Source organism: Balaenoptera physalus, assembly GCF_965194825.1.
Source record: "Balaenoptera physalus genome assembly, chromosome: X".
Taxonomy (NCBI): domain Eukaryota; kingdom Metazoa; phylum Chordata; class Mammalia; order Artiodactyla; family Balaenopteridae; genus Balaenoptera; species Balaenoptera physalus.
In genome coordinates this window covers 134,915,922-135,060,100 of record NC_138903.1, presented here as the reverse complement: position 1 = coordinate 135,060,100, position 144,179 = coordinate 134,915,922, and positions in this window count along the sequence as shown.

Here is a 144,179-nt window from a genome sequence, read left to right as displayed (position 1 = left end):
AGACATTAATCATAAACTTGGCACAGGAACTCGGTTTTAAGGGGACTCAGTTTTAATCCCCACTTCACTTTTATCTTTCCCCACATCCTTCAAGGAACAGGGTGATGACTGCTCTGGCTACTTCTCACTGAAATGGGGCGCAGTCCTGCCTAAATCTAGGGGAATGGATACCAAGTTAGAAATATTTGAGTTCCAAGTCCTGTACCTGAGACTCGTATGATTAAGATCTCAGTCCCTTGGTCCCCCATTTTGGTGCAACCAATCCAGTTAAAATAGGAGGGGTAACAACTGAAATTTTAACAGTAAAAATAGATCTCATTCCCTTAGGAATTCAGGAGAAGAAGTCTGAAACCTGGTCTGGAACTGGCACTTCAGAGAGGCTTCGCAGCCAGTTGTCTAATTCTACCTAAGTAGGTTTTAACTTCTGATGTAGTATTGATGTATCCATAACAGGAGCTATTGACCACGACACATATGTCTCATCTTTCTATTAGTATCTGATCTAACGTCATTGTTTGAAATTTAATCGTTAAGAGAGGAGTCCTTGAAAACGTACGGTTGCAGCTACCAGCAGACATTGTTTTGAGAATGGCTAGTGGCATCCTGAGTCTGATATAGCTCAGAAATTCAATTTCAACAATACAGGAACGCGGGGACTTACCTGGTGGTTCAGTGGTTAAGACTTCGCCTTCCAACGCAGGGGGTGCCGGTTTGATCCCTGGGCAGGAAGCTAAGATCCCACATGCCTCGTGGCCTAAAAACCAAAACATGAAACAGAAACAATATTGTAACAAATTCAATAGACTTAAAAACTGGTCCACATCCAAAAAAAAAACTTAAAGAAAAAAATACAGGAACGCATCTAAATCACATCTACAATGGTCACTTAGGTTTATCTTGGATGTCTGAACCATAGTTATTTTTTGACTGTCAAATGCATTCCCCTCCTCAATGCCAAAGCAGATGTACAATTCATATCCAAAAGGCCAAAAAACATGCCACTTTGGTCAGTAAAATTTAAGTTAAACCATGTAGAAGCCAGAGTGACTTCCTCACACCTCAATACCTGAAGAGTTTTTTTTTCCCTTTTGATTACAAGTCTTTCAATAGAAAGCATTGATGATCAAAATGTCAATCCGTCAGTGCCAGAATGATTCAGCTGTTTGGCCCAGGTGTAGATCATGGCCCTCAGCGCTAGGCCACCTTTATATTTGCCTAGTTAATCCACATTGGGGGAATACTGATCAGGTATCGTGAACATGCTCAGAGGTATGTTAATGAGAAAACGCTTTATATAGGCCATACATTTTATTATTCATACCCAATTGTCACACAAGCATTGTACATGTGCTTTTAGCAGTAGACCTAAAGCAAACAGTGATACATCATGAGTAATTACATTCTGATGACTTCACTAGGTAATTTTCCTTTCCTCTTAAACATCAGGGCAAAATGAAGCCAACACAGTAACTTTCATAACTACACACTTCAGTAAAGAGGTGTCATTTACCCAATTGCTCCAAGTCCTAAGTAGCTTCAGGTGAAGGACTTCCCTGTGTCTGGGAAACACAGATCAAAGCCAGTAACAAAAAAACAAAAACATTATAACCATATTCACCAGTTCACTCAGTAACCAATCCTTTTGTTAACTTTTTATGAAGCCATCCGATTCTCCATTAAGATTTTTCATTTCTTACCCAGTTTGGCATTATGATATGAAATTTATCAGAGACCTGTGCTTGCCAAAAGGTCCCTCACATACATCTTCTTGAAGATGGAGCAGTTTTGCAAAGTGTTAGAGCACAACAGTAACTATCTATAAATCACATAAAGACTTAAAAGGTCATGGTTAAACATTTGATCACAATGTAAATGACAAAAGAAACCATTATTGCTGTGACGTACAACATTTAAAAATAACTAGAATTATGACTGATCAAATTTTACCAGGACATACTAGATTTTTAGGAATTCCATGTAATTTAACATACTAATCAAACATTTCTCTCTGAGATGGCTCAAGGGCCTTCTAAAGCATCTCCAAGTTAGCTGGAGATCAAAAGAACTGTTAGAATTGGCCAAACAACACTCATTCACTGAACCAAAGTAAAGAGATTTCAAACAAAAATACAGATCACAGACACAGGCAAAGAAACTCACAAGCTGTCCACAATCAAAAACAGCATTCCAAGAAAACTTTGGAGGGAGAAACCAAATCCAGGCTTGCCCTAACCCACTTCCAACAAAATCCATCTTAGAAAATCCCGGTCATGCACAACTCTTTCCTCAGTGTTCCCTTTTCACAAATGTTCATCACTTCTGTATCCATCTTATGTTGCCCCTTATTTTTTTCCACATTCAGACACAACCAGCTCTAGTGCAAAGTGACTTTCTTTTCTCTTTGTACCATCATCCTGTTACCTAGCTGCTCACTTTCTTTATTACGTAGCTTCATAAATGCTTGAACATACAGAACTTCTGTCTTTCTCTTCCTGTGACAAAATAACTAGCTGAAGGATAGTACAGTCATTTAGGCTACCATTCAAAGACCACCTTTCCGCATTTTTCAAGAATGTATCCATACACTGGCCAGACAAAATTACAATAGAATTTCATTCTTTTCTTAGTCTTAGGTTTACAACTATAGGTTGACCAGTCTGCCAGGATTTTGCCCATTGGCTATGAGATGGAACTGAAGAAGAAGCACTTCTTATGTCTGAACCATAGAACACTCAAATGCGGGCTAAGAACAAAACAAAATCCTAACCACCAATGGAAGCCTCAAACCAAAGGAACCAGAAACCAAACAGAAACCAAAAACCAAACAGCACAAGACTCAAATCAGCTTCCAAGTCTCAACTTAGCCTGTGACCTCTGTCCAAGTGGTGCACCTTCCAAATGAGATTTCCTGGAATGAAAAGTCACCCAAATGGGAACCAAGGCTCCCCGAAATGTACAGGGCTAAAAGGACCTCAGAGTGCCTGCCAGGGGAGTTACCACATGCTGGCTGAGGTGCTGCAACATCCCAAATGCTATTTTTCTGGTTCCCCAAAATAATCCCTTGGAGTAGGACATTCGGGGCAGTCCAGGCAGGAGGAAGAGAGGAATGTCCTCAAGGCAAAGACAGCCTCGGCAGCTGCTAGGGTGCTCCCTCTTCCACCATCTACTCCTGCCCCAGAGTTCTAACTGCTGGGATGACTAGGGCTTGGCCTTTCCAGGCAAGGGTCCCACGTGGTCTGGCCTCTAAAGGAATTCTCCAACCCTACACTCTCTCGAAAGAGGCTGGCGTGGAGAAAATCTCAGTGTCCAATCAAGTCAGGGGACCCACAGGGGCCATCCCCAAGTCAGTCCCACACTGGGTACTAAATTTGATGTCGAAAACTCGACCTCTGTGCACCAGTGCCAAATCGAATCTCAGAGAGAGAGGTTTGGAGGAAGTAGAAAAGAATAGCTTTACTGCTTTGGCAGCCAAAGGGGGACGCAGAAAACTCGTGCTCTCAAAAACCGTGCGTCCCAATGCAGGAGGATCTGGTGAGGAGTTTTACAGAAATGGTTTAAGGACACAGTTGATCCTAAGGATTAGTGTGTGCACAGGGCCTTAACTCACTTTAATCTGGCCTCAGATGGTCTCTTGATGAGCTTCTCTGGAATGAAGAACACGAAAATCTTCTATTTTGTGGGGGTTTTCAGTTGGTAAAGCGCCCAAAGATACTCTTAAGTGTATCCCTTGAGGCAAAACCAGGATCCTGCCCCAAGGCTGCACTATTGTTTCTTGACTCTTCCTCCCTTGTCTCTGCATCCCCTCCCTTCCCTGATTAGCAACTATTCGAATCTGCCCTTTGGAACTCAGGGAAGGTCCTGGAGTCTCAAGCCTAACTAAGGCCCTGACACTACTCCTAACTCAGTCCCTGACACTGTACCTAACAAAGGCTCTGATGCAAATCCTAACTCAGGCCCTGACACTGTCTCTAACTAAGGCCCTGCTGCCATCAATATTTAAGTCCTGACATTATCCTGAGCTAATACCCTGACCCTGATCTTACCAAGGTCCTGAAACTGTCCCAAACTAAGCCCCTGGCGCTGTCCCTAAGTGAGACCCTGAGGCTGTCCCTAACAGAGGCCCTGATAATGTCTTTAACGAAGACCCTAAGGCTGATCCTACAGAGGCCCTTATGCTGCTCCTAGGTCATGCCCTGACACTGTCACTCACTCAGGCCCTAAAGATAGGCCTCACTTAGGCCCTGTTGCCTTACCTTAGTTAGGCTCTGATGCTGTCCCTCCATAAAACCTTGACACTGGTCCTGATGAAGGCCCTGACGCTGGTCCTAACTAAGGCCCTGATGCTCTCAATAACTAAGGTCTTCACGCTATCCCTAGCTCACATCCTGACACTACCACTGGCCTGGAACCTGACTCTGTCCCGAGCTAATGTCCTGCCCCTTATCCTCACTGAAGCCGGAATGCTCTCCCTAACTAAGGCCCTGACACTATCTCTAACTAAGGTCTGGAATCTGTCCCTAATATAGGCCCTGCTGCCGGCAATAACTAAAATCCGGACACTATCCTGAGCTAATATACTGACCCATTTCTAACCAAGGTCCTGACACCGTCCCTAAGAAAGCCCTGTTGCTGTCCCTAAGTGAAGACCTGAGGCTGTCCGTAACTCAGTCCCTGAAGCTATGCCTAACTGAGGCCTTGACACTGTGACTAACTCAGGCCCTGATCATGTCTGTAACTAAGACCCTAATGCTGATGCAACAAAGGCCCTGATGCTGCTCCTACATCATGCCCTGACAGTGTCCCCAGCTAAGGGCCTGACGCTAGGCCTCACTCAGGCCCTGTCGCTCTCCAGAGTCAGGCACTGACGCTGTCCCTACCTGAAGCCATGATACTGGTTCTAAATAAGGCCCTGATACTGTAACTAAGCTCTTGACACTATCCCTAGGTCATTTCCTGACACGATCCCTAAACTTTACCCTAACCCTGTCCCTAGCAAATGTCCTGCCTCTTATGCTAACTAAAGCCCTTATGCTATGACTACCTCAAGCCCTGAATTTAGTCCCAAGGCCGTGACACTGTCCCTAACTAAGGCCCTAACACTATTCCTAACTCAGGCCCTGACACTGTACCTAACAGAGGCCCAGATGCTAGTACTAACTAAGGCCTTGACACTGTCCCTAACTAAGGCCCTGCTGCCATCAATATCTAATGTCCTGACACTATCCTGAGTTAATTTCCGGACCCATCTCTTACCAAGGTCCTGAAACTATCCCTAAGTAAGCCCTGACGCTGTCCCTAAGTGAGGCCCTGAGGCGGTCCCTAACAGAGGCCCTGATAATGTCTTTAACAAAGCCCCTGAGGCTGATCCTACCGAGGCCCTTATGCTGCTCCTAGGTCATGCCCTGAGACTACCCCTAGCTAAGGCCCTGACACTAGGCCTCACTCAAGCCCTGTCGCTCTCCCTAAGTCAGGCTCTGAGGCTGTCCCTACTTGAAGCCCTGACACTGGTCCTACATTAGGCCCTGATGCCCTAAGTAACTAAGATCTTGACACTGTACCTAGGTCATGTCCTGACACAATCCCTAGACCTTAACCTAACCTTGTCTTTAACTAATGTTGAGCTTCTTATGCTAAATAAATCCCTGATGCTGTTCCTAACTAAGGCCCTAAAATTAGTCCCGAGGCCGTGACCCTGGCCCTAACTGAGGCCTGGAGGCTCGTCCTAACTCAGGCCCTGACACTGTCCCTAACTAAGGCCCTGACACTACACCTAACTCAGTCCCTGACACTGTACCTAACAAAGGCTCTGATGCTAGTCCTAAGTCAGGCTGAGACACTGTCTCTAAGGCCCTGCTGCAGTCAATATCTAAAGTCCTGACATTATCCTGAGCTAATATCCTGATCCATGTCTTACCAAGGTCCTGAAACTGTCCCAAAGTAAGCCCTGACGCTGTCCCTAAGTGAGGCCCTGAGGCGGTCCCTAACAGAGGCCCTGAGAATGTCTTTAACGAAGACCCTAATGCTGATCCTACAGAGGCCCTTATACTGCTCCTAAGTCATGCCCTGACACTGTCACTCACTCAGGCCCTAAAGATAGGCCTCACTTAAGCCCTGTTGCCGTAACTTAGTTAGGCTCTGACGCTGTCCCTACATAAAACCTTGACACTGGTCCTAACTAAGGCCCTGACGCTCTCAATAACTAATGTCTTCACGCTATCCCTAGCTCATATCCTGACACTATCCCTGGCCTGGAACCTGACTCTGTCCCAAGCTAATGTCCTGCCCCTTATCCTCACTGAAGCCCTAATGCTCTCGATAACTAAGGCCCAGACTAGTCCTAACTAAGGCCCTGACACTGTCTCTAACTAAGGCCCGGAAACTGTCCCTAATATAGGCCCTGCTGCCGGCAATAACTAAAATCCGGACACTATCCTGAGCTAATATCCTGACCCATTTCTAACCAAGGTCCTGACACCGTCCCTAAGAAAGCCCTGTTGCTGTCCCTAAGTGAAGACCTGAGGCTGTCCGTAACTCAGTCTCTGAAGCTATGCCTAACTGAGGCCTTGACACTGTGACTAACTCAGGCCCTGATCATGTCTTTAACTAAGACCCTAATGCTGATGCAACAAAGGCCGTGATGCTGCTCCTAAGTCATGCCCTGACAGTGTCCCCAGCTAAGGGCCTGACGCTAGGCCTCACTCAGGCCCTGTCCCTCTCCCAGAGTCAGGCACTGACGCTGTCCCTACCTGAAGCCATGATACTGGTTCTAAATAAGGCCCTGATACTCTCAGTGACTAAGGTCTTGACACTATCCCTAGGTCATTTCCTAACACGATTCCTAGACTTTACCCTAACCCTGTCCCTAGCAAATGTCCTGCCTCTTATGCTAACTGAAGCCCTTATGCTGTGCCTAACTCAGGCCCTGAATTTAGTCCCAAGGCCATGACACTGTCCCTAACTAAGGCCTAGATGCTCGTCCTAAATCTGGCCCAGAACTGTCCCTAACTAACGCCCTAACACTATTCCTAACTCAGGCCCTGACACGGTACCTAACAGAGGCTCTGATACTAGTCCTAACGCAGGCCCTGACACTGTGTCTAACTAAGGCCCTGCTGCCGTCAATATCTAAAGTCCTGACATTATCCTGAGCTAATATCCTCACCCATGTCTTACTAAGGTCCTGAAACTGTCCCAAAGTAAGCCCTGACGCTGTCCCTAAGTGAGGCCCTGAGGCTGTCCCTAAAAGAGGCCCTGAGAATGTCTTTAATGAAGACCCGAATGCTGATCCTACAGAGGCCCTTATGCTGCTCCTAAGTCATGCCCTGACACTGTCCCTAGCTAAGGTCCTGACGCTAGGCCTCACTCAGGCCCTGTCGCTCTCCCTACGTCAGGCTCTGACGCTATCCCTACCTGAAGCCCTGACACTGGTCCTAAATTAGGCCCTGATGCCCTAAGTAACTAAGGTCTTGACACCATCCCTAGGTCATGTCCTGACACTATCCCTAGACCTTAACCTAATTTTGTCTTTAGGTAATGTCGAGCCTCCTATGCTAACTAAATCCCTGACGCTGTCCCTAACTAAGGCCCTGACACTACACCTAACTCAGTCCCTGACACTGTCCCTAAGGTCCTGACACTACACCTAGCTCAGTCTCTGACACTGTACCTAACAAAGGCTCTGACTTTAGTCCTAACTCAGGCCCTGGCACTGTCTCTAACTAAGGCCCTGCTGCCGTCAATATCTAAAGTCCTGATGTTATCCTGAGCTAATATCCTGACCCATGTCTTACCAAGGTCCTGAAACTGTCCCAAAGTAAGCCCTGATGCTGTCCCTAAGTGAGGCCCTGAGGCTGTCCCTAACAGAGGCCCTGATGTCTTTAACGAATACCCTAATGCTGATCCTACAGAGGCCCTTATACTGCTCCTAAGTCATGCCCTGACACTGTCCCTAACTCATGCCCTAAAGATAGCCCTCACTTAGGCCCTGTTGCCGTACCTTAGTTAGGCTCTGACACTGTCCGTACGTGAAGCCCTGACACTGGTCCTGATTAAGGCCCTGACGCTGGTCCTAACTAAGGCCCTGATGCTCTCAATAACTAAGGCCTTCACGCTATCCCTAGCTCATTTCCTGACACTTTCCCTGGCCTTGAACCTGACTGTGTCTGGAGCTAATGTCCTGCTTCTTATCCTAACTGAAACCCTAATGCTCTCGATAACTAAGGCCCTGACTAGTCCTAACTAAGGCCCTGACACTGTCCCTAACTAAGGCCCGGAATCTGTCTCTAATATAGGCCCTGCTGCCGGCAATAACTAAAACCCTGACACTATCCTGAGCTAATATCCTGACCCATCTCTAACCAAGGTCCTGACACCGTCCCTAAGAAAGCCCTGTCGCTGTCCCTAACTCAGGCCCTCAAACTATCCCTAACTGAGGCCTTGACACTGTGACTAACTCAGGCCCTGATCATGTCTAAAGATACCCTAATGCTTATTCAGCCAAGGCCCTGATGCTGCTACTAAGTCATGATCTGACAGGGTCCCCAGCTAAGGCCCTGATGCTAGGCCTCACTCAGTACTTGTCGCTCTCCCTAAGTCAGCCTCTGATGCTGGCCCTACCTGAAGCCCTGACACTAGCCCTAAGTAAGGCCCTGATACTCTCAGTAACTAAGGTCTTGACACTATCCCTAGCTCATTTCCTGACACTATCCCTAGACCTTAACTTCACCTTGTCCCTAGCTAATGTCTTGCCTCTTATGCTAACTAAATCCCTGATGCTGTCCCTAACTTAGGCCCTGAAATTAGTCCCGAGGCCATGACCCTGTCCCTAACTGAGGCCTGGAGGCTGTCCTTAACAAAGGCCCTCAACTTATCTTTAACTGAGGCCCTGACACTCTCCCTCACTAAGGATTGAGGCTGTCTCTATCTAAGGCTTTGAGTCTGTCTTTAATTAATGGCCTCATTCTTTCCCTAACAAAGGCCCTGACACAGTCCCTAACTAAGGCCCTGACACGGTCCCTAATAACATGAGCTGTCCCTCATTAATGCCCTGATGCGGCCCATACATGATGTACTGAAGACGGCACTAAGGTCCAGACAATGTCACTAATGACCCAAAATGTCTCTTACTAAGGCCCTCAAATTACCTCTGAGGCCCTAAAGATGTCCATAACTAAGTCCCTGACACTATCTCTAACTAAGACCCTCAAGTTATCTTTAACTGAGGCCATGACAGTGTCCCTAACAAAGAACTTGACACTGTCTCTAACTAAGGCCCTGAGTCTGTCTTTACCTAACGGCCTCACTCTTTCCTCAACTACTCCCTGACGCTGCCCCTAACCAAGGCCCTGACGGTGTGCCTAATTGCCTGAGCTGTCTTTCACTAATACCCTGACTCTGTCCATAAATAACGCCCTGATGATGTCCCTAACGAACAGCCTGAAGTGTCTCTTACTAAGGTCCTCAAGTTTTCTCTGAGGCCCTGACACTCTCCCTAATTAAGGCCTTGACACTGTCTTTAAGTAATGTCCTGATGCAGTTCCTACCTGAGATGTTGATGCTCTCACTAAGACCCTGAAGTCTCTACCTGAGAAGCTGACACTGTCTGTAACTGATTTCCTGACTTTTTCCTTAACTAACATCCTAATTTTGCCCCTAAATAACACCCTGACACTGGTCCTAACTACGGCCCTGATGCTGAACCTATCTAAGGCCCTGACGATGTCCCTAATAGACTTAGATGTCCCTCACTGTGGTCCTGATCCTGTCCATTACTAAGGCCCTGAAGATGTGCCTAAGTACGTCTCTGACCCTGTCCTAAGGCCCTGACCCTCTTCCTAACTAAGGGCCTTGACACTGTCTCTACAGAAGGCCCTGACACTGCCCTTAAATAACGGCCTGATACTGGTCCCAAGTATGGACCTGGTCCTGTCCATAACTAAGCCCCTGAAGATGTCCCTCATTAAGTCTCTGACACTGCCCTTAATAAGTCCGACACTGTCCCTAGCTAATGGCCTAAGCTATAACTTACAAAGTCCCTAACACTATCCCCAAGATGCTGACACCCTTCCTAACTTAGGCTTTGATGCTGCCCCTTAGTGCCTAAGCGGTGACAAAATAACACCCTGATTCTATTACTAAGGCCCTGAATATATCCCTAAGAAAGTCTCTGAAGTGTCCCTAACTAACGGCCTAAACTGTCTCTTACTAAGGCCCTCACGTTATCTCTGAGGGCCTAACAACACTGTCCCTAAGGCCCTGTTGCTGGCCCTAACTAATGTCCTGATGCTGAACCTGAGACCCTGATGCTCTTCCTAACTAAGGCCTTGATGCCGATTCTACCTGAGGCCCTGACACTGTCTGTAACTAATGACCTGACTCTTTCCCTAACTAACACCCTAATTTTGTCCCTCATTAATGCCCTGACACTGGTCGACACTACAGCCCTGATGCTGACCCAATCTAAGGCCTTGACGATGTCCCTAATAGGCTTAGATATCCCTCACTGTTGGCCTGACCCTGTCCCTCACCAAGGCCCTGACCTCTTCCTAACTAAGGCTGTGATGACGTCTCTACCTGAGGCACTGACACTGTCTATAATAACGGCCGACTCTTTCCCTAACACCCTGATGCTGCCCCTAATAGCCTCATGTATCTCTCAATAACGCCCTGATCCTGTTCATAACTAAGGCCCTGAATATGTCCCTAAGTATGTCTCTGACGCTGTCCTTAACTAAGGCCCTGATGCTCTCTCTACCTAAGGCACTGACACTATCTATAATAATGGCCTGACTCTTTCCCTAACTAACACCCTGATGCTATCCCTAATTGAGGCCCTGAAGATGTCCCTAATACCCTTAGGTATTCCTCTGTATCACCCTGATCCTGTCTATAACTAAGGCCCTGAATATGTCCCTAGGTAAGTCTCTGACGCTGTCCCTAACTAAGGCCCTGATGCTGTCTCTATCTCAGAACCTGACATTCTAATGTCCTGACTCTCCCTAACTAACATCCTGACGTTGCCCCTAAGTGAGGTCCCGGCACTCTTCTTAACTAAGGACTTGCCGCTGTCCCTACCTAAAACCCTGACACTGTCTGTAACTAATGACCTGACTCTTTCCCTAACTAACACCCTAGTTTTGGCCCTGACTAACACCCTGACACTGGTTCTAATTATGGCCATGATGCTGGCTCGAAGGCCCTGAAGATATCCCTAAGTAACAGCCTGAACTCTGTCTAACTAAGGCTCTCACGTTATCTCTAACTGAAGCACTGACACTGTCCCTAACTTAGGCCCTGACGCTGTCCCTTATAGTCTAAGCTGTCACTAAATAATGCCCTGATCCTGTCCATAACCAAGGCCCTGAATATGTCCCTAAGTACATCTCTGATGATGTCCCTAACAGCCTGAACTCTCTTCAGGTTATCTCTGACGCTCTGACACTGGCCCTTCCTAAGGCCTCACCCCGGGGTTGTCCCAGGCTGCTGGGCAGTTTTCTCTTGTCCGCATCTCTAGCCAGCTGCCTGCCATTGGCCACTCTAAGATTCTGTGATGCAGTGGTCCCACGTGGGATGTGCCTGTGTAGGATCACCTGCGGGAGGAGAGTCATGGCCACTCCGCCCTCCAGGGGACTGCGGCTCAGGGTAGGAATCTCTCAGCCAGTGTCTGGACACAGGGCACTGTGTCCTTGTTTGTTGTAAATCCCTTGGAGTTACCTCTAACATTTTTTAAATGGATCTCCCCCTCAGCATATTTATGATTTAAATCATTTACCACATTAAAATGCAGGAATGACATTATTAGAATGAGCAGGAAGATATCGGATGCCCCCCCCCCAAATGATCTATTACTTGGAGGGTTTAAAATTCTAATGAGAAAACACTCACTCTCCTCACCCTCTTGGGCGTCAGCACAAGGCGGGAAGCAGCTGCATTCTTTATTTATCCCTCTGATTTTCTAGAACCTTTCCTTCAAGGAGAAATCTCTGGGCTCTGCGGGAACTGTGAGTGGTGACCATCAGGTAAATCTGAGACTGAAAAGCAAGAGGAAAAGAGAGAGGGAAGGAGATGAGGATTGGCGATGGGGAGAAGCAGGGGCATCCACGTTCAATCTCAGGCTGAGAGTCTGGGTTAGTCTCCAATGAAGCTAAGGACCACCAGGATCTGGCCCCACCGGCCTTGTCACCTGGTGTGGGGACTGGGGACAGCCAAACCACCATGGCCACTCTCAGAGAAATAAAGAAGGTGGGAGGGCACCCCTGAGAGCCAGGTTGAAAATGGTCATGCTGTGAAATAATAAGATGCCTTTTTCAGAAAAGTGAAGATGGTTCTCTTGGTTCTTAAAGATTTGAAAATACTCTGTGTCCTTCTGGAGGCATGCTGAAGCCGTCAGCCTTTGAGGGCAGTAATGGGAGTGCATCTGGGCTCAAGACCATCCAGCGCTCACTCCTTGAGGGTGCTGGGGATGACCAGTGTCCACCCCTCGGGTGCTGTGGGGCCTGAGAGACCCTGATCACCGAGGATGGGAGGGGCCGCACAGACACTCCACTGGACCACCGGGGGCTTGGCTGGTGGGCTACAGTCCTTTATCAGATACATGGTTTGCAAACATCTTGTGCCATTTTGGATGGTGGATTATCTTATTCCTTGCTCCTTTTATACACAACTGTTTTTCATTTTGAGGAAGTCCAATTCATCTATTTTGTCTTTTGTTGCTTGTGCTTTTGGTAGCAGATCTAAGAAATCATGACTAAATCCAAGGTCATGAAGATTTACTCTCATGTTTTCTTCTACGAGTTTTATAATTTTGGTTCTTGCATCTAGGCCTGTGGTCCATTTTGCGTTGATTTTGTATACGGGGTGAGGGGAGGTAAGGGTCCAAGTTTATTCTTCTGCATGTGGGTATCCAGTCGTTCCAGAACCTGTGCTAACTGTTTGGGAGAAAATACGTGCAAATGATGCAACCAACAAGGGCCTCACTCTAAAATATACAAACAGCTCATACAACTCAAAAAAGAAAAAAAATCAAAAAAATAGGCAGAAGGTCTAAATAGACATTTCTGCAAAGACATACAGATGGCCAATAGGCACATGAAAAGATGCTCCACGTTGCTAATTATTAGAGAATGCAAATCAAAACTACAGTGAGTTATCACCTCATAGTGGTCAGAATGGCCATCATTAAAGTGTCTAGAAATAAATGCTCAAGGGGGTGTGGAGAAAAGGGAACCCTCCTACACTACTGGTGGGAATGTAAATTGATGCAGCCACTATGGAAAACAGTATGGAGGTTCCTCAAAAACTAAAACTAGAATTACCATATGAACCAGCAATCCCACTCCTGGGCACATATCCAGACAAAACTATAATTTGAAAAGATACATGCACCCCAGCATTCACAGCAGCACTATTCACAATAGCCAAGACATGGAAGCAACCTGAATGTCCCTCAACAGATGAATGGATATAGAAGATGTGATACATATATACAATGGAATATTACTCAGCCATAAAACAGAATGAAATAATGCCATTTGCAGCTACATGGATGGACCTAGAGATTATCATACAAAGTGAAGTAAGTCAGACAGAGAACGACAAATACCATATGATATCACTTATATGTGGATTATAAAATGAGACCCAAATGAACCTATCTACAGAACAAAAACAGACTCTCAAATATAGAAAACAGACTTGTGGTTGTCAAGGGGAAGACAGGGGAGAGGGATGGATTGGGAGTTTGGGATTAGTAGATGCAAATTATTATATATATGGTGGATAAACAAGGTCTTACTGTACAGCACAGGGAACTGTATTCAATACCCTGTAATAAACCATAATGGAAAAGAATATGAAAAATATGTATAAATGTATGTATGTATATATGAATCACTTTGCTGTACAGTAGAAATTAACACCACATTGTAGGTCAACTATACTTCAGTATCGATTAGTTTGAAGGCACTTTTATAAATCAGGCCTTATTTCTCTTGTCCTTTCATCCTGGGACAAATGTATAACAGAAACTAACCTGGATTACTCCGGGATGAACTCATATCACACAGAACTTTAATTGTTGAACAAACCATGAATATCAGTTACACCATGGGATGTCCTGATCCAATATGAAGTTTGTATACCTTGTAGCCAGGCTGCAGAATCCACTAAATTTGGAAATTCAAACTGAAATGAAGCCACCTATCCCATGACTTCTCCACAACTAGTTGTACAACATCAATTGGAAACCATATACAATCAAATGAATGCAGACAGAAACAACTATAGCCTTCCTTTTTTTTCCTTTTAGATAAAGATGGTATTTAAGGTGATGTCTTGGGCCGTTTCAGGGTGTTACTCAATTTCCTGGGTATCTGCCATGCACACAGGAGGTACACATGTTAGTTAACTTGTTTGTGCAACTATATGAAGGTAGTTAATACCACAAAACTGTATACGTGAAGTGAATTAAATGCTAAAGTCATGTTTTGTATTTCTAATGACAAAGAAAAAAAAGTGTAGCACTGATATTTGTTACAAAAATGAACATTAAAAACATTCTTAGTGAAAAAAGCCATACAGAAAAGGCCACCTAGATCCCATACTCATCTTGTCTGCTTCAAATCCATCAAGGTTGTCCAAATGAGGGGGAAACTCAGTAATGGTTCCAGAAAAAGAAAACTGGATCAGGATGGAAAAAGACATTTTCATACAGTTGGGACAGCAGGTGAAAGTTGAAGTGGGGCTGAGTATTAAATTATAATGTGGACATCAGGATTTCCTCATTTAGGTGTTATGTGCTGGTTCCTTGGGCAAAACACACTGAGCATTTTGTGTGAAGTGGCAAATGTGAGTACTTTTTGCCATTATTGCAACTTTTCTGTACATTTTAAATTACTGGAAAGTAAATTACTTTTCTAGACAACCATGTCAGTATCATGCCAGAAAATCAGATAAGACAGACATCAAATTTTGTTATAGAGACCAAGACTCACCCAGACCAAGTTCAACCAAAGTTGTGATACTTATTTCCCTTGTAGGAGTCCGCATGGTATTAAGAGGCACCGTGGGAAGAGTATATTAGTAGCTACCATGTCTTGGGTCCTGTGGATTACCTGTGGTGCAGTAGAAACTGAGATTTTAGTATTGCAATTTTTCATATTACTTCAAAAAATATGTTAAAAAATAAATTCAGTAAAGTTGCAAAATATGGAATCAATATACACAAATCAGTTTTGTTTCTATACACTAATAATGAACCACCAGCAAGAAAAATTAAGAAAACAATCCCATTTACAATTCCATCAAAAAGAACAAACTATTTAGCAATAAATTTAACCAAGGATATGAAAGACCTATACTCAGAAAACTATAAAGCATTGATAAAGAAACTGAACACACAATAGAAAACAATATTCCATGCTCATGCATCAGAAAAATTACAATTATTAAAATGTTTATTCTACCCAAAGCCATCAACAAACAGTGCCAGGAAAACTAGACACCAGACTCCAAAGAACGACACTGGTCACCATCTACACTGCACATAAAACTAACTAAAAGCACACAGTATTCCACATTAAACCCTTTCTCTCCTGAGGCCCCTGAAGATGCACCCCACCCACCCAGCAGTCAGCTGCACAGGAAGATTCTCCACACTTGCTCGTTTTTTCCTCTTGTGGAGTCTCCTCACCAGTGGTTCCTGAGAAAACCCAGCTGCTGTCAGTGTGGTCAATGCCTCATGGTCCAGAAGCCTCAGCCCTGACAGGAGACAAAGCTCCTGTCTGCTTGTCACGGAGCAAAGTCTGTGGGCAGGGTGCACCTGTGCCCCTAGGGTCAGACAGGTGGGTTCGGCACCCCCTGTGGGACATCAGAGAAGTGCCGGGAGCGCCGCACTCACAAACCCAGAGGCCTCATCCGGAAGGCAGTTCTGCTGTATATACTAAGTTTGGAAATCCAAACTGAAATGGAGCCAAGTATCTCACTGTATCTTCTCAAAAGATGGTTAAGGAGCAATTAATTACAAACCATATGTAATGAAATGAATGTAGACACAAACTTTACAACTTAAACCAAAATTCACTCAAAATTGCCCATAGACAAATTTAAATTACCAAACTATAAAAGTCCTAGAAAAAAAAAAGGTAATCTACATGACTTTGGGTCTGGTGACCTTATTCAGAAAACCGGAAGACAAACCACAAACTGCAAGAAACTATTTCCAAAACACATATCTGATAAAAGATTTGTACTCAAATTATGCCAACAACGCCATTAAAATTTGGTAAAGATTGAAACACACACCTGGCCCAAGAAGATAAACAGGCAGTAAATAAGCATACAAGAATATACTCAAGATGCTGGTGGAATGCATGTACAACCAACTTTGGAAGACAGTTTAGCAGTTTTTTCCAAATCTAAAAAGTCTCACCTTAGGATCCAAGAAGTGTACCTCTTGTATTTAGACAACTGCTTTGAAAAACTGTGTTCAAACCAAAACTAGCATCAAGTAATGCACAGCAGCTCTATTCATAATAGCTAAAAACTTAAAGATATCAGGATGTCCTTCTGTAGATGAATTCATAAGCAAATTAGGGCACATACATGTCAAGGGGAGAAGAATACACCACCCCAAAATATGCCCATTTGACAAAAGGATTATTTTGGACTGATTAATTTAAGAAACAGCAGACCCAGGAGAATCTTTCAAAACCAAGTAGAAAATGCCCTTTCAGGAGGTAAATTTACATTTATTAAGGATATCTCCATTTGTAAGGGTATGTCCCTCTCTGGACCAGGAATTGAATGATGACTAAATATCAAGAAAAGCTTGTTGGGACTTCCCTGCTGGTCCAGTGGTTAAGACTCCATGCTCCCAATGCAGGGGACCAGGGTTCACTCCCTGGTCAGGGAACTAGATCCCGCATGCTGCAATTAAGAGCCCGCATGCCGCAACTAAAGATCCCACAGGCCGCAACTGAGACCCGGCACAGCCAAATAAATAAATGTTTAAAAAAAAAAAGCTTGTCAATGAAATAGGCCTGGATGTAAATCTGTGTAACAACCATACCCTTGTTTACTGGGCTTTGACTAATAACATCCCTTAAATCGCTTCCTCCATTCCCTAACATCTTTCTTTTGTTCTCAGCAGGAGATAGCATTTAAGGTAATGGCTTGGGCCATTTCAGGGAGTGACTCAGTTTTCCTGGGTATCCTTCAAGTATACAGGAGGTACGCATGGTATATATTAAACTTCAGATTGTTTTCTCCAGTTAGTTTCTTTTTCATTACAAGGGAGATCTCAATAAAGAACAAAGAAGTGTAGAGGGAAAACTATTTTTCCTCTCATATACATGCAATGCAATAGTATTCAGAGATATAAAGGAATGGACCATCAACCCGTGCAAAAAAAAAAAAATAGATGCATCTAACACTTGCACTGCTAAGTGAAAGAATCCAGTCTGAAGTGCTACACACTGTATGACCTCATTTATATGACATTCTAGAAAAGGCAAAACTGACAATGGTAAACAGTTTACGGAATATGTGGTTGAAAGAGTCCATATGATACTTTAGTGGTGAATACCTGTCACTATGCATTTGTCTACACCCACAGATTTTTACAACCCAACAAGTAATTTACAATCTATTCAAACTTAGCTACTTAGGATATGGGAGTGTCAAAGACTGGAATACAGAACGTAACAAAGAATCTAACTGATTCAGAAATGTATGAAAAAACTCACTGTTGGTAGTGGGACAAATGGGCTGACCTAAGTTAACTTCGGAAATGTACAGAATCTGTAGGCCAAAGACAAAATGTGCCATACATACACAGTGGACTCTATGTTCTTTCCATGAGGGGTAGTAGCTAACGGTACCAAAACTACTATATCAGTAATCGAATGGAACAAGCACTGAATTTAATAAATGACAAATGGTGGAAGCCAGGTTTCTTACCACTGGAGTGGGATGTTACAGTCAAACAAAGGGAGAAGGTTACAATATCCATGTCATAACAGATCCAGTTGGAGACATCAGTATAAACTATCTTTAGCCTAATAGAGATACACACAGTTCCACATGGAAATCTTTATAATTATGGGTATATGCATAGGCTGGGATACATGCACATATTTCCATGCACTGCCAGCTGAGCATATTTAGCTCCCATGTGTAAGTTTTTAATACCATTCTCTAATAAAAGGAACAAGGGCTCTTTGAAGAAAGGGCTGATGCTAGGACTGAGACAGTAAATATATAAAGCAGGATAATCTTAAAATATCAGAAAGTAAAGAAGTACCAAAAACTTTAAAAACCCACAAAAGGAAAATTATGTAAAATGAAAACAGGAGCAAATGGAAAAAGCTCTCAACAGCCAGAGCAAGAATTAAGTAAGCAGTCTAATAATGTAGTGCTGGATTATAACCAAAAGTTTACAGTAATTATTCACGTGTCCAAACTGGTAAAAATAAATTACATAGTTTTTGATGAATGGTGTTAAATAGAAATCTCCTATGCAGAAAGCTTCTGAACAATGTATATAGCCACTCAGCTGTCCATCAAGGATGTGAAGCTAACCCCTCTCTCCTCAAGTGTGGGTTCTGCATTATGACTTCCTCCTAAATAAGACACACAGGATGGACATGGGAAAAAAATTAACCTCACTGTGGGAAAACTTGACACACACTACTTCAGCTACGTGACCAAAGTTAAGAATATAAGTGAGAAGTTTCCTTAAGAGCCTGTCCTCTTGATATATAGTGAAGAGGAAGCACTTCACCTCTGTGGTCTGCTTTTTCAAAGCCAAGTCTAACCACGACAAAACCACCAAGCAAATCCCAGTGCCCGGCAGTCTATAAAATACCTGACTAGTCCTCCTCCACACTGGCAAGGTCATGGAAACAAGGAGAGTCTGAGCAACTGTCAAAGCCCAGAAGAGACTAAACAGACATGATGGCCCCATGTCCTTTGAGATCCTGGAACAAGGAAAGGTATAACAAAGGGAACATGAATAGGGACTTCACTTAATAATAAAGTATCAATATTTGTTCATTATTTGTCATGATTCTGTAGAAAATTTGACAGGAAAGATTAAAAGTCAAATAAGAGAAACCTACTGTAACAAACTGGAAATCTAGAGGAAAAGGAGGATTTCTTTGTAAAAACACATTACCAAAATGCACCCTAAATTAAGGAAAATACAAAAAGACCAATTAATCACTGAGGAACCTCTTCCCCATACTGGTTATCCTATCACTGTTCCAGGGTTTCCCTCTCCTGGGACAGGGAAGGAACAGGGACAGAGATGTTTGGTAGCTCCCCTAGTATCTGACCCCACCCAGTGTCTTCATCTCCCCCAGCCATGCCTACCCAGTGAGGACACCTGAGGAAGGATCAGGGATTACTGTTTCAGATGTATCAACCAGGACTGTTTCTTTTCCCAGCGACTGGACACACTTACTGAAGTAAAATAAATTAGTATTTATTGTAAGGGTAGAAATAAATTAATACTTGCAAGTGGCAAGTTGAAGAATGGGTTTGGACCTGGCAGGTCCAGTGGCTCACACTGTCTCAGTGTGACCTTGCTTCTCTCCAAAACTTTGTCCTGCTCAGTGCCTTTGGGGGACCCCATTCACAGGCACAGGCTCTCTCACTGCCCTTGGGCCAACAGCAATTCTAGGCTGACAACCACTCACCATCCATTTTCCGAGAAAGAGTTTCTCCTTTTCATGGATTCCAAGAAAGTCATGGTTTTAAATGTCTTTGATCTGGCGTGGGTTGCATTCTCATCCTTGACCCATCACCAGAAGATGGAAAATGGGACTGGCTAGATGTGGGCTGTAAACCCATCTTCGAGCTGGGTGGAACATGGGCTCATCCTTCTGCAACTCTTTGGACTGGAAGCAGGTGAGATGTAATTCCCAAAGGAAAACTGAGGCACTTGGGCCTGAGAACAGATGCTGGCTGGCAGAAAGCAACAGATTCTAAGTCAACGACAGCTCACTGCACAGCACAGAATCTGACACAAAAGGAAGAAAGGGGTTCACTCAGGTTCAGGGGCTGCAGCTACTCATCCAGTGCTCTTACTGTCCTCCCAAGACTGCAAGAAGTTCTTTCACTTACTGAAAAGTCAGGATCGTTGGTGGTGGTCAACTCAAGTCTCTTTCCTTGGGCATCAGGTCCTCACATCTCAGAGGCTGGCCCAGAACAGCCCATGTGCCCTCAGAAGACACACAGACCTCATTCCTGCCCCTGAGAGGTGGGAGCCCTTGAGTTATGCCATCTCCATGGCCATATTAATTGTCCATCCCTGAAAAACAATACTGCTCCTTTTCCAGTTTCTTCTCTCTCCTTTACTAAGAGGAAGAAACCAAATGCTAGGGTGGTAAGGAAACTCTTGTGCAATGATGTAATGGGAGGCTCAAGAATTATTCCAAGCCATGGAACCCGTAATTGGCAGGCTTTCCAGAGGCCACGTGGATGCATATGGCTCTCCAAGACAATGCAGTGTCACTGTGAACCTTCCACTGGGAGGTCCAGTTGCCCCCATATCTTTGATTCTTAATGACTATGAATGTCAAAAGTTTCTAACGACTGAAAGGACAAAGGATTTCAGGGCCATGGTCTGCTGTATGGTTGTTGTGTCAGGGACGCACTCCAATGTTTAGAGGATTATTACTTCTCTTGGCAGCCTATGAGGCTGTGAGCAGGAGGCCTTTTTCTCAACCACATGCATGTTGGTAGTTGAAACTTCTCAAAGGAATGTCTACACTGACCAGGTAGCTCTTGAATTGCCCGGCATCCTGGTCAGCTCCGTAACTGTACATGAGGGCCTGACAATGCCCAGGCTGGACTGAGCTAGAGGAACACAGATGCCTACCTGGATAGTCAGAGGTCAAGGGCTGTCCTGCCTGAGACCTGATCATCTATTCATGCCCACTCAGATGGGACAAAGGATGCCTCCAGTGCCAGGAGGGCCCCACCAGCCCTTAAGAAGGCAGCATCTGGGGGCTGGCAGGTCACTGCACCCAGTCCTGTATAAATCCACACATGCCCACTGAGTGCCCTGCTGTCTGGGCTGTGCTGGAACCTGGGGCTGCCCAGGCAGAGTAGGGCCGGCATCACCCTTCCTAGGTGGGAGGGCAGAAGGAAACCATGCATGACTTCTGACACCCTCCCTAATCCTTGACAGAGGTTGAGTTGGATAAGAAACAGTCCGAGACAAGAACAGACATTTCATTCTTCTCTCAGAGCCCAGGACTGGGGGAAGGGAGGCCAGAAAAACAGTTACTGACCTCGGCTCCCTGACTCCTGTTTGACCCTGGGCAAGTCCTATCCATTCTGGAGGCTTCAGAGAGAAGGAGAGGGGAAGGCAATGAGGGTCAACTGTGCTTAAAGCTAACTCTAACCTTTACCCTAAGAACCCTAACTTCTAACCTTAACCCCATAACAACCCTAGCCCCAGACCCTCGCCCCTGACCCTTTAACCACAACCCTCTACCATAACTCTCCAACCATGACTCTCCAACAATGACCCATAACCCTAAACCGTGACCCCTGAACCCTTACACTGACTCAACCCCAGGCCTAAAGCCTGGCATAGTGGGTACCGAGGGATGACTGTATGAACTCTCAAATAAACCAAGGAATTAAATCTTCCTGACCATGAATTTAGCAATGGTTTCTTAGATTTGACAGTAAAGCATAAGAAATGAAAGAAAAAAATAGATAAATTGGATTTCCTCAGAATTACAAACCTTTGTGCATCAAAAGAGGTTATCCAGAAAGTAAAAAGACAGCCCACAGAATGGAAGACAATATTGGCACATTATATATCTGATAAGACTCTTTACCTAGGATATACCCAGGGCTTTTACAACTCATCAACAAAAAGACCAACAATAAAATTTTTGAAACAGACAAAGGGCTTGCATGGACTGCTCTTCAGGCAAGACATACAAATGGTCAATAAGGAAATGAAAAGATGTCAAACATCAGTAGTCATGATGAAAATGCAAATTAAAGCCACAGTGTGATGCCCCTTCACACACACTAGAATAAAAATAAATTTTAAAATAAATTTTAAAATATATAAATAAAAATCACAAATGTTGGCAACAATGTAGAGAAATGGAAACCCTTAAAAGTTACTTGTGGAGATGTACAATGGTGCAGTCTATGTGTACAAAACTTTAGCATTTACTCAAAAATATAAAATATAATTACCATGTGGTTCAACAACTCCACTCCTAGATATATACCCAAAAAATGGAAAACAGGTGTTCAAACAAAACCTTGTACACCAATTATTCATAGCAGCACTGTTCACAATAGCTCAAGGTAGGAAAGATTTAAATGTCCATCAGCAGGTAAATGGATAAGCAAAATAAGGTAGATCCATAAGCTGCATTATTCTGTCATATAAAGGAATAAAGTAAAATTATACAGTCGCTGTAGAAAACTCTATGGTGGCTCCTCAAAAACATGGAAAATGTATGAGCCCTTGATTCCGCTCCAGGGTGTACACCCAAAATATTAGAAAGCAAGGACTGGAACAGATATTTGTACCCCATATTCATAGCAACATTATTCACAATAGCCAAAAGGTGGAAGCAACACAACACATCCTTCAACAGATGAATGGATAAGTACAGTGTAGTATATACACAATGGGATATGATTCAACCTTTAAAACTAAGGTAATTCTCACACATGCTACAATGTGGATGAACCTTGACATCATTATGCTAAGTGAAACAAGCCAGACACAAAAAGGACAAACGTTCTATGATTCCACTAGTATGAGGTATCCAGATAAGTCAAATTCAAAGACAAAGTAGAATAAGGTTGCCAGGGGTTGAGGTGAGTTAGTGTTTAACGGCTACGGTTTCACATGGGGAAAATAAAGTTCTGGAGATGGATGGTGAGGATATTTTTACAACAATGTGAATGTAGTTAATGCCATAGAACTGTATACTTAAAAATGGTTTAAATGGGGCTTCCCTCGTGGTACAGTGGTTAAGAATCCGCCTGCCAATGCAGGGGACATGGGTTCAAGCGCTGGTCCTGGAAGATCCCGCATGCCGCAGAGCAACTAAGCCCACGAGCCACAGCTACTGAGCCCTTGTGCCACAACTACTGAAGCCCATGCGCCTAGAGCACGTGCTCCACAACAAGAGAAGCCACTGCAATGAGAAGCCTGCACACGGCAACGAAGAGTAGCCCCCTCTCGCCGCAACTAGAGAAAGCCTGCACACAGCAACAAACATCCGACACAGCCACAAAATAAAAAATAAAATAAATTTTTTTAAAAAGCTTTAAAAAAAATGGTTTAAATGGTAAATGTTATGTGTTTTTAATCACGATGGAAAAAATGAATGAAATAATGATCAATGTTACAATGTGGATAAACACTGAAAACATCCTAAGTGAAAGAAGCCACACAGAAAAACCACCCAGATCGTGCTCATCTTGTACACTTTACATCCAGCAAGGTTTTTAAAGTGAGGAAAAGCCCCAGTGATGGTTCTAGGAAAAGAAAACTGTATTCGAATGGGAAAATACATTTCCACAAAGCTGGGGCAGCTGGTGAAAGTTGAAGCAGGTCTGTGGATAGGATTATAATGTGGAAACCATAATTATTCCTCATTTGGGGGTTATGTGCTGGTTCTCTGGGAGAGCAGTCCTCCCACTCTCACAGGGTAAAATAAACTGGAGTATTTTGTGAATGTGGAAAACTTGATACTGCTATTTAAAATATTTTATACACTTGAAATTTACTAGAAAATAAAGTACTTATCAAACAACCATGTCGTACCACGCCAGAAATACAGACATCAAACTCTGTTATAGAGGCCAAGCCCTACCCAGATCCAGCTCACCCGCAGTGGGGACGCCAATCACCCTCGTAGGAGTCCACATACTATGAGAGGCACCGTGGGAAGATTACATTGGGAGCCACTATGTCCTGGGTGCTGTGGATGACCTGGATGTAGTTGAAACAGTGGGATTTCTGAATTCTAGTTTTCCACATTCAACCACCAAAAAACCGTTACAACTAAAAAATGAATTCAGTAAAGCTGCAGGATACAAAAAAAGAAAAATCAATGCACAAAAATCATTTGTGATTCTACACACTGATAATGAACGATCAGAAAAAGAATTTAAAAAAAAATCCCACTTACAATTGTATCCAAAAAGATAACCAGGAGTAAATTTAACCAAAGACGTGAAGGGCCTGCACACTGAAAACTGGAAGACACTGATAAAGGAAACTGAACAGACAAAAATAAATGGAAAGACACCCCGTGCTCATGGGTAAAAAGAATAGTGTGAAAATATGCATTCTAAGGTGGGACTTCCCTGGCCGTCCAGGGATTGGGACTCTGCGCTCCCACTGCAGGGGGCGTGGGTTCGATCCCTGGCTGGGGAACTAAGATCCCGCATCCTGCATGCCACATGGTGTGGCCCGAAATTATTTTTTTAATTAAAAAAAAATATGCCGGGCTTCCCTGGTGGCGCAGTGGTTGAGAGTCTGCCTGCTGGTGCAGGGGACATGGGTTCGAGCCCTGGTCTGGGGGGATCCCACATGCCGCGGAGCAACTAGGCCCGTGAACCACAATTACTGAGCCTGCGCGTCTGGAGCCTGTGCTCCGCAACAAGAGAGGCCACGATGGTGAAGAGGCCCGTGCACCGCGATGAAGGGTGGCTCCCGCTTGCCGCAACTGGAGAAAGCCCTCGCACAGAAACGAGGACCCAACACAGCCATAAATAAATTTAAAAAAAAATTAAAAAAAAATATGCCTCCTAGCCAAATTAATGTACACATTCAATGCAATCCCTACCGAAAGTGCAATGACATTTTCCGTAGAAACAGAACAAACAATCTTAAGATGTGTGTGGAACCACAAAGGACCCAGAAGAGCTAAAGCGACCCTGAGGAAGGAGAACGGGCTGGAGGCATCTCCCTCCCTGACTTCACACTTCATTACGAAGCTACAGTCCCAAAAAAGTGTGGAATTGGCACAAAAACAGGCACACAGACCAGAGGAACAGAGCAGAGAGCCCAGGAATCAACCTACAGGTATGTGATCAGTTAGTTCACAAGAAAGGAGCCAAGAACATACACCAGGGAAAGGACAGTCCCCTCAATAAACGGTGCTGGGAAACCGGACGCCACACGCAAAAGAACAACACTGCACTCTGTCTACACCACACACAAAAGGGGCCAAAAACCCAGTTTTCCACATCAAGCCCCTCCTCTCCTGGCTCCTCTGAAGACAGACACCCTCGGCGGTCAGCCACGTACAGGAACCTTCTGCCCACTTTTCCTCACCTTTTCCCTCAGCGGCGTCACTTCCCGGCAGGTCCTGAGGAGACCAGGCTCCTGTCAGCATGAACTGGACCCCACAGTGTCCCAAAGCTGAAGCCCCAGGGGGTCCTGAGGAGACCCGGCTTCCGTTAGTGTGGACTCGACCCCGGCTTGTCCCGAAGCCCGGCCATCAGTGTGGACTCGGCCCCGCGTGTCCCAGAAGCCAAAGCCCCAGCGGGTCCTGAGGAGACAGGGCTCCTCTCAGCGTGAACGTGAACAGCATGATCTGAACAGACATCCCACCAAAAAAGATATACAGATAGTAAAAGTCATACACAAACAAGCTCAGCATCATATACCATTAGGGAATTACAAATTAAAATCATGAGATATCACAGCACACCTATTAGCACTGCTAAGCTCCAAAAATATGACAATACCAATGGCTAGAGGGTGAGGAACAAAAGGAGCTCTCCCTCATAGCTGGGGGGAGGCAAGTGCAGCCACTTTGTAAGACAATTTGGCAGTTTTTTCCAAAGCTAAACAAGTCTCACGTTGGGATCCAACAATCATGCTTCCAGCATTTAGGCAACTGCTTTGAAAATCTATGTCCAAATGCAAATGAGGATGCAATTATGCACAACAGCACTTTCATAATGGCTAAAAACTTGAAGAAATCAGGATATCCTTCAAAAGATGAATGAATAAGCAAATTGGGGTATATCCATGTCAAGGCGAGTAGAATATGCCACCCCAAAATATGTCTCTCTGGCAAAAGGATTATTGGTCTGCTTTGAAAAAAAAAAAAAAAGGGCCTCCTTGGCGGCTCAGTGGTTAAGAGTCCGCCTGCCAATGCAGGGAACACGGGCTCGAGCCCTGGTCCGGGAAGATCCCACATGCCGTGGAGCAACTAAGCCCGTGTGCCACAACTACTGAGCCTGTGCTCTAGAGCCCGCGAGCCACAACAACTGAGCCCGTGTGCCACAACTACTGAAGCCTGCACACCTAGAGCCTGTGCTCCATGACAAGAAAGGCCACCACAATGAGAAGCCTGCGCACCGCAATGAAGAGTAGCCCCTGCTCGCCACAACCAGAGAAAAGCCTGCATGCAGCAACGAAGACCCAATGCAGCCAAAAATAAAATAATAAATTTATTCCAAAAAACAATCTCAGAAAACAGAGATTGCCATTTTATGAAGGACATTTACAATAGAGAAGTCTCCATTTATAAGGGTATGTCCCTCTTTGCACTAAAAATAGAAGGATAATTAAATCTTAAGTAACTCTTTTCACTGGAGAAGTCCTGACTTAAATGTGCAAACACTCATACCCTTCTTTACTGTGCTTTGCAGGATAACCTGCCAAAACTGGCCTTCCCCCCCTTCCCCAGCACCTTTCTTCTGTTTTTAGCTGAAGACGGTATTTAAGGGGATGGTTTTGGCCATTTCAGGGAGTGACTCAGTTTTCCTTGCTATCCCCCCTGTATTCAGAAGGTATACATGTAATTAAACTTCTGCTTTTCTCCTGGTAATCTGTCTTTTATTTCAGGGGCAGGGGGGCCTCAACCAAGAACCTAGAAAAGTAGAGGGAAAATTGTTTTTCCGCCCATACACATGCAGTGGAATACTACTCAGCAGAAAGGAATGCACCATCAGCCTATGGAAAGACATGGATAAATCCTCAGTATATACTGCTAAGTGAAAGCATCCAGGCTGAGGAGGCTGCACACAGTATGACCCCATTGGTGACATTCTGGGAAAGGCAAAGCTACACAGATGATAAGCAGATCATGCGGTGGGGGGTTTGAAGCGTTCCATGTGACACTCTAGGATGGATACCTGTCACTATGCATTTGTCTAAGCCCTCAGATGTGTGTAGCCCAAGGGGCCAATCATAATCTATTCAAATTTAGTTATTTAGAATGTAGGAGTGTGGCAGGATGGAATACATAATGTGACAGAATCTAACTGTATTAGAAATATATGGAAACAACTCACTGTAGGGGGTGGGATAAAAGCTGCTGACCTAAGTTACCTTTGGAAATGAATGGAATCTGTAGACTAAAGGCAAACTGGACCGTACATATACAGTGGGCTTCATTTTACGAAGTTCTTTCCAGGGTGTAGTAGCTAACAATTCTGAAACCTCTGCACGTGTAACCTGGAAAGGAGCAATGCATACATAAACGGCAGATGGTGGGAGCCAGGCTCCTTGCTGTGGGAGTGGGAAGTTACAGACAAGCAAGGGGAGAGCCTCTGCCCTCGTAATCCTGGATCTGGGCTTCCTGGGAGGATGTTGACTGGCCGGGGAAACACACAGATCTTCACGCTGGGAAGGCTGTGAAGACATAGGAACTCCACGCCCCATCTTTCCACCCATACCTGCTGGAAACACTCAGCCCTCCATCATCAGTCAATTGCAGCGTTTAAGACATTCTCACCCCCAGGCAGATAAAGGAGAATGAGGGTCTTGCTTACCCCTAAGCTGTCCCAGAATCCAGGCCCTGGGGGTAGAGCCAGGATGGGGGTTCCTGGGCCTCTGACCAGCAGGTGAGAGGAAGGAGGAAGACCAGTCCTGAGGACAGAGGTTCCCTCAAGTCTGTGAGCCCAGGAGCCCCGATGGGATTCATTCCCAGTGCGGACATGGGCGGGGTCTGCAGTGGTTCTGTGCTCCCCCTGGACCCCTTTGATGAAGCCATGGCAGCACTGGCCCCAGACGTCTCCTGGCAGTGTCTCAAGCTCTGACACACTGGTTTTACAAAGGAACAAGAGAATGGAGCTGAGCTCCTGACGGCCACTCCTTTCTGGCTCTGAGTTGCTTCCAACAGGACTGCAGTCACCTGCACGTAGTCTGCTGTGACCTACCTGCCCCCACTGGCCTTTCCTCTCCCTCCCTGCGATGAGTCCCGTGACATTTCCAGCCTGGACCCCTCTCCCAGGCCAGACGCCTCTGTCCAGTCACTACACCCCCATCTCACCTTGGGGGCTAACAGGGCCCTCAGGGAACTGGGATCCTGCAGCTCCGCACACCCAGGAGCAGCCCCACCTTCCCAGGTTGCTGAGCCCAGGCACGGGGTGTAACCGAGCAGGACCCTACGGGGCCTTCCCAGGACAGACCCCTCCCCCACATCCTCTGCTGGAGCTCCTCTCTGAAGCACCTGGATAACAGCATCTGATGCACGCTTCCTGAGTTGTTTTACAGATGCTGAAACCACCACCAAACGGAAGAAATTAACTACCTGATGATCTTGAACAGGTAGCCCCGGAACTTCTGGGGCCTAAGAATTTAGAGTGTTAACCGCCTGTTACCTCACCATCAACCAGAGAATTGTGCACCAGCTGATCTCATACCCTGCGAACCCCCTCCTTCAACTGGCCTTTAAAATTGCTGTGCTGAAATCCTTCAGGGAGTTCAGGGATTTAGAGCACAAGCCGCCTGTTCTCCTTGTATTGGCACTTTTACAATTAAAGCTGCACTTCCCTTCACCACACCCAGTGTCAGTAGACTGGCTTTACTGCACTCGGGCAAGCGGACCCAAGTTTTGTTCGGTAACACTGGGGTCTCCCAGGCTCCCACTCTCTTTGTGCCCCACTGACTGTCATCTGCTCCTCCAGAGTCTTGTTGCAGCAAAAATAGAAATGAAGTTTCCCTCCGCTGAGAACAAGGAAAACAAAGGGAACAGCGAACAGGCTAGAGAAGAAACATAACCTGGCCTGAAAGAGTTCATCACTCCTTGTTTTACTTTGTCACTAATTTGTAGTAACTAGATTTGTACTTTACACAGCGAACCTCACTCCCTGACACTACGTAATTGACCTCTGGCACCCATCACCCCGAACTCTGTGTGAGTTACATCCCCTGCCTCTCACTCCCTAACCTTATTATGTCCAGCACGTACATTCTATATGCCCCTCATAACAAATCACCCCCTATAGTCTGTGCATTTCAGAAACAAGGTCACCGGCCGATAAACCAGAGGCAAACAGACGCAATTACCAAACTGCCGGACCCCAATTACCGGGCAGCCTGATGCCAGCTATGACTGTTTTGAAATAATGCAAAGAAAAGGAGGAACACAAGACCTTCACTACTTTGATCCTCATCCTATACCCCGGACAGCGAGAGCCCCACGTATAAAACCTTCCCTGATTCTCAAGGAGGAGTGCCCAGTTCTTGAGGCGCTAGCCGGCTGTGTCTTCCCTTCTGCCTGGAAGAAGAATAAAGCCATCTCTCTCTTCCTCCAAAATCCGTCTCCGTATTTCTGTTCGGCCTCAGTGCACAGGGAAGCCAAGATTTCGACAACAGTCTGTGGCCAGTTCCCACACTAATTCACCTCTACGCCCACAGCCCTGGCCCAAGCCCGATCTTGTGCCTGGTTCCTCCATCAGGCCCTGACAAAACTCCCTGCCCGCACGGTGCACCTCACATCCCACCCCAACGTGGTCTTTCTGAAGCATAAACGAGACTGTGACTCTCCCCCCACTGTAATCCCCCAAATGTTTCCCCACTTTCGCTAGGGTATCTGCTGGGAGAGACATCTGCCAAGGCCCTGAGAGTCCCCGGCATCCCCACGAGGCTGCTGGCTCCTGGGTTCCCTGACAATGAGCACCTCAGCCGGCCAGGCGACATGGCAGGAAACCCGAGAACCGCTCACCTCAGGAGGGGACTGCAACGGCCATGGCCTGATCAGAGAGAGCAGAGAAGGGCTCCCCAGCTGGGACACAGACTCTGCACGAGTGGCCTCTCCGTGAGCCACTACATCACCTCGTGTGACTTGAGGGAAGGAAGGACCGAGGCACACTTGGTTCCTAAGGAGGATGGGACAGGCTCAGCCATGTCCCCCCAAATTCACATGCTGAATCCCTAACCCCCAGGACCCCAGGATGTGGCTGTATTTGGAGATGGGATTTTTAAAGAGGCAATCAAGGTAAAAATGAGGTCACTAGGGTGGATCCTAATCCAATAGGATTGATGTCCTACAAGAAGAGGTTAGGACACAGATAGGCAAAGGGGGAGACCACGTGAGGACCTGGGGAGAAGACGGCTGTCTAAGCACCAAGGAGAGAGGCCTCAGGAGAAGCCAGCCTGCACACACCTTGATCTCAGACAGCATCCAGGACTGGGAGATAGGTCTGCTATTCAAGCGGCCCAGTCTGTGGTATTTGTTACGGCGGTCCTGAGCAGACTCACACGCAGGGTAACTCAGGGCTCAGACTGGACAGAGCCCACTCTCCATCCCCCTGTACAGGAGTTACAGGATCCTCAGGAACTGAGGAGGGGGTCCCTGAGGAGAGGCACAAGATAGAAGATGCCAGGCATTAACACGACTGCATTCGTGTTAAACGTGCCTGAAGTCCATTCAAACGAGATGGTCTTGTCCTGTATGTACATCGGCACCTTCAGTCTGAACTGAGATCTTTGGCTTCACCACCTCCACTGAGAGCATTAGCTTCACCTGCTGTGGACCGTCTCCTATAGGATTTCCAGAACCACAAAGCATCGAAGCTTCACAGGACCCAGAGTCTGTGCACTACCGTCCAGGTGACCCTCACAGCAGAGCCACGCAGCTGCCCACCAGATCCCATTTCCCTTTTTCCTGTTCACAGCTACCCTGCACCTCCCAGCCTTCCCACCCCTTACAGCTGGGGCACAGTGTCTCGTGTTACCAAGGGGGAGAGGTGGAGGTGGTGAGGGCCTTGGCCAGACTGCATCCTAGGACGGAGGGCATGATGCCCACCTGGTCACCCCACCCTGCTGGTTGGAGCCCTCACCTGGAAGCAGGGAGGAGAAACAAGGTGGACAGAGCCTGGGCCCTGCCACCCACCTGCCCTGGACTCTCACACGAAAGGGACAGAGATATCTTGAGCTTCAGCCCATTTTGGGGGGGACACTTTGTTCCAGTAACAAACCTTTGCCCTAAAAGCCAAGGTGCTTTACAGACCCCTCCCCAGCTGTCACAGAAAGTCAGACTTAACTCCATCACACTTTTCTCAAACCCCAGCTCATGCTGAGACCACCACTCAGCCTTAGAGTCAGCATTGGGCCCCCAGAAACCCTAAATCAGTGGCTGGACACCACAATGTTGAGGGGTCAAGTAGGAAGCCCATCCCTAAAGGTGCAGGTTGCACACGGCCTCCTGAGCTTCTTACACCTGTACATGTTGGGGGTATTTCAATCCTGACTGAGGACATTTAATGTCACCATTCATGTTGCTAATTAAGAACCCACTAGTTAGAGGAAAACCCTATCAAGATACTTGCTACACTGATGAAAAATTCTGAAGTTGGTCGGAGGCGGGGCGTTTTCTCACATGCTGCGAGCAGCCCCCCACAAGGACCATCCTCATTGGAAAGGTGCATGGACCGTGCGGAGGCGTCTCTTTGTGAACGTTAGCTGACCTCCAAGCCAGCTGCTCCTGAACTTTACCCACCCTTCCCAGGAAAGCTGCCTGAATATGTGCAAGGACCTCACAGGCTGGAGGAAAGGGCTTGCAGCCACCCCAGCGACAGCACATGTGCTACGTGGGCTCCTGCACGTCACACAGGACAGTCCTGGCCCCGGCTGCTCTTCTGGAAGCTTTCCATTCCCCTACCCGAGTTACCCCTCCTGTCCTGGCCCCCACTGCCCTTTTCTTGCTTCCTCACCTCTGCCCGGGGAGAACTTCCAGCAGAGCCTCACTCAGACCGGGCCACCCTCACGGCCGTGACCCCTCCCTCCCTCCCACCAGCCCGGCCCCGAGACTGCTGACGGGGCAGAGAATACGGCGTCAGGCACAGCTGCAGGGGCTCTTGCTGCTGGGAGGGGTGTTTATATTGACCTCAGCCCAGGCACACCTGGGGAGGGCCGGCCGGCCGGGTCAGGCTGCCCAGGTCAGCCAATCCTCGCCCCTCAGGGGCTCATAACTGCAGAAAACGGGCCTTGCTGTGCCGGCCAGGCCCAAGGAACAGGTGTGGGGTCCTGAGGGTCAGGATTGACATGGGGCTACAACTCTGGCTGATTTTCTAATCATTTTAACTGGCTCATGAGTAGGAAACAACTTCAAGAAGACCCTCTCTACACGAGAGGAACCCAGGAGTCAGGAAGAGGAGGGGTGGTGAGTGGAGACAGAGGCCTGGTGCCCCGGCTGCAGTGGAAGCCCCCGGAAGACCAGGTGGACGGAGGCCGCACAGAGTGAAGCCCAGGGTCACAGACCTGTCGGAGCTGCTGTTTGTTAGTTCAGGTCCTGCTTTGAGGTGCTCAGGGTCAGCTCTGACCAACAGGTGGGCTGGGGTGCTCTGCAACGAGGGCCACGTGCACGGTTCCTGTGTGCCCAGCCCTGCCGGGTGCCTGCCCAGGTGAGCTCCATACCCTGGGAGGGGCCTGACCACGAGAGCCCCGGGGGCTGCCGGGTGCCTGCCCAGGTGAGCTCCATATCCTGGGAGGGGCCTGACCACGAGAGCCCCCGGGGCTGCTGGGTGCCTGCCCAGGTGAGCTCCATACCCTGGGAGGGGCCTGACCACGAGAGCCCCGGGGGCTGCTGGGTGCCTGCCCAGGTGAGCTCCATATCCTGGGAGGGGCCTGACCACGAGAGCCCCCGGGGCTGCTGGGTGCCTGCCCAGGTGAGCTCCATACCCTGGGAGGGGCCTGACCACGAGAGCCCCAGGGGCTGCCGGGTGCCTGCCCAGCTGAGCTCCATATCCTGGGAGGGGCCTGCCCACGAGAGCCCCGGGGGCTGCTGTGTGCCTGCCCAGCTGAGCTCCGTATCCTGGGAGGGGCCTGCCCACGAGAGCCCCGGGGGCTGGGAGGAGCATGTGAATGAGTGTCCTCTCTATGCAGCCAGCACAGAGTTGCTTAGTGACTTCCCTGTGGGCGGTGCTGGGGTGAGATGAGAACCAGGAGCTACTGCGGGCCCCCTGAACCCCCATCTAGGTCCAGCCACAGTGATGAGGTCAGTAGGCGGTTGCTGGCTGCTGTGCTGCGTGACGGAGGCCCCACCAGTACCTCTTGTTTCTTCTACCTGACACCACGGAGGCCTCCCCAGGACAGAGCGGACAGCCTGCACAGGATGAGTGGGAGCTCCTGGTGACCCTGCAGGGGACGTGAGAGGGACGGACCAGGCAGGAGGGGAGTGGGCACCCAGGCAGAGCCGTGGGGCTTGGGGCCCAAGGGGGCATTTCTGGGTCTCAGCTGGGAGTGGACGGGCAGGTGGTGAGTATCACCCAGGAAAGCTGCTCTGGTGACGTGAGGCTGAACATGCTTCAGGGTGATATAAACTTCCCGGGTGACCCCAAAAACAGGATTGTGAGATGAATCCCAGAAAAGGAAGGTTTTGTAACAGGAATCTTGCTGAAGGGAAAGCTTGCAAAGTGAATCCGCCTAAGAGGAGGCCCTGTGAGCCAGTCCCCGCAGAGGGGGGACGTGGAACCTGCTGGGAGCACTCATTCACCCTGGGCGGGCGATGGGCACAGACCCCACTTCCTGCTCCCACATCTGTGCTTCTGCATAGGTTACCTGGCTTCTTGGAGTCTCAACTTCCCAGTCTGTTCATCGGGTGACAGTAGCATGGATTGACTAGTAATTTGCTCAGAACAGGGTAGAAAGGGGTCCCATGGAAATTCCACAGAACACCATCAGTATGGGAATCGCAGGCCCTGTTTCCCGCAGGACTGTCTTCAGGATCAGGAGAGCAAATCTGAGCAGACTTGCAGCAGAGCCCAGGGATGGGCTCAGTTTGGTGGGTCCTCCTGTTTCCTGAACCTCAGAGAAGGGAGACTCCAGTGGGTAGTGGCATGTTTACCCCACACCTGGGAGCATCTGGACCTCAAGTCCCAGCAGCCGCTGAGCCCTATCAGCACAGTATCTGGGTCCCCAGGAGGCAGGCGGGAAGCCTGGAGGGCTCAGGCAGGAAGCACTGGTGTGGTCATCACCCGTGCAGAAGCTTCCGAGCCAGTGTCCAGTGGGAGTTCTTGCCCTGCCCATGAGTTTCAAATCCACAGCACAGATCAGCTGCTAGCGGCTCAGTTTGTTCTCTAGACACAAAGCAAATTCCTCAGACCCAGTATGTCCATGGCCCGTGAAAAGACACGTCTGGTCTGGCACCAGGAGCTGCCTCTGGGTCCCTCCTGATTGGACGCCCAGCAGCCAGTGTCACCACGTCATGACCGTCAGGTGGTGTGCGGCATGGGGGGACGAGGGCACACGGTCCAGGCCCACAGGGGACCATGCTGTCCACGGAACCAGTGTTGTGGCTATAGATGTGCCCTCCACCACCCCGCGGGCAGGGACCACCGTCCCCTTACACATTGTTACAAAATCAAGTCATATGAACCCTACTCGAGCCCTAGCCTGGCTGAGGATCACTGCCTCGACAGAGAACGTTTCCTTTTTCCATTCTGGTTCAAACAGGCGAATAACGAAACCAAAGCTGAGACAGACAGAGCACAGGCTTTATTCAGTGGCCAAAGAAAGGAGAAGAGGGAACTAAGTTCAAAAGTAAACTTCTCGCCCACCTGGAGAGAGTGATTTAATTTTAAAGAGTAAAGACACAATCAGCTCAGTAATTGGCCACGGGGGCTGGAGGGGCCAAGGCTAACCTGAGCTGGAGGAACATGGGTGCCTGCCTGGATGCTCAGAGGCCAAGGGCTGTTCTGAGACCTGCTTGGACACCCGTGCAGATGGAACAAAGGATCGGTCCAGTCCCAAGAGGGCCCCACCAGCCCTCACGAACGCAACACCAGACTTCCCTGGTGGCGCAGTGGTTAACAATCCACCTGCCAATGTAGGGGACACGGGTTTGAGCCCTGGTCCGGGAAGATCCCACATGCTGTGGAGCAACTAAGCCCGTGCACCACAACTACTGAGCCTGCGCTCTAGAACCCGCGAGCCACAACTGCTGAAGCCCACGCGCTTAGAGCCTGTGCTCTGCAACAAGAGAAGCCACCGCAATGAGAAGCCCCCACTCGCCACAACTAGAGAAAGCCTCCGTGCAGCAATGCAGACCCAACACAGCCCCAAATTAATTAATTAATTAATTAAGAAAAAAAAAGGCAGCACCTGGGGGCTGGCAGACTGATGCACCAAGTCTTACATCACGTCTACTTAGTATCCTGCATGTCAGGGCCATGCTGGACCTGGGGCTGCCCACACAGAGTGGGGCCTGCATCACCCTTCCCAGGAGGGAGGGTGGAGGGAAACCCTGCATGACCTCTGAGGCCCTAAGAACCCTTGACTAAGGCTGAGCTCAATTTGAAACAGTGGGTGACCAGAGCAGACATTTCATTCATCTATCAATGAGAATCCAGCACTGGAGGAGCAGAAAACAATGGCCTCGCTCAACCTTGACGCTAATCCTGACATGGACCCTAACCCTAAACTCTGATCCTGACCCTAAGCCCTGACCTAACCTTAGCCTAACCCGTACCCTAAACCTGTACCTTACCCTAACCCAGGCTCTACCCGCATCCTACCTCTACCCCAATTCTCACCCATACCCTAACACCCACTCTAACACAGAACCCTAACACCCTGAGACCAAAACCATAAACCTTAACCAATAAGCCAAACCATAACCATAAGCAAACCATAAAATATATTCATTAACCATACCCATAAATAACTCATTAACCCTAAAACTTAAACCATAACAGCAACCATAAACCATACACAGCCCCAACCCTCACACCAGCCCCAGCCCTAATGCTAACCCTCCAAACCACTTACACCAAGCCAAGTCGAATCAGATTATACAAATACATCCTGAAAAAGAAAACTGGGGAATTCTCTGGTGGCCCAGTGGTTAGGACTCTGTGTTTTCACTGCCAAGGGCTCGGGTTCGATCCCTGACTGGGGAACTAAGATCCCACAAGCCATGGGACGTGGCCAAAATAAATAAATAATTAGAATGAAATAAAACCACTATTTTAAAAAAGATTTTAAAAATAAAGGAAAAAAACAAGAAAACTACCCCAGTACAACTTACAAATATGAATGTAAAAATCTATCACACAATAATAGCAACATGAAACCAACAGAACTTTAAACGGATAATGCCATAAGCAAGTATCTCTACACCAGGAATTTCAGGTTGCTCAATATATTAAAAGTAAGCAATGTATTCAACCACAATAATGGTGTGAAGTAAAAACACATAACCGTATCAATTAATGCAAAAAATCTACAATGAAAATCCAGTGTTATTTCATGAAAAACACTCAAGAAAGCAGGAATAAAAGGAAATTTGTTCAATATGGAAAAGAGTAGTACAAAAAGCCACAGCAAACATCATGCTCAATGTTAAAGACTGAAAGATTTACTCCTGAAATCAGGAACAAGGCCAGGAAGCTGGCCTTCATCACCGTTACTCAATAGTGTACTGGAAGTTCTACCCAGAATCTTGAGGAAAGAAATAAAAGGCATCCATGGGTGAATGGAAAAATTAAAACCGTGTCTCTTCACAGAACATAGGTCACATCATCTTATATATAAAGCTACCTATAATCAGCAAAGAAATTATTTGAGCTAATCAACTAATTAATAAGCAAAGTTATAGAACAAAATATCAATTCATGAAAATCTATCTTATATGCATACGCTGGCAAAAAATAATCTGAAAAAGAATTTATGAGAACAATTCCATTTGTAATAATGTCAACATCAATATTTAGGAGTATATTTAATCAAGGTACAAGACTTGTTTTTATGTATGTAAAGTTGTATGTTTGAAATTACTGGAAAGTCAATTACTTTTCAAAACATCATGTATGTCAATAGCATGCCAGAAAAGCAGAGAAAACATCAAACTTCCATATAGAAGCCAAGCCTTACCCAGATCCAGTTCACCCAAAGTCCACATGTCATTTAGAGGCACCGTGGGAAGGTTATATTAGGAGCCGCTGTCCTCCGTGTTGTGGACGACCTGGATATGGCAGAAACAGTGGGATTTTTGAATTCCAATTTTCCACTTCATTCCACAAAAACACTATTAGAACTAATAAATAAATTCAGTAAAGTTGCAAAATCAATACACAGAAATCAGCCGCATTTCTAAACACTAATAATGAACCATCAGAAAGAGAAAGAAAGCAACCCTATTTACAACCGCATCAAAAAGAACAAAATACCTGGGAATAAAGTCAACCAAGGAGGTGAAAGACCTGCACACTGAAAACTTTAAGACATTGATGAAGACATTGAAAAACACACCAATAAATGGAAAGATATCCTGTTCTCATGGAATGGAACAATTAATGTTGTTAAAATATCCATGCTACCCAAAGCAGTGGACACAGTGAATGCAATCCCTCCCAAAATTCCATGGTATTTTCCCCCCAAATAGAGCAAATCCTCCTAATATCTGTGGGGAACCACAAAGGACCCCAAATAGCCAAAGAAACCCTGAAAAAAGAGAACGGGCTGGAGGCATCTCCCTCCCTGACGTCACACTCTGCTGAGAAGCTACAGTCACCAAAACAGTGTGGAACTGGCTCAAAACGGGCACAGGGACCAGAGGAACAGGACAGAGAGACCAGAATTCAACCCACACGGACGGGGTCGGTGAATTTATGACACAGGGACCAAGGACACACCAAGGAGCACGACACTCCCCACGATAAATGGTGCTGGGAAAACTGGACGCCCCATAACTCATGCTGGCTACCCTGCACACAAACCTGACCAAAAACCCAGCTTTCCACGCCAAGCCCTCCCTCGCTCACACGAAGACGGACCCCCTCAACGGTCAGTCGCCCACAGGAAGCTTCTCCCCACTTTTCCTCACCGTCTCTTCACCTTTTCCTCAGGCATCACCTGGGTCCTCAGGAAACCTAGTTCCCTAGTCAGCGTGGACGCAGCCCCACTTTGTCTTGAAGCCGAAACCCCAGCGAGTCCTAAGGAGACGGAGACCTAGCTCCTCTCAGCAGAGACGCTGAGCCGGGCGTCCTACCCCAAGGCCCCCGCCCCCGCGCCTGAGGTGGCTCAACTCCTCTCAGCTGCCCTCACAATCGAGTTCACAGGGAAGGAGCATGCGCTGTGGGTCAGAGAGGCGAACTCGGCGCCACCCTGTGGTCAGTGCAGGAAGTGCAGGCCGCGCCTCCCTCACAGGTCACTGGAGGCAGTGTGCCCTACTGACAGGACTGCTGAATCCATTAAACTGGACATGCAAACTAAAATGGAGTCTCTATCCCAAAAGTTTTCTAAAAGTAGTTAAGGAACAATTAATTGGAAACCATTTGGAATGAAGTGAATGTAGATGCAAACTTTACAACTTATACCAAATTCACTCAAAGTTATTCAGAGGCAAATTTTATTTTAGCTTATAATTTATGTTTGGCTGCGTTGGGTCTTCGTTGCTGCATGTGGGCTTTCTCTAGTTGCGTCGAGCGGGGCTACTCTTCATTGCGGTGCACGGGCTTCTCATTGCGGTGGCTTCTCTTGTGGGCGAGCATGAGCTCTAGGCGCGCAGGCTTCAGTAGTTGTGCCGCGCAGGCTTGGTTGCTCTGTGGCATGTGGGATCTTCCCGGACCAGGGCTCGAGCCCGTGTCCCCTGCATTGGCAGGCGGACTCGTAACCACTGCATCACCAGGGAAGTTCCCACAGACAAATTTTAAATACAAAACTATTCAAGGGGCTTCCCTGGTGGCGCAGTGGTTGAGAATCTGCATGCTAATGCAGGGGACACAGGTTCGAGCCCTGGTCTGGGAAGATCCCACATGCCGCGGAGCAACTAGGCCCGTGAGCCACAACTATTGAGCCTGCACGTCTGGAGCCTGTGCTCCGCAACAAGTGAGGCCGCGATAGTGAGAGGCCCACGCACCACGATGAAGAGTGGCCCCCGCTTGCCACAACTAGAGAAAGCCTTCACACAGAAACGAAGACCCAACACAGCCAAAAATAAATTAATTAATTAATCAATTAAAAAGAAAAAGCTGTCTCTCAAATTTAACTTCCAGAATATATTCAGGAAAAACGCATACGCCCTTTTTGGCCAACCAAAGAAGCGGGCAATGCAAATCAACACTACAAAGAGGTATCACTTCGAATCAGAAAAAAGGACCATCCTCACAAAGGGTAAAAACCAGATATGCAGGACAAGGAGAGGAGAAAAGGGAACCTTGTTACGCTGAAGGGGGGAATGTAAATTGCCAACGGCCACTCTGGAGAAGTGTGCTGTGTTTCCTAAAACATCTAAAAAACAGAGCTACAAAGCATAGGGCGCTTCCACTCATGGGCCTATATGTTGGAAAAACCAAAAATCCACAGGACGCAGGCACCCCGTTTACTGCTGCTATGTTTCCAACAGCCTCGACTTGGGTACAACTTAATAGTCCTTGGAAGGAAAAAATGGTGAAAGAAAATTTGGTACTTAAGCACAACGGAATATTACTCAGCCCAGAAATCAAAGAAATGAGGCCAGTTGCAGCAACTCAGGGGGACTTATGTATGGTCATTGAGAGTGAAATAAGTTAGACAGCAAGAGAAACTTATCATAAGATATCACTTATAAAGGGAATCTAAAAATCGCCAACCATGAACTGAATTACAAACCGAACACCATCACACAGTTACAAAACACACTGATGGCTCCTTAAGGGGAAAAGTGTGGTGCGGTGATGCATAAACCAGGAGGTTGAAATTGGCACAGATACCGTTCCATACGCCAATAATGTAATCGCCAAGACATACTCATTGTTCAAGGAACTGGACTCAGCACACTCTATTCACAGAAAAAACATCTATCTGACTACTAGAAACTAGAAAAGAATTTATTGATGTCTCTCTGTAAGTGACTCAGGTGGATGTACAGCACCAAGAAACACAACATTGCAAATCAGCTACACCCCATTATACAAATTAATTATAAAAAAAGAAAGACAGTGAGAGAGAGAGGAATTCTTACAAAATTCAATCAGGGGCTGTGATGCAACTGGACTGACCACATCTACACTCACAGCTGAATGGGACGTAAGGCTGGACACCCTAACCGTAAACCCTAACCCTAACCCTAACCCAACCCTAATCCTACCTTAACCCTAAACCTAACCCAACACTAACCCTAACCCTAACCCTAACCCCTAACCCTAACCCAACCATAAGCCTAACCCTAACCCCTAGCCCTAGCCCTAGCCCTAACCCTGACCCTAACCCCTAACCCTTAACCCCTAACCCCTAACCCTAACCAAGTTCACAAGTAAACTTCTCGCCCACCTGGAGAGAGTGATTTAATTTTAAAGAGTAAAGACACAATCAGCTCAGTAATTGGCCACGGGGGCTGGAGGGGCCAAGGCTAACCTGAGCTGGAGGAACGTGGGTGCCTGCCTGGATGCTCAGAGGCCAAGGGCTGTTCTGAGAGCTGCTTGGACACCCGTGCAGATGGAACAAAGGATCCGTCCAGTCCCAAGAGGGCCCCACCAGCCCTCACGAACGCAACACCAGACTTCCCTAGTGGCGCATTGGTTAAGAATCCACCTGCCAATGTAGGGGACACGGGTTTGAGCCCTGGTCCGGGAAGATCCCACATGCTGTGGAGCAACTAAGCCCGTGCACCACAACTACTGAGCCTGCGCTCTACAACCCGCGAGCCACAACTGCTGAAGCCCACGCGCTTAGAGCCTGTGCTCTGCAACAAGAGAAGCCACCGCAATGAGAAGCCCCCACTCGCCGCAACTAGAGAAAGCCTCCGTGCAGCAATGCAGACCCAACACAGCCCCAAATTAATTAATTAATTAATTAAGAAAAAAAAAAAAGGCAGCACCTGGGGGCTGGCAGACTGATGCACCAAGTCTTACATCACGTCTACTTAGTATCCTGCATGTCAGGGCCATGCTGGACCTGGGGTTGCCCACACAGAGTGGGGCCTGCATCACCCTTCCCAGGAGGGAGGGTGGAGGGAAACCCTGCATGACCTCTGAGGCCCTAAGAACCCTTGACTAAGGCTGAGCTCAATTTGAAACAGTGGGTGACCAGAGCAGACATTTCATTCATCTATCAATGAGAATCCAGCACTGGAGGAGCAGAAAACAATGGCCTCGCTCAACCTTGACGCTAATCCTGACATGGACCCTAACCCTAAACTCTGATCCTGACCCTAAGCCCTGACCTAACCTTAGCCTAACCCGTACCCTAAACCTGTACCTTACCCTAACCCATGCTCTACCCGCATCCTACCTCTACCCCAATTCTCACCCATACCCTAACACCCACTCTAACACAGAACCCTAACACCCTGAGACCAAAACCATAAACCTTAACCAATAAGCCAAACCATAACCATAACCAAACCATAAAATATATTCATTAACCATACCCATAAATAACTCATTAACCATAAAACTTAAACCAGAACAGCAACCATAAACCATACACAGCCCCAACCCTCACACCAGCCCCAGCCCTAATGCTAACCCTCCAAACCACTTACACCAAGCCAAGTCTAATCAGATTATACAAATACATCCTGAAAAAGAAAACTGGGGAATTCTCTGGTGGCCCAGTGGTTAGGACTCTGTACTTTCACTGCCAAGGGCTCGGGTTCGATCCCTGACTGGGGAACTAAGATCCCACAAGCCATGGGACGTGGCCAAAATAAATAAATAATTAGAATGAAATAAAACCACTATTTTAAAAAAGATTTTAAAAATAAAGGAAAAAGCAAGAAAACTACCCCAGTACAACTTACAAATATGAATGTAAAAATCTATCACACAATAATAGCAACATGAAACCAACAGAACTTTAAACGGATAATGCCATAAGCAAGTATCTCTACACCAGGAATTTCAGGTTGCTCAATATATTAAAAGTAAGCAATGTATTCAACCACAATAATGGTGTGAAGTAAAAACACATAACCGTATCAATTAATGTAAAAAATCTACAATGAAAATCCAGTGTTATTTCATGAAAAACACTCAAGAAAGCAGGAATAAAAGGAAATTTGTTCAATATGGAAAAGAGTAGTACAAAAAGCCACAGCAAACATCATGCTCAATGTTAAAGACCGAAAGATTTACTTCTGAAATCAGGAACAAGGCCAGGAAGCTGGCCTTCATCACCGTTACTCAATAGTGTACTGGAAGTTCTACCCAGAATCTTGAGGAAAGAAATAAAAGGCATCCATGGGTGAATGGAAAAATTAAAACCGTGTCTCTTCACAGAACATAGGTCACATCATCTTATATATAAAGCTACCTATAATCAGCAAAGAAATTATTTGAGCTAATCAACTAATTAATAAGCAAAGTTATAGAACAAAATATCAATTCATGAAAATCTATCTTATATGCATACGCTGGCAAAAAATAATCTGAAAAAGAATTTATGAGAACAATTCCATTTGTAATAATGTCAACATCAATATTTAGGAGTATATTTAATCAAGGTACAAGACTTGTTTTTATGTATGTAAAGTTGTATGTTTGAAATTACTGGAAAGTCAATTACTTTTCAAAACATCATGTATGTCAATAGCATGCCAGAAAAGCAGAGAAAACATCAAACTTCCATATAGAAGCCAAGCCTTACCCAGATCCAGTTCACCCAAAGTCCACATGTCATTTAGAGGCACCGTGGGAAGGTTATATTAGGAGCCGCTGTCCTCCGTGTTGTGGACGACCTGGATATGGCAGAAACAGTGGGATTTTTGAATTCCAATTTTCCACTTCATTCCACAAAAACACTATTAGAACTAATAAATAAATTCAGTAAAGTTGCAAAATCAATACACAGAAATCAGCCGCATTTCTAAACACTAATAATGAACCATCAGAAAGAGAAAGAAAGCAACCCTATTTACAACCGCATCAAAAAGAACAAAATACCTGGGAATAAAGTCAACCAAGGAGGTGAAAGACCTGCACACTGAAAACTTTAAGACATTGATGAAGACATTGAAAAACACACCAATAAATGGAAAGATATCCTGTTCTCATGGAATGGAACAATTAATGTTAAAATATCCATGCTACCCAAAGCAGTGGACACAGTGAATGCAATCCCTCCCAAAATTCCATGGTATTTTCCCCCCAAATAGAGCAAATCCTCCTAATATCTGTGGGGAACCACAAAGGACCCCAAATAGCCAAAGAAACCCTGAAAAAAGAGAACGGGCTGGAGGCATCTCCCTCCCTGACGTCACACTCTGCTGAGAAGCTACAGTCACCAAAACAGTGTGGAACTGGCTCAAAACGGGCACAGGGACCAGAGGAACAGGACAGAGAGACCAGAATTCAACCCACACGGACGGGGTCGGTGAATTTATGACACAGGGACCAAGGACACACCAAGGAGCACGACACTCCCCACGATAAATGGTGCTGGGAAAACTGGACGCCCCATAACTCATGCTGGCTACCCTGCACACAAACCTGACCAAAAACCCAGCTTTCCACGCCAAGCCCTCCCTCGCTCACACGAAGACGGACCCCCTCAACGGTCAGTCGCCCACAGGAAGCTTCTCCCCACTTTTCCTCACCGTCTCTTCACCTTTTCCTCAGGCATCACCTGGGTCCTCAGGAAACCTAGTTCCCTAGTCAGCGTGGACGCAGCCCCACTTTGTCTTGAAGCCGAAACCCCAGCGAGTCCTAAGGAGACGGAGACCTAGCTCCTCTCAGCAGAGACGCTGAGCCGGGCGTCCTACCCCAAGGCCCCCGCCCCCGCGCCTGAGGTGGCTCAACTCCTCTCAGCTGCCCTCACAATCGAGTTCACAGGGAAGGAGCATGCGCTGTGGGTCAGAGAGGCGAACTCGGCGCCACCCTGTGGTCAGTGCAGGAAGTGCAGGCCGCGCCTCCCTCACAGGTCACTGGAGGCAGTGTGCCCTACTGACAGGACTGCTGAATCCATTAAACTGGACATGCAAACTAAAATGGAGTCTCTATCCCAAAAGTTTTCTAAAAGTAGTTAAGGAACAATTAATTGGAAACCATTTGGAATGAAGTGAATGTAGATGCAAACTTTACAACTTATACCAAATTCACTCAAAGTTATTCAGAGGCAAATTTTATTTTAGCTTATAATTTATGTTTGGCTGCGTTGGGTCTTCGTTGCTGCATGTGGGCTTTCTCTAGTTGCGTCGAGCGGGGCTACTCTTCATTGCGGTGCACGGGCTTCTCATTGCGGTGGCTTCTCTTGTGGGCGAGCATGAGCTCTAGGCGCGCAGGCTTCAGTAGTTGTGCCGCGCAGGCTTGGTTGCTCTGTGGCATGTGGGATCTTCCCGGACCAGGGCTCGAGCCCGTGTCCCCTGCATTGGCAGGCGGACTCGTAACCACTGCATCACCAGGGAAGTTCCCACAGACAAATTTTAAATACAAAACTATTCAAGGGGCTTCCCTGGTGGCGCAGTGGTTGAGAATCTGCATGCTAATGCAGGGGACACGGGTTCGAGCCCTGGTCTGGGAAGATCCCACATGCCGCGGAGCAACTAGGCCCGTGAGCCACAACTATTGAGCCTGCACGTCTGGAGCCTGCGCTCCGCAACAAGAGAGGCCGCGATAGTGAGAGGCCCGCGCACCACGATGAAGAGTGGCCCCCGCTTGCCACAACTAGAGAAAGCCTTCACACAGAAACGAAGACCCAACACAGCCAAAAATAAATTAATTAATTAATCAATTAAAAAGAAAAAGCTGTCTCTCAAATTTAACTTCCAGAATATATTCAGGAAAAACGCATACGCCCTTTTTGGCCAACCAAAGAAGCGGGCAATGCAAATCAACACTACAAAGAGGTATCACTTCGAATCAGAAAAAAGGACCATCCTCACAAAGGGTAAAAACCAGATATGCAGGACAAGGAGAGGAGAAAAGGGAACCTTGTTACGCTGAAGGGGGGAATGTAAATTGCCAACGGCCCCTCTGGAGAAGTGTGCTGTGTTTCCTAAAACATCTAAAAAACAGAGCTACAAAGCATAGGGCGCTTCCACTCATGGGCCTATATGTTGGAAAAACCAAAAATCCACAGGACGCAGGCACCCCGTTTACTGCTGCTATGTTTCCAACAGCCTCGACTTGGGTACAACTTAATAGTCCTTGGAAGGAAAAAATGGTGAAAGAAAATTTGGTACTTAAGCACAACGGAATATTACTCAGCCCAGAAATCAAAGAAATGAGGCCAGTTGCAGCAACTCAGGGGGACTTATGTATGGTCATTGAGAGTGAAATAAGTTAGACAGCAAGAGAAACTTATCATAAGATATCACTTATAAAGGGAATCTAAAAATCGCCAACCATGAACTGAATTACAAACCGAACACCATCACACAGTTACAAAACACACTGATGGCTCCTTAAGGGGAAAAGTGTGGTGCGGTGATGCATAAACCAGGAGGTTGAAATTGGCACAGATACCGTTCCATACGCCAATAATGTAATCGCCAAGACATACTCATTGTTCAAGGAACTGGACTCAGCACACTCTATTCACAGAAAAAACATCTATCTGACTACTAGAAACTAGAAAAGAATTTATTGATGTCTCTCTGTAAGTGACTCAGGTGGATGTACAGCACCAAGAAACACAACATTGCAAATCAGCTACACCCCATTATACAAATTAATTATAAAAAAAGAAAGACAGTGAGAGAGAGAGGAATTCTTACAAAATTCAATCAGGGGCTGTGATGCAACTGGACTGACCACATCTACACTCACAGCTGAATGGGACGTAAGGCTGGACACCCTAACCGTAAACCCTAACCCTAACCCTAACCCAACCCTAATCCTACCTTAACCCTAAACCTAACCCAACACTAACCCTAACCCTAACCCTAACCCCTAACCCTAACCCAACCCTAAGCCTAACCCTAACCCCTAGCCCTAGCCCTAGCCCTAACCCTGACCCTAACCCCTAACCCTTAACCCCTAACCCCTAACCCTAACCAAGTTCACAAGTAAACTTCTCGCCCACCTGGAGAGAGTGATTTAATTTTAAAGAGTAAAGACACAATCAGCTCAGTAATTGGCCACGGGGGCTGGAGGGGCCAAGGCTAACCTGAGCTGGAGGAACGTGGGTGCCTGCCTGGATGCTCAGAGGCCAAGGGCTGTTCTGAGAGCTGCTTGGACACCCGTGCAGATGGAACAAAGGATCCGTCCAGTCCCAAGAGGGCCCCACCAGCCCTCACGAACGCAACACCAGACTTCCCTAGTGGCGCATTGGTTAAGAATCCACCTGCCAATGTAGGGGACACGGGTTTGAGCCCTGGTCCGGGAAGATCCCACATGCTGTGGAGCAACTAAGCCCGTGCACCACAACTACTGAGCCTGCGCTCTACAACCCGCGAGCCACAACTGCTGAAGCCCACGCGCTTAGAGCCTGTGCTCTGCAACAAGAGAAGCCACCGCAATGAGAAGCCCCCACTCGCCGCAACTAGAGAAAGCCTCCGTGCAGCAATGCAGACCCAACACAGCCCCAAATTAATTAATTAATTAATTAAGAAAAAAAAAAAAGGCAGCACCTGGGGGCTGGCAGACTGATGCACCAAGTCTTACATCACGTCTACTTAGTATCCTGCATGTCAGGGCCATGCTGGACCTGGGGCTGCCCACACAGAGTGGGGCCTGCATCACCCTTCCCAGGAGGGAGGGTGGAGGGAAACCCTGCATGACCTCTGAGGCCCTAAGAACCCTTGACTAAGGCTGAGCTCAATTTGAAACAGTGGGTGACCAGAGCAGACATTTCATTCATCTATCAATGAGAATCCAGCACTGGAGGAGCAGAAAACAATGGCCTCGCTCAACCTTGACGCTAATCCTGACATGGACCCTAACCCTAAACTCTGATCCTGACCCTAAGCCCTGACCTAACCTTAGCCTAACCCGTACCCTAAACCTGTACCTTACCCTAACCCATGCTCTACCCGCATCCTACCTCTACCCCAATTCTCACCCATACCCTAACACCCACTCTAACACAGAACCCTAACACCCTGAGACCAAAACCATAAACCTTAACCAATAAGCCAAACCATAACCATAACCAAACCATAAAATATATTCATTAACCATACCCATAAATAACTCATTAACCATAAAACTTAAACCAGAACAGCAACCATAAACCATACACAGCCCCAACCCTCACACCAGCCCCAGCCCTAATGCTAACCCTCCAAACCACTTACACCAAGCCAAGTCTAATCAGATTATACAAATACATCCTGAAAAAGAAAACTGGGGAATTCTCTGGTGGCCCAGTGGTTAGGACTCTGTACTTTCACTGCCAAGGGCTCGGGTTCGATCCCTGACTGGGGAACTAAGATCCCACAAGCCATGGGACGTGGCCAAAATAAATAAATAATTAGAATGAAATAAAACCACTATTTTAAAAAAGATTTTAAAAATAAAGGAAAAAGCAAGAAAACTACCCCAGTACAACTTACAAATATGAATGTAAAAATCTATCACACAATAATAGCAACATGAAACCAACAGAACTTTAAACGGATAATGCCATAAGCAAGTATCTCTACACCAGGAATTTCAGGTTGCTCAATATATTAAAAGTAAGCAATGTATTCAACCACAATAATGGTGTGAAGTAAAAACACATAACCGTATCAATTAATGTAAAAAATCTACAATGAAAATCCAGTGTTATTTCATGAAAAACACTCAAGAAAGCAGGAATAAAAGGAAATTTGTTCAATATGGAAAAGAGTAGTACAAAAAGCCACAGCAAACATCATGCTCAATGTTAAAGACCGAAAGATTTACTTCTGAAATCAGGAACAAGGCCAGGAAGCTGGCCTTCATCACCGTTACTCAATAGTGTACTGGAAGTTCTACCCAGAATCTTGAGGAAAGAAATAAAAGGCATCCATGGGTGAATGGAAAAATTAAAACCGTGTCTCTTCACAGAACATAGGTCACATCATCTTATATATAAAGCTACCTATAATCAGCAAAGAAATTATTTGAGCTAATCAACTAATTAATAAGCAAAGTTATAGAACAAAATATCAATTCATGAAAATCTATCTTATATGCATACGCTGGCAAAAAATAATCTGAAAAAGAATTTATGAGAACAATTCCATTTGTAATAATGTCAACATCAATATTTAGGAGTATATTTAATCAAGGTACAAGACTTGTTTTTATGTATGTAAAGTTGTATGTTTGAAATTACTGGAAAGTCAATTACTTTTCAAAACATCATGTATGTCAATAGCATGCCAGAAAAGCAGAGAAAACATCAAACTTCCATATAGAAGCCAAGCCTTACCCAGATCCAGTTCACCCAAAGTCCACATGTCATTTAGAGGCACCGTGGGAAGGTTATATTAGGAGCCGCTGTCCTCCGTGTTGTGGACGACCTGGATATGGCAGAAACAGTGGGATTTTTGAATTCCAATTTTCCACTTCATTCCACAAAAACACTATTAGAAATAATAAATAAATTCAGTAAAGTTGCAAAATCAATACACAGAAATCAGCCGCATTTCTAAACACTAATAATGAACCATCAGAAAGAGAAAGAAAGCAACCCTATTTACAACTGCATCAAAAAGAACAAAATACCTGGGAATAAAGTCAACCAAGGAGGTGAAAGACCTGCACACTGAAAACTTTAAGACATTGATGAAGACATTGAAAAACACACCAATAAATGGAAAGATATCCTGTTCTCATGGAATGGAACAATTAATGTTGTTAAAATATCCATGCTACCCAAAGCAGTGGACACAGTGAATGCAATCCCTCCCAAAATTCCATGGTATTTTCCCCCCAAATAGAGCAAATCCTCCTAATATCTGTGGGGAACCACAAAGGACCCCAAATAGCCAAAAAAACCCTGAAAAAAGAGAACGGGCTGGAGGCATCTCCCTCCCTGACGTCACACTCTGCTGAGAAGCTACAGTCACCAAAACAGTGTGGAACTGGCTCAAAACGGGCACAGGGACCAGAGGAACAGGACAGAGAGACCAGAATTCAACCCACACGGACGGGGTCGGTGAATTTATGACACAGGGACCAAGGACACACCAAGGAGCACGACACTCCCCACGATAAATGGTGCTGGGAAAACTGGACGCCCCATAACTCATGCTGGCTACCCTGCACACAAACCTGACCAAAAACCCAGCTTTCCACGCCAAGCCCTCCCTCGCTCACACGAAGACGGACCCCCTCAATGGTCAGTCGCCCACAGGAAGCTTCTCCCCACTTTTCCTCACCGTCTCTTCACCTTTTCCTCAGGCATCACCTGGGTCCTCAGGAAACCTAGTTCCCTAGTCAGCGTGGACGCAGCCCCACTTTGTCCTGAAGCCGAAACCCCAGCGAGTCCTAAGGAGACGGAGACCTAGCTCCTCTCAGCAGAGACGCTGAGCCGGGCGTCCTACCCCAAGGCCCCCGCCCCCGCGCCTGAGGTGGCTCAACTCCTCTCAGCTGCCCTCACAATCGAGTTCGCAGGGAAGGAGCATGCGCTGTGGGTCAGAGAGGCGAACTCGGCGCCACCCTGTGGTCAGTGCAAGAAGTGCAGGCGGCGCCCCCCTCACAGGTCACTGGAGGCAGTGTGCCCTACTGACAGGACTGCTGAATCCATTAAACTGGACATTCAAACTAAAATGGAGTCTCTATCCCAAAAGTTTTCTAAAAGTAGTTAAGGAACAATTAATTGGAAACCATTTGGAATGAAGTGAATGTAGATGCAAACTTTACAACTTATACCAAATTCACTCAAAGTTATTCAGAGGCAAATATTATTTTAGCTTATAATTTATGTTTGGCTGCGTTGGGTCTTCGTTGCTGCATGTGGGCTTTCTCTAGTTGCGTCGAGCGGGGCTACTCTTCATTGCGGTGCACGGGCTTCTCATTGCGGTGGCTTCTCTTGTGGGCGAGCATGAGCTCTAGGCGCGCAGGCTTCAGTAGTTGTGCCGCGCAGGCTTGGTTGCTCTGTGGCATGTGGGATCTTCCCGGACCAGGGCTCGAGCCCGTGTCCCCTGCATTGGCAGGCGGACTCGTAACCACTGCATCACCAGGGAAGTTCCCACAGACAAATTTTAAATACAAAACTATTCAAGGGGCTTCCCTGGTGGCGCAGTGGTTGAGAATCTGCATGCTAATGCAGGGGACACGGGTTCGAGCCCTGGTCTGGGAAGATCCCACATGCCGCGGAGCAACTAGGCCCGTGAGCCACAACTATTGAGCCTGCACGTCTGGAACCTGTGCTCCGCAACAAGAGAGGCCGCGATAGTGAGAGGCCCGCGCACCACGATGAAGAGTGGCCCCCGCTTGCCACAACTAGAGAAAGCCTTCACACAGAAACGAAGACCCAACACAGCCAAAAATAAATTAATTAATTAATCAATTAAAAAGAAAAAGCTGTCTCTCAAATTTAACTTCCAGAATATATTCAGGAAAAACGCATACGCCCTTTTTGGCCAACCAAAGAAGCGGGCAATGCAAATCAACACTACAAAGAGGTATCACTTCGAATCAGAAAAAAGGACCATCCTCACAAAGGGTAAAAACCAGATATGCAGGACAAGGAGAGGAGAAAAGGGAACCTTGTTACGCTGAAGGGGGGAATGTAAATTGCCAACGGCCACTCTGGAGAAGTGTGCTGTGTTTCCTAAAACATCTAAAAAACAGAGCTACAAAGCATAGGGCGCTTCCACTCATGGGCCTATATGTTGGAAAAACCAAAAATCCACAGGACGCAGGCACCCCGTTTACTGCTGCTATGTTTCCAACAGCCTCGACTTGGGTACAACTTAATAGTCCTTGGAAGGAAAAAATGGTGAAAGAAAATTTGGTACTTAAGCACAACGGAATATTACTCAGCCCAGAAATCAAAGAAATGAGGCCAGTTGCAGCAACTCAGGGGGACTTATGTATGGTCATTGAGAGTGAAATAAGTTAGACAGCAAGAGAAACTTATCATAAGATATCACTTATAAAGGGAATCTAAAAATCGCCAACCATGAACTGAATTACAAACCGAACACCATCACACATTTACAAAACACACTGATGGCTCCTTAAGGGGAAAAGTGTGGTGCGGTGATGCATAAACCAGGAGGTTGAAATTGGCACAGATACCGTTCCATACGCCAATAATGTAATCGCCAAGACATACTCATTGTTCAAGGAACTGGACTCAGCACACTCTATTCACAGAAAAAACATCTATCTGACTACTAGAAACTAGAAAAGAATTTATTGATGTCTCTCTGTAAGTGACTCAGGTGGATGTACAGCACCAAGAAACACAACATTGCAAATCAGCTACACCCCATTATACAAATTAATTATAAAAAAAGAAAGACAGTGAGAGAGAGAGGAATTCTTACAAAATTCAATCAGGGGCTGTGATGCAACTGGACTGACCACATCTACACTCACAGCTGAATGGGACGTAAGGCTGGACACCCTAACCGTAAACCCTAACCCTAACCCTAACCCAACCCTAATCCTACCTTAACCCTAACCCTAACCCAACACTAACCCTAACCCTAACCCTAACCCCTAACCCTAACCCAACCCTAAGCCTAACCCTAACCCCTAGCCCTAGCCCTAGCCCTAACCCTGACCCTAACCCCTAACCCTTAACCCCTAACCCCTAACCCTAACCAAGTTCACAAGTAAACTTCTTGCCCACCTGGAGAGAGTGATTTAATTTTAAAGAGTAAAGACACAATCAGCTCAGTAATTGGCCACGGGGGCTGGAGGGGCCAAGGCTAACCTGAGCTGGAGGAACGTGGGTGCCTGCCTGGATGCTCAGAGGCCAAGGGCTGTTCTGAGAGCTGCTTGGACACCCGTGCAGATGGAACAAAGGATCCGTCCAGTCCCAAGAGGGCCCCACCAGCCCTCACGAACGCAACACCAGACTTCCCTAGTGGCGCATTGGTTAAGAATCCACCTGCCAATGTAGGGGACACGGGTTTGAGCCCTGGTCCGGGAAGATCCCACATGCTGTGGAGCAACTAAGCCCGTGCACCACAACTACTGAGCCTGCGCTCTACAACCCGCGAGCCACAACTGCTGAAGCCCACGCGCTTAGAGCCTGTGCTCTGCAACAAGAGAAGCCACCGCAATGAGAAGCCCCCACTCGCCGCAACTAGAGAAAGCCTCCGTGCAGCAATGCAGACCCAACACAGCCCCAAATTAATTAATTAATTAATTAAGAAAAAAAAAAAGGCAGCACCTGGGGGCTGGCAGACTGATGCACCAAGTCTTACATCACGTCTACTTAGTATCCTGCATGTCAGGGCCATGCTGGACCTGGGGCTGCCCACACAGAGTGGGGCCTGCATCACCCTTCCCAGGAGGGAGGGTGGAGGGAAACCCTGCATGACCTCTGAGGCCCTAAGAACCCTTGACTAAGGCTGAGCTCAATTTGAAACAGTGGGTGACCAGAGCAGACATTTCATTCATCTATCAATGAGAATCCAGCACTGGAGGAGCAGAAAACAATGGCCTCGCTCAACCTTGACGCTAATCCTGACATGGACCCTAACCCTAAACTCTGATCCTGACCCTAAGCCCTGACCTAACCTTAGCCTAACCCGTACCCTAAACCTGTACCTTACCCTAACCCATGCTCTACCCGCATCCTACCTCTACCCCAATTCTCACCCATACCCTAACACCCACTCTAACACAGAACCCTAACACCCTGAGACCAAAACCATAAACCTTAACCAATAAGCCAAACCATAACCATGAGCAAACCATAAAATATATTCATTAACCATACCCATAAATAACTCATTAACCCTAAAACTTAAACCAGAACAGCAACCATAAACCATACACAGCCCCAACCCTCACACCAGCCCCAGCCCTAATGCTAACCCTCCAAACCACTTACACCAAGCCAAGTCTAATCAGATTATACAAATACATCCTGAAAAAGAAAACTGGGGAATTCTCTGGTGGCCCAGTGGTTAGGACTCTGTACTTTCACTGCCAAGGGCTCGGGTTCGATCCCTGACTGGGGAACTAAGATCCCACAAGCCATGGGACGTGGCCAAAATAAATAAATAATTAGAATGAAATAAAACCACTATTTTAAAAAAGATTTTAAAAATAAAGGAAAAAGCAAGAAAACTACCCCAGTACAACTTACAAATATGAATGTAAAAATCTATCACACAATAATAGCAACATGAAACCAACAGAACTTTAAACGGATAATGCCATAAGCAAGTATCTCTACACCAGGAATTTCAGGTTGCTCAATATATTAAAAGTAAGCAATGTATTCAACCACAATAATGGTGTGAAGTAAAAACACATAACCGTATCAATTAATGTAAAAAATCTACAATGAAAATCCAGTGTTATTTCATGAAAAACACTCAAGAAAGCAGGAATAAAAGGAAATTTGTTCAATATGGAAAAGAGTAGTACAAAAAGCCACAGCAAACATCATGCTCAATGTTAAAGACCGAAAGATTTACTTCTGAAATCAGGAACAAGGCCAGGAAGCTGGCCTTCATCACCGTTACTCAATAGTGTACTGGAAGTTCTACCCAGAATCTTGAGGAAAGAAATAAAAGGCATCCATGGGTGAATGGAAAAATTAAAACCGTGTCTCTTCACAGAACATAGGTCACATCATCTTATATATAAAGCTACCTATAATCAGCAAAGAAATTATTTGAGCTAATCAACTAATTAATAAGCAAAGTTATAGAACAAAATATCAATTCATGAAAATCTATCTTATATGCATACGCTGGCAAAAAATAATCTGAAAAAGAATTTATGAGAACAATTCCATTTGTAATAATGTCAACATCAATATTTAGGAGTATATTTAATCAAGGTACAAGACTTGTTTTTATGTATGTAAAGTTGTATGTTTGAAATTACTGGAAAGTCAATTACTTTTCAAAACATCATGTATGTCAATAGCATGCCAGAAAAGCAGAGAAAACATCAAACTTCCATATAGAAGCCAAGCCTTACCCAGATCCAGTTCACCCAAAGTCCACATGTCATTTAGAGGCACCGTGGGAAGGTTATATTAGGAGCCGCTGTCCTCCGTGTTGTGGACGACCTGGATATGGCAGAAACAGTGGGATTTTTGAATTCCAATTTTCCACTTCATTCCACAAAAACACTATTAGAAATAATAAATAAATTCAGTAAAGTTGCAAAATCAATACACAGAAATCAGCCGCATTTCTAAACACTAATAATGAACCATCAGAAAGAGAAAGAAAGCAACCCTATTTACAACTGCATCAAAAAGAACAAAATACCTGGGAATAAAGTCAACCAAGGAGGTGAAAGACCTGCACACTGAAAACTTTAAGACATTGATGAAGACATTGAAAAACACACCAATAAATGGAAAGATATCCTGTTCTCATGGAATGGAACAATTAATGTTGTTAAAATATCCATGCTACCCAAAGCAGTGGACACAGTGAATGCAATCCCTCCCAAAATTCCATGGTATTTTCCCCCCAAATAGAGCAAATCCTCCTAATATCTGTGGGGAACCACAAAGGACCCCAAATAGCCAAAAAAACCCTGAAAAAAGAGAACGGGCTGGAGGCATCTCCCTCCCTGACGTCACACTCTGCTGAGAAGCTACAGTCACCAAAACAGTGTGGAACTGGCTCAAAACGGGCACAGGGACCAGAGGAACAGGACAGAGAGACCAGAATTCAACCCACACGGACGGGGTCGGTGAATTTATGACACAGGGACCAAGGACACACCAAGGAGCACGACACTCCCCACGATAAATGGTGCTGGGAAAACTGGACGCCCCATAACTCATGCTGGCTACCCTGCACACAAACCTGACCAAAAACCCAGCTTTCCACGCCAAGCCCTCCCTCGCTCACACGAAGACGGACCCCCTCAACGGTCAGTCGCCCACAGGAAGCTTCTCCCCACTTTTCCTCACCGTCTCTTCACCTTTTCCTCAGGCATCACCTGGGTCCTCAGGAAACCTAGTTCCCTAGTCAGCGTGGACGCAGCCCCACTTTGTCCTGAAGCCGAAACCCCAGCGAGTCCTAAGGAGACGGAGACCTAGCTCCTCTCAGCAGAGACGCTGAGCCGGGCGTCCTACCCCAAGGCCCCCGCCCCCGCGCCTGAGGTGGCTCAACTCCTCTCAGCTGCCCTCACAATCGAGTTCGCAGGGAAGGAGCATGCGCTGTGGGTCAGAGAGGCGAACTCGGCGCCACCCTGTGGTCAGTGCAAGAAGTGCAGGCGGCGCCCCCCTCACAGGTCACTGGAGGCAGTGTGCCCTACTGACAGGACTGCTGAATCCATTAAACTGGACATTCAAACTAAAATGGAGTCTCTATCCCAAAAGTTTTCTAAAAGTAGTTAAGGAACAATTAATTGGAAACCATTTGGAATGAAGTGAATGTAGATGCAAACTTTACAACTTATACCAAATTCACTCAAAGTTATTCAGAGGCAAATATTATTTTAGCTTATAATTTATGTTTGGCTGCGTTGGGTCTTCGTTGCTGCATGTGGGCTTTCTCTAGTTGCGTCGAGCGGGGCTACTCTTCATTGCGGTGCACGGGCTTCTCATTGCGGTGGCTTCTCTTGTGGGCGAGCATGAGCTCTAGGCGCGCAGGCTTCAGTAGTTGTGCCGCGCAGGCTTGGTTGCTCTGTGGCATGTGGGATCTTCCCGGACCAGGGCTCGAGCCCGTGTCCCCTGCATTGGCAGGCGGACTCGTAACCACTGCATCACCAGGGAAGTTCCCACAGACAAATTTTAAATACAAAACTATTCAAGGGGCTTCCCTGGTGGCGCAGTGGTTGAGAATCTGCATGCTAATGCAGGGGACACGGGTTCGAGCCCTGGTCTGGGAAGATCCCACATGCCGCGGAGCAACTAGGCCCGTGAGCCACAACTATTGAGCCTGCACGTCTGGAACCTGTGCTCCGCAACAAGAGAGGCCGCGATAGTGAGAGGCCCGCGCACCACGATGAAGAGTGGCCCCCGCTTGCCACAACTAGAGAAAGCCTTCACACAGAAACGAAGACCCAACACAGCCAAAAATAAATTAATTAATTAATCAATTAAAAAGAAAAAGCTGTCTCTCAAATTTAACTTCCAGAATATATTCAGGAAAAACGCATACGCCCTTTTTGGCCAACCAAAGAAGCGGGCAATGCAAATCAACACTACAAAGAGGTATCACTTCGAATCAGAAAAAAGGACCATCCTCACAAAGGGTAAAAACCAGATATGCAGGACAAGGAGAGGAGAAAAGGGAACCTTGTTACGCTGAAGGGGGGAATGTAAATTGCCAACGGCCACTCTGGAGAAGTGTGCTGTGTTTCCTAAAACATCTAAAAAACAGAGCTACAAAGCATAGGGCGCTTCCACTCATGGGCCTATATGTTGGAAAAACCAAAAATCCACAGGACGCAGGCACCCCGTTTACTGCTGCTATGTTTCCAACAGCCTCGACTTGGGTACAACTTAATAGTCCTTGGAAGGAAAAAATGGTGAAAGAAAATTTGGTACTTAAGCACAACGGAATATTACTCAGCCCAGAAATCAAAGAAATGAGGCCAGTTGCAGCAACTCAGGGGGACTTATGTATGGTCATTGAGAGTGAAATAAGTTAGACAGCAAGAGAAACTTATCATAAGATATCACTTATAAAGGGAATCTAAAAATCGCCAACCATGAACTGAATTACAAACCGAACACCATCACACATTTACAAAACACACTGATGGCTCCTTAAGGGGAAAAGTGTGGTGCGGTGATGCATAAACCAGGAGGTTGAAATTGGCACAGATACCGTTCCATACGCCAATAATGTAATCGCCAAGACATACTCATTGTTCAAGGAACTGGACTCAGCACACTCTATTCACAGAAAAAACATCTATCTGACTACTAGAAACTAGAAAAGAATTTATTGATGTCTCTCTGTAAGTGACTCAGGTGGATGTACAGCACCAAGAAACACAACATTGCAAATCAGCTACACCCCATTATACAAATTAATTATAAAAAAAGAAAGACAGTGAGAGAGAGAGGAATTCTTACAAAATTCAATCAGGGGCTGTGATGCAACTGGACTGACCACATCTACACTCACAGCTGAATGGGACGTAAGGCTGGACACCCTAACCGTAAACCCTAACCCTAACCCTAACCCAACCCTAATCCTACCTTAACCCTAACCCTAACCCAACACTAACCCTAACCCTAACCCTAACCCCTAACCCTAACCCAACCCTAAGCCTAACCCTAACCCCTAGCCCTAGCCCTAGCCCTAACCCTGACCCTAACCCCTAACCCTTAACCCCTAACCCCTAACCCTAACCAAGTTCACAAGTAAACTTCTTGCCCACCTGGAGAGAGTGATTTAATTTTAAAGAGTAAAGACACAATCAGCTCAGTAATTGGCCACGGGGGCTGGAGGGGCCAAGGCTAACCTGAGCTGGAGGAACGTGGGTGCCTGCCTGGATGCTCAGAGGCCAAGGGCTGTTCTGAGAGCTGCTTGGACACCCGTGCAGATGGAACAAAGGATCCGTCCAGTCCCAAGAGGGCCCCACCAGCCCTCACGAACGCAACACCAGACTTCCCTAGTGGCGCATTGGTTAAGAATCCACCTGCCAATGTAGGGGACACGGGTTTGAGCCCTGGTCCGGGAAGATCCCACATGCTGTGGAGCAACTAAGCCCGTGCACCACAACTACTGAGCCTGCGCTCTACAACCCGCGAGCCACAACTGCTGAAGCCCACGCGCTTAGAGCCTGTGCTCTGCAACAAGAGAAGCCACCGCAATGAGAAGCCCCCACTCGCCGCAACTAGAGAAAGCCTCCGTGCAGCAATGCAGACCCAACACAGCCCCAAATTAATTAATTAATTAATTAAGAAAAAAAAAAAGGCAGCACCTGGGGGCTGGCAGACTGATGCACCAAGTCTTACATCACGTCTACTTAGTATCCTGCATGTCAGGGCCATGCTGGACCTGGGGCTGCCCACACAGAGTGGGGCCTGCATCACCCTTCCCAGGAGGGAGGGTGGAGGGAAACCCTGCATGACCTCTGAGGCCCTAAGAACCCTTGACTAAGGCTGAGCTCAATTTGAAACAGTGGGTGACCAGAGCAGACATTTCATTCATCTATCAATGAGAATCCAGCACTGGAGGAGCAGAAAACAATGGCCTCGCTCAACCTTGACGCTAATCCTGACATGGACCCTAACCCTAAACTCTGATCCTGACCCTAAGCCCTGACCTAACCTTAGCCTAACCCGTACCCTAAACCTGTACCTTACCCTAACCCATGCTCTACCCGCATCCTACCTCTACCCCAATTCTCACCCATACCCTAACACCCACTCTAACACAGAACCCTAACACCCTGAGACCAAAACCATAAACCTTAACCAATAAGCCAAACCATAACCATGAGCAAACCATAAAATATATTCATTAACCATACCCATAAATAACTCATTAACCCTAAAACTTAAACCATAACAGCAACCATAAACCATACACAGCCCCAACCCTCACACCAGCCCCAGCCCTAATGCTAACCCTCCAAACCACTTACACCAAGCCAAGTCTAATCAGATTATACAAATACATCCTGAAAAAGAAAACTGGGGAATTCTCTGGTGGCCCAGTGGTTAGGACTCTGTGTTTTCACTGCCAAGGGCTCGGGTTCGATCCCTGACTGGGGAACTAAGATCCCACAAGCCATGGGACGTGGCCAAAATAAATAAATAATTAGAATGAAATAAAACCACTATTTTAAAAAAGATTTTAAAAATAAAGGAAAAAGCAAGAAAACTACCCCAGTACAACTTACAAATATGAATGTAAAAATCTATCACTCAATAATAGCAACATGAAACCAACAGAACTTTAAACGGATAATGCCATAAGCAAGTATCTCTACACCAGGAATTTCAGGTTGCTCAATATATTAAAAGTAAGCAATGTATTCAACCACAATAATGGTGTGAAGTAAAAACACATAACCGTATCAATTAATGCAAAAAATCTACAATGAAAATCCAGTGTTATTTCATGAAAAACACTCAAGAAAGCAGGAATAAAAGGAAATTTGTTCAATATGGAAAAGAGTAGTACAAAAAGCCACAGCAAACATCATGCTCAATGTTAAAGACCGAAAGATTTACTCCTGAAATCAGGAACAAGGCCAGGAAGCTGGCCTTCATCACCGTTACTCAATAGTGTACTGGAAGTTCTACCCAGAATCTTGAGGAAAGAAATAAAAGGCATCCATGGGTGAATGGAAAAATTAAAACCGTGTCTCTTCACAGAACATAGGTCACATCATCTTATATATAAAGCTACCTATAATCAGCAAAGAAATTATTTGAGCTAATCAACTAATTAATAAGCAAAGTTATAGAACAAAATATCAATTCATGAAAATCTATCTTATATGCATACGCTGGCAAAAAATAATCTGAAAAAGAATTTATGAGAACAATTCCATTTGTAATAATGTCAACATCAATATTTAGGAGTATATTTAATCAAGGTACAAGACTTGTTTTTATGTATGTAAAGTTGTATGTTTGAAATTACTGGAAAGTCAATTACTTTTCAAAACATCATGTATGTCAATAGCATGCCAGAAAAGCAGAGAAAACATCAAACTTCCATATAGAAGCCAAGCCTTACCCAGATCCAGTTCACCCAAAGTCCACATGTCATTTAGAGGCACCGTGGGAAGGTTATATTAGGAGCCGCTGTCCTCCGTGTTGTGGACGACCTGGATATGGCAGAAACAGTGGGATTTTTGAATTCCAATTTTCCACTTCATTCCACAAAAACACTATTAGAAATAATAAATAAATTCAGTAAAGTTGCAAAATCAATACACAGAAATCAGCCGCATTTCTAAACACTAATAATGAACCATCAGAAAGAGAAAGAAAGCAACCCTATTTACAACTGCATCAAAAAGAACAAAATACCTGGGAATAAAGTCAACCAAGGAGGTGAAAGACCTGCACACTGAAAACTTTAAGACATTGATGAAGACATTGAAAAACACACCAATAAATGGAAAGATATCCTGTTCTCATGGAATGGAACAATTAATGTTGTTAAAATATCCATGCTACCCAAAGCAGTGGACACAGTGAATGCAATCCCTCCCAAAATTCCATGGTATTTTCCCCCCAAATAGAGCAAATCCTCCTAATATCTGTGGGGAACCACAAAGGACCCCAAATAGCCAAAAAAACCCTGAAAAAAGAGAACGGGCTGGAGGCATCTCCCTCCCTGACGTCACACTCTGCTGAGAAGCTACAGTCACCAAAACAGTGTGGAACTGGCTCAAAACGGGCACAGGGACCAGAGGAACAGGACAGAGAGACCAGAATTCAACCCACACGGACGGGGTCGGTGAATTTATGACACAGGGACCAAGGACACACCAAGGAGCACGACACTCCCCACGATAAATGGTGCTGGGAAAACTGGACGCCCCATAACTCATGCTGGCTACCCTGCACACAAACCTGACCAAAAACCCAGCTTTCCACGCCAAGCCCTCCCTCGCTCACACGAAGACGGACCCCCTCAACGGTCAGTCGCCCACAGGAAGCTTCTCCCCACTTTTCCTCACCGTCTCTTCACCTTTTCCTCAGGCATCACCTGGGTCCTCAGGAAACCTAGTTCCCTAGTCAGCGTGGACGCAGCCCCACTTTGTCCTGAAGCCGAAACCCCAGCGAGTCCTAAGGAGACGGAGACCTAGCTCCTCTCAGCAGAGACGCTGAGCCGGGCGTCCTACCCCAAGGCCCCCGCCCCCGCGCCTGAGGTGGCTCAACTCCTCTCAGCTGCCCTCACAATCGAGTTCGCAGGGAAGGAGCATGCGCTGTGGGTCAGAGAGGCGAACTCGGCGCCACCCTGTGGTCAGTGCAAGAAGTGCAGGCGGCGCCCCCCTCACAGGTCACTGGAGGCAGTGTGCCCTACTGACAGGACTGCTGAATCCATTAAACTGGACATTCAAACTAAAATGGAGTCTCTATCCCAAAAGTTTTCTAAAAGTAGTTAAGGAACAATTAATTGGAAACCATTTGGAATGAAGTGAATGTAGATGCAAACTTTACAACTTATACCAAATTCACTCAAAGTTATTCAGAGGCAAATATTATTTTAGCTTATAATTTATGTTTGGCTGCGTTGGGTCTTCGTTGCTGCATGTGGGCTTTCTCTAGTTGCGTCGAGCGGGGCTACTCTTCATTGCGGTGCACGGGCTTCTCATTGCGGTGGCTTCTCTTGTGGGCGAGCATGGGCTCTAGGCGCGCAGGCTTCAGTAGTTGTGCCGCGCAGGCTTGGTTGCTCTGCGGCATGTGGGATCTTCCCGGACCAGGGCTCGAGCCCGTGTCCCCTGCATTGGCAGGCGGACTCGTAACCACTGCGTCACCAGGGAAGTCCCCACAGACAAATTTTAAATACAAAACTATTCAAGGGGCTTCCCTGGTGGCGCAGTGGTTGAGAATCTGCCTGCTAATGCAGGGGACACGGGTTCGAGCCCTGGTCTGGGAAGATCCCACATGCCGCGGAGCAACTAGGCCCGTGAGCCACAACTATTGAGCCTGCACGTCTGGAGCCTGTGCTCCGCAACAAGAGAGGCCGCGATAGTGAGAGGCCCGCGCACCACGATGAAGAGTGGCCCCCGCTTGCCACAACTAGAGAAAGCCTTCACACAGAAACGAAGACCCAACACAGCCAAAAATAAATTAATTAATTAATCAATTAAAAAGAAAAAGCTGTCTCTCAAATTTAACTTCCAGAATATATTCAGGAAAAACGCATACGCCCTTTTTGGCCAACCAAAGAAGCGGGCAATGCAAATCAACACTACAAAGAGGTATCACTTCGAATCAGAAAAAAGGACCATCCTCACAAAGGGTAAAAACCAGATATGCAGGACAAGGAGAGGAGAAAAGGGAACCTTGTTACGCTGAAGGGGGGAATGTAAATTGCCAACGGCCACTCTGGAGAAGTGTGCTGTGTTTCCTAAAACATCTAAAAAACAGAGCTACAAAGCATAGGGCGCTTCCACTCATGGGCCTATATGTTGGAAAAACCAAAAATCCACAGGACGCAGGCACCCCGTTTACTGCTGCTATGTTTCCAACAGCCTCGACTTGGGTACAACTTAATAGTCCTTGGAAGGAAAAAATGGTGAAAGAAAATTTGGTACTTAAGCACAACGGAATATTACTCAGCCCAGAAATCAAAGAAATGAGGCCAGTTGCAGCAACTCAGGGGGACTTATGTATGGTCATTGAGAGTGAAATAAGTTAGACAGCAAGAGAAACTTATCATAAGATATCACTTATAAAGGGAATCTAAAAATCGCCAACCATGAACTGAATTACAAACCGAACACCATCACACATTTACAAAACACACTGATGGCTCCTTAAGGGGAAAAGTGTGGTGCGGTGATGCATAAACCAGGAGGTTGAAATTGGCACAGATACCGTTCCATACGCCAATAATGTAATCGCCAAGACATACTCATTGTTCAAGGAACTGGACTCAGCACACTCTATTCACAGAAAAAACATCTATCTGACTACTAGAAACTAGAAAAGAATTTATTGATGTCTCTCTGTAAGTGACTCAGGTGGATGTACAGCACCAAGAAACACAACATTGCAAATCAGCTACACCCCATTATACAAATTAATTATAAAAAAAGAAAGACAGTGAGAGAGAGAGGAATTCTTACAAAATTCAATCAGGGGCTGTGATGCAACTGGACTGACCACATCTACACTCACAGCTGAATGGGACGTAAGGCTGGACACCCTAACCGTAAACCCTAACCCTAACCCTAACCCAACCCTAATCCTACCTTAACCCTAACCCTAACCCAACACTAACCCTAACCCTAACCCTAACCCCTAACCCTAACCCAACCCTAAGCCTAACCCTAACCCCTAGCCCTAGCCCTAGCCCTAACCCTGACCCTAACCCCTAACCCTTAACCCCTAACCCCTAACCCTAACCAAGTTCACAAGTAAACTTCTTGCCCACCTGGAGAGAGTGATTTAATTTTAAAGAGTAAAGACACAATCAGCTCAGTAATTGGCCACGGGGGCTGGAGGGGCCAAGGCTAACCTGAGCTGGAGGAACGTGGGTGCCTGCCTGGATGCTCAGAGGCCAAGGGCTGTTCTGAGAGCTGCTTGGACACCCGTGCAGATGGAACAAAGGATCCGTCCAGTCCCAAGAGGGCCCCACCAGCCCTCACGAACGCAACACCAGACTTCCCTAGTGGCGCATTGGTTAAGAATCCACCTGCCAATGTAGGGGACACGGGTTTGAGCCCTGGTCCGGGAAGATCCCACATGCTGTGGAGCAACTAAGCCCGTGCACCACAACTACTGAGCCTGCGCTCTACAACCCGCGAGCCACAACTGCTGAAGCCCACGCGCTTAGAGCCTGTGCTCTGCAACAAGAGAAGCCACCGCAATGAGAAGCCCCCACTCGCCGCAACTAGAGAAAGCCTCCGTGCAGCAATGCAGACCCAACACAGCCCCAAATTAATTAATTAATTAATTAAGAAAAAAAAAAAGGCAGCACCTGGGGGCTGGCAGACTGATGCACCAAGTCTTACATCACGTCTACTTAGTATCCTGCATGTCAGGGCCATGCTGGACCTGGGGCTGCCCACACAGAGTGGGGCCTGCATCACCCTTCCCAGGAGGGAGGGTGGAGGGAAACCCTGCATGACCTCTGAGGCCCTAAGAACCCTTGACTAAGGCTGAGCTCAATTTGAAACAGTGGGTGACCAGAGCAGACATTTCATTCATCTATCAATGAGAATCCAGCACTGGAGGAGCAGAAAACAATGGCCTCGCTCAACCTTGACGCTAATCCTGACATGGACCCTAACCCTAAACTCTGATCCTGACCCTAAGCCCTGACCTAACCTTAGCCTAACCCGTACCCTAAACCTGTACCTTACCCTAACCCATGCTCTACCCGCATCCTACCTCTACCCCAATTCTCACCCATACCCTAACACCCACTCTAACACAGAACCCTAACACCCTGAGACCAAAACCATAAACCTTAACCAATAAGCCAAACCATAACCATGAGCAAACCATAAAATATATTCATTAACCATACCCATAAATAACTCATTAACCCTAAAACTTAAACCATAACAGCAACCATAAACCATACACAGCCCCAACCCTCACACCAGCCCCAGCCCTAATGCTAACCCTCCAAACCACTTACACCAAGCCAAGTCTAATCAGATTATACAAATACATCCTGAAAAAGAAAACTGGGGAATTCTCTGGTGGCCCAGTGGTTAGGACTCTGTACTTTCACTGCCAAGGGCTCGGGTTCGATCCCTGACTGGGGAACTAAGATCCCACAAGCCATGGGACGTGGCCAAAATAAATAAATAATTAGAATGAAATAAAACCACTATTTTAAAAAAGATTTTAAAAATAAAGGAAAAAGCAAGAAAACTACCCCAGTACAACTTACAAATATGAATGTAAAAATCTATCACACAATAATAGCAACATGAAACCAACAGAACTTTAAACGGATAATGCCATAAGCAAGTATCTCTACACCAGGAATTTCAGGTTGCTCAATATATTAAAAGTAAGCAATGTATTCAACCACAATAATGGTGTGAAGTAAAAACACATAACCGTATCAATTAATGCAAAAAATCTACAATGAAAATCCAGTGTTATTTCATGAAAAACACTCAAGAAAGCAGGAATAAAAGGAAATTTGTTCAATATGGAAAAGAGTAGTACAAAAAGCCACAGCAAACATCATGCTCAATGTTAAAGACTGAAAGATTTACTCCTGAAATCAGGAACAAGGCCAGGAAGCTGGCCTTCATCACCGTTACTCAATAGTGTACTGGAAGTTCTACCCAGAATCTTGAGGAAAGAAATAAAAGGCATCCATGGGTGAATGGAAAAATTAAAACCGTGTCTCTTCACAGAACATAGGTCACATCATCTTATATATAAAGCTACCTATAATCAGCAAAGAAATTATTTGAGCTAATCAACTAATTAATAAGCAAAGTTATAGAACAAAATATCAATTCATGAAAATCTATCTTATATGCATACGCTGGCAAAAAATAATCTGAAAAAGAATTTATGAGAACAATTCCATTTGTAATAATGTCAACATCAATATTTAGGAGTATATTTAATCAAGGTACAAGACTTGTTTTTATGTATGTAAAGTTGTATGTTTGAAATTACTGGAAAGTCAATTACTTTTCAAAACATCATGTATGTCAATAGCATGCCAGAAAAGCAGAGAAAACATCAAACTTCCATATAGAAGCCAAGCCTTACCCAGATCCAGTTCACCCAAAGTCCACATGTCATTTAGAGGCACCGTGGGAAGGTTATATTAGGAGCCGCTGTCCTCCGTGTTGTGGACAACCTGGATATGGCAGAAACAGTGGGATTTTTGAATTCCAATTTTCCACTTCATTCCACAAAAACACTATTAGAAATAATAAATAAATTCAGTAAAGTTGCAAAATCAATACACAGAAATCAGCCGCATTTCTAAACACTAATAATGAACCATCAGAAAGAGAAAGAAAGCAACCCTATTTACAACTGCATCAAAAAGAACAAAATACCTGGGAATAAAGTCAACCAAGGAGGTGAAAGACCTGCACACTGAAAACTTTAAGACATTGATGAAGACATTGAAAAACACACCAATAAATGGAAAGATATCCTGTTCTCATGGAATGGAACAATTAATGTTGTTAAAATATCCATGCTACCCAAAGCAGTGGACACAGTGAATGCAATCCCTCCCAAAATTCCATGGTATTTTCCCCCCAAATAGAGCAAATCCTCCTAATATCTGTGGGGAACCACAAAGGACCCCAAATAGCCAAAAAAACCCTGAAAAAAGAGAACGGGCTGGAGGCATCTCCCTCCCTGACGTCACACTCTGCTGAGAAGCTACAGTCACCAAAACAGTGTGGAACTGGCTCAAAACGGGCACAGGGACCAGAGGAACAGGACAGAGAGACCAGAATTCAACCCACACGGACGGGGTCGGTGAATTTATGACACAGGGACCAAGGACACACCAAGGAGCACGACACTCCCCACGATAAATGGTGCTGGGAAAACTGGACGCCCCATAACTCATGCTGGCTACCCTGCACACAAACCTGACCAAAAACCCAGCTTTCCACGCCAAGCCCTCCCTCGCTCACACGAAGACGGACCCCCTCAACGGTCAGTCGCCCACAGGAAGCTTCTCCCCACTTTTCCTCACCGTCTCTTCACCTTTTCCTCAGGCATCACCTGGGTCCTCAGGAAACCTAGTTCCCTAGTCAGCGTGGACGCAGCCCCACTTTGTCCTGAAGCCGAAACCCCAGCGAGTCCTAAGGAGACGGAGACCTAGCTCCTCTCAGCAGAGACGCTGAGCCGGGCGTCCTACCCCAAGGCCCCCGCCCCCGCGCCTGAGGTGGCTCAACTCCTCTCAGCTGCCCTCACAATCGAGTTCGCAGGGAAGGAGCATGCGCTGTGGGTCAGAGAGGCGAACTCGGCGCCACCCTGTGGTCAGTGCAAGAAGTGCAGGCGGCGCCCCCCTCACAGGTCACTGGAGGCAGTGTGCCCTACTGACAGGACTGCTGAATCCATTAAACTGGACATTCAAACTAAAATGGAGTCTCTATCCCAAAAGTTTTCTAAAAGTAGTTAAGGAACAATTAATTGGAAACCATTTGGAATGAAGTGAATGTAGATGCAAACTTTACAACTTATACCAAATTCACTCAAAGTTATTCAGAGGCAAATATTATTTTAGCTTATAATTTATGTTTGGCTGCGTTGGGTCTTCGTTGCTGCATGTGGGCTTTCTCTAGTTGCGTCGAGCGGGGCTACTCTTCATTGCGGTGCACGGGCTTCTCATTGCGGTGGCTTCTCTTGTGGGCGAGCATGGGCTCTAGGCGCGCAGGCTTCAGTAGTTGTGCCGCGCAGGCTTGGTTGCTCTGCGGCATGTGGGATCTTCCCGGACCAGGGCTCGAGCCCGTGTCCCCTGCATTGGCAGGCGGACTCGTAACCACTGCGTCACCAGGGAAGTCCCCACAGACAAATTTTAAATACAAAACTATTCAAGGGGCTTCCCTGGTGGCGCAGTGGTTGAGAATCTGCCTGCTAATGCAGGGGACACGGGTTCGAGCCCTGGTCTGGGAAGATCCCACATGCCGCGGAGCAACTAGGCCCGTGAGCCACAACTATTGAGCCTGCACGTCTGGAGCCTGTGCTCCGCAACAAGAGAGGCCGCGATAGTGAGAGGCCCGCGCACCACGATGAAGAGTGGCCCCCGCTTGCCACAACTAGAGAAAGCCTTCACACAGAAACGAAGACCCAACACAGCCAAAAATAAATTAATTAATTAATCAATTAAAAAGAAAAAGCTGTCTCTCAAATTTAACTTCCAGAATATATTCAGGAAAAACGCATACGCCCTTTTTGGCCAACCAAAGAAGCGGGCAATGCAAATCAACACTACAAAGAGGTATCACTTCGAATCAGAAAAAAGGACCATCCTCACAAAGGGTAAAAACCAGATATGCAGGACAAGGAGAGGAGAAAAGGGAACCTTGTTACGCTGAAGGGGGGAATGTAAATTGCCAACGGCCACTCTGGAGAAGTGTGCTGTGTTTCCTAAAACATCTAAAAAACAGAGCTACAAAGCATAGGGCGCTTCCACTCATGGGCCTATATGTTGGAAAAACCAAAAATCCACAGGACGCAGGCACCCCGTTTACTGCTGCTATGTTTCCAACAGCCTCGACTTGGGTACAACTTAATAGTCCTTGGAAGGAAAAAATGGTGAAAGAAAATTTGGTACTTAAGCACAACGGAATATTACTCAGCCCAGAAATCAAAGAAATGAGGCCAGTTGCAGCAACTCAGGGGGACTTATGTATGGTCATTGAGAGTGAAATAAGTTAGACAGCAAGAGAAACTTATCATAAGATATCACTTATAAAGGGAATCTAAAAATCGCCAACCATGAACTGAATTACAAACCGAACACCATCACACATTTACAAAACACACTGATGGCTCCTTAAGGGGAAAAGTGTGGTGCGGTGATGCATAAACCAGGAGGTTGAAATTGGCACAGATACCGTTCCATACGCCAATAATGTAATCGCCAAGACATACTCATTGTTCAAGGAACTGGACTCAGCACACTCTATTCACAGAAAAAACATCTATCTGACTACTAGAAACTAGAAAAGAATTTATTGATGTCTCTCTGTAAGTGACTCAGGTGGATGTACAGCACCAAGAAACACAACATTGCAAATCAGCTACACCCCATTATACAAATTAATTATAAAAAAAGAAAGACAGTGAGAGAGAGAGGAATTCTTACAAAATTCAATCAGGGGCTGTGATGCAACTGGACTGACCACATCTACACTCACAGCTGAATGGGACGTAAGGCTGGACACCCTAACCGTAAACCCTAACCCTAACCCTAACCCAACCCTAATCCTACCTTAACCCTAACCCTAACCCAACACTAACCCTAACCCTAACCCTAACCCCTAACCCTAACCCAACCCTAAGCCTAACCCTAACCCCTAGCCCTAGCCCTAGCCCTAACCCTGACCCTAACCCCTAACCCTTAACCCCTAACCCCTAACCCTAACCAAGTTCACAAGTAAACTTCTTGCCCACCTGGAGAGAGTGATTTAATTTTAAAGAGTAAAGACACAATCAGCTCAGTAATTGGCCACGGGGGCTGGAGGGGCCAAGGCTAACCTGAGCTGGAGGAACGTGGGTGCCTGCCTGGATGCTCAGAGGCCAAGGGCTGTTCTGAGAGCTGCTTGGACACCCGTGCAGATGGAACAAAGGATCCGTCCAGTCCCAAGAGGGCCCCACCAGCCCTCACGAACGCAACACCAGACTTCCCTAGTGGCGCATTGGTTAAGAATCCACCTGCCAATGTAGGGGACACGGGTTTGAGCCCTGGTCCGGGAAGATCCCACATGCTGTGGAGCAACTAAGCCCGTGCACCACAACTACTGAGCCTGCGCTCTACAACCCGCGAGCCACAACTGCTGAAGCCCACGCGCTTAGAGCCTGTGCTCTGCAACAAGAGAAGCCACCGCAATGAGAAGCCCCCACTCGCCGCAACTAGAGAAAGCCTCCGTGCAGCAATGCAGACCCAACACAGCCCCAAATTAATTAATTAATTAATTAAGAAAAAAAAAAAGGCAGCACCTGGGGGCTGGCAGACTGATGCACCAAGTCTTACATCACGTCTACTTAGTATCCTGCATGTCAGGGCCATGCTGGACCTGGGGCTGCCCACACAGAGTGGGGCCTGCATCACCCTTCCCAGGAGGGAGGGTGGAGGGAAACCCTGCATGACCTCTGAGGCCCTAAGAACCCTTGACTAAGGCTGAGCTCAATTTGAAACAGTGGGTGACCAGAGCAGACATTTCATTCATCTATCAATGAGAATCCAGCACTGGAGGAGCAGAAAACAATGGCCTCGCTCAACCTTGACGCTAATCCTGACATGGACCCTAACCCTAAACTCTGATCCTGACCCTAAGCCCTGACCTAACCTTAGCCTAACCCGTACCCTAAACCTGTACCTTACCCTAACCCATGCTCTACCCGCATCCTACCTCTACCCCAATTCTCACCCATACCCTAACACCCACTCTAACACAGAACCCTAACACCCTGAGACCAAAACCATAAACCTTAACCAATAAGCCAAACCATAACCATGAGCAAACCATAAAATATATTCATTAACCATACCCATAAATAACTCATTAACCCTAAAACTTAAACCATAACAGCAACCATAAACCATACACAGCCCCAACCCTCACACCAGCCCCAGCCCTAATGCTAACCCTCCAAACCACTTACACCAAGCCAAGTCTAATCAGATTATACAAATACATCCTGAAAAAGAAAACTGGGGAATTCTCTGGTGGCCCAGTGGTTAGGACTCTGTACTTTCACTGCCAAGGGCTCGGGTTCGATCCCTGACTGGGGAACTAAGATCCCACAAGCCATGGGACGTGGCCAAAATAAATAAATAATTAGAATGAAATAAAACCACTATTTTAAAAAAGATTTTAAAAATAAAGGAAAAAGCAAGAAAACTACCCCAGTACAACTTACAAATATGAATGTAAAAATCTATCACACAATAATAGCAACATGAAACCAACAGAACTTTAAACGGATAATGCCATAAGCAAGTATCTCTACACCAGGAATTTCAGGTTGCTCAATATATTAAAAGTAAGCAATGTATTCAACCACAATAATGGTGTGAAGTAAAAACACATAACCGTATCAATTAATGCAAAAAATCTACAATGAAAATCCAGTGTTATTTCATGAAAAACACTCAAGAAAGCAGGAATAAAAGGAAATTTGTTCAATATGGAAAAGAGTAGTACAAAAAGCCACAGCAAACATCATGCTCAATGTTAAAGACTGAAAGATTTACTCCTGAAATCAGGAACAAGGCCAGGAAGCTGGCCTTCATCACCGTTACTCAATAGTGTACTGGAAGTTCTACCCAGAATCTTGAGGAAAGAAATAAAAGGCATCCATGGGTGAATGGAAAAATTAAAACCGTGTCTCTTCACAGAACATAGGTCACATCATCTTATATATAAAGCTACCTATAATCAGCAAAGAAATTATTTGAGCTAATCAACTAATTAATAAGCAAAGTTATAGAACAAAATATCAATTCATGAAAATCTATCTTATATGCATACGCTGGCAAAAAATAATCTGAAAAAGAATTTATGAGAACAATTCCATTTGTAATAATGTCAACATCAATATTTAGGAGTATATTTAATCAAGGTACAAGACTTGTTTTTATGTATGTAAAGTTGTATGTTTGAAATTACTGGAAAGTCAATTACTTTTCAAAACATCATGTATGTCAATAGCATGCCAGAAAAGCAGAGAAAACATCAAACTTCCATATAGAAGCCAAGCCTTACCCAGATCCAGTTCACCCAAAGTCCACATGTCATTTAGAGGCACCGTGGGAAGGTTATATTAGGAGCCGCTGTCCTCCGTGTTGTGGACGACCTGGATATGGCAGAAACAGTGGGATTTTTGAATTCCAATTTTCCACTTCATTCCACAAAAACACTATTAGAAATAATAAATAAATTCAGTAAAGTTGCAAAATCAATACACAGAAATCAGCCGCATTTCTAAACACTAATAATGAACCATCAGAAAGAGAAAGAAAGCAACCCTATTTACAACTGCATCAAAAAGAACAAAATACCTGGGAATAAAGTCAACCAAGGAGGTGAAAGACCTGCACACTGAAAACTTTAAGACATTGATGAAGACATTGAAAAACACACCAATAAATGGAAAGATATCCTGTTCTCATGGAATGGAACAATTAATGTTGTTAAAATATCCATGCTACCCAAAGCAGTGGACACAGTGAATGCAATCCCTCCCAAAATTCCATGGTATTTTCCCCCCAAATAGAGCAAATCCTCCTAATATCTGTGGGGAACCACAAAGGACCCCAAATAGCCAAAAAAACCCTGAAAAAAGAGAACGGGCTGGAGGCATCTCCCTCCCTGACGTCACACTCTGCTGAGAAGCTACAGTCACCAAAACAGTGTGGAACTGGCTCAAAACGGGCACAGGGACCAGAGGAACAGGACAGAGAGACCAGAATTCAACCCACACGGACGGGGTCGGTGAATTTATGACACAGGGACCAAGGACACACCAAGGAGCACGACACTCCCCACGATAAATGGTGCTGGGAAAACTGGACGCCCCATAACTCATGCTGGCTACCCTGCACACAAACCTGACCAAAAACCCAGCTTTCCACGCCAAGCCCTCCCTCGCTCACACGAAGACGGACCCCCTCAACGGTCAGTCGCCCACAGGAAGCTTCTCCCCACTTTTCCTCACCGTCTCTTCACCTTTTCCTCAGGCATCACCTGGGTCCTCAGGAAACCTAGTTCCCTAGTCAGCGTGGACGCAGCCCCACTTTGTCCTGAAGCCGAAACCCCAGCGAGTCCTAAGGAGACGGAGACCTAGCTCCTCTCAGCAGAGACGCTGAGCCGGGCGTCCTACCCCAAGGCCCCCGCCCCCGCGCCTGAGGTGGCTCAACTCCTCTCAGCTGCCCTCACAATCGAGTTCGCAGGGAAGGAGCATGCGCTGTGGGTCAGAGAGGCGAACTCGGCGCCACCCTGTGGTCAGTGCAAGAAGTGCAGGCGGCGCCCCCCTCACAGGTCACTGGAGGCAGTGTGCCCTACTGACAGGACTGCTGAATCCATTAAACTGGACATTCAAACTAAAATGGAGTCTCTATCCCAAAAGTTTTCTAAAAGTAGTTAAGGAACAATTAATTGGAAACCATTTGGAATGAAGTGAATGTAGATGCAAACTTTACAACTTATACCAAATTCACTCAAAGTTATTCAGAGGCAAATATTATTTTAGCTTATAATTTATGTTTGGCTGCGTTGGGTCTTCGTTGCTGCATGTGGGCTTTCTCTAGTTGCGTCGAGCGGGGCTACTCTTCATTGCGGTGCACGGGCTTCTCATTGCGGTGGCTTCTCTTGTGGGCGAGCATGAGCTCTAGGCGCGCAGGCTTCAGTAGTTGTGCCGCGCAGGCTTGGTTGCTCTGCGGCATGTGGGATCTTCCCGGACCAGGGCTCGAGCCCGTGTCCCCTGCATTGGCAGGCGGACTCGTAACCACTGCATCACCAGGGAAGTTCCCACAGACAAATTTTAAATACAAAACTATTCAAGGGGCTTCCCTGGTGGCGCAGTGGTTGAGAATCTGCATGCTAATGCAGGGGACACGGGTTCGAGCCCTGGTCTGGGAAGATCCCACATGCCGCGGAGCAACTAGGCCCGTGAGCCACAACTATTGAGCCTGCACGTCTGGAGCCTGTGCTCCGCAACAAGAGAGGCCGCGATAGTGAGAGGCCCGCGCACCACGATGAAGAGTGGCCCCCGCTTGCCACAACTAGAGAAAGCCTTCACACAGAAACGAAGACCCAACACAGCCAAAAATAAATTAATTAATTAATCAATTAAAAAGAAAAAGCTGTCTCTCAAATTTAACTTCCAGAATATATTCAGGAAAAACGCATACGCCCTTTTTGGCCAACCAAAGAAGCGGGCAATGCAAATCAACACTACAAAGAGGTATCACTTCGAATCAGAAAAAAGGACCATCCTCACAAAGGGTAAAAACCAGATATGCAGGACAAGGAGAGGAGAAAAGGGAACCTTGTTACGCTGAAGGGGGGAATGTAAATTGCCAACGGCCACTCTGGAGAAGTGTGCTGTGTTTCCTAAAACATCTAAAAAACAGAGCTACAAAGCATAGGGCGCTTCCACTCATGGGCCTATATGTTGGAAAAACCAAAAATCCACAGGACGCAGGCACCCCGTTTACTGCTGCTATGTTTCCAACAGCCTCGACTTGGGTACAACTTAATAGTCCTTGGAAGGAAAAAATGGTGAAAGAAAATTTGGTACTTAAGCACAACGGAATATTACTCAGCCCAGAAATCAAAGAAATGAGGCCAGTTGCAGCAACTCAGGGGGACTTATGTATGGTCATTGAGAGTGAAATAAGTTAGACAGCAAGAGAAACTTATCATAAGATATCACTTATAAAGGGAATCTAAAAATCGCCAACCATGAACTGAATTACAAACCGAACACCATCACACATTTACAAAACACACTGATGGCTCCTTAAGGGGAAAAGTGTGGTGCGGTGATGCATAAACCAGGAGGTTGAAATTGGCACAGATACCGTTCCATACGCCAATAATGTAATCGCCAAGACATACTCATTGTTCAAGGAACTGGACTCAGCACACTCTATTCACAGAAAAAACATCTATCTGACTACTAGAAACTAGAAAAGAATTTATTGATGTCTCTCTGTAAGTGACTCAGGTGGATGTACAGCACCAAGAAACACAACATTGCAAATCAGCTACACCCCATTATACAAATTAATTATAAAAAAAGAAAGACAGTGAGAGAGAGAGGAATTCTTACAAAATTCAATCAGGGGCTGTGATGCAACTGGACTGACCACATCTACACTCACAGCTGAATGGGACGTAAGGCTGGACACCCTAACCGTAAACCCTAACCCTAACCCTAACCCAACCCTAATCCTACCTTAACCCTAACCCTAACCCAACACTAACCCTAACCCTAACCCTAACCCCTAACCCTAACCTAACCCTAAGCCTAACCCTAACCCCTAGCCCTAGCCCTAGCCCTAACCCTGACCCTGACCCCTAACCCTTAACCCCTAACCCCTAACCCTAACCAAGTTCACAAGTAAACTTCTCGCCCACCTGGAGAGAGTGATTTAATTTTAAAGAGTAAAGACACAATCAGCTCAGTAATTGGCCACGGGGGCTGGAGGGGCCAAGGCTAACCTGAGCTGGAGGAACGTGGGTGCCTGCCTGGATGCTCAGAGGCCAAGGGCTGTTCTGAGAGCTGCTTGGACACCCGTGCAGATGGAACAAAGGATCCGTCCAGTCCCAAGAGGGCCCCACCAGCCCTCACGAATGCAACACCAGACTTCCCTAGTGGCGCATTGGTTAAGAATCCACCTGCCAATGTAGGGGACACGGGTTTGAGCCCTGGTCCGGGAAGATCCCACATGCTGTGGAGCAACTAAGCCCGTGCACCACAACTACTGAGCCTGCGCTCTACAACCCGCGAGCCACAACTGCTGAAGCCCACGCGCTTAGAGCCTGTGCTCTGCAACAAGAGAAGCCACCGCAATGAGAAGCCCCCACTCGCCGCAACTAGAGAAAGCCTCCGTGCAGCAATGCAGACCCAACACAGCCCCAAATTAATTAATTAATTAATTAAGAAAAAAAAAAAAGGCAGCACCTGGGGGCTGGCAGACTGATGCACCAAGTCTTACATCACGTCTACTTAGTATCCTGCATGTCAGGGCCATGCTGGACCTGGGGCTGCCCACACAGAGTGGGGCCTGCATCACCCTTCCCAGGAGGGAGGGTGGAGGGAAACCCTGCATGACCTCTGAGGCCCTAAGAACCCTTGACTAAGGCTGAGCTCAATTTGAAACAGTGGGTGACCAGAGCAGACATTTCATTCATCTATCAATGAGAATCCAGCACTGGAGGAGCAGAAAACAATGGCCTCGCTCAACCTTGACGCTAATCCTGACATGGACCCTAACCCTAAACTCTGATCCTGACCCTAAGCCCTGACCTAACCTTAGCCTAACCCGTACCCTAAACCTGTACCTTACCCTAACCCATGCTCTACCCGCATCCTACCTCTACCCCAATTCTCACCCATACCCTAACACCCACTCTAACACAGAACCCTAACACCCTGAGACCAAAACCATAAACCTTAACCAATAAGCCAAACCATAACCATAACCAAACCATAAAATATATTCATTAACCATACCCATAAATAACTCATTAACCATAAAACTTAAACCAGAACAGCAACCATAAACCATACACAGCCCCAACCCTCACACCAGCCCCAGCCCTAATGCTAACCCTCCAAACCACTTACACCAAGCCAAGTCTAATCAGATTATACAAATACATCTTGAAAAAGAAAACTGGGGAATACTCTGGTGGCCCAGTGGTTAGGACTCTGCGCTTTCACTGCCAAGGGCTCGGGTTCGATCCCTGACTGGGGAACTAAGATCCCACAAGCCATGGGACGTGGCCAAAATAAATAAATAATTAGAATGAAATAAAACCACTATTTTAAAAAAGATTTTAAAAATAAAGGAAAAAAACAAGAAAACTACCCCAGTACAACTTATAAATATGAATGTAAAAATCTATCACACAATAATAGCAACATGAAACCAACAGAACTTTAAACGGATAATGCCATAAGCAAGTATCTCTACACCAGAAATTTCAGGTTGCTCAACATATTAAAAGTAAGCAATGTATTCAACCACAATAATGGTGTGAAGTAAAAACACATAATCATATCAATTAATGCAAAAAATCTACAATGAAAATCCAGTGTTATTTCATGAAAAACACTCAAGAAAGCAGGAATAAAAGGAAATTTGTTCAATATGGAAAAGAGTAGTACAAAAAGCCACAGCAAACATCATGCTCAACGTTAAAGACCGAAAGATTTACTCCTGAAATCAGGAACAAGGCCAGGAAGCTGGCCTTCATCACCGTTACTCAACAGTGTACTGGAAGTTCTACCCAGAATCTTGAGGAAAGAAATAAAAGGCATCCATGGGTGAATGGAAAAATTAAAACCGTGTCTCTTCACAGAACATAGGTCACATCATCTTATATATAAAACTACCTATAATCAGCAAAGAAATTATCTGAGCTAATCAACTAATTAATAAGCAAAGTTATAGAACAAAATATCAATTCATGAAAATCTGTCTTATATGCATACGCTGGCAAAAAATAATCTGAAAAAGAATTTATGAGAACAATTCCATTTGTAATAATGTCAACATCAATATTTAGGAGTATATTTAATCAAGGTACAAGACTTGTTTTTATGTATGTAAAGTTGTATGTTTGAAATTACTGGAAAGTCAATTACTTTTCAAAACATCATGTATGTCAATAGCATGCCAGAAAAGCAGAGAAAACATCAAACTTCCATATAGAAGCCAAGCCTTACCCAGATCCAGTTCACCCAAAGTCCACATGTCATTTAGAGGCACCGTGGGAAGGTTATATTAGGAGCCGCTGTCCTCCGTGTTGTGGACGACCTGGATATGGCAGAAACAGTGGGATTTTTGAATTCCAATTTTCCACTTCATTCCACAAAAACACTATTAGAAATAATAAATAAATTCAGTAAAGTTGCAAAATCAATACACAGAAATCAGCTGCATTTCTAAACACTAATAATGAACCATCAGAAAGAGAAAGAAAGCAACCCTATTTACAACTGCATCAAAAAGAACAAAATACCTGGGAATAAAGTCAACCAAGGAGGTGAAAGACCTGCACACTGAAAACTTTAAGACATTGATGAAGACATTGAAAAACACACCAATAAATGGAAAGATATCCTGTTCTCATGGAATGGAACAATTAATGTTGTTAAAATATCCATGCTACCCAAAGCAGTGGACACAGTGAATGCAATCCCTCCCAAAATTCCATGGTATTTTCCCCCCAAATAGAGCAAATCCTCCTAATATCTGTGGGGAACCACAAAGGACCCCAAATAGCCAAAGAAACCCTGAAAAAAGAGAACGGGCTGGAGGCATCTCCCTCCCTGACGTCACACTCTGCTGAGAAGCTACAGTCACCAAAACAGTGTGGAACTGGCTCAAAACGGGCACAGGGACCAGAGGAACAGGACAGAGAGACCAGAATTCAACCCACACGGACGGGGTCGGTGAATTTATGACACAGGGACCAAGGACACACCAAGGAGCACGACACTCCCCACGATAAATGGTGCTGGGAAAACTGGACGCCCCATAACTCATGCTGGCTACCCTGCACACAAACCTGACCAAAAACCCAGCTTTCCACGCCAAGCCCTCCCTCGCTCACACGAAGACGGACCCCCTCAACGGTCAGTCGCCCACAGGAAGCTTCTCCCCACTTTTCCTCACCGTCTCTTCACCTTTTCCTCAGGCATCACCTGGGTCCTCAGGAAACCTAGTTCCCTAGTCAGCGTGGACGCAGCCCCACTTTGTCCTGAAGCCGAAACCCCAGCGAGTCCTAAGGAGACGGAGACCTAGCTCCTCTCAGCAGAGACGCTGAGCCGGGCGTCCTACCCCAAGGCCCCCGCCCCCGCGCCTGAGGTGGCTCAACTCCTCTCAGCTGCCCTCACAATCGAGTTCACAGGGAAGGAGCATGCGCTGTGGGTCAGAGAGGCGAACTCGGCGCCACCCTGTGGTCAGTGCAGGAAGTGCAGGCCGCGCCTCCCTCACAGGTCACTGGAGGCAGTGTGCCCTACTGACAGGACTGCTGAATCCATTAAACTGGACATGCAAACTAAAATGGAGTCTCTATCCCAAAAGTTTTCTAAAAGTAGTTAAGGAACAATTAATTGGAAACCATTTGGAATGAAGTGAATGTAGATGCAAACTTTACAACTTATACCAAATTCACTCAAAGTTATTCAGAGGCAAATTTTATTTTAGCTTATAATTTATGTTTGGCTGCGTTGGGTCTTCGTTGCTGCATGTGGGCTTTCTCTAGTTGCGTCGAGCGGGGCTACTCTTCGTTGCGGTGCACGGGCTTCTCATTGCGGTGGCTTCTCTTGTGGGCGAGCATGAGCTCTAGGCGCGCAGGCTTCAGTAGTTGTGCCGCGCAGGCTTGGTTGCTCTGCGGCATGTGGGATCTTCCCGGACCAGGGCTCGAGCCCGTGTCCCCTGCATTGGCAGGCGGACTCGTAACCACTGCATCACCAGGGAAGTCCCCACAGACAAATTTTAAATACAAAACTATTCAAGGGGCTTCCCTGGTGGCGCAGTGGTTGAGAATCTGCCTGCTAATGCAGGGGACACGGGTTCGAGCCCTGGTCTGGGAAGATCCCACATGCCGCGGAGCAACTAGGCCCGTGAGCCACAACTATTGAGCCTGTACGTCTGGAGCCTGTGCTCCGCAACAAGAGAGGCCGCAATAGTGAGAGGCCCGTGCACTGCGATGAAGAGTGGCCCCTGCTTGCCACAACTAGAGAAAGCCTTCACACAGAAACGAAGACCCAACACAGCCAAAAATAAATTAATTAATTAATCAATTAAAAAGAAAAAGCTGTCTCTCAAATTTAACTTCCAGAATATATTCAGGAAAAACGCATACGCCCTTTTTGGCCAACCAAAGAAGCGGGCAATGCAAATCAACACTACAAAGAGGTATCACTTCGAATCAGAAAAAAGGACCATCCTCACAAAGGGTAAAAACCAGATATGCAGGACAAGGAGAGGAGAAAAGGGAACCTTGTTACGCTGAAGGGGGGAATGTAAATTGCCAACGGCCACTCTGGAGAAGTGTGCTGTGTTTCCTAAAACATCTAAAAAACAGAGCTACAAAGCATAGGGCGCTTCCACTCATGGGCCTATATGTTGGAAAAACCAAAAATCCACAGGACGCAGGCACCCCGTTTACTGCTGCTATGTTTACAACAGCCTCGACTTGGGTACAACTTAATAGTCCTTGGAAGGAAAAAATGGTGAAAGAAAATTTGGTACTTAAGCACAACGGAATATTACTCAGCCCAGAAATCAAAGAAATGAGGCCAGTTGCAGCAACTCAGGGGGACTTATGTATGGTCATTGAGAGTGAAATAAGTTAGACAGCAAGAGAAACTTATCATAAGATATCACTTATAAAGGGAATCTAAAAATCGCCAACCATGAACTGAATTACAAACCGAACACCATCACACATTTACAAAACACACTGATGGCTCCTTAAGGGGAAAAGTGTGGTGCGGTAATGCATAAACCAGGAGGTTGAAATTGGCACAGATACCGTTCCATACGCCAATAATGTAATCGCCAAGACATACTCATTGTTCAAGGAACTGGACTCAGCACACTCTATTCACAGAAAAAACATCTATCTGACTACTAGAAACTAGAAAAGAATTTATTGATGTCTCTCTGTAAGTGACTCAGGTGGATGTACAGCACCAAGAAACACAACATTGCAAATCAGCTACACCCCATTATACAAATTAATTATAAAAAAAGAAAGACAGTGAGAGAGAGAGGAATTCTTACAAAATTCAATCAGGGGCTGTGATGCAACTGGACTGACCACATCTACACTCACAGCTGAATGGGACGTAAGGCTGGACACCCTAACCGTAAACCCTAACCCTAACCCTAACCCTAACCCAACCCTAATCCTACCTTAACCCTAACCCTAACCCAACACTAACCCTAACCCTCACCCTAACCCCTAACCCTAACCCAACCCTAAGCCTAACCCTAACCCCTAGCCCTAGCCCTAGCCCTAACCCTGACCCTAACCCCTAACCCTTAACCCCTAACCCCTAACCCTAACCAAGTTCACAAGTAAACTTCTCGCCCACCTGGAGAGAGTGATTTAATTTTAAAGAGTAAAGACACAATCAGCTCAGTAATTGGCCACGGGGGCTGGAGGGGCCAAGGCTAACCTGAGCTGGAGGAACGTGGGTGCCTGCCTGGATGCTCAGAGGCCAAGGGCTGTTCTGAGAGCTGCTTGGACACCCGTGCAGATGGAACAAAGGATCCGTCCAGTCCCAAGAGGGCCCCACCAGCCCTCACGAACGCAACACCAGACTTCCCTGGTGGCGCAGTGGTTAACAATCCACCTGCCAATGTAGGGGACACGGGTTTGAGCCCTGGTCCGGGAAGATCCCACATGCTGTGGAGCAACTAAGCCCGTGCACCACAACTACTGAGCCTGCGCTCTACAACCCGCGAGCCACAACTGCTGAAGCCCACGCGCTTAGAGCCTGTGCTCTGCAACAAGAGAAGCCACCGCAATGAGAAGCCCCCACTCGCCGCAACTAGAGAAAGCCTCCGTGCAGCAATGCAGACCCAACACAGCCCCAAATTAATTAATTAATTAATTAAGAAAAAAAAAGGGCAGCACCTGGGGGCTGGCAGACTGATGCACCAAGTCTTACATCACGTCTACTTAGTATCCTGCATGTCAGGGCCATGCTGGACCTGGGGCTGCCCACACAGAGTGGGGCCTGCATCACCCTTCCCAGGAGGGAGGGTGGAGGGAAACCCTGCATGACCTCTGAGGCCCTAAGAACCCTTGACTAAGGCTGAGCTCAATTTGAAACAGTGGGTGACCAGAGCAGACATTTCATTCATCTATCAATGAGAATCCAGCACTGGAGGAGCAGAAAACAATGGCCTCGCTCAACCTTGACGCTAATCCTGACATGGACCCTAACCCTAAACTCTGATCCTGACCCTAAGCCCTGACCTAACCTTAGCCTAACCCGTACCCTAAACCTGTACCTTACCCTAACCCATGCTCTACCCGCATCCTACCTCTACCCCAATTCTCACCCATACCCTAACACCCACTCTAACACAGAACCCTAACACCCTGAGACCAAAACCATAAACCTTAACCAATAAGCCAAACCATAACCATAAGCAAACCATAAAATATATTCATTAACCATACCCATAAATAACTCATTAACCATAAAACTTAAACCAGAACAGCAACCATAAACCATACACAGCCCCAACCCTCACACCAGCCCCAGCCCTAATGCTAACCCTCCAAACCACTTACACCAAGCCAAGTCTAATCAGATTATACAAATACATCTTGAAAAAGAAAACTGGGGAATACTCTGGTGGCCCAGTGGTTAGGACTCTGCGCTTTCACTGCCAAGGGCTCGGGTTCGATCCCTGACTGGGGAACTAAGATCCCACAAGCCATGGGACGTGGCCAAAATAAATAAATAATTAGAATGAAATAAAACCACTATTTTAAAAAAGATTTTAAAAATAAAGGAAAAAAACAAGAAAACTACCCCAGTACAACTTATAAATATGAATGTAAAAATCTATCACACAATAATAGCAACATGAAACCAACAGAACTTTAAACGGATAATGCCATAAGCAAGTATCTCTACACCAGAAATTTCAGGTTGCTCAACATATTAAAAGTAAGCAATGTATTCAACCACAATAATGGTGTGAAGTAAAAACACATAATCATATCAATTAATGCAAAAAATCTACAATGAAAATCCAGTGTTATTTCATGAAAAACACTCAAGAAAGCAGGAATAAAAGGAAATTTGTTCAATATGGAAAAGAGTAGTACAAAAAGCCACAGCAAACATCATGCTCAACGTTAAAGACCGAAAGATTTACTCCTGAAATCAGGAACAAGGCCAGGAAGCTGGCCTTCATCACCGTTACTCAACAGTGTACTGGAAGTTCTACCCAGAATCTTGAGGAAAGAAATAAAAGGCATCCATGGGTGAATGGAAAAATTAAAACCGTGTCTCTTCACAGAACATAGGTCACATCATCTTATATATAAAACTACCTATAATCAGCAAAGAAATTATCTGAGCTAATCAACTAATTAATAAGCAAAGTTATAGAACAAAATATCAATTCATGAAAATCTGTCTTATATGCATACGCTGGCAAAAAATAATCTGAAAAAGAATTTATGAGAACAATTCCATTTGTAATAATGTCAACATCAATATTTAGGAGTATATTTAATCAAGGTACAAGACTTGTTTTTATGTATGTAAAGTTGTATGTTTGAAATTACTGGAAAGTCAATTACTTTTCAAAACATCATGTATGTCAATAGCATGCCAGAAAAGCAGAGAAAACATCAAACTTCCATATAGAAGCCAAGCCTTACCCAGATCCAGTTCACCCAAAGTCCACATGTCATTTAGAGGCACCGTGGGAAGGTTATATTAGGAGCCGCTGTCCTCCGTGTTGTGGACGACCTGGATATGGCAGAAACAGTGGGATTTTTCAATTCCAATTTTCCACTTCATTCCACAAAAACACTATTAGAAATAATAAATAAATTCAGTAAAGTTGCAAAATCAATACACAGAAATCAGCTGCATTTCTAAACACTAATAATGAACCATCAGAAAGAGAAAGAAAGCAACCCTATTTACAACTGCATCAAAAAGAACAAAATACCTGGGAATAAAGTCAACCAAGGAGGTGAAAGACCTGCACACTGAAAACTTTAAGACATTGATGAAGACATTGAAAAACACACCAATAAATGGAAAGATATCCTGTTCTCATGGAATGGAACAATTAATGTTGTTAAAATATCCATGCTACCCAAAGCAGTGGACACAGTGAATGCAATCCCTCCCAAAATTCCATGGTATTTTCCCCCCAAATAGAGCAAATCCTCCTAATATCTGTGGGGAACCACAAAGGACCCCAAATAGCCAAAGAAACCCTGAAAAAAGAGAACGGGCTGGAGGCATCTCCCTCCCTGACGTCACACTCTGCTGAGAAGCTACAGTCACCAAAACAGTGTGGAACTGGCTCAAAACGGGCACAGGGACCAGAGGAACAGGACAGAGAGACCAGAATTCAACCCACACGGACGGGGTCGGTGAATTTATGACACAGGGACCAAGGACACACCAAGGAGCACGACACTCCCCACGATAAATGGTGCTGGGAAAACTGGACGCCCCATAACTCATGCTGGCTACCCTGCACACAAACCTGACCAAAAACCCAGCTTTCCACGCCAAGCCCTCCCTCGCTCACACGAAGACGGACCCCCTCAACGGTCAGTCGCCCACAGGAAGCTTCTCCCCACTTTTCCTCACCGTCTCTTCACCTTTTCCTCAGGCATCACCTGGGTCCTCAGGAAACCTAGTTCCCTAGTCAGCGTGGACGCAGCCCCACTTTGTCCTGAAGCCGAAACCCCAGCGAGTCCTAAGGAGACGGAGACCTAGCTCCTCTCAGCAGAGACACTGAGCCGGGCGTCCTACCCCAAGGCCCCCGCCCCCGCGCCTGAGGTGGCTCAACTCCTCTCAGCTGCCCTCACAATCGAGTTCACAGGGAAGGAGCATGCGCTGTGGGTCAGAGAGGCGAACTCGGCGCCACCCTGTGGTCAGTGCAGGAAGTGCAGGCCGCGCCTCCCTCACAGGTCACTGGAGGCAGTGTGCCCTACTGACAGGACTGCTGAATCCATTAAACTGGACATGCAAACTAAAATGGAGTCTCTATCCCAAAAGTTTTCTAAAAGTAGTTAAGGAACAATTAATTGGAAACCATTTGGAATGAAGTGAATGTAGATGCAAACTTTACAACTTATACCAAATTCACTCAAAGTTATTCAGAGGCAAATTTTATTTTAGCTTATAATTTATGTTTGGCTGCGTTGGGTCTTCGTTGCTGCATGTGGGCTTTCTCTAGTTGCGTCGAGCGGGGCTACTCTTCGTTGCGGTGCACGGGCTTCTCATTGCGGTGGCTTCTCTTGTGGGCGAGCATGAGCTCTAGGCGCGCAGGCTTCAGTAGTTGTGCCGCGCAGGCTTGGTTGCTCTGCGGCATGTGGGATCTTCCCGGACCAGGGCTCGAGCCCGTGTCCCCTGCATTGGCAGGCGGACTCGTAACCACTGCATCACCAGGGAAGTCCCCACAGACAAATTTTAAATACAAAACTATTCAAGGGGCTTCCCTGGTGGCGCAGTGGTTGAGAATCTGCCTGCTAATGCAGGGGACACGGGTTCGAGCCCTGGTCTGGGAAGATCCCACATGCCGCGGAGCAACTAGGCCCGTGAGCCACAACTATTGAGCCTGTACGTCTGGAGCCTGTGCTCCGCAACAAGAGAGGCCGCAATAGTGAGAGGCCCGTGCACTGCGATGAAGAGTGGCCCCTGCTTGGCACAACTAGAGAAAGCCTTCACACAGAAACGAAGACCCAACACAGCCAAAAATAAATTAATTAATTAATCAATTAAAAAGAAAAAGCTGTCTCTCAAATTTAACTTCCAGAATATATTCAGGAAAAACGCATACGCCCTTTTTGGCCAACCAAAGAAGCGGGCAATGCAAATCAACACTACAAAGAGGTATCACTTCGAATCAGAAAAAAGGACCATCCTCACAAAGGGTAAAAACCAGATATGCAGGACAAGGAGAGGAGAAAAGGGAACCTTGTTACGCTGAAGGGGGGAATGTAAATTGCCAACGGCCACTCTGGAGAAGTGTGCTGTGTTTCCTAAAACATCTAAAAAACAGAGCTACAAAGCATAGGGCGCTTCCACTCATGGGCCTATATGTTGGAAAAACCAAAAATCCACAGGACGCAGGCACCCCGTTTACTGCTGCTATGTTTCCAACAGCCTCGACTTGGGTACAACTTAATAGTCCTTGGAAGGAAAAAATGGTGAAAGAAAATTTGGTACTTAAGCACAACGGAATATTACTCAGCCCAGAAATCAAAGAAATGAGGCCAGTTGCAGCAACTCAGGGGGACTTATGTATGGTCATTGAGAGTGAAATAAGTTAGACAGCAAGAGAAACTTATCATAAGATATCACTTATAAAGGGAATCTAAAAATCGCCAACCATGAACTGAATTACAAACCGAACACCATCACACATTTACAAAACACACTGATGGCTCCTTAAGGGGAAAAGTGTGGTGCGGTGATGCATAAACCAGGAGGTTGAAATTGGCACAGATACCGTTCCATACGCCAATAATGTAATCGCCAAGACATACTCATTGTTCAAGGAACTGGACTCAGCACACTCTATTCACAGAAAAAACATCTATCTGACTACTAGAAACTAGAAAAGAATTTATTGATGTCTCTCTGTAAGTGACTCAGGTGGATGTACAGCACCAAGAAACACAACATTGCAAATCAGCTACACCCCATTATACAAATTAATTATAAAAAAAGAAAGACAGTGAGAGAGAGAGGAATTCTTACAAAATTCAATCAGGGGCTGTGATGCAACTGGACTGACCACATCTACACTCACAGCTGAATGGGACGTAAGGCTGGACACCCTAACCGTAAACCCTAACCCTAACCCTAACCCAACCCTAATCCTACCTTAACCCTAACCCTAACCCAACACTAACCCTAACCCTAACCCTAACCCCTAACCCTAACCTAACCCTAAGCCTAACCCTAACCCCTAGCCCTAGCCCTAGCCCTAACCCTGACCCTGACCCCTAACCCTTAACCCCTAACCCCTAACCCTAACCAAGTTCACAAGTAAACTTCTCGCCCACCTGGAGAGAGTGATTTAATTTTAAAGAGTAAAGACACAATCAGCTCAGTAATTGGCCACGGGGGCTGGAGGGGCCAAGGCTAACCTGAGCTGGAGGAACGTGGGTGCCTGCCTGGATGCTCAGAGGCCAAGGGCTGTTCTGAGAGCTGCTTGGACACCCGTGCAGATGGAACAAAGGATCCGTCCAGTCCCAAGAGGGCCCCACCAGCCCTCACGAACGCAACACCAGACTTCCCTAGTGGCGCATTGGTTAAGAATCCACCTGCCAATGTAGGGGACACGGGTTTGAGCCCTGGTCCGGGAAGATCCCACATGCTGTGGAGCAACTAAGCCCGTGCACCACAACTACTGAGCCTGCGCTCTACAACCCGCGAGCCACAACTGCTGAAGCCCACGCGCTTAGAGCCTGTGCTCTGCAACAAGAGAAGCCACCGCAATGAGAAGCCCCCACTCGCCGCAACTAGAGAAAGCCTCCGTGCAGCAATGCAGACCCAACACAGCCCCAAATTAATTAATTAATTAATTAAGAAAAAAAAAAAAGGCAGCACCTGGGGGCTGGCAGACTGATGCACCAAGTCTTACATCACGTCTACTTAGTATCCTGCATGTCAGGGCCATGCTGGACCTGGGGCTGCCCACACAGAGTGGGGCCTGCATCACCCTTCCCAGGAGGGAGGGTGGAGGGAAACCCTGCATGACCTCTGAGGCCCTAAGAACCCTTGACTAAGGCTGAGCTCAATTTGAAACAGTGGGTGACCAGAGCAGACATTTCATTCATCTATCAATGAGAATCCAGCACTGGAGGAGCAGAAAACAATGGCCTCGCTCAACCTTGACGCTAATCCTGACATGGACCCTAACCCTAAACTCTGATCCTGACCCTAAGCCCTGACCTAACCTTAGCCTAACCCGTACCCTAAACCTGTACCTTACCCTAACCCATGCTCTACCCGCATCCTACCTCTACCCCAATTCTCACCCATACCCTAACACCCACTCTAACACAGAACCCTAACACCCTGAGACCAAAACCATAAACCTTAACCAATAAGCCAAACCATAACCATAAGCAAACCATAAAATATATTCATTAACCATACCCATAAATAACTCATTAACCATAAAACTTAAACCAGAACAGCAACCATAAACCATACACAGCCCCAACCCTCACACCAGCCCCAGCCCTAATGCTAACCCTCCAAACCACTTACACCAAGCCAAGTCTAATCAGATTATACAAATACATCTTGAAAAAGAAAACTGGGGAATACTCTGGTGGCCCAGTGGTTAGGACTCTGCGCTTTCACTGCCAAGGGCTCGGGTTCGATCCCTGACTGGGGAACTAAGATCCCACAAGCCATGGGACGTGGCCAAAATAAATAAATAATTAGAATGAAATAAAACCACTATTTTAAAAAAGATTTTAAAAATAAAGGAAAAAAACAAGAAAACTACCCCAGTACAACTTATAAATATGAATGTAAAAATCTATCACACAATAATAGCAACATGAAACCAACAGAACTTTAAACGGATAATGCCATAAGCAAGTATCTCTACACCAGAAATTTCAGGTTGCTCAACATATTAAAAGTAAGCAATGTATTCAACCACAATAATGGTGTGAAGTAAAAACACATAATCATATCAATTAATGCAAAAAATCTACAATGAAAATCCAGTGTTATTTCATGAAAAACACTCAAGAAAGCAGGAATAAAAGGAAATTTGTTCAATATGGAAAAGAGTAGTACAAAAAGCCACAGCAAACATCATGCTCAACGTTAAAGACCGAAAGATTTACTCCTGAAATCAGGAACAAGGCCAGGAAGCTGGCCTTCATCACCGTTACTCAACAGTGTACTGGAAGTTCTACCCAGAATCTTGAGGAAAGAAATAAAAGGCATCCATGGGTGAATGGAAAAATTAAAACCGTGTCTCTTCACAGAACATAGGTCACATCATCTTATATATAAAACTACCTATAATCAGCAAAGAAATTATCTGAGCTAATCAACTAATTAATAAGCAAAGTTATAGAACAAAATATCAATTCATGAAAATCTGTCTTATATGCATACGCTGGCAAAAAATAATCTGAAAAAGAATTTATGAGAACAATTCCATTTGTAATAATGTCAACATCAATATTTAGGAGTATATTTAATCAAGGTACAAGACTTGTTTTTATGTATGTAAAGTTGTATGTTTGAAATTACTGGAAAGTCAATTACTTTTCAAAACATCATGTATGTCAATAGCATGCCAGAAAAGCAGAGAAAACATCAAACTTCCATATAGAAGCCAAGCCTTACCCAGATCCAGTTCACCCAAAGTCCACATGTCATTTAGAGGCACCGTGGGAAGGTTATATTAGGAGCCGCTGTCCTCCGTGTTGTGGACGACCTGGATATGGCAGAAACAGTGGGATTTTTGAATTCCAATTTTCCACTTCATTCCACAAAAACACTATTAGAAATAATAAATAAATTCAGTAAAGTTGCAAAATCAATACACAGAAATCAGCTGCATTTCTAAACACTAATAATGAACCATCAGAAAGAGAAAGAAAGCAACCCTATTTACAACTGCATCAAAAAGAACAAAATACCTGGGAATAAAGTCAACCAAGGAGGTGAAAGACCTGCACACTGAAAACTTTAAGACATTGATGAAGACATTGAAAAACACACCAATAAATGGAAAGATATCCTGTTCTCATGGAATGGAACAATTAATGTTGTTAAAATATCCATGCTACCCAAAGCAGTGGACACAGTGAATGCAATCCCTCCCAAAATTCCATGGTATTTTCCCCCCAAATAGAGCAAATCCTCCTAATATCTGTGGGGAACCACAAAGGACCCCAAATAGCCAAAGAAACCCTGAAAAAAGAGAACGGGCTGGAGGCATCTCCCTCCCTGACGTCACACTCTGCTGAGAAGCTACAGTCACCAAAACAGTGTGGAACTGGCTCAAAACGGGCACAGGGACCAGAGGAACAGGACAGAGAGACCAGAATTCAACCCACACGGACGGGGTCGGTGAATTTATGACACAGGGACCAAGGACACACCAAGGAGCACGACACTCCCCACGATAAATGGTGCTGGGAAAACTGGACGCCCCATAACTCATGCTGGCTACCCTGCACACAAACCTGACCAAAAACCCAGCTTTCCACGCCAAGCCCTCCCTCGCTCACACGAAGACGGACCCCCTCAACGGTCAGTCGCCCACAGGAAGCTTCTCCCCACTTTTCCTCACCGTCTCTTCACCTTTTCCTCAGGCATCACCTGGGTCCTCAGGAAACCTAGTTCCCTAGTCAGCGTGGACGCAGCCCCACTTTGTCCTGAAGCCGAAACCCCAGCGAGTCCTAAGGAGACGGAGACCTAGCTCCTCTCAGCAGAGACGCTGAGCCGGGCGTCCTACCCCAAGGCCCCCGCCCCCGCGCCTGAGGTGGCTCAACTCCTCTCAGCTGCCCTCACAATCGAGTTCACAGGGAAGGAGCATGCGCTGTGGGTCAGAGAGGCGAACTCGGCGCCACCCTGTGGTCAGTGCAGGAAGTGCAGGCCGCGCCTCCCTCACAGGTCACTGGAGGCAGTGTGCCCTACTGACAGGACTGCTGAATCCATTAAACTGGACATGCAAACTAAAATGGAGTCTCTATCCCAAAAGTTTTCTAAAAGTAGTTAAGGAACAATTAATTGGAAACCATTTGGAATGAAGTGAATGTAGATGCAAACTTTACAACTTATACCAAATTCACTCAAAGTTATTCAGAGGCAAATTTTATTTTAGCTTATAATTTATGTTTGGCTGCGTTGGGTCTTCGTTGCTGCATGTGGGCTTTCTCTAGTTGCGTCGAGCGGGGCTACTCTTCGTTGCGGTGCACGGGCTTCTCATTGCGGTGGCTTCTCTTGTGGGCGAGCATGAGCTCTAGGCGCGCAGGCTTCAGTAGTTGTGCCGCGCAGGCTTGGTTGCTCTGCGGCATGTGGGATCTTCCCGGACCAGGGCTCGAGCCCGTGTCCCCTGCATTGGCAGGCGGACTCGTAACCACTGCATCACCAGGGAAGTCCCCACAGACAAATTTTAAATACAAAACTATTCAAGGGGCTTCCCTGGTGGCGCAGTGGTTGAGAATCTGCCTGCTAATGCAGGGGACACGGGTTCGAGCCCTGGTCTGGGAAGATCCCACATGCCGCGGAGCAACTAGGCCCGTGAGCCACAACTATTGAGCCTGTACGTCTGGAGCCTGTGCTCCGCAACAAGAGAGGCCGCAATAGTGAGAGGCCCGTGCACTGCGATGAAGAGTGGCCCCTGCTTGCCACAACTAGAGAAAGCCTTCACACAGAAACGAAGACCCAACACAGCCAAAAATAAATTAATTAATTAATCAATTAAAAAGAAAAAGCTGTCTCTCAAATTTAACTTCCAGAATATATTCAGGAAAAACGCATACGCCCTTTTTGGCCAACCAAAGAAGCGGGCAATGCAAATCAACACTACAAAGAGGTATCACTTCGAATCAGAAAAAAGGACCATCCTCACAAAGGGTAAAAACCAGATATGCAGGACAAGGAGAGGAGAAAAGGGAACCTTGTTACGCTGAAGGGGGGAATGTAAATTGCCAACGGCCACTCTGGAGAAGTGTGCTGTGTTTCCTAAAACATCTAAAAAACAGAGCTACAAAGCATAGGGCGCTTCCACTCATGGGCCTATATGTTGGAAAAACCAAAAATCCACAGGACGCAGGCACCCCGTTTACTGCTGCTATGTTTCCAACAGCCTCGACTTGGGTACAACTTAATAGTCCTTGGAAGGAAAAAATGGTGAAAGAAAATTTGGTACTTAAGCACAACGGAATATTACTCAGCCCAGAAATCAAAGAAATGAGGCCAGTTGCAGCAACTCAGGGGGACTTATGTATGGTCATTGAGAGTGAAATAAGTTAGACAGCAAGAGAAACTTATCATAAGATATCACTTATAAAGGGAATCTAAAAATCGCCAACCATGAACTGAATTACAAACCGAACACCATCACACATTTACAAAACACACTGATGGCTCCTTAAGGGGAAAAGTGTGGTGCGGTGATGCATAAACCAGGAGGTTGAAATTGGCACAGATACCGTTCCATACGCCAATAATGTAATCGCCAAGACATACTCATTGTTCAAGGAACTGGACTCAGCACACTCTATTCACAGAAAAAACATCTATCTGACTACTAGAAACTAGAAAAGAATTTATTGATGTCTCTCTGTAAGTGACTCAGGTGGATGTACAGCACCAAGAAACACAACATTGCAAATCAGCTACACCCCATTATACAAATTAATTATAAAAAAAGAAAGACAGTGAGAGAGAGAGGAATTCTTACAAAATTCAATCAGGGGCTGTGATGCAACTGGACTGACCACATCTACACTCACAGCTGAATGGGACGTAAGGCTGGACACCCTAACCGTAAACCCTAACCCTAACCCTAACCCTAACCCAACCCTAATCCTACCTTAACCCTAACCCTAACCCAACACTAACCCTAACCCTCACCCTAACCCCTAACCCTAACCCAACCCTAAGCCTAACCCTAACCCCTAGCCCTAGCCCTAGCCCTAACCCTGACCCTAACCCCTAACCCTTAACCCCTAACCCCTAACCCTAACCAAGTTCACAAGTAAACTTCTCGCCCACCTGGAGAGAGTGATTTAATTTTAAAGAGTAAAGACACAATCAGCTCAGTAATTGGCCACGGGGGCTGGAGGGGCCAAGGCTAACCTGAGCTGGAGGAACGTGGGTGCCTGCCTGGATGCTCAGAGGCCAAGGGCTGTTCTGAGAGCTGCTTGGACACCCATGCAGATGGAACAAAGGATCCGTCCAGTCCCAAGAGGGCCCCACCAGCCCTCACGAACGCAACACCAGACTTCCCTGGTGGCGCAGTGGTTAACAATCCACCTGCCAATGTAGGGGACACGGGTTTGAGCCCTGGTCCGGGAAGATCCCACATGCTGTGGAGCAACTAAGCCCGTGCACCACAACTACTGAGCCTGCGCTCTACAACCCGCGAGCCACAACTGCTGAAGCCCACGCGCTTAGAGCCTGTGCTCTGCAACAAGAGAAGCCACCGCAATGAGAAGCCCCCACTCGCCGCAACTAGAGAAAGCCTCCGTGCAGCAATGCAGACCCAACACAGCCCCAAATTAATTAATTAATTAATTAAGAAAAAAAAAGGGCAGCACCTGGGGGCTGGCAGACTGATGCACCAAGTCTTACATCACGTCTACTTAGTATCCTGCATGTCAGGGCCATGCTGGACCTGGGGCTGCCCACACAGAGTGGGGCCTGCATCACCCTTCCCAGGAGGGAGGGTGGAGGGAAACCCTGCATGACCTCTGAGGCCCTAAGAACCCTTGACTAAGGCTGAGCTCAATTTGAAACAGTGGGTGACCAGAGCAGACATTTCATTCATCTATCAATGAGAATCCAGCACTGGAGGAGCAGAAAACAATGGCCTCGCTCAACCTTGACGCTAATCCTGACATGGACCCTAACCCTAAACTCTGATCCTGACCCTAAGCCCTGACCTAACCTTAGCCTAACCCGTACCCTAAACCTGTACCTTACCCTAACCCATGCTCTACCCGCATCCTACCTCTACCCCAATTCTCACCCATACCCTAACACCCACTCTAACACAGAACCCTAACACCCTGAGACCAAAACCATAAACCTTAACCAATAAGCCAAACCATAACCATAAGCAAACCATAAAATATATTCATTAACCATACCCATAAATAACTCATTAACCATAAAACTTAAACCAGAACAGCAACCATAAACCATACACAGCCCCAACCCTCACACCAGCCCCAGCCCTAATGCTAACCCTCCAAACCACTTACACCAAGCCAAGTCTAATCAGATTATACAAATACATCTTGAAAAAGAAAACTGGGGAATACTCTGGTGGCCCAGTGGTTAGGACTCTGCGCTTTCACTGCCAAGGGCTCGGGTTCGATCCCTGACTGGGGAACTAAGATCCCACAAGCCATGGGACGTGGCCAAAATAAATAAATAATTAGAATGAAATAAAACCACTATTTTAAAAAAGATTTTAAAAATAAAGGAAAAAAACAAGAAAACTACCCCAGTACAACTTATAAATATGAATGTAAAAATCTATCACACAATAATAGCAACATGAAACCAACAGAACTTTAAACGGATAATGCCATAAGCAAGTATCTCTACACCAGAAATTTCAGGTTGCTCAACATATTAAAAGTAAGCAATGTATTCAACCACAATAATGGTGTGAAGTAAAAACACATAATCATATCAATTAATGCAAAAAATCTACAATGAAAATCCAGTGTTATTTCATGAAAAACACTCAAGAAAGCAGGAATAAAAGGAAATTTGTTCAATATGGAAAAGAGTAGTACAAAAAGCCACAGCAAACATCATGCTCAACGTTAAAGACCGAAAGATTTACTCCTGAAATCAGGAACAAGGCCAGGAAGCTGGCCTTCATCACCGTTACTCAACAGTGTACTGGAAGTTCTACCCAGAATCTTGAGGAAAGAAATAAAAGGCATCCATGGGTGAATGGAAAAATTAAAACCGTGTCTCTTCACAGAACATAGGTCACATCATCTTATATATAAAACTACCTATAATCAGCAAAGAAATTATCTGAGCTAATCAACTAATTAATAAGCAAAGTTATAGAACAAAATATCAATTCATGAAAATCTGTCTTATATGCATACGCTGGCAAAAAATAATCTGAAAAAGAATTTATGAGAACAATTCCATTTGTAATAATGTCAACATCAATATTTAGGAGTATATTTAATCAAGGTACAAGACTTGTTTTTATGTATGTAAAGTTGTATGTTTGAAATTACTGGAAAGTCAATTACTTTTCAAAACATCATGTATGTCAATAGCATGCCAGAAAAGCAGAGAAAACATCAAACTTCCATATAGAAGCCAAGCCTTACCCAGATCCAGTTCACCCAAAGTCCACATGTCATTTAGAGGCACCGTGGGAAGGTTATATTAGGAGCCGCTGTCCTCCGTGTTGTGGACGACCTGGATATGGCAGAAACAGTGGGATTTTTGAATTCCAATTTTCCACTTCATTCCACAAAAACACTATTAGAAATAATAAATAAATTCAGTAAAGTTGCAAAATCAATACACAGAAATCAGCTGCATTTCTAAACACTAATAATGAACCATCAGAAAGAGAAAGAAAGCAACCCTATTTACAACTGCATCAAAAAGAACAAAATACCTGGGAATAAAGTCAACCAAGGAGGTGAAAGACCTGCACACTGAAAACTTTAAGACATTGATGAAGACATTGAAAAACACACCAATAAATGGAAAGATATCCTGTTCTCATGGAATGGAACAATTAATGTTGTTAAAATATCCATGCTACCCAAAGCAGTGGACACAGTGAATGCAATCCCTCCCAAAATTCCATGGTATTTTCCCCCCAAATAGAGCAAATCCTCCTAATATCTGTGGGGAACCACAAAGGACCCCAAATAGCCAAAGAAACCCTGAAAAAAGAGAACGGGCTGGAGGCATCTCCCTCCCTGACGTCACACTCTGCTGAGAAGCTACAGTCACCAAAACAGTGTGGAACTGGCTCAAAACGGGCACAGGGACCAGAGGAACAGGACAGAGAGACCAGAATTCAACCCACACGGACGGGGTCGGTGAATTTATGACACAGGGACCAAGGACACACCAAGGAGCACGACACTCCCCACGATAAATGGTGCTGGGAAAACTGGACGCCCCATAACTCATGCTGGCTACCCTGCACACAAACCTGACCAAAAACCCAGCTTTCCACGCCAAGCCCTCCCTCGCTCACACGAAGACGGACCCCCTCAACGGTCAGTCGCCCACAGGAAGCTTCTCCCCACTTTTCCTCACCGTCTCTTCACCTTTTCCTCAGGCATCACCTGGGTCCTCAGGAAACCTAGTTCCCTAGTCAGCGTGGACGCAGCCCCACTTTGTCCTGAAGCCGAAACCCCAGCGAGTCCTAAGGAGACGGAGACCTAGCTCCTCTCAGCAGAGACACTGAGCCGGGCGTCCTACCCCAAGGCCCCCGCCCCCGCGCCTGAGGTGGCTCAACTCCTCTCAGCTGCCCTCACAATCGAGTTCACAGGGAAGGAGCATGCGCTGTGGGTCAGAGAGGCGAACTCGGCGCCACCCTGTGGTCAGTGCAGGAAGTGCAGGCCGCGCCTCCCTCACAGGTCACTGGAGGCAGTGTGCCCTACTGACAGGACTGCTGAATCCATTAAACTGGACATGCAAACTAAAATGGAGTCTCTATCCCAAAAGTTTTCTAAAAGTAGTTAAGGAACAATTAATTGGAAACCATTTGGAATGAAGTGAATGTAGATGCAAACTTTACAACTTATACCAAATTCACTCAAAGTTATTCAGAGGCAAATTTTATTTTAGCTTATAATTTATGTTTGGCTGCGTTGGGTCTTCGTTGCTGCATGTGGGCTTTCTCTAGTTGCGTCGAGCGGGGCTACTCTTCGTTGCGGTGCACGGGCTTCTCATTGCGGTGGCTTCTCTTGTGGGCGAGCATGAGCTCTAGGCGCGCAGGCTTCAGTAGTTGTGCCGCGCAGGCTTGGTTGCTCTGCGGCATGTGGGATCTTCCCGGACCAGGGCTCGAGCCCGTGTCCCCTGCATTGGCAGGCGGACTCGTAACCACTGCATCACCAGGGAAGTCCCCACAGACAAATTTTAAATACAAAACTATTCAAGGGGCTTCCCTGGTGGCGCAGTGGTTGAGAATCTGCCTGCTAATGCAGGGGACACGGGTTCGAGCCCTGGTCTGGGAAGATCCCACATGCCGCGGAGCAACTAGGCCCGTGAGCCACAACTATTGAGCCTGTACGTCTGGAGCCTGTGCTCCGCAACAAGAGAGGCCGCAATAGTGAGAGGCCCGTGCACTGCGATGAAGAGTGGCCCCTGCTTGCCACAACTAGAGAAAGCCTTCACACAGAAACGAAGACCCAACACAGCCAAAAATAAATTAATTAATTAATCAATTAAAAAGAAAAAGCTGTCTCTCAAATTTAACTTCCAGAATATATTCAGGAAAAACGCATACGCCCTTTTTGGCCAACCAAAGAAGCGGGCAATGCAAATCAACACTACAAAGAGGTATCACTTCGAATCAGAAAAAAGGACCATCCTCACAAAGGGTAAAAACCAGATATGCAGGACAAGGAGAGGAGAAAAGGGAACCTTGTTACGCTGAAGGGGGGAATGTAAATTGCCAACGGCCACTCTGGAGAAGTGTGCTGTGTTTCCTAAAACATCTAAAAAACAGAGCTACAAAGCATAGGGCGCTTCCACTCATGGGCCTATATGATGGAAAAACCAAAAATCCACAGGACGCAGGCACCCCGTTTACTGCTGCTATGTTTACAACAGCCTCGACTTGGGTACAACTTAATAGTCCTTGGAAGGAAAAAATGGTGAAAGAAAATTTGGTACTTAAGCACAACGGAATATTACTCAGCCCAGAAATCAAAGAAATGAGGCCAGTTGCAGCAACTCAGGGGGACTTATGTGTGGTCATTGAGAGTGAAATAAGTTAGACAGCAAGAGAAACTTATCATAAGATATCACTTATAAAGGGAATCTAAAAATCGCCAACCATGAACTGAATTACAAACCGAACACCATCACACATTTACAAAACACACTGATGGCTCCTTAAGGGGAAAAGTGTGGTGCGGTGATGCATAAACCAGGAGGTTGAAATTGGCACAGATACCGTTCCATACGCCAATAATGTAATCGCCAAGACATACTCATTGTTCAAGGAACTGGACTCAGCACACTCTATTCACAGAAAAAACATCTATCTGACTACTAGAAACTAGAAAAGAATTTATTGATGTCTCTCTGTAAGTGACTCAGGTGGATGTACAGCACCAAGAAACACAACATTGCAAATCAGCTACACCCCATTATACAAATTAATTATAAAAAAAGAAAGACAGTGAGAGAGAGAGGAATTCTTACAAAATTCAATCAGGGGCTGTGATGCAACTGGACTGACCACATCTACACTCACAGCTGAATGGGACGTAAGGCTGGACACCCTAACCGTAAACCCTAACCCTAACCCTAACCCTAACCCAACCCTAATCCTACCTTAACCCTAACCCTAACCCAACACTAACCCTAACCCTCACCCTAACCCCTAACCCTAACCCAACCCTAAGCCTAACCCTAACCCCTAGCCCTAGCCCTAGCCCTAACCCTGACCCTAACCCCTAACCCTTAACCCCTAACCCCTAACCCTAACCAAGTTCACAAGTAAACTTCTCGCCCACCTGGAGAGAGTGATTTAATTTTAAAGAGTAAAGACACAATCAGCTCAGTAATTGGCCACGGGGGCTGGAGGGGCCAAGGCTAACCTGAGCTGGAGGAACGTGGGTGCCTGCCTGGATGCTCAGAGGCCAAGGGCTGTTCTGAGAGCTGCTTGGACACCCATGCAGATGGAACAAAGGATCCGTCCAGTCCCAAGAGGGCCCCACCAGCCCTCACGAACGCAACACCAGACTTCCCTGGTGGCGCAGTGGTTAACAATCCACCTGCCAATGTAGGGGACACGGGTTTGAGCCCTGGTCCGGGAAGATCCCACATGCTGTGGAGCAACTAAGCCCGTGCACCACAACTACTGAGCCTGCGCTCTACAACCCGCGAGCCACAACTGCTGAAGCCCACGCGCTTAGAGCCTGTGCTCTGCAACAAGAGAAGCCACCGCAATGAGAAGCCCCCACTCGCCGCAACTAGAGAAAGCCTCCGTGCAGCAATGCAGACCCAACACAGCCCCAAATTAATTAATTAATTAATTAAGAAAAAAAAAGGGCAGCACCTGGGGGCTGGCAGACTGATGCACCAAGTCTTACATCACGTCTACTTAGTATCCTGCATGTCAGGGCCATGCTGGACCTGGGGCTGCCCACACAGAGTGGGGCCTGCATCACCCTTCCCAGGAGGGAGGGTGGAGGGAAACCCTGCATGACCTCTGAGGCCCTAAGAACCCTTGACTAAGGCTGAGCTCAATTTGAAACAGTGGGTGACCAGAGCAGACATTTCATTCATCTATCAATGAGAATCCAGCACTGGAGGAGCAGAAAACAATGGCCTCGCTCAACCTTGACGCTAATCCTGACATGGACCCTAACCCTAAACTCTGATCCTGACCCTAAGCCCTGACCTAACCTTAGCCTAACCCGTACCCTAAACCTGTACCTTACCCTAACCCATGCTCTACCCGCATCCTACCTCTACCCCAATTCTCACCCATACCCTAACACCCACTCTAACACAGAACCCTAACACCCTGAGACCAAAACCATAAACCTTAACCAATAAGCCAAACCATAACCATAAGCAAACCATAAAATATATTCATTAACCATACCCATAAATAACTCATTAACCATAAAACTTAAACCAGAACAGCAACCATAAACCATACACAGCCCCAACCTTCACACCAGCCCCAGCCCTAATGCTAACCCTCCAAACCACTTACACCAAGCCAAGTCTAATCAGATTATACAAATACATCTTGAAAAAGAAAACTGGGGAATACTCTGGTGGCCCAGTGGTTAGGACTCTGCGCTTTCACTGCCAAGGGCTCGGGTTCGATCCCTGACTGGGGAACTAAGATCCCACAAGCCATGGGACGTGGCCAAAATAAATAAATAATTAGAATGAAATAAAACCACTATTTTAAAAAAGATTTTAAAAATAAAGGAAAAAAACAAGAAAACTACCCCAGTACAACTTATAAATATGAATGTAAAAATCTATCACACAATAATAGCAACATGAAACCAACAGAACTTTAAACGGATAATGCCATAAGCAAGTATCTCTACACCAGAAATTTCAGGTTGCTCAACATATTAAAAGTAAGCAATGTATTCAACCACAATAATGGTGTGAAGTAAAAACACATAATCATATCAATTAATGCAAAAAATCTACAATGAAAATCCAGTGTTATTTCATGAAAAACACTCAAGAAAGCAGGAATAAAAGGAAATTTGTTCAATATGGAAAAGAGTAGTACAAAAAGCCACAGCAAACATCATGCTCAACGTTAAAGACCGAAAGATTTACTCCTGAAATCAGGAACAAGGCCAGGAAGCTGGCCTTCATCACCGTTACTCAACAGTGTACTGGAAGTTCTACCCAGAATCTTGAGGAAAGAAATAAAAGGCATCCATGGGTGAATGGAAAAATTAAAACCGTGTCTCTTCACAGAACATAGGTCACATCATCTTATATATAAAACTACCTATAATCAGCAAAGAAATTATCTGAGCTAATCAACTAATTAATAAGCAAAGTTATAGAACAAAATATCAATTCATGAAAATCTGTCTTATATGCATACGCTGGCAAAAAATAATCTGAAAAAGAATTTATGAGAACAATTCCATTTGTAATAATGTCAACATCAATATTTAGGAGTATATTTAATCAAGGTACAAGACTTGTTTTTATGTATGTAAAGTTGTATGTTTGAAATTACTGGAAAGTCAATTACTTTTCAAAACATCATGTATGTCAATAGCATGCCAGAAAAGCAGAGAAAACATCAAACTTCCATATAGAAGCCAAGCCTTACCCAGATCCAGTTCACCCAAAGTCCACATGTCATTTAGAGGCACCGTGGGAAGGTTATATTAGGAGCCGCTGTCCTCCGTGTTGTGGACGACCTGGATATGGCAGAAACAGTGGGATTTTTGAATTCCAATTTTCCACTTCATTCCACAAAAACACTATTAGAAATAATAAATAAATTCAGTAAAGTTGCAAAATCAATACACAGAAATCAGCTGCATTTCTAAACACTAATAATGAACCATCAGAAAGAGAAAGAAAGCAACCCTATTTACAACTGCATCAAAAAGAACAAAATACCTGGGAATAAAGTCAACCAAGGAGGTGAAAGACCTGCACACTGAAAACTTTAAGACATTGATGAAGACATTGAAAAACACACCAATAAATGGAAAGATATCCTGTTCTCATGGAATGGAACAATTAATGTTGTTAAAATATCCATGCTACCCAAAGCAGTGGACACAGTGAATGCAATCCCTCCCAAAATTCCATGGTATTTTCCCCCCAAATAGAGCAAATCCTCCTAATATCTGTGGGGAACCACAAAGGACCCCAAATAGCCAAAGAAACCCTGAAAAAAGAGAACGGGCTGGAGGCATCTCCCTCCCTGACGTCACACTCTGCTGAGAAGCTACAGTCACCAAAACAGTGTGGAACTGGCTCAAAACGGGCACAGGGACCAGAGGAACAGGACAGAGAGACCAGAATTCAACCCACACGGACGGGGTCGGTGAATTTATGACACAGGGACCAAGGACACACCAAGGAGCACGACACTCCCCACGATAAATGGTGCTGGGAAAACTGGACGCCCCATAACTCATGCTGGCTACCCTGCACACAAACCTGACCAAAAACCCAGCTTTCCACGCCAAGCCCTCCCTCGCTCACACGAAGACGGACCCCCTCAACGGTCAGTCGCCCACAGGAAGCTTCTCCCCACTTTTCCTCACCGTCTCTTCACCTTTTCCTCAGGCATCACCTGGGTCCTCAGGAAACCTAGTTCCCTAGTCAGCGTGGACGCAGCCCCACTTTGTCCTGAAGCCGAAACCCCAGCGAGTCCTAAGGAGACGGAGACCTAGCTCCTCTCAGCAGAGACGCTGAGCCGGGCGTCCTACCCCAAGGCCCCCGCCCCCGCGCCTGAGGTGGCTCAACTCCTCTCAGCTGCCCTCACAATCGAGTTCACAGGGAAGGAGCATGCGCTGTGGGTCAGAGAGGCGAACTCGGCGCCACCCTGTGGTCAGTGCAGGAAGTGCAGGCCGCGCCTCCCTCACAGGTCACTGGAGGCAGTGTGCCCTACTGACAGGACTGCTGAATCCATTAAACTGGACATGCAAACTAAAATGGAGTCTCTATCCCAAAAGTTTTCTAAAAGTAGTTAAGGAACAATTAATTGGAAACCATTTGGAATGAAGTGAATGTAGATGCAAACTTTACAACTTATACCAAATTCACTCAAAGTTATTCAGAGGCAAATTTTATTTTAGCTTATAATTTATGTTTGGCTGCGTTGGGTCTTCGTTGCTGCATGTGGGCTTTCTCTAGTTGCGTCGAGCGGGGCTACTCTTCGTTGCGGTGCACGGGCTTCTCATTGCGGTGGCTTCTCTTGTGGGCGAGCATGAGCTCTAGGCGCGCAGGCTTCAGTAGTTGTGCCGCGCAGGCTTGGTTGCTCTGCGGCATGTGGGATCTTCCCGGACCAGGGCTCGAGCCCGTGTCCCCTGCATTGGCAGGCGGACTCGTAACCACTGCATCACCAGGGAAGTCCCCACAGACAAATTTTAAATACAAAACTATTCAAGGGGCTTCCCTGGTGGCGCAGTGGTTGAGAATCTGCCTGCTAATGCAGGGGACACGGGTTCGAGCCCTGGTCTGGGAAGATCCCACATGCCGCGGAGCAACTAGGCCCGTGAGCCACAACTATTGAGCCTGTACGTCTGGAGCCTGTGCTCCGCAACAAGAGAGGCCGCAATAGTGAGAGGCCCGTGCACTGCGATGAAGAGTGGCCCCTGCTTGCCACAACTAGAGAAAGCCTTCACACAGAAACGAAGACCCAACACAGCCAAAAATAAATTAATTAATTAATCAATTAAAAAGAAAAAGCTGTCTCTCAAATTTAACTTCCAGAATATATTCAGGAAAAACGCATACGCCCTTTTTGGCCAACCAAAGAAGCGGGCAATGCAAATCAACACTACAAAGAGGTATCACTTCGAATCAGAAAAAAGGACCATCCTCACAAAGGGTAAAAACCAGATATGCAGGACAAGGAGAGGAGAAAAGGGAACCTTGTTACGCTGAAGGGGGGAATGTAAATTGCCAACGGCCACTCTGGAGAAGTGTGCTGTGTTTCCTAAAACATCTAAAAAACAGAGCTACAAAGCATAGGGCGCTTCCACTCATGGGCCTATATGATGGAAAAACCAAAAATCCACAGGACGCAGGCACCCCGTTTACTGCTGCTATGTTTACAACAGCCTCGACTTGGGTACAACTTAATAGTCCTTGGAAGGAAAAAATGGTGAAAGAAAATTTGGTACTTAAGCACAACGGAATATTACTCAGCCCAGAAATCAAAGAAATGAGGCCAGTTGCAGCAACTCAGGGGGACTTATGTATGGTCATTGAGAGTGAAATAAGTTAGACAGCAAGAGAAACTTATCATAAGATATCACTTATAAAGGGAATCTAAAAATCGCCAACCATGAACTGAATTACAAACCGAACACCATCACACATTTACAAAACACACTGATGGCTCCTTAAGGGGAAAAGTGTGGTGCGGTGATGCATAAACCAGGAGGTTGAAATTGGCACAGATACCGTTCCATACGCCAATAATGTAATCGCCAAGACATACTCATTGTTCAAGGAACTGGACTCAGCACACTCTATTCACAGAAAAAACATCTATCTGACTACTAGAAACTAGAAAAGAATTTATTGATGTCTCTCTGTAAGTGACTCAGGTGGATGTACAGCACCAAGAAACACAACATTGCAAATCAGCTACACCCCATTATACAAATTAATTATAAAAAAAGAAAGACAGTGAGAGAGAGAGGAATTCTTACAAAATTCAATCAGGGGCTGTGATGCAACTGGACTGACCACATCTACACTCACAGCTGAATGGGACGTAAGGCTGGACACCCTAACCGTAAACCCTAACCCTAACCCTAACCCTAACCCAACCCTAATCCTACCTTAACCCTAACCCTAACCCAACACTAACCCTAACCCTAACCCTAACCCCTAACCCTAACCCAACCCTAAGCCTAACCCTAACCCCTAGCCCTAGCCCTAGCCCTAACCCTGACCCTAACCCCTAACCCTTAACCCCTAACCCCTAACCCTAACCAAGTTCACAAGTAAACTTCTCGCCCACCTGGAGAGAGTGATTTAATTTTAAAGAGTAAAGACACAATCAGCTCAGTAATTGGCCACGGGGGCTGGAGGGGCCAAGGCTAACCTGAGCTGGAGGAACGTGGGTGCCTGCCTGGATGCTCAGAGGCCAAGGGCTGTTCTGAGAGCTGCTTGGACACCCGTGCAGATGGAACAAAGGATCCGTCCAGTCCCAAGAGGGCCCCACCAGCCCTCACGAACGCAACACCAGACTTCCCTGGTGGCGCAGTGGTTAACAATCCACCTGCCAATGTAGGGGACACGGGTTTGAGCCCTGGTCCGGGAAGATCCCACATGCTGTGGAGCAACTAAGCCCGTGCACCACAACTACTGAGCCTGCGCTCTACAACCCGCGAGCCACAACTGCTGAAGCCCACGCGCTTAGAGCCTGTGCTCTGCAACAAGAGAAGCCACCGCAATGAGAAGCCCCCACTCGCCGCAACTAGAGAAAGCCTCCGTGCAGCAATGCAGACCCAACACAGCCCCAAATTAATTAATTAATTAATTAAGAAAAAAAAAGGGCAGCACCTGGGGGCTGGCAGACTGATGCACCAAGTCTTACATCACGTCTACTTAGTATCCTGCATGTCAGGGCCATGCTGGACCTGGGGCTGCCCACACAGAGTGGGGCCTGCATCACCCTTCCCAGGAGGGAGGGTGGAGGGAAACCCTGCATGACCTCTGAGGCCCTAAGAACCCTTGACTAAGGCTGAGCTCAATTTGAAACAGTGGGTGACCAGAGCAGACATTTCATTCATCTATCAATGAGAATCCAGCACTGGAGGAGCAGAAAACAATGGCCTCGCTCAACCTTGACGCTAATCCTGACATGGACCCTAACCCTAAACTCTGATCTTGACCCTAAGCCCTGACCTAACCTTAGCCTAACCCGTACCCTAAACCTGTACCTTACCCTAACCCATGCTCTACCCGCATCCTACCTCTACCCCAATTCTCACCCATACCCTAACACCCACTCTAACACAGAACCCTAACACCCTGAGACCAAAACCATAAACCTTAACCAATAAGCCAAACCATAACCATAAGCAAACCATAAAATATATTCATTAACCATACCCATAAATAACTCATTAACCATAAAACTTAAACCAGAACAGCAACCATAAACCATACACAGCCCCAACCCTCACACCAGCCCCAGCCCTAATGCTAACCCTCCAAACCACTTACACCAAGCCAAGTCTAATCAGATTATACAAATACATCTTGAAAAAGAAAACTGGGGAATACTCTGGTGGCCCAGTGGTTAGGACTCTGCGCTTTCACTGCCAAGGGCTCGGGTTCGATCCCTGACTGGGGAACTAAGATCCCACAAGCCATGGGACGTGGCCAAAATAAATAAATAATTAGAATGAAATAAAACCACTATTTTAAAAAAGATTTTAAAAATAAAGGAAAAAAACAAGAAAACTACCCCAGTACAACTTATAAATATGAATGTAAAAATCTATCACACAATAATAGCAACATGAAACCAACAGAACTTTAAACGGATAATGCCATAAGCAAGTATCTCTACACCAGAAATTTCAGGTTGCTCAACATATTAAAAGTAAGCAATGTATTCAACCACAATAATGGTGTGAAGTAAAAACACATAATCATATCAATTAATGCAAAAAATCTACAATGAAAATCCAGTGTTATTTCATGAAAAACACTCAAGAAAGCAGGAATAAAAGGAAATTTGTTCAATATGGAAAAGAGTAGTACAAAAAGCCACAGCAAACATCATGCTCAACGTTAAAGACCGAAAGATTTACTCCTGAAATCAGGAACAAGGCCAGGAAGCTGGCCTTCATCACCGTTACTCAACAGTGTACTGGAAGTTCTACCCAGAATCTTGAGGAAAGAAATAAAAGGCATCCATGGGTGAATGGAAAAATTAAAACCGTGTCTCTTCACAGAACATAGGTCACATCATCTTATATATAAAACTACCTATAATCAGCAAAGAAATTATCTGAGCTAATCAACTAATTAATAAGCAAAGTTATAGAACAAAATATCAATTCATGAAAATCTGTCTTATATGCATACGCTGGCAAAAAATAATCTGAAAAAGAATTTATGAGAACAATTCCATTTGTAATAATGTCAACATCAATATTTAGGAGTATATTTAATCAAGGTACAAGACTTGTTTTTATGTATGTAAAGTTGTATGTTTGAAATTACTGGAAAGTCAATTACTTTTCAAAACATCATGTATGTCAATAGCATGCCAGAAAAGCAGAGAAAACATCAAACTTCCATATAGAAGCCAAGCCTTACCCAGATCCAGTTCACCCAAAGTCCACATGTCATTTAGAGGCACCGTGGGAAGGTTATATTAGGAGCCGCTGTCCTCCGTGTTGTGGACGACCTGGATATGGCAGAAACAGTGGGATTTTTGAATTCCAATTTTCCACTTCATTCCACAAAAACACTATTAGAAATAATAAATAAATTCAGTAAAGTTGCAAAATCAATACACAGAAATCAGCTGCATTTCTAAACACTAATAATGAACCATCAGAAAGAGAAAGAAAGCAACCCTATTTACAACTGCATCAAAAAGAACAAAATACCTGGGAATAAAGTCAACCAAGGAGGTGAAAGACCTGCACACTGAAAACTTTAAGACATTGATGAAGACATTGAAAAACACACCAATAAATGGAAAGATATCCTGTTCTCATGGAATGGAACAATTAATGTTGTTAAAATATCCATGCTACCCAAAGCAGTGGACACAGTGAATGCAATCCCTCCCAAAATTCCATGGTATTTTCCCCCCAAATAGAGCAAATCCTCCTAATATCTGTGGGGAACCACAAAGGACCCCAAATAGCCAAAGAAACCCTGAAAAAAGAGAACGGGCTGGAGGCATCTCCCTCCCTGACGTCACACTCTGCTGAGAAGCTACAGTCACCAAAACAGTGTGGAACTGGCTCAAAACGGGCACAGGGACCAGAGGAACAGGACAGAGAGACCAGAATTCAACCCACACGGACGGGGTCGGTGAATTTATGACACAGGGACCAAGGACACACCAAGGAGCACGACACTCCCCACGATAAATGGTGCTGGGAAAACTGGACGCCCCATAACTCATGCTGGCTACCCTGCACACAAACCTGACCAAAAACCCAGCTTTCCACGCCAAGCCCTCCCTCGCTCACACGAAGACGGACCCCCTCAACGGTCAGTCGCCCACAGGAAGCTTCTCCCCACTTTTCCTCACCGTCTCTTCACCTTTTCCTCAGGCATCACCTGGGTCCTCAGGAAACCTAGTTCCCTAGTCAGCGTGGACGCAGCCCCACTTTGTCCTGAAGCCGAAACCCCAGCGAGTCCTAAGGAGACGGAGACCTAGCTCCTCTCAGCAGAGACGCTGAGCCGGGCGTCCTACCCCAAGGCCCCCGCCCCCGCGCCTGAGGTGGCTCAACTCCTCTCAGCTGCCCTCACAATCGAGTTCACAGGGAAGGAGCATGCGCTGTGGGTCAGAGAGGCGAACTCGGCGCCACCCTGTGGTCAGTGCAGGAAGTGCAGGCCGCGCCTCCCTCACAGGTCACTGGAGGCAGTGTGCCCTACTGACAGGACTGCTGAATCCATTAAACTGGACATGCAAACTAAAATGGAGTCTCTATCCCAAAAGTTTTCTAAAAGTAGTTAAGGAACAATTAATTGGAAACCATTTGGAATGAAGTGAATGTAGATGCAAACTTTACAACTTATACCAAATTCACTCAAAGTTATTCAGAGGCAAATTTTATTTTAGCTTATAATTTATGTTTGGCTGCGTTGGGTCTTCGTTGCTGCATGTGGGCTTTCTCTAGTTGCGTCGAGCGGGGCTACTCTTCGTTGCGGTGCACGGGCTTCTCATTGCGGTGGCTTCTCTTGTGGGCGAGCATGAGCTCTAGGCGCGCAGGCTTCAGTAGTTGTGCCGCGCAGGCTTGGTTGCTCTGCGGCATGTGGGATCTTCCCGGACCAGGGCTCGAGCCCGTGTCCCCTGCATTGGCAGGCGGACTCGTAACCACTGCATCACCAGGGAAGTCCCCACAGACAAATTTTAAATACAAAACTATTCAAGGGGCTTCCCTGGTGGCGCAGTGGTTGAGAATCTGCCTGCTAATGCAGGGGACACGGGTTCGAGCCCTGGTCTGGGAAGATCCCACATGCCGCGGAGCAACTAGGCCCGTGAGCCACAACTATTGAGCCTGTACGTCTGGAGCCTGTGCTCCGCAACAAGAGAGGCCGCAATAGTGAGAGGCCCGTGCACTGCGATGAAGAGTGGCCCCTGCTTGGCACAACTAGAGAAAGCCTTCACACAGAAACGAAGACCCAACACAGCCAAAAATAAATTAATTAATTAATCAATTAAAAAGAAAAAGCTGTCTCTCAAATTTAACTTCCAGAATATATTCAGGAAAAACGCATACGCCCTTTTTGGCCAACCAAAGAAGCGGGCAATGCAAATCAACACTACAAAGAGGTATCACTTCGAATCAGAAAAAAGGACCATCCTCACAAAGGGTAAAAACCAGATATGCAGGACAAGGAGAGGAGAAAAGGGAACCTTGTTACGCTGAAGGGGGGAATGTAAATTGCCAACGGCCACTCTGGAGAAGTGTGCTGTGTTTCCTAAAACATCTAAAAAACAGAGCTAAAAAGCATAGGGCGCTTCCACTCATGGGCCTATATGATGGAAAAACCAAAAATCCACAGGACGCAGGCACCCCGTTTACTGCTGCTATGTTTACAACAGCCTCGACTTGGGTACAACTTAATAGTCCTTGGAAGGAAAAAATGGTGAAAGAAAATTTGGTACTTAAGCACAACGGAATATTACTCAGCCCAGAAATCAAAGAAATGAGGCCAGTTGCAGCAACTCAGGGGGACTTATGTATGGTCATTGAGAGTGAAATAAGTTAGACAGCAAGAGAAACTTATCATAAGATATCACTTATAAAGGGAATCTAAAAATCGCCAACCATGAACTGAATTACAAACCGAACACCATCACACATTTACAAAACACACTGATGGCTCCTTAAGGGGAAAAGTGTGGTGCGGTGATGCATAAACCAGGAGGTTGAAATTGGCACAGATACCGTTCCATACGCCAATAATGTAATCGCCAAGACATACTCATTGTTCAAGGAACTGGACTCAGCACACTCTATTCACAGAAAAAACATCTATCTGACTACTAGAAACTAGAAAAGAATTTATTGATGTCTCTCTGTAAGTGACTCAGGTGGATGTACAGCACCAAGAAACACAACATTGCAAATCAGCTACACCCCATTATACAAATTAATTATAAAAAAAGAAAGACAGTGAGAGAGAGAGGAATTCTTACAAAATTCAATCAGGGGCTGTGATGCAACTGGACTGACCACATCTACACTCACAGCTGAATGGGACGTAAGGCTGGACACCCTAACCATAAACCCTAACCCTAACCCTAACCCTAACCCAACCCTAATCCTACCTTAACCCTAACCCTAACCCAACACTAACCCTAACCCTAACCCTAACCCCTAACCCTAACCCAACCCTAAGCCTAACCCTAACCCCTAGCCCTAGCCCTAGCCCTAACCCTGACCCTAACCCCTAACCCTTAACCCCTAACCCCTAACCCTAACCAAGTTCACAAGTAAACTTCTCGCCCACCTGGAGAGAGTGATTTAATTTTAAAGAGTAAAGACACAATCAGCTCAGTAATTGGCCACGGGGGCTGGAGGGGCCAAGGCTAACCTGAGCTGGAGGAACGTGGGTGCCTGCCTGGATGCTCAGAGGCCAAGGGCTGTTCTGAGAGCTGCTTGGACACCCGTGCAGATGGAACAAAGGATCCGTCCAGTCCCAAGAGGGCCCCACCAGCCCTCACGAACGCAACACCAGACTTCCCTGGTGGCGCAGTGGTTAACAATCCACCTGCCAATGTAGGGGACACGGGTTTGAGCCCTGGTCCGGGAAGATCCCACATGCTGTGGAGCAACTAAGCCCGTGCACCACAACTACTGAGCCTGCGCTCTACAACCCGCGAGCCACAACTGCTGAAGCCCACGCGCTTAGAGCCTGTGCTCTGCAACAAGAGAAGCCACCGCAATGAGAAGCCCCCACTCGCCGCAACTAGAGAAAGCCTCCGTGCAGCAATGCAGACCCAACACAGCCCCAAATTAATTAATTAATTAATTAAGAAAAAAAAAGGGCAGCACCTGGGGGCTGGCAGACTGATGCACCAAGTCTTACATCACGTCTACTTAGTATCCTGCATGTCAGGGCCATGCTGGACCTGGGGCTGCCCACACAGAGTGGGGCCTGCATCACCCTTCCCAGGAGGGAGGGTGGAGGGAAACCCTGCATGACCTCTGAGGCCCTAAGAACCCTTGACTAAGGCTGAGCTCAATTTGAAACAGTGGGTGACCAGAGCAGACATTTCATTCATCTATCAATGAGAATCCAGCACTGGAGGAGCAGAAAACAATGGCCTCGCTCAACCTTGACGCTAATCCTGACATGGACCCTAACCCTAAACTCTGATCCTGACCCTAAGCCCTGACCTAACCTTAGCCTAACCCGTACCCTAAACCTGTACCTTACCCTAGCCCATGCTCTACCCGCATCCTACCTCTACCCCAATTCTCACCCATACCCTAACACCCACTCTAACACAGAACCCTAACACCCTGAGACCAAAACCATAAACCTTAACCAATAAGCCAAACCATAACCATAACCAAACCATAAAATATATTCATTAACCATACCCATAAATAACTCATTAACCATAAAACTTAAACCAGAACAGCAACCATAAACCATACACAGCCCCAACCCTCACACCAGCCCCAGCCCTAATGCTAACCCTCCAAACCACTTACACCAAGCCAAGTCTAATCAGATTATACAAATACATCTTGAAAAAGAAAACTGGGGAATACTCTGGTGGCCCAGTGGTTAGGACTCTGCGCTTTCACTGCCAAGGGCTCGGGTTCGATCCCTGACTGGGGAACTAAGATCCCACAAGCCATGGGACGTGGCCAAAATAAATAAATAATTAGAATGAAATAAAACCACTATTTTAAAAAAGATTTTAAAAATAAAGGAAAAAAACAAGAAAACTACCCCAGTACAACTTATAAATATGAATGTAAAAATCTATCACACAATAATAGCAACATGAAACCAACAGAACTTTAAACGGATAATGCCATAAGCAAGTATCTCTACACCAGAAATTTCAGGTTGCTCAACATATTAAAAGTAAGCAATGTATTCAACCACAATAATGGTGTGAAGTAAAAACACATAATCATATCAATTAATGCAAAAAATCTACAATGAAAATCCAGTGTTATTTCATGAAAAACACTCAAGAAAGCAGGAATAAAAGGAAATTTGTTCAATATGGAAAAGAGTAGTACAAAAAGCCACAGCAAACATCATGCTCAACGTTAAAGACCGAAAGATTTACTCCTGAAATCAGGAACAAGGCCAGGAAGCTGGCCTTCATCACCGTTACTCAACAGTGTACTGGAAGTTCTACCCAGAATCTTGAGGAAAGAAATAAAAGGCATCCATGGGTGAATGGAAAAATTAAAACCGTGTCTCTTCACAGAACATAGGTCACATCATCTTATATATAAAACTACCTATAATCAGCAAAGAAATTATCTGAGCTAATCAACTAATTAATAAGCAAAGTTATAGAACAAAATATCAATTCATGAAAATCTGTCTTATATGCATACGCTGGCAAAAAATAATCTGAAAAAGAATTTATGAGAACAATTCCATTTGTAATAATGTCAACATCAATATTTAGGAGTATATTTAATCAAGGTACAAGACTTGTTTTTATGTATGTAAAGTTGTATGTTTGAAATTACTGGAAAGTCAATTACTTTTCAAAACATCATGTATGTCAATAGCATGCCAGAAAAGCAGAGAAAACATCAAACTTCCATATAGAAGCCAAGCCTTACCCAGATCCAGTTCACCCAAAGTCCACATGTCATTTAGAGGCACCGTGGGAAGGTTATATTAGGAGCCGCTGTCCTCCGTGTTGTGGACGACCTGGATATGGCAGAAACAGTGGGATTTTTGAATTCCAATTTTCCACTTCATTCCACAAAAACACTATTAGAAATAATAAATAAATTCAGTAAAGTTGCAAAATCAATACACAGAAATCAGCTGCATTTCTAAACACTAATAATGAACCATCAGAAAGAGAAAGAAAGCAACCCTATTTACAACTGCATCAAAAAGAACAAAATACCTGGGAATAAAGTCAACCAAGGAGGTGAAAGACCTGCACACTGAAAACTTTAAGACATTGATGAAGACATTGAAAAACACACCAATAAATGGAAAGATATCCTGTTCTCATGGAATGGAACAATTAATGTTGTTAAAATATCCATGCTACCCAAAGCAGTGGACACAGTGAATGCAATCCCTCCCAAAATTCCATGGTATTTTCCCCCCAAATAGAGCAAATCCTCCTAATATCTGTGGGGAACCACAAAGGACCCCAAATAGCCAAAGAAACCCTGAAAAAAGAGAACGGGCTGGAGGCATCTCCCTCCCTGACGTCACACTCTGCTGAGAAGCTACAGTCACCAAAACAGTGTGGAACTGGCTCAAAACGGGCACAGGGACCAGAGGAACAGGACAGAGAGACCAGAATTCAACCCACACGGACGGGGTCGGTGAATTTATGACACAGGGACCAAGGACACACCAAGGAGCACGACACTCCCCACGATAAATGGTGCTGGGAAAACTGGACGCCCCATAACTCATGCTGGCTACCCTGCACACAAACCTGACCAAAAACCCAGCTTTCCACGCCAAGCCCTCCCTCGCTCACACGAAGACGGACCCCCTCAACGGTCAGTCGCCCACAGGAAGCTTCTCCCCACTTTTCCTCACCGTCTCTTCACCTTTTCCTCAGGCATCACCTGGGTCCTCAGGAAACCTAGTTCCCTAGTCAGCGTGGACGCAGCCCCACTTTGTCCTGAAGCCGAAACCCCAGCGAGTCCTAAGGAGACGGAGACCTAGCTCCTCTCAGCAGAGACGCTGAGCCGGGCGTCCTACCCCAAGGCCCCCGCCCCCGCGCCTGAGGTGGCTCAACTCCTCTCAGCTGCCCTCACAATCGAGTTCACAGGGAAGGAGCATGCGCTGTGGGTCAGAGAGGCGAACTCGGCGCCACCCTGTGGTCAGTGCAGGAAGTGCAGGCCGCGCCTCCCTCACAGGTCACTGGAAGCAGTGTGCCCTACTGACAGGACTGCTGAATCCATTAAACTGGACATGCAAACTAAAATGGAGTCTCTATCCCAAAAGTTTTCTAAAAGTAGTTAAGGAACAATTAATTGGAAACCATTTGGAATGAAGTGAATGTAGATGCAAACTTTACAACTTATACCAAATTCACTCAAAGTTATTCAGAGGCAAATTTTATTTTAGCTTATAATTTATGTTTGGCTGCGTTGGGTCTTCGTTGCTGCATGTGGGCTTTCTCTAGTTGCGTCGAGCGGGGCTACTCTTCGTTGCGGTGCACGGGCTTCTCATTGCGGTGGCTTCTCTTGTGGGCGAGCATGAGCTCTAGGCGCGCAGGCTTCAGTAGTTGTGCCGCGCAGGCTTGGTTGCTCTGCGGCATGTGGGATCTTCCCGGACCAGGGCTCGAGCCCGTGTCCCCTGCATTGGCAGGCGGACTCGTAACCACTGCATCACCAGGGAAGTCCCCACAGACAAATTTTAAATACAAAACTATTCAAGGGGCTTCCCTGGTGGCGCAGTGGTTGAGAATCTGCCTGCTAATGCAGGGGACACGGGTTCGAGCCCTGGTCTGGGAAGATCCCACATGCCGCGGAGCAACTAGGCCCGTGAGCCACAACTATTGAGCCTGTACGTCTGGAGCCTGTGCTCCGCAACAAGAGAGGCCGCAATAGTGAGAGGCCCGTGCACTGCGATGAAGAGTGGCCCCTGCTTGGCACAACTAGAGAAAGCCTTCACACAGAAACGAAGACCCAACACAGCCAAAAATAAATTAATTAATTAATCAATTAAAAAGAAAAAGCTGTCTCTCAAATTTAACTTCCAGAATATATTCAGGAAAAACGCATACGCCCTTTTTGGCCAACCAAAGAAGCGGGCAATGCAAATCAACACTACAAAGAGGTATCACTTCGAATCAGAAAAAAGGACCATCCTCACAAAGGGTAAAAACCAGATATGCAGGACAAGGAGAGGAGAAAAGGGAACCTTGTTACGCTGAAGGGGGGAATGTAAATTGCCAACGGCCACTCTGGAGAAGTGTGCTGTGTTTCCTAAAACATCTAAAAAACAGAGCTAAAAAGCATAGGGCGCTTCCACTCATGGGCCTATATGATGGAAAAACCAAAAATCCACAGGACGCAGGCACCCCGTTTACTGCTGCTATGTTTACAACAGCCTCGACTTGGGTACAACTTAATAGTCCTTGGAAGGAAAAAATGGTGAAAGAAAATTTGGTACTTAAGCACAACGGAATATTACTCAGCCCAGAAATCAAAGAAATGAGGCCAGTTGCAGCAACTCAGGGGGACTTATGTATGGTCATTGAGAGTGAAATAAGTTAGACAGCAAGAGAAACTTATCATAAGATATCACTTATAAAGGGAATCTAAAAATCACCAACCATGAACTGAATTACAAACCGAACACCATCACACATTTACAAAACACACTGATGGCTCCTTAAGGGGAAAAGTGTGGTGCGGTGATGCATAAACCAGGAGGTTGAAATTGGCACAGATACCGTTCCATACGCCAATAATGTAATCGCCAAGACATACTCATTGTTCAAGGAACTGGACTCAGCACACTCTATTCACAGAAAAAACATCTATCTGACTACTAGAAACTAGAAAAGAATTTATTGATGTCTCTCTGTAAGTGACTCAGGTGGATGTACAGCACCAAGAAACACAACATTGCAAATCAGCTACACCCCATTATACAAATTAATTATAAAAAAAGAAAGACAGTGAGAGAGAGAGGAATTCTTACAAAATTCAATCAGGGGCTGTGATGCAACTGGACTGACCACATCTACACTCACAGCTGAATGGGACGTAAGGCTGGACACCCTAACCGTAAACCCTAACCCTAACCCTAACCCTAACCCAACCCTAATCCTACCTTAACCCTAACCCTAACCCAACACTAACCCTAACCCTCACCCTAACCCCTAACCCTAACCCAACCCTAAGCCTAACCCTAACCCCTAGCCCTAGCCCTAGCCCTAACCCTGACCCTAACCCCTAACCCTTAACCCCTAACCCCTAACCCTAACCAAGTTCACAAGTAAACTTCTCGCCCACCTGGAGAGAGTGATTTAATTTTAAAGAGTAAAGACACAATCAGCTCAGTAATTGGCCACGGGGGCTGGAGGGGCCAAGGCTAACCTGAGCTGGAGGAACGTGGGTGCCTGCCTGGATGCTCAGAGGCCAAGGGCTGTTCTGAGAGCTGCTTGGACACCCGTGCAGATGGAACAAAGGATCCGTCCAGTCCCAAGAGGGCCCCACCAGCCCTCACGAACGCAACACCAGACTTCCCTGGTGGCGCAGTGGTTAACAATCCACCTGCCAATGTAGGGGACACGGGTTTGAGCCCTGGTCCGGGAAGATCCCACATGCTGTGGAGCAACTAAGCCCGTGCACCACAACTACTGAGCCTGCGCTCTACAACCCGCGAGCCACAACTGCTGAAGCCCACGCGCTTAGAGCCTGTGCTCTGCAACAAGAGAAGCCACCGCAATGAGAAGCCCCCACTCGCCGCAACTAGAGAAAGCCTCCGTGCAGCAATGCAGACCCAACACAGCCCCAAATTAATTAATTAATTAATTAAGAAAAAAAAAAAAGGCAGCACCTGGGGGCTGGCAGACTGATGCACCAAGTCTTACATCACGTCTACTTAGTATCCTGCATGTCAGGGCCATGCTGGACCTGGGGCTGCCCACACAGAGTGGGGCCTGCATCACCCTTCCCAGGAGGGAGGGTGGAGGGAAACCCTGCATGACCTCTGAGGCCCTAAGAACCCTTGACTAAGGCTGAGCTCAATTTGAAACAGTGGGTGACCAGAGCAGACATTTCATTCATCTATCAATGAGAATCCAGCACTGGAGGAGCAGAAAACAATGGCCTCGCTCAACCTTGACGCTAATCCTGACATGGACCCTAACCCTAAACTCTGATCCTGACCCTAAGCCCTGACCTAACCTTAGCCTAACCCGTACCCTAAACCTGTACCTTACCCTAACCCATGCTCTACCCGCATCCTACCTCTACCCCAATTCTCACCCATACCCTAACACCCACTCTAACACAGAACCCTAACACCCTGAGACCAAAACCATAAACCTTAACCAATAAGCCAAACCATAACCATAACCAAACCATAAAATATATTCATTAACCATACCCATAAATAACTCATTAACCATAAAACTTAAACCAGAACAGCAACCATAAACCATACACAGCCCCAACCCTCACACCAGCCCCAGCCCTAATGCTAACCCTCCAAACCACTTACACCAAGCCAAGTCTAATCAGATTATACAAATACATCTTGAAAAAGAAAACTGGGGAATACTCTGGTGGCCCAGTGGTTAGGACTCTGCGCTTTCACTGCCAAGGGCTCGGGTTCGATCCCTGACTGGGGAACTAAGATCCCACAAGCCATGGGACGTGGCCAAAATAAATAAATAATTAGAATGAAATAAAACCACTATTTTAAAAAAGATTTTAAAAATAAAGGAAAAAAACAAGAAAACTACCCCAGTACAACTTATAAATATGAATGTAAAAATCTATCACACAATAATAGCAACATGAAACCAACAGAACTTTAAACGGATAATGCCATAAGCAAGTATCTCTACACCAGAAATTTCAGGTTGCTCAACATATTAAAAGTAAGCAATGTATTCAACCACAATAATGGTGTGAAGTAAAAACACATAATCATATCAATTAATGCAAAAAATCTACAATGAAAATCCAGTGTTATTTCATGAAAAACACTCAAGAAAGCAGGAATAAAAGGAAATTTGTTCAATATGGAAAAGAGTAGTACAAAAAGCCACAGCAAACATCATGCTCAACGTTAAAGACCGAAAGATTTACTCCTGAAATCAGGAACAAGGCCAGGAAGCTGGCCTTCATCACCGTTACTCAACAGTGTACTGGAAGTTCTACCCAGAATCTTGAGGAAAGAAATAAAAGGCATCCATGGGTGAATGGAAAAATTAAAACCGTGTCTCTTCACAGAACATAGGTCACATCATCTTATATATAAAACTACCTATAATCAGCAAAGAAATTATCTGAGCTAATCAACTAATTAATAAGCAAAGTTATAGAACAAAATATCAATTCATGAAAATCTGTCTTATATGCATACGCTGGCAAAAAATAATCTGAAAAAGAATTTATGAGAACAATTCCATTTGTAATAATGTCAACATCAATATTTAGGAGTATATTTAATCAAGGTACAAGACTTGTTTTTATGTATGTAAAGTTGTATGTTTGAAATTACTGGAAAGTCAATTACTTTTCAAAACATCATGTATGTCAATAGCATGCCAGAAAAGCAGAGAAAACATCAAACTTCCATATAGAAGCCAAGCCTTACCCAGATCCAGTTCACCCAAAGTCCACATGTCATTTAGAGGCACCGTGGGAAGGTTATATTAGGAGCCGCTGTCCTCCGTGTTGTGGACGACCTGGATATGGCAGAAACAGTGGGATTTTTGAATTCCAATTTTCCACTTCATTCCACAAAAACACTATTAGAAATAATAAATAAATTCAGTAAAGTTGCAAAATCAATACACAGAAATCAGCTGCATTTCTAAACACTAATAATGAACCATCAGAAAGAGAAAGAAAGCAACCCTATTTACAACTGCATCAAAAAGAACAAAATACCTGGGAATAAAGTCAACCAAGGAGGTGAAAGACCTGCACACTGAAAACTTTAAGACATTGATGAAGACATTGAAAAACACACCAATAAATGGAAAGATATCCTGTTCTCATGGAATGGAACAATTAATGTTGTTAAAATATCCATGCTACCCAAAGCAGTGGACACAGTGAATGCAATCCCTCCCAAAATTCCATGGTATTTTCCCCCCAAATAGAGCAAATCCTCCTAATATCTGTGGGGAACCACAAAGGACCCCAAATAGCCAAAGAAACCCTGAAAAAAGAGAACGGGCTGGAGGCATCTCCCTCCCTGACGTCACACTCTGCTGAGAAGCTACAGTCACCAAAACAGTGTGGAACTGGCTCAAAACGGGCACAGGGACCAGAGGAACAGGACAGAGAGACCAGAATTCAACCCACACGGACGGGGTCGGTGAATTTATGACACAGGGACCAAGGACACACCAAGGAGCACGACACTCCCCACGATAAATGGTGCTGGGAAAACTGGACGCCCCATAACTCATGCTGGCTACCCTGCACACAAACCTGACCAAAAACCCAGCTTTCCACGCCAAGCCCTCCCTCGCTCACACGAAGACGGACCCCCTCAACGGTCAGTCGCCCACAGGAAGCTTCTCCCCACTTTTCCTCACCGTCTCTTCACCTTTTCCTCAGGCATCACCTGGGTCCTCAGGAAACCTAGTTCCCTAGTCAGCGTGGACGCAGCCCCACTTTGTCCTGAAGCCGAAACCCCAGCGAGTCCTAAGGAGACGGAGACCTAGCTCCTCTCAGCAGAGACGCTGAGCCGGGCGTCCTACCCCAAGGCCCCCGCCCCCGCGCCTGAGGTGGCTCAACTCCTCTCAGCTGCCCTCACAATCGAGTTCACAGGGAAGGAGCATGCGCTGTGGGTCAGAGAGGCGAACTCGGCGCCACCCTGTGGTCAGTGCAGGAAGTGCAGGCCGCGCCTCCCTCACAGGTCACTGGAGGCAGTGTGCCCTACTGACAGGACTGCTGAATCCATTAAACTGGACATGCAAACTAAAATGGAGTCTCTATCCCAAAAGTTTTCTAAAAGTAGTTAAGGAACAATTAATTGGAAACCATTTGGAATGAAGTGAATGTAGATGCAAACTTTACAACTTATACCAAATTCACTCAAAGTTATTCAGAGGCAAATTTTATTTTAGCTTATAATTTATGTTTGGCTGCGTTGGGTCTTCGTTGCTGCATGTGGGCTTTCTCTAGTTGCGTCGAGCGGGGCTACTCTTCGTTGCGGTGCACGGGCTTCTCATTGCGGTGGCTTCTCTTGTGGGCGAGCATGAGCTCTAGGCGCGCAGGCTTCAGTAGTTGTGCCGCGCAGGCTTGGTTGCTCTGCGGCATGTGGGATCTTCCCGGACCAGGGCTCGAGCCCGTGTCCCCTGCATTGGCAGGCGGACTCGTAACCACTGCATCACCAGGGAAGTCCCCACAGACAAATTTTAAATACAAAACTATTCAAGGGGCTTCCCTGGTGGCGCAGTGGTTGAGAATCTGCCTGCTAATGCAGGGGACACGGGTTCGAGCCCTGGTCTGGGAAGATCCCACATGCCGCGGAGCAACTAGGCCCGTGAGCCACAACTATTGAGCCTGTACGTCTGGAGCCTGTGCTCCGCAACAAGAGAGGCCGCAATAGTGAGAGGCCCGTGCACTGCGATGAAGAGTGGCCCCTGCTTGGCACAACTAGAGAAAGCCTTCACACAGAAACGAAGACCCAACACAGCCAAAAATAAATTAATTAATTAATCAATTAAAAAGAAAAAGCTGTCTCTCAAATTTAACTTCCAGAATATATTCAGGAAAAACGCATACGCCCTTTTTGGCCAACCAAAGAAGCGGGCAATGCAAATCAACACTACAAAGAGGTATCACTTCGAATCAGAAAAAAGGACCATCCTCACAAAGGGTAAAAACCAGATATGCAGGACAAGGAGAGGAGAAAAGGGAACCTTGTTACGCTGAAGGGGGGAATGTAAATTGCCAACGGCCACTCTGGAGAAGTGTGCTGTGTTTCCTAAAACATCTAAAAAACAGAGCTACAAAGCATAGGGCGCTTCCACTCATGGGCCTATATGATGGAAAAACCAAAAATCCACAGGACGCAGGCACCCCGTTTACTGCTGCTATGTTTACAACAGCCTCGACTTGGGTACAACTTAATAGTCCTTGGAAGGAAAAAATGGTGAAAGAAAATTTGGTACTTAAGCACAACGGAATATTACTCAGCCCAGAAATCAAAGAAATGAGGCCAGTTGCAGCAACTCAGGGGGACTTATGTATGGTCATTGAGAGTGAAATAAGTTAGACAGCAAGAGAAACTTATCATAAGATATCACTTATAAAGGGAATCTAAAAATCGCCAACCATGAACTGAATTACAAACCGAACACCATCACACATTTACAAAACACACTGATGGCTCCTTAAGGGGAAAAGTGTGGTGCGGTGATGCATAAACCAGGAGGTTGAAATTGGCACAGATACCGTTCCATACGCCAATAATGTAATCGCCAAGACATACTCATTGTTCAAGGAACTGGACTCAGCACACTCTATTCACAGAAAAAACATCTATCTGACTACTAGAAACTAGAAAAGAATTTATTGATGTCTCTCTGTAAGTGACTCAGGTGGATGTACAGCACCAAGAAACACAACATTGCAAATCAGCTACACCCCATTATACAAATTAATTATAAAAAAAGAAAGACAGTGAGAGAGAGAGGAATTCTTACAAAATTCAATCAGGGGCTGTGATGCAACTGGACTGACCACATCTACACTCACAGCTGAATGGGACGTAAGGCTGGACACCCTAACCGTAAACCCTAACCCTAACCCTAACCCTAACCCAACCCTAATCCTACCTTAACCCTAACCCTAACCCAACACTAACCCTAACCCTCACCCTAACCCCTAACCCTAACCCAACCCTAAGCCTAACCCTAACCCCTAGCCCTAGCCCTAGCCCTAACCCTGACCCTAACCCCTAACCCTTAACCCCTAACCCCTAACCCTAACCAAGTTCACAAGTAAACTTCTCGCCCACCTGGAGAGAGTGATTTAATTTTAAAGAGTAAAGACACAATCAGCTCAGTAATTGGCCACGGGGGCTGGAGGGGCCAAGGCTAACCTGAGCTGGAGGAACGTGGGTGCCTGCCTGGATGCTCAGAGGCCAAGGGCTGTTCTGAGAGCTGCTTGGACACCCGTGCAGATGGAACAAAGGATCCGTCCAGTCCCAAGAGGGCCCCACCAGCCCTCACGAACGCAACACCAGACTTCCCTGGTGGCGCAGTGGTTAACAATCCACCTGCCAATGTAGGGGACACGGGTTTGAGCCCTGGTCCGGGAAGATCCCACATGCTGTGGAGCAACTAAGCCCGTGCACCACAACTACTGAGCCTGCGCTCTACAACCCGCGAGCCACAACTGCTGAAGCCCACGCGCTTAGAGCCTGTGCTCTGCAACAAGAGAAGCCACCGCAATGAGAAGCCCCCACTCGCCGCAACTAGAGAAAGCCTCCGTGCAGCAATGCAGACCCAACACAGCCCCAAATTAATTAATTAATTAATTAAGAAAAAAAAAAAAGGCAGCACCTGGGGGCTGGCAGACTGATGCACCAAGTCTTACATCACGTCTACTTAGTATCCTGCATGTCAGGGCCATGCTGGACCTGGGGCTGCCCACACAGAGTGGGGCCTGCATCACCCTTCCCAGGAGGGAGGGTGGAGGGAAACCCTGCATGACCTCTGAGGCCCTAAGAACCCTTGACTAAGGCTGAGCTCAATTTGAAACAGTGGGTGACCAGAGCAGACATTTCATTCATCTATCAATGAGAATCCAGCACTGGAGGAGCAGAAAACAATGGCCTCGCTCAACCTTGACGCTAATCCTGACATGGACCCTAACCCTAAACTCTGATCCTGACCCTAAGCCCTGACCTAACCTTAGCCTAACCCGTACCCTAAACCTGTACCTTACCCTAACCCATGCTCTACCCGCATCCTACCTCTACCCCAATTCTCACCCATACCCTAACACCCACTCTAACACAGAACCCTAACACCCTGAGACCAAAACCATAAACCTTAACCAATAAGCCAAACCATAACCATAACCAAACCATAAAATATATTCATTAACCATACCCATAAATAACTCATTAACCATAAAACTTAAACCAGAACAGCAACCATAAACCATACACAGCCCCAACCCTCACACCAGCCCCAGCCCTAATGCTAACCCTCCAAACCACTTACACCAAGCCAAGTCTAATCAGATTATACAAATACATCTTGAAAAAGAAAACTGGGGAATACTCTGGTGGCCCAGTGGTTAGGACTCTGCGCTTTCACTGCCAAGGGCTCGGGTTCGATCCCTGACTGGGGAACTAAGATCCCACAAGCCATGGGACGTGGCCAAAATAAATAAATAATTAGAATGAAATAAAACCACTATTTTAAAAAAGATTTTAAAAATAAAGGAAAAAAACAAGAAAACTACCCCAGTACAACTTATAAATATGAATGTAAAAATCTATCACACAATAATAGCAACATGAAACCAACAGAACTTTAAACGGATAATGCCATAAGCAAGTATCTCTACACCAGAAATTTCAGGTTGCTCAACATATTAAAAGTAAGCAATGTATTCAACCACAATAATGGTGTGAAGTAAAAACACATAATCATATCAATTAATGCAAAAAATCTACAATGAAAATCCAGTGTTATTTCATGAAAAACACTCAAGAAAGCAGGAATAAAAGGAAATTTGTTCAATATGGAAAAGAGTAGTACAAAAAGCCACAGCAAACATCATGCTCAACGTTAAAGACCGAAAGATTTACTCCTGAAATCAGGAACAAGGCCAGGAAGCTGGCCTTCATCACCGTTACTCAACAGTGTACTGGAAGTTCTACCCAGAATCTTGAGGAAAGAAATAAAAGGCATCCATGGGTGAATGGAAAAATTAAAACCGTGTCTCTTCACAGAACATAGGTCACATCATCTTATATATAAAACTACCTATAATCAGCAAAGAAATTATCTGAGCTAATCAACTAATTAATAAGCAAAGTTATAGAACAAAATATCAATTCATGAAAATCTGTCTTATATGCATACGCTGGCAAAAAATAATCTGAAAAAGAATTTATGAGAACAATTCCATTTGTAATAATGTCAACATCAATATTTAGGAGTATATTTAATCAAGGTACAAGACTTGTTTTTATGTATGTAAAGTTGTATGTTTGAAATTACTGGAAAGTCAATTACTTTTCAAAACATCATGTATGTCAATAGCATGCCAGAAAAGCAGAGAAAACATCAAACTTCCATATAGAAGCCAAGCCTTACCCAGATCCAGTTCACCCAAAGTCCACATGTCATTTAGAGGCACCGTGGGAAGGTTATATTAGGAGCCGCTGTCCTCCGTGTTGTGGACGACCTGGATATGGCAGAAACAGTGGGATTTTTGAATTCCAATTTTCCACTTCATTCCACAAAAACACTATTAGAAATAATAAATAAATTCAGTAAAGTTGCAAAATCAATACACAGAAATCAGCTGCATTTCTAAACACTAATAATGAACCATCAGAAAGAGAAAGAAAGCAACCCTATTTACAACTGCATCAAAAAGAACAAAATACCTGGGAATAAAGTCAACCAAGGAGGTGAAAGACCTGCACACTGAAAACTTTAAGACATTGATGAAGACATTGAAAAACACACCAATAAATGGAAAGATATCCTGTTCTCATGGAATGGAACAATTAATGTTGTTAAAATATCCATGCTACCCAAAGCAGCGGACACAGTGAATGCAATCCCTCCCAAAATTCCATGGTATTTTCCCCCCAAATAGAGCAAATCCTCCTAATATCTGTGGGGAACCACAAAGGACCCCAAATAGCCAAAGAAACCCTGAAAAAAGAGAACGGGCTGGAGGCATCTCCCTCCCTGACGTCACACTCTGCTGAGAAGCTACAGTCACCAAAACAGTGTGGAACTGGCTCAAAACGGGCACAGGGACCAGAGGAACAGGACAGAGAGACCAGAATTCAACCCACACGGACGGGGTCGGTGAATTTATGACACAGGGACCAAGGACACACCAAGGAGCACGACACTCCCCACGATAAATGGTGCTGGGAAAACTGGACGCCCCATAACTCATGCTGGCTACCCTGCACACAAACCTGACCAAAAACCCAGCTTTCCACGCCAAGCCCTCCCTCGCTCACACGAAGACGGACCCCCTCAACGGTCAGTCGCCCACAGGAAGCTTCTCCCCACTTTTCCTCACCGTCTCTTCACCTTTTCCTCAGGCATCACCTGGGTCCTCAGGAAACCTAGTTCCCTAGTCAGCGTGGACGCAGCCCCACTTTGTCCTGAAGCCGAAACCCCAGCGAGTCCTAAGGAGACGGAGACCTAGCTCCTCTCAGCAGAGACGCTGAGCCGGGCGTCCTACCCCAAGGCCCCCGCCCCCGCGCCTGAGGTGGCTCAACTCCTCTCAGCTGCCCTCACAATCGAGTTCACAGGGAAGGAGCATGCGCTGTGGGTCAGAGAGGCGAACTCGGCGCCACCCTGTGGTCAGTGCAGGAAGTGCAGGCCGCGCCTCCCTCACAGGTCACTGGAAGCAGTGTGCCCTACTGACAGGACTGCTGAATCCATTAAACTGGACATGCAAACTAAAATGGAGTCTCTATCCCAAAAGTTTTCTAAAAGTAGTTAAGGAACAATTAATTGGAAACCATTTGGAATGAAGTGAATGTAGATGCAAACTTTACAACTTATACCAAATTCACTCAAAGTTATTCAGAGGCAAATTTTATTTTAGCTTATAATTTATGTTTGGCTGCGTTGGGTCTTCGTTGCTGCATGTGGGCTTTCTCTAGTTGCGTCGAGCGGGGCTACTCTTCGTTGCGGTGCACGGGCTTCTCATTGCGGTGGCTTCTCTTGTGGGCGAGCATGAGCTCTAGGCGCGCAGGCTTCAGTAGTTGTGCCGCGCAGGCTTGGTTGCTCTGCGGCATGTGGGATCTTCCCGGACCAGGGCTCGAGCCCGTGTCCCCTGCATTGGCAGGCGGACTCGTAACCACTGCATCACCAGGGAAGTCCCCACAGACAAATTTTAAATACAAAACTATTCAAGGGGCTTCCCTGGTGGCGCAGTGGTTGAGAATCTGCCTGCTAATGCAGGGGACACGGGTTCGAGCCCTGGTCTGGGAAGATCCCACATGCCGCGGAGCAACTAGGCCCGTGAGCCACAACTATTGAGCCTGTACGTCTGGAGCCTGTGCTCCGCAACAAGAGAGGCCGCAATAGTGAGAGGCCCGTGCACTGCGATGAAGAGTGGCCCCTGCTTGGCACAACTAGAGAAAGACTTCACACAGAAACGAAGACCCAACACAGCCAAAAATAAATTAATTAATTAATCAATTAAAAAGAAAAAGCTGTCTCTCAAATTTAACTTCCAGAATATATTCAGGAAAAACGCATACGCCCTTTTTGGCCAACCAAAGAAGCAGGCAATGCAAATCAACACTACAAAGAGGTATCACTTCGAATCAGAAAAAAGGACCATCCTCACAAAGGGTAAAAACCAGATATGCAGGACAAGGAGAGGAGAAAAGGGAACCTTGTTACGCTGAAGGGGGGAATGTAAATTGCCAACGGCCACTCTGGAGAAGTGTGCTGTGTTTCCTAAAACATCTAAAAAACAGAGCTAAAAAGCATAGGGCGCTTCCACTCATGGGCCTATATGATGGAAAAACCAAAAATCCACAGGACGCAGGCACCCCGTTTACTGCTGCTATGTTTACAACAGCCTCGACTTGGGTACAACTTAATAGTCCTTGGAAGGAAAAAATGGTGAAAGAAAATTTGGTACTTAAGCACAACGGAATATTACTCAGCCCAGAAATCAAAGAAATGAGGCCAGTTGCAGCAACTCAGGGGGACTTATGTATGGTCATTGAGAGTGAAATAAGTTAGACAGCAAGAGAAACTTATCATAAGATATCACTTATAAAGGGAATCTAAAAATCGCCAACCATGAACTGAATTACAAACCGAACACCATCACACATTTACAAAACACACTGATGGCTCCTTAAGGGGAAAAGTGTGGTGCGGTGATGCATAAACCAGGAGGTTGAAATTGGCACAGATACCGTTCCATACGCCAATAATGTAATCGCCAAGACATACTCATTGTTCAAGGAACTGGACTCAGCACACTCTATTCACAGAAAAAACATCTATCTGACTACTAGAAACTAGAAAAGAATTTATTGATGTCTCTCTGTAAGTGACTCAGGTGGATGTACAGCACCAAGAAACACAACATTGCAAATCAGCTACACCCCATTATACAAATTAATTATAAAAAAAGAAAGACAGTGAGAGAGAGAGGAATTCTTACAAAATTCAATCAGGGGCTGTGATGCAACTGGACTGACCACATCTACACTCACAGCTGAATGGGACGTAAGGCTGGACACCCTAACCGTAAACCCTAACCCTAACCCTAACCCTAACCCAACCCTAATCCTACCTTAACCCTAACCCTAACCCAACACTAACCCTAACCCTAACCCTAACCCCTAACCCTAACCCAACCCTAAGCCTAACCCTAACCCCTAGCCCTAGCCCTAGCCCTAACCCTGACCCTAACCCCTAACCCTTAACCCCTAACCCCTAACCCTAACCAAGTTCACAAGTAAACTTCTCGCCCACCTGGAGAGAGTGATTTAATTTTAAAGAGTAAAGACACAATCAGCTCAGTAATTGGCCACGGGGGCTGGAGGGGCCAAGGCTAACCTGAGCTGGAGGAACGTGGGTGCCTGCCTGGATGCTCAGAGGCCAAGGGCTGTTCTGAGAGCTGCTTGGACACCCGTGCAGATGGAACAAAGGATCCGTCCAGTCCCAAGAGGGCCCCACCAGCCCTCACGAACGCAACACCAGACTTCCCTGGTGGCGCAGTGGTTAACAATCCACCTGCCAATGTAGGGGACACGGGTTTGAGCCCTGGTCCGGGAAGATCCCACATGCTGTGGAGCAACTAAGCCCGTGCACCACAACTACTGAGCCTGCGCTCTACAACCCGCGAGCCACAACTGCTGAAGCCCACGCGCTTAGAGCCTGTGCTCTGCAACAAGAGAAGCCACCGCAATGAGAAGCCCCCACTCGCCGCAACTAGAGAAAGCCTCCGTGCAGCAATGCAGACCCAACACAGCCCCAAATTAATTAATTAATTAATTAAGAAAAAAAAAAGGGCAGCACCTGGGGGCTGGCAGACTGATGCACCAAGTCTTACATCACGTCTACTTAGTATCCTGCATGTCAGGGCCATGCTGGACCTGGGGCTGCCCACACAGAGTGGGGCCTGCATCACCCTTCCCAGGAGGGAGGGTGGAGGGAAACCCTGCATGACCTCTGAGGCCCTAAGAACCCTTGACTAAGGCTGAGCTCAATTTGAAACAGTGGGTGACCAGAGCAGACATTTCATTCATCTATCAATGAGAATCCAGCACTGGAGGAGCAGAAAACAATGGCCTCGCTCAACCTTGACGCTAATCCTGACATGGACCCTAACCCTAAACTCTGATCCTGACCCTAAGCCCTGACCTAACCTTAGCCTAACCCGTACCCTAAACCTGTACCTTACCCTAACCCATGCTCTACCCGCATCCTACCTCTACCCCAATTCTCACCCATACCCTAACACCCACTCTAACACAGAACCCTAACACCCTGAGACCAAAACCATAAACCTTAACCAATAAGCCAAACCATAACCATAACCAAACCATAAAATATATTCATTAACCATACCCATAAATAACTCATTAACCATAAAACTTAAACCAGAACAGCAACCATAAACCATACACAGCCCCAACCCTCACACCAGCCCCAGCCCTAATGCTAACCCTCCAAACCACTTACACCAAGCCAAGTCTAATCAGATTATACAAATACATCTTGAAAAAGAAAACTGGGGAATACTCTGGTGGCCCAGTGGTTAGGACTCTGCGCTTTCACTGCCAAGGGCTCGGGTTCGATCCCTGACTGGGGAACTAAGATCCCACAAGCCATGGGACGTGGCCAAAATAAATAAATAATTAGAATGAAATAAAACCACTATTTTAAAAAAGATTTTAAAAATAAAGGAAAAAAACAAGAAAACTACCCCAGTACAACTTATAAATATGAATGTAAAAATCTATCACACAATAATAGCAACATGAAACCAACAGAACTTTAAACGGATAATGCCATAAGCAAGTATCTCTACACCAGAAATTTCAGGTTGCTCAACATATTAAAAGTAAGCAATGTATTCAACCACAATAATGGTGTGAAGTAAAAACACATAATCATATCAATTAATGCAAAAAATCTACAATGAAAATCCAGTGTTATTTCATGAAAAACACTCAAGAAAGCAGGAATAAAAGGAAATTTGTTCAATATGGAAAAGAGTAGTACAAAAAGCCACAGCAAACATCATGCTCAACGTTAAAGACCGAAAGATTTACTCCTGAAATCAGGAACAAGGCCAGGAAGCTGGCCTTCATCACCGTTACTCAACAGTGTACTGGAAGTTCTACCCAGAATCTTGAGGAAAGAAATAAAAGGCATCCATGGGTGAATGGAAAAATTAAAACCGTGTCTCTTCACAGAACATAGGTCACATCATCTTATATATAAAACTACCTATAATCAGCAAAGAAATTATCTGAGCTAATCAACTAATTAATAAGCAAAGTTATAGAACAAAATATCAATTCATGAAAATCTGTCTTATATGCATACGCTGGCAAAAAATAATCTGAAAAAGAATTTATGAGAACAATTCCATTTGTAATAATGTCAACATCAATATTTAGGAGTATATTTAATCAAGGTACAAGACTTGTTTTTATGTATGTAAAGTTGTATGTTTGAAATTACTGGAAAGTCAATTACTTTTCAAAACATCATGTATGTCAATAGCATGCCAGAAAAGCAGAGAAAACATCAAACTTCCATATAGAAGCCAAGCCTTACCCAGATCCAGTTCACCCAAAGTCCACATGTCATTTAGAGGCACCGTGGGAAGGTTATATTAGGAGCCGCTGTCCTCCGTGTTGTGGACGACCTGGATATGGCAGAAACAGTGGGATTTTTGAATTCCAATTTTCCACTTCATTCCACAAAAACACTATTAGAAATAATAAATAAATTCAGTAAAGTTGCAAAATCAATACACAGAAATCAGCTGCATTTCTAAACACTAATAATGAACCATCAGAAAGAGAAAGAAAGCAACCCTATTTACAACTGCATCAAAAAGAACAAAATACCTGGGAATAAAGTCAACCAAGGAGGTGAAAGACCTGCACACTGAAAACTTTAAGACATTGATGAAGACATTGAAAAACACACCAATAAATGGAAAGATATCCTGTTCTCATGGAATGGAACAATTAATGTTGTTAAAATATCCATGCTACCCAAAGCAGTGGACACAGTGAATGCAATCCCTCCCAAAATTCCATGGTATTTTCCCCCCAAATAGAGCAAATCCTCCTAATATCTGTGGGGAACCACAAAGGACCCCAAATAGCCAAAGAAACCCTGAAAAAAGAGAACGGGCTGGAGGCATCTCCCTCCCTGACGTCACACTCTGCTGAGAAGCTACAGTCACCAAAACAGTGTGGAACTGGCTCAAAACGGGCACAGGGACCAGAGGAACAGGACAGAGAGACCAGAATTCAACCCACACGGACGGGGTCGGTGAATTTATGACACAGGGACCAAGGACACACCAAGGAGCACGACACTCCCCACGATAAATGGTGCTGGGAAAACTGGACGCCCCATAACTCATGCTGGCTACCCTGCACACAAACCTGACCAAAAACCCAGCTTTCCACGCCAAGCCCTCCCTCGCTCACACGAAGACGGACCCCCTCAACGGTCAGTCGCCCACAGGAAGCTTCTCCCCACTTTTCCTCACCGTCTCTTCACCTTTTCCTCAGGCATCACCTGGGTCCTCAGGAAACCTAGTTCCCTAGTCAGCGTGGACGCAGCCCCACTTTGTCCTGAAGCCGAAACCCCAGCGAGTCCTAAGGAGACGGAGACCTAGCTCCTCTCAGCAGAGACGCTGAGCCGGGCGTCCTACCCCAAGGCCCCCGCCCCCGCGCCTGAGGTGGCTCAACTCCTCTCAGCTGCCCTCACAATCGAGTTCACAGGGAAGGAGCATGCGCTGTGGGTCAGAGAGGCGAACTCGGCGCCACCCTGTGGTCAGTGCAGGAAGTGCAGGCCGCGCCTCCCTCACAGGTCACTGGAGGCAGTGTGCCCTACTGACAGGACTGCTGAATCCATTAAACTGGACATGCAAACTAAAATGGAGTCTCTATCCCAAAAGTTTTCTAAAAGTAGTTAAGGAACAATTAATTGGAAACCATTTGGAATGAAGTGAATGTAGATGCAAACTTTACAACTTATACCAAATTCACTCAAAGTTATTCAGAGGCAAATTTTATTTTAGCTTATAATTTATGTTTGGCTGCGTTGGGTCTTCGTTGCTGCATGTGGGCTTTCTCTAGTTGCGTCGAGCGGGGCTACTCTTCGTTGCGGTGCACGGGCTTCTCATTGCGGTGGCTTCTCTTGTGGGCGAGCATGAGCTCTAGGCGCGCAGGCTTCAGTAGTTGTGCCGCGCAGGCTTGGTTGCTCTGCGGCATGTGGGATCTTCCCGGACCAGGGCTCGAGCCCGTGTCCCCTGCATTGGCAGGCGGACTCGTAACCACTGCATCACCAGGGAAGTCCCCACAGACAAATTTTAAATACAAAACTATTCAAGGGGCTTCCCTGGTGGCGCAGTGGTTGAGAATCTGCCTGCTAATGCAGGGGACACGGGTTCGAGCCCTGGTCTGGGAAGATCCCACATGCCGCGGAGCAACTAGGCCCGTGAGCCACAACTATTGAGCCTGTACGTCTGGAGCCTGTGCTCCGCAACAAGAGAGGCCGCAATAGTGAGAGGCCCGTGCACTGCGATGAAGAGTGGCCCCTGCTTGGCACAACTAGAGAAAGACTTCACACAGAAACGAAGACCCAACACAGCCAAAAATAAATTAATTAATTAATCAATTAAAAAGAAAAAGCTGTCTCTCAAATTTAACTTCCAGAATATATTCAGGAAAAACGCATACGCCCTTTTTGGCCAACCAAAGAAGCGGGCAATGCAAATCAACACTACAAAGAGGTATCACTTCGAATCAGAAAAAAGGACCATCCTCACAAAGGGTAAAAACCAGATATGCAGGACAAGGAGAGGAGAAAAGGGAACCTTGTTACGCTGAAGGGGGGAATGTAAATTGCCAACGGCCACTCTGGAGAAGTGTGCTGTGTTTCCTAAAACATCTAAAAAACAGAGCTAAAAAGCATAGGGCGCTTCCACTCATGGGCCTATATGATGGAAAAACCAAAAATCCACAGGACGCAGGCACCCCGTTTACTGCTGCTATGTTTACAACAGCCTCGACTTGGGTACAACTTAATAGTCCTTGGAAGGAAAAAATGGTGAAAGAAAATTTGGTACTTAAGCACAACGGAATATTACTCAGCCCAGAAATCAAAGAAATGAGGCCAGTTGCAGCAACTCAGGGGGACTTATGTATGGTCATTGAGAGTGAAATAAGTTAGACAGCAAGAGAAACTTATCATAAGATATCACTTATAAAGGGAATCTAAAAATCGCCAACCATGAACTGAATTACAAACCGAACACCATCACACATTTACAAAACACACTGATGGCTCCTTAAGGGGAAAAGTGTGGTGCGGTGATGCATAAACCAGGAGGTTGAAATTGGCACAGATACCGTTCCATACGCCAATAATGTAATCGCCAAGACATACTCATTGTTCAAGGAACTGGACTCAGCACACTCTATTCACAGAAAAAACATCTATCTGACTACTAGAAACTAGAAAAGAATTTATTGATGTCTCTCTGTAAGTGACTCAGGTGGATGTACAGCACCAAGAAACACAACATTGCAAATCAGCTACACCCCATTATACAAATTAATTATAAAAAAAGAAAGACAGTGAGAGAGAGAGGAATTCTTACAAAATTCAATCAGGGGCTGTGATGCAACTGGACTGACCACATCTACACTCACAGCTGAATGGGACGTAAGGCTGGACACCCTAACCGTAAACCCTAACCCTAACCCTAACCCTAACCCAACCCTAATCCTACCTTAACCCTAACCCTAACCCAACACTAACCCTAACCCTAACCCTAACCCCTAACCCTAACCCAACCCTAAGCCTAACCCTAACCCCTAGCCCTAGCCCTAGCCCTAACCCTGACCCTAACCCCTAACCCTTAACCCCTAACCCCTAACCCTAACCAAGTTCACAAGTAAACTTCTCGCCCACCTGGAGAGAGTGATTTAATTTTAAAGAGTAAAGACACAATCAGCTCAGTAATTGGCCACGGGGGCTGGAGGGGCCAAGGCTAACCTGAGCTGGAGGAACGTGGGTGCCTGCCTGGATGCTCAGAGGCCAAGGGCTGTTCTGAGAGCTGCTTGGACACCCGTGCAGATGGAACAAAGGATCCGTCCAGTCCCAAGAGGGCCCCACCAGCCCTCACGAACGCAACACCAGACTTCCCTGGTGGCGCAGTGGTTAACAATCCACCTGCCAATGTAGGGGACACGGGTTTGAGCCCTGGTCCGGGAAGATCCCACATGCTGTGGAGCAACTAAGCCCGTGCACCACAACTACTGAGCCTGCGCTCTACAACCCGCGAGCCACAACTGCTGAAGCCCACGCGCTTAGAGCCTGTGCTCTGCAACAAGAGAAGCCACCGCAATGAGAAGCCCCCACTCGCCGCAACTAGAGAAAGCCTCCGTGCAGCAATGCAGACCCAACACAGCCCCAAATTAATTAATTAATTAATTAAGAAAAAAAAAAGGGCAGCACCTGGGGGCTGGCAGACTGATGCACCAAGTCTTACATCACGTCTACTTAGTATCCTGCATGTCAGGGCCATGCTGGACCTGGGGCTGCCCACACAGAGTGGGGCCTGCATCACCCTTCCCAGGAGGGAGGGTGGAGGGAAACCCTGCATGACCTCTGAGGCCCTAAGAACCCTTGACTAAGGCTGAGCTCAATTTGAAACAGTGGGTGACCAGAGCAGACATTTCATTCATCTATCAATGAGAATCCAGCACTGGAGGAGCAGAAAACAATGGCCTCGCTCAACCTTGACGCTAATCCTGACATGGACCCTAACCCTAAACTCTGATCCTGACCCTAAGCCCTGACCTAACCTTAGCCTAACCCGTACCCTAAACCTGTACCTTACCCTAACCCATGCTCTACCCGCATCCTACCTCTACCCCAATTCTCACCCATACCCTAACACCCACTCTAACACAGAACCCTAACACCCTGAGACCAAAACCATAAACCTTAACCAATAAGCCAAACCATAACCATAACCAAACCATAAAATATATTCATTAACCATACCCATAAATAACTCATTAACCATAAAACTTAAACCAGAACAGCAACCATAAACCATACACAGCCCCAACCCTCACACCAGCCCCAGCCCTAATGCTAACCCTCCAAACCACTTACACCAAGCCAAGTCTAATCAGATTATACAAATACATCTTGAAAAAGAAAACTGGGGAATACTCTGGTGGCCCAGTGGTTAGGACTCTGCGCTTTCACTGCCAAGGGCTCGGGTTCGATCCCTGACTGGGGAACTAAGATCCCACAAGCCATGGGACGTGGCCAAAATAAATAAATAATTAGAATGAAATAAAACCACTATTTTAAAAAAGATTTTAAAAATAAAGGAAAAAAACAAGAAAACTACCCCAGTACAACTTATAAATATGAATGTAAAAATCTATCACACAATAATAGCAACATGAAACCAACAGAACTTTAAACGGATAATGCCATAAGCAAGTATCTCTACACCAGAAATTTCAGGTTGCTCAGTATATTAAAAGTAAGCAATGTATTCAACCACAATAATGGTGTGAAGTAAAAACACATAATCATATCAATTAATGCAAAAAATCTACAATGAAAATCCAGTGTTATTTCATGAAAAACACTCAAGAAAGCAGGAATAAAAGGAAATTTGTTCAATATGGAAAAGAGTAGTACAAAAAGCCACAGCAAACATCATGCTCAACGTTAAAGACCGAAAGATTTACTCCTGAAATCAGGAACAAGGCCAGGAAGCTGGCCTTCATCACCGTTACTCAACAGTGTACTGGAAGTTCTACCCAGAATCTTGAGGAAAGAAATAAAAGGCATCCATGGGTGAATGGAAAAATTAAAACCGTGTCTCTTCACAGAACATAGGTCACATCATCTTATATATAAAACTACCTATAATCAGCAAAGAAATTATCTGAGCTAATCAACTAATTAATAAGCAAAGTTATAGAACAAAATATCAATTCATGAAAATCTGTCTTATATGCATACGCTGGCAAAAAATAATCTGAAAAAGAATTTATGAGAACAATTCCATTTGTAATAATGTCAACATCAATATTTAGGAGTATATTTAATCAAGGTACAAGACTTGTTTTTATGTATGTAAAGTTGTATGTTTGAAATTACTGGAAAGTCAATTACTTTTCAAAACATCATGTATGTCAATAGCATGCCAGAAAAGCAGAGAAAACATCAAACTTCCATATAGAAGCCAAGCCTTACCCAGATCCAGTTCACCCAAAGTCCACATGTCATTTAGAGGCACCGTGGGAAGGTTATATTAGGAGCCGCTGTCCTCCGTGTTGTGGACGACCTGGATATGGCAGAAACAGTGGGATTTTTGAATTCCAATTTTCCACTTCATTCCACAAAAACACTATTAGAAATAATAAATAAATTCAGTAAAGTTGCAAAATCAATACACAGAAATCAGCTGCATTTCTAAACACTAATAATGAACCATCAGAAAGAGAAAGAAAGCAACCCTATTTACAACTGCATCAAAAAGAACAAAATACCTGGGAATAAAGTCAACCAAGGAGGTGAAAGACCTGCACACTGAAAACTTTAAGACATTGATGAAGACATTGAAAAACACACCAATAAATGGAAAGATATCCTGTTCTCATGGAATGGAACAATTAATGTTGTTAAAATATCCATGCTACCCAAAGCAGTGGACACAGTGAATGCAATCCCTCCCAAAATTCCATGGTATTTTCCCCCCAAATAGAGCAAATCCTCCTAATATCTGTGGGGAACCACAAAGGACCCCAAATAGCCAAAGAAACCCTGAAAAAAGAGAACGGGCTGGAGGCATCTCCCTCCCTGACGTCACACTCTGCTGAGAAGCTACAGTCACCAAAACAGTGTGGAACTGGCTCAAAACGGGCACAGGGACCAGAGGAACAGGACAGAGAGACCAGAATTCAACCCACACGGACGGGGTCGGTGAATTTATGACACAGGGACCAAGGACACACCAAGGAGCACGACACTCCCCACGATAAATGGTGCTGGGAAAACTGGACGCCCCATAACTCATGCTGGCTACCCTGCACACAAACCTGACCAAAAACCCAGCTTTCCACGCCAAGCCCTCCCTCGCTCACACGAAGACGGACCCCCTCAACGGTCAGTCGCCCACAGGAAGCTTCTCCCCACTTTTCCTCACCGTCTCTTCACCTTTTCCTCAGGCATCACCTGGGTCCTCAGGAAACCTAGTTCCCTAGTCAGCGTGGACGCAGCCCCACTTTGTCCTGAAGCCGAAACCCCAGCGAGTCCTAAGGAGACGGAGACCTAGCTCCTCTCAGCAGAGACGCTGAGCCGGGCGTCCTACCCCAAGGCCCCCGCCCCCGCGCCTGAGGTGGCTCAACTCCTCTCAGCTGCCCTCACAATCGAGTTAACAGGGAAGGAGCATGCGCTGTGGGTCAGAGAGGCGAACTCGGCGCCACCCTGTGGTCAGTGCAGGAAGTGCAGGCCGCGCCTCCCTCACAGGTCACTGGAAGCAGTGTGCCCTACTGACAGGACTGCTGAATCCATTAAACTGGACATGCAAACTAAAATGGAGTCTCTATCCCAAAAGTTTTCTAAAAGTAGTTAAGGAACAATTAATTGGAAACCATTTGGAATGAAGTGAATGTAGATGCAAACTTTACAACTTATACCAAATTCACTCAAAGTTATTCAGAGGCAAATTTTATTTTAGCTTATAATTTATGTTTGGCTGCGTTGGGTCTTCGTTGCTGCATGTGGGCTTTCTCTAGTTGCGTCGAGCGGGGCTACTCTTCGTTGCGGTGCACGGGCTTCTCATTGCGGTGGCTTCTCTTGTGGGCGAGCATGAGCTCTAGGCGCGCAGGCTTCAGTAGTTGTGCCGCGCAGGCTTGGTTGCTCTGCGGCATGTGGGATCTTCCCGGACCAGGGCTCGAGCCCGTGTCCCCTGCATTGGCAGGCGGACTCGTAACCACTGCATCACCAGGGAAGTCCCCACAGACAAATTTTAAATACAAAACTATTCAAGGGGCTTCCCTGGTGGCGCAGTGGTTGAGAATCTGCCTGCTAATGCAGGGGACACGGGTTCGAGCCCTGGTCTGGGAAGATCCCACATGCCGCGGAGCAACTAGGCCCGTGAGCCACAACTATTGAGCCTGTACGTCTGGAGCCTGTGCTCCGCAACAAGAGAGGCCGCAATAGTGAGAGGCCCGTGCACTGCGATGAAGAGTGGCCCCTGCTTGGCACAACTAGAGAAAGACTTCACACAGAAACGAAGACCCAACACAGCCAAAAATAAATTAATTAATTAATCAATTAAAAAGAAAAAGCTGTCTCTCAAATTTAACTTCCAGAATATATTCAGGAAAAACGCATACGCCCTTTTTGGCCAACCAAAGAAGCGGGCAATGCAAATCAACACTACAAAGAGGTATCACTTCGAATCAGAAAAAAGGACCATCCTCACAAAGGGTAAAAACCAGATATGCAGGACAAGGAGAGGAGAAAAGGGAACCTTGTTACGCTGAAGGGGGGAATGTAAATTGCCAACGGCCACTCTGGAGAAGTGTGCTGTGTTTCCTAAAACATCTAAAAAACAGAGCTAAAAAGCATAGGGCGCTTCCACTCATGGGCCTATATGATGGAAAAACCAAAAATCCACAGGACGCAGGCACCCCGTTTACTGCTGCTATGTTTACAACAGCCTCGACTTGGGTACAACTTAATAGTCCTTGGAAGGAAAAAATGGTGAAAGAAAATTTGGTACTTAAGCACAACGGAATATTACTCAGCCCAGAAATCAAAGAAATGAGGCCAGTTGCAGCAACTCAGGGGGACTTATGTATGGTCATTGAGAGTGAAATAAGTTAGACAGCAAGAGAAACTTATCATAAGATATCACTTATAAAGGGAATCTAAAAATCGCCAACCATGAACTGAATTACAAACCGAACACCATCACACATTTACAAAACACACTGATGGCTCCTTAAGGGGAAAAGTGTGGTGCGGTGATGCATAAACCAGGAGGTTGAAATTGGCACAGATACCGTTCCATACGCCAATAATGTAATCGCCAAGACATACTCATTGTTCAAGGAACTGGACTCAGCACACTCTATTCACAGAAAAAACATCTATCTGACTACTAGAAACTAGAAAAGAATTTATTGATGTCTCTCTGTAAGTGACTCAGGTGGATGTACAGCACCAAGAAACACAACATTGCAAATCAGCTACACCCCATTATACAAATTAATTATAAAAAAAGAAAGACAGTGAGAGAGAGAGGAATTCTTACAAAATTCAATCAGGGGCTGTGATGCAACTGGACTGACCACATCTACACTCACAGCTGAATGGGACGTAAGGCTGGACACCCTAACCGTAAACCCTAACCCTAACCCTAACCCTAACCCAACCCTAATCCTACCTTAACCCTAACCCTAACCCAACACTAACCCTAACCCTCACCCTAACCCCTAACCCTAACCCAACCCTAAGCCTAACCCTAACCCCTAGCCCTAGCCCTAGCCCTAACCCTGACCCTAACCCCTAACCCTTAACCCCTAACCCCTAACCCTAACCAAGTTCACAAGTAAACTTCTCGCCCACCTGGCGAGAGTGATTTAATTTTAAAGAGTAAAGACACAATCAGCTCAGTAATTGGCCACGGGGGCTGGAGGGGCCAAGGCTAACCTGAGCTGGAGGAACGTGGGTGCCTGCCTGGATGCTCAGAGGCCAAGGGCTGTTCTGAGAGCTGCTTGGACACCCGTGCAGATGGAACAAAGGATCCGTCCAGTCCCAAGAGGGCCCCACCAGCCCTCACGAACGCAACACCAGACTTCCCTGGTGGCGCAGTGGTTAACAATCCACCTGCCAATGTAGGGGACACGGGTTTGAGCCCTGGTCCGGGAAGATCCCACATGCTGTGGAGCAACTAAGCCCGTGCACCACAACTACTGAGCCTGCGCTCTACAACCCGCGAGCCACAACTGCTGAAGCCCACGCGCTTAGAGCCTGTGCTCTGCAACAAGAGAAGCCACCGCAATGAGAAGCCCCCACTCGCCGCAACTAGAGAAAGCCTCCGTGCAGCAATGCAGACCCAACACAGCCCCAAATTAATTAATTAATTAATTAAGAAAAAAAAAAGGGCAGCACCTGGGGGCTGGCAGACTGATGCACCAAGTCTTACATCACGTCTACTTAGTATCCTGCATGTCAGGGCCATGCTGGACCTGGGGCTGCCCACACAGAGTGGGGCCTGCATCACCCTTCCCAGGAGGGAGGGTGGAGGGAAACCCTGCATGACCTCTGAGGCCCTAAGAACCCTTGACTAAGGCTGAGCTCAATTTGAAACAGTGGGTGACCAGAGCAGACATTTCATTCATCTATCAATGAGAATCCAGCACTGGAGGAGCAGAAAACAATGGCCTCGCTCAACCTTGACGCTAATCCTGACATGGACCCTAACCCTAAACTCTGATCCTGACCCTAAGCCCTGACCTAACCTTAGCCTAACCCGTACCCTAAACCTGTACCTTACCCTAACCCATGCTCTACCCGCATCCTACCTCTACCCCAATTCTCACCCATACCCTAACACCCACTCTAACACAGAACCCTAACACCCTGAGACCAAAACCATAAACCTTAACCAATAAGCCAAACCATAACCATAACCAAACCATAAAATATATTCATTAACCATACCCATAAATAACTCATTAACCATAAAACTTAAACCAGAACAGCAACCATAAACCATACACAGCCCCAACCCTCACACCAGCCCCAGCCCTAATGCTAACCCTCCAAACCACTTACACCAAGCCAAGTCTAATCAGATTATACAAATACATCTTGAAAAAGAAAACTGGGGAATACTCTGGTGGCCCAGTGGTTAGGACTCTGCGCTTTCACTGCCAAGGGCTCGGGTTCGATCCCTGACTGGGGAACTAAGATCCCACAAGCCATGGGACGTGGCCAAAATAAATAAATAATTAGAATGAAATAAAACCACTATTTTAAAAAAGATTTTAAAAATAAAGGAAAAAAACAAGAAAACTACCCCAGTACAACTTATAAATATGAATGTAAAAATCTATCACACAATAATAGCAACATGAAACCAACAGAACTTTAAACGGATAATGCCATAAGCAAGTATCTCTACACCAGAAATTTCAGGTTGCTCAACATATTAAAAGTAAGCAATGTATTCAACCACAATAATGGTGTGAAGTAAAAACACATAATCATATCAATTAATGCAAAAAATCTACAATGAAAATCCAGTGTTATTTCATGAAAAACACTCAAGAAAGCAGGAATAAAAGGAAATTTGTTCAATATGGAAAAGAGTAGTACAAAAAGCCACAGCAAACATCATGCTCAACGTTAAAGACCGAAAGATTTACTCCTGAAATCAGGAACAAGGCCAGGAAGCTGGCCTTCATCACCGTTACTCAACAGTGTACTGGAAGTTCTACCCAGAATCTTGAGGAAAGAAATAAAAGGCATCCATGGGTGAATGGAAAAATTAAAACCGTGTCTCTTCACAGAACATAGGTCACATCATCTTATATATAAAACTACCTATAATCAGCAAAGAAATTATCTGAGCTAATCAACTAATTAATAAGCAAAGTTATAGAACAAAATATCAATTCATGAAAATCTGTCTTATATGCATACGCTGGCAAAAAATAATCTGAAAAAGAATTTATGAGAACAATTCCATTTGTAATAATGTCAACATCAATATTTAGGAGTATATTTAATCAAGGTACAAGACTTGTTTTTATGTATGTAAAGTTGTATGTTTGAAATTACTGGAAAGTCAATTACTTTTCAAAACATCATGTATGTCAATAGCATGCCAGAAAAGCAGAGAAAACATCAAACTTCCATATAGAAGCCAAGCCTTACCCAGATCCAGTTCACCCAAAGTCCACATGTCATTTAGAGGCACCGTGGGAAGGTTATATTAGGAGCCGCTGTCCTCCGTGTTGTGGACGACCTGGATATGGCAGAAACAGTGGGATTTTTGAATTCCAATTTTCCACTTCATTCCACAAAAACACTATTAGAAATAATAAATAAATTCAGTAAAGTTGCAAAATCAATACACAGAAATCAGCTGCATTTCTAAACACTAATAATGAACCATCAGAAAGAGAAAGAAAGCAACCCTATTTACAACTGCATCAAAAAGAACAAAATACCTGGGAATAAAGTCAACCAAGGAGGTGAAAGACCTGCACACTGAAAACTTTAAGACATTGATGAAGACATTGAAAAACACACCAATAAATGGAAAGATATCCTGTTCTCATGGAATGGAACAACTAATGTTGTTAAAATATCCATGCTACCCAAAGCAGTGGACACAGTGAATGCAATCCCTCCCAAAATTCCATGGTATTTTCCCCCCAAATAGAGCAAATCCTCCTAATATCTGTGGGGAACCACAAAGGACCCCAAATAGCCAAAGAAACCCTGAAAAAAGAGAACGGGCTGGAGGCATCTCCCTCCCTGACGTCACACTCTGCTGAGAAGCTACAGTCACCAAAACAGTGTGGAACTGGCTCAAAACGGGCACAGGGACCAGAGGAACAGGACAGAGAGACCAGAATTCAACCCACACGGACGGGGTCGGTGAATTTATGACACAGGGACCAAGGACACACCAAGGAGCACGACACTCCCCACGATAAATGGTGCTGGGAAAACTGGACGCCCCATAACTCATGCTGGCTACCCTGCACACAAACCTGACCAAAAACCCAGCTTTCCACGCCAAGCCCTCCCTCGCTCACACGAAGACGGACCCCCTCAACGGTCAGTCGCCCACAGGAAGCTTCTCCCCACTTTTCCTCACCGTCTCTTCACCTTTTCCTCAGGCATCACCTGGGTCCTCAGGAAACCTAGTTCCCTAGTCAGCGTGGACGCAGCCCCACTTTGTCCTGAAGCCGAAACCCCAGCGAGTCCTAAGGAGACGGAGACCTAGCTCCTCTCAGCAGAGACGCTGAGCCGGGCGTCCTACCCCAAGGCCCCCGCCCCCGCGCCTGAGGTGGCTCAACTCCTCTCAGCTGCCCTCACAATCGAGTTCACAGGGAAGGAGCATGCGCTGTGGGTCAGAGAGGCGAACTCGGCGCCACCCTGTGGTCAGTGCAGGAAGTGCAGGCCGCGCCTCCCTCACAGGTCACTGGAGGCAGTGTGCCCTACTGACAGGACTGCTGAATCCATTAAACTGGACATGCAAACTAAAATGGAGTCTCTATCCCAAAAGTTTTCTAAAAGTAGTTAAGGAACAATTAATTGGAAACCATTTGGAATGAAGTGAATGTAGATGCAAACTTTACAACTTATACCAAATTCACTCAAAGTTATTCAGAGGCAAATTTTATTTTAGCTTATAATTTATGTTTGGCTGCGTTGGGTCTTCGTTGCTGCATGTGGGCTTTCTCTAGTTGCGTCGAGCGGGGCTACTCTTCGTTGCGGTGCACGGGCTTCTCATTGCGGTGGCTTCTCTTGTGGGCGAGCATGAGCTCTAGGCGCGCAGGCTTCAGTAGTTGTGCCGCGCAGGCTTGGTTGCTCTGCGGCATGTGGGATCTTCCCGGACCAGGGCTCGAGCCCGTGTCCCCTGCATTGGCAGGCGGACTCGTAACCACTGCATCACCAGGGAAGTCCCCACAGACAAATTTTAAATACAAAACTATTCAAGGGGCTTCCCTGGTGGCGCAGTGGTTGAGAATCTGCCTGCTAATGCAGGGGACACGGGTTCGAGCCCTGGTCTGGGAAGATCCCACATGCCGCGGAGCAACTAGGCCCGTGAGCCACAACTATTGAGCCTGTACGTCTGGAGCCTGTGCTCCGCAACAAGAGAGGCCGCAATAGTGAGAGGCCCGTGCACTGCGATGAAGAGTGGCCCCTGCTTGGCACAACTAGAGAAAGACTTCACACAGAAACGAAGACCCAACACAGCCAAAAATAAATTAATTAATTAATCAATTAAAAAGAAAAAGCTGTCTCTCAAATTTAACTTCCAGAATATATTCAGGAAAAACGCATACGCCCTTTTTGGCCAACCAAAGAAGCGGGCAATGCAAATCAACACTACAAAGAGGTATCACTTCGAATCAGAAAAAAGGACCATCCTCACAAAGGGTAAAAACCAGATATGCAGGACAAGGAGAGGAGAAAAGGGAACCTTGTTACGCTGAAGGGGGGAATGTAAATTGCCAACGGCCACTCTGGAGAAGTGTGCTGTGTTTCCTAAAACATCTAAAAAACAGAGCTAAAAAGCATAGGGCGCTTCCACTCATGGGCCTATATGATGGAAAAACCAAAAATCCACAGGACGCAGGCACCCCGTTTACTGCTGCTATGTTTACAACAGCCTCGACTTGGGTACAACTTAATAGTCCTTGGAAGGAAAAAATGGTGAAAGAAAATTTGGTACTTAAGCACAACGGAATATTACTCAGCCCAGAAATCAAAGAAATGAGGCCAGTTGCAGCAACTCAGGGGGACTTATGTATGGTCATTGAGAGTGAAATAAGTTAGACAGCAAGAGAAACTTATCATAAGATATCACTTATAAAGGGAATCTAAAAATCGCCAACCATGAACTGAATTACAAACCGAACACCATCACACATTTACAAAACACACTGATGGCTCCTTAAGGGGAAAAGTGTGGTGCGGTGATGCATAAACCAGGAGGTTGAAATTGGCACAGATACCGTTCCATACGCCAATAATGTAATCGCCAAGACATACTCATTGTTCAAGGAACTGGACTCAGCACACTCTATTCACAGAAAAAACATCTATCTGACTACTAGAAACTAGAAAAGAATTTATTGATGTCTCTCTGTAAGTGACTCAGGTGGATGTACAGCACCAAGAAACACAACATTGCAAATCAGCTACACCCCATTATACAAATTAATTATAAAAAAAGAAAGACAGTGAGAGAGAGAGGAATTCTTACAAAATTCAATCAGGGGCTGTGATGCAACTGGACTGACCACATCTACACTCACAGCTGAATGGGACGTAAGGCTGGACACCCTAACCGTAAACCCTAACCCTAACCCTAACCCTAACCCAACCCTAATCCTACCTTAACCCTAACCCTAACCCAACACTAACCCTAACCCTCACCCTAACCCCTAACCCTAACCCAACCCTAAGCCTAACCCTAACCCCTAGCCCTAGCCCTAGCCCTAACCCTGACCCTAACCCCTAACCCTTAACCCCTAACCCCTAACCCTAACCAAGTTCACAAGTAAACTTCTCGCCCACCTGGAGAGAGTGATTTAATTTTAAAGAGTAAAGACACAATCAGCTCAGTAATTGGCCACGGGGGCTGGAGGGGCCAAGGCTAACCTGAGCTGGAGGAACGTGGGTGCCTGCCTGGATGCTCAGAGGCCAAGGGCTGTTCTGAGAGCTGCTTGGACACCCGTGCAGATGGAACAAAGGATCCGTCCAGTCCCAAGAGGGCCCCACCAGCCCTCACGAACGCAACACCAGACTTCCCTGGTGGCGCAGTGGTTAACAATCCACCTGCCAATGTAGGGGACACGGGTTTGAGCCCTGGTCCGGGAAGATCCCACATGCTGTGGAGCAACTAAGCCCGTGCACCACAACTACTGAGCCTGCGCTCTACAACCCGCGAGCCACAACTGCTGAAGCCCACGCGCTTAGAGCCTGTGCTCTGCAACAAGAGAAGCCACCGCAATGAGAAGCCCCCACTCGCCGCAACTAGAGAAAGCCTCCGTGCAGCAATGCAGACCCAACACAGCCCCAAATTAATTAATTAATTAATTAAGAAAAAAAAAAGGGCAGCACCTGGGGGCTGGCAGACTGATGCACCAAGTCTTACATCACGTCTACTTAGTATCCTGCATGTCAGGGCCATGCTGGACCTGGGGCTGCCCACACAGAGTGGGGCCTGCATCACCCTTCCCAGGAGGGAGGGTGGAGGGAAACCCTGCATGACCTCTGAGGCCCTAAGAACCCTTGACTAAGGCTGAGCTCAATTTGAAACAGTGGGTGACCAGAGCAGACATTTCATTCATCTATCAATGAGAATCCAGCACTGGAGGAGCAGAAAACAATGGCCTCGCTCAACCTTGACGCTAATCCTGACATGGACCCTAACCCTAAACTCTGATCCTGACCCTAAGCCCTGACCTAACCTTAGCCTAACCCGTACCCTAAACCTGTACCTTACCCTAACCCATGCTCTACCCGCATCCTACCTCTACCCCAATTCTCACCCATACCCTAACACCCACTCTAACACAGAACCCTAACACCCTGAGACCAAAACCATAAACCTTAACCAATAAGCCAAACCATAACCATAACCAAACCATAAAATATATTCATTAACCATACCCATAAATAACTCATTAACCATAAAACTTAAACCAGAACAGC